Source organism: Sander lucioperca, chromosome 16 (genome assembly GCF_008315115.2).
Source record: "Sander lucioperca isolate FBNREF2018 chromosome 16, SLUC_FBN_1.2, whole genome shotgun sequence".
Classification (NCBI taxonomy): Eukaryota; Metazoa; Chordata; class Actinopteri; order Perciformes; family Percidae; genus Sander; species Sander lucioperca.
The window spans coordinates 3,027,634-3,171,812 of NC_050188.1; the positions used below are offsets into that span (position 1 = coordinate 3,027,634).

At 42.0% G+C, this 144,179-nt stretch overlaps 1 protein-coding gene and 1 long non-coding RNA gene across 4 annotated transcripts; both read right to left on the bottom strand.

Annotated features, from left to right (window-relative positions):
* Positions 1-7,043: 7,043 nt before the first annotated feature.
* LOC116041309 lies at positions 7,044-118,863 on the bottom strand. 2 transcript variants are annotated; one of them, XR_004102906.2, is made up of 5 exons: positions 118,468-118,863; positions 105,345-105,416; positions 82,249-82,373; positions 65,735-65,789; positions 7,044-7,315 (listed from the first exon to the last, which is right to left on the bottom strand). It is a non-coding gene; the product is annotated as an uncharacterized LOC116041309 (long non-coding RNA). The 2 variants fall into 2 exon arrangements; XR_004895426.1 differs by lacking the exon at positions 118,468-118,863 and adding an exon at positions 108,938-109,138.
* A 2,325-nt stretch (positions 118,864-121,188) lies between these two features.
* sox4a (SRY-box transcription factor 4a) lies at positions 121,189-126,469 on the bottom strand. Of its 2 annotated transcripts, none has more exons than XM_035993120.1 (2): positions 126,207-126,469; positions 121,189-124,332 (listed from the first exon to the last, which is right to left on the bottom strand). In XM_035993120.1, the coding sequence occupies exon 2, from the start codon at positions 124,305-124,307 to the stop codon at positions 123,192-123,194; it is 1,116 nt and encodes a 371-aa protein (XP_035849013.1). In that variant the 5' UTR covers positions 124,308-124,332; positions 126,207-126,469; the 3' UTR covers positions 121,189-123,191. The 2 variants fall into 2 exon arrangements, with proteins under 2 accessions (XP_035849013.1, XP_035849012.1); XM_035993119.1 differs by having other exon boundaries at positions 121,189-125,773.
* Positions 126,470-144,179: the final 17,710 nt, after the last annotated feature.

Consider the following 144,179-nt stretch of genomic DNA (forward strand, 5'->3'; position numbering starts at 1 on the left):
AAAAAGTGATAAAAAAGCCATAGTATAGTGTGTCGAAAAAAGTGATGAAAACACCATAGTATAGTATGTTCAAAAAAGTCATAGTATAGTATGTCAAAAAAGTGATAAAAAAGCCACAGTATAGTTTGTCAAATAAGTGATAAAAAAACCATAGTATAGTATGTCGAAAAAAGTGATTAAAAAGCCATAGTATAGTATGTCAAAAAAGCGATAATAAATTCAATGACCTGTTGACTATGTCGAACAAAGTCATATAGCATGTCAATGAAAGTGATAAAAAAGCCATAGTATAGTAAGTCGAAAAAAGTGATAAAAACGCCATTGTATAGTATGTCAAAAATAGTGATAAAAACGCCATAGTATAGTATGTCGAAAAAAGTGATTAAAAACTCTATAGTATAGTATGTCGAAAAAAGCCATAGTATAGTATGTTGAAAAAAGTGATAAAAACGCTGTAGTATAGTAAGTCGAAAAAAGTGATAAAAAAGCCATAGTATAGCATGTCGAAAAAGGTCATAGTATAGTATGTAAAAAAAAGTAATAAAAAAAGCTATACTATGGTAAGTCGAAAAAAGCCATAGTATAGTGTGTCGAAAAAAGTGATAAAAAAAGCCATATTATAGTATGTCGGAAAAAAGTGATAAAAAAGCCATAGAATAGTTTGTCGAAAAAAGTGATGAAAACACCATAGTATAGTATGTTCAAAAAAGTCATAGTATAGTATGTCAAATAAGTGATAAAAACACCATAGTATAGTATGTTGAAAAAAGTGATTAAAAAGCCATAGTATAGTATTTCAAATAAGTGATAAAAATCCTTTCCATAAGGCCCTGAAGCATGCCTCCTCTTCTTCATCTTTTCGCCCCAAGAGGATAGATTTCATCATTCATCTGATTATCATTTGAATACACTATATTACCTATTCAGATGTGAGGCTATCCTGAGAACAAATCCACTTACATAATCCTGCTAAGGACTAAGCTCTGTCTATCTATATGATTCTATATACGGTATTACCCAGCTCATGTCTCATCTCTCACATCTCAGACAGACTGACCCACTTCTCTGCCTTTACCCAGAACAGACTGTGCCTGGAGGGGAGGCTGGCTACGACATAAGGCCGCTGCAGAGCTGACTGGTTCTGGGGTCCATCTCAATGGGCTTCTTTTCCTCCCCATCTTCCCTCAAGTCATTACAGCAGCAGACAGCAGACAGAGGAAATGGATGGGTTTCCTTCCAACGCGGCACTTCCACTTGTCTGATCATTCAAGGTCATATCGAGCAGATCAATACGACTACACTGATGTATGGGCAAGTGGATAACGTGTGTGTGTGTGTGTGTGTGTGTGTGTGTGTGTGTGTGTGTGTGTGTGTGTGTGTTTCAGGAGGGGGTTCACAGACAAACACCTGCACAGGGTCAGACACAGTGTGTTATCTGAGTTCCCAAATCTGACACTAGATGTCAGTGGAATGCAGCAAAGGGTTTTTTGTTCACTTGAGTTTATCAATGTAAGATCCTTTGTTCCTTTAGCTGTCACACAGTACAATAACACCGCACATATTTGAAGCCATACAAAGTGTTTATCTTTTGAAAACCTTACATGCAGCTGCTTCAGTTAGATCTTTAGGACACCAATGAGTTCCATCACGTGATGCCAGTGGGATGTGTTTGCTAGATGAGTCAAATTCTTAAATTCATAAAATAAAAACATACATAAGACTCATGCAATCATTCACATGAAGTCATTTATGTACTGTTCTACGAAGCAATTTCTAAAACGCCAAATGTGTTCAAGCAAGAACAAAATCACATGCTTTTATGCTGTCATGCTAATAAAGATTAAAGTTTAATCGTCATGTTTGCTATTGGAAGCATCTTTGTTTTCCTGCTGCGACGGCACAACTACATACATATTTAAAAGTCATATAATGTCTTTATGCATTAAATACCCTCCATATGGCTTCTTCAAAGATACCTTGAATGCACCAGTGGTTTCCATGAGGATAAATGTGTCATCAATATGAAACTTTCATTTAAGATGGTGTCTGCTGTCACATTGCGAGACATCACAGTCTCACAATATAGATCCATGATTTTCGGTGTAATCCCATTAGGGAATCATTATCATATCAATAACACCATTTATCATTGATATAATTAGATAGCTAACTGTATGTCATTCCAAACTGGCACATATAAATTATATCCTACACCCCCCCCCACCTCGCTCCCCAAGAAGTCATTAATTTATCCTAGTGTAATATTATCACATGGTTACATCCCTCTTCCCTATCTAATCTAATTCATCAGTCTAATAGGTCATAATTAATTGCTCCATTATTAATCGAGTGATGTCATACCTACATGCCTGGGGGTGAAATGAACTGTCTGTCACCAGGAGCGCTGCCTTTTGAGCGTTTGTGGCGGGTGTGTGTGTGCTGGATGTGGCGATCACAGTTTGAGATGTCAAAAGCTTATCAGACTCAACCATCTACAGATCAAATTCATCACTGTTCAGCGTGACCGTGTGATTACTGCTGATTACCTCGGGTCAAAGGGTTCAAACATCATCGAGGAGGATATTACACCGCAGCGGGACATGAATATTTAACTGTCTCATTCTGGTGAAGCTCTCTCTTTGGCTAACTTGATCCAGAGGAGATGATGATTAGCCTCGCAGACAGGGCTAACAACCTAGGATGGATTAGAGTGGATGGCCATTGACTATCCCAATGATATTGAGTCAGATAGATGATCAGATGCAGAAGCGAGAGGAGAGGGCTTCAGCCTGCTAGTTAAACCCTTAAAGTTATAATCCTTAAGATTTTCATGAAATTAAACTATTTTTGATACAATTCATAGTCTGTATTTTTCTTGCAATAATAATATTCAGTTATTACCTTGCTTATACAGTAGTTTTCATTTTGAATGGCGGAGTCCGCCATTCCTGCATTAGATTCCAATTGACTACTCATGCAGAAGAGATTTACAGGAAATGGTGCAGCTTGTAAGTGCAACATTTAAGAATCTCATTGATATTAGCCTGTTTGCTGTGTTTGCTTCTTCCAGAATTCTGGGACCTGTAGTATTAAAATAACCACGTGTGTTGCCAAATCAATTAGGACCTTAATAGGAAGAAATTATATTTCTTCCTATTAAGAAGAGAATCTCACTTTAAGTGTTCATATTTTGCTTTTTGCCTTTATTGTGTTATATCTTTTTCTGCATGTTATAGGTTTACAAAGTGAAACAGCCCAAAGTCCACCCCAAAGGCACTTACCATCTCCAACAGAAAACACTGTTAACTAACTGCTCCAAACAGCTCTATTGTAGTCCAGCCTTTACTTCTGTGAAGAACATGTGTCACTTTGTAACCCACGTTATAATGCTCGCCTAGCTGCTAGCACGGCACTCCCTCATACTCTGCTTCTGACTGGCTAGTAGTCCTTACCTAGCTACTGCGCATGTGCGACTCCCAACAAAGATGGAACAGAAGTGTCTCACTCTGTAGCTAAAACAGAGAGCTCAACACACAGGGTGAAAAGAGGAGCTACAGCAATGTGCAGAAACAAAAATATGGTGTTTTTTGAAAATTAAATCATGTAAACCTATTCTGGTAAAACCTCTAAATACAATTATGAACCTGAAAAGGAGTATAATATGAGCACTTTAATGCGATTATATTTGCCCATAAATGGTTCCCTTCAATCAGTCCTTATTTCCTTTAAATTATGATTCAACACCAGTAGTGGTTGAGTTTATAGCTCATTATAAAATTTCAAAGTATATTACAGCAACTTCTGGCAAAATATTTTGCTTTGCTGTTGGATGGGAGAGATTACACTAACAAGCAAGAACAAATATTCACAGATCTGCATCATAAATACACACTGCTGGGAGAAGTTTAGACTGATGTGAGGCGTGCATTAGCCCTAGCACTACCTCAGAGAGATGTATAGGTACATATAAATGCACACACAAACTGAAATGCATATTTTATCCACCTTGCCAGTGCTGGCACTTTATCATTGTCAACCATCTGCCTCTTTGCTTCAAGCAACATTGTAACCTTTCCCAGCGTGTGTGTGTCAGTGTATTTCTGCGAGTCAATGTGTGTTATCACTGGCGTGCACACATGCTTGCATATCCAGTGTGTGTTCTGGCTGCCAAACGTCCATTTGGTTGCGGAGTATTGCCAAGGTGAGGTGCAGGTCAATTCTACACAGCTGAATCATTGAACAGCCCCGAGCTGAGCTGCTGCCAAGGCTGGCAAAGCAGCACATAACACAATGTCATCATCTGGGTACAAAAAATCTCAGTGAGGACTGTGCATCTAAATGTTAGGGGTGAGTAAAGCTTCAAACCACATGGCGCGTTTAATTTCATTTGACATAAATTCAGCTTATTTACTTTTGCTTTCCGGACAGTTCCGTTCTCAGGCTGAGTGCCATATGTATTAAAAAAAGATATTTCCTTGTCTCTTTTCACACAGAGTTGGCGGTCAAGGCTGTTTATTGTTTGTTTTTTTTCTGTGTGGGGCCAAAGATGCTCAGTCCCCACTGAGCGTTCCTGCTTTCATCCTTGGATCTGATCAATAATGGATGGAACTCCCACAGCTTCGCAGGTAGTGATTGCTTGGAAAAAAACTTGGAAAACCAGCCACAGTTCTGCCAGCCCCGGAGCGTCGCGCCGGAGACAGAGCTGCGCTTGGCCGCCAATTAGCACCAACGCTTTACAGTCGCTTGCTGGGTGTGACTGTTTGGAGGCACACTCAAGGACACACACACACAAACACATGCACACACTGACAGACACCTCTGGAGAGTCGCTGACCTACTCCCCTAACCACTTTATTGATCTGTGGGCCAAAGATGTAAAAGCCTATTGAGGTCATCATTAATGATTCATCATATCCAGAAAATGTCAAATGTGGCTTGGGAGCGTAAACATGAACGCATCAGATGTTATGGACTCATAAACATGTGAGAGCTTTGAAGGAATCCTCCATGCATCTATATGAATCTTACATGTGAGGAGAGAGGATACCGAGAATCGAGATGGCTATCAGATTGCTGTAATGCAACCATTTCATCACAAATTGTTCTGAGGCTGTCACTCACTTTTATCAGGACTCACAAAGAGCCGATGTAATTCTGAATAATCTTCCATTTGGCCCTTTCTCTGTGTTCTGTATTGGCCTCCAGCGATGTGCAGAGGATGGGAATAAATGTGACCAATATAAGAACAGTACAGTACATGCGTGTCTTTGCTTATTTTATGCTTTTAGTTCGTGTAGTTGTCCTTTGATAAATATTCTAGCACAAAGACACACACAGACATGTATATATACAATGCATTAGCTATTCCGCTGAGACCCACACACATGCATGCTATCCCACAGGGACAGATCGAATGTAGCAGCAGTGCACTCCGAGACATGCAGTGGCCGTGGATTTTCAGACCTTTCATACAGCCATTTCTTTACCAAATACACTTAAATACCAAAAAATACTTAGGTGCCTCTCCTCTATGGCCTTGTACTGCGAGGGTTCCCTACCGTTCTTGGAATGATGTGATAAACTTCACAGTTGTTTTCCTACTGGACTGCTTGTGGAGGTTCTGTAATTTGGGGCCCTCCCTCCACTACCTCGCAGACACGGGCTCCCGGGTCCAGCACAGAGGTCCATTCAAAAATTTGAAAGTTAGGATTTATGGGTCGGGCCAAGCACAGGCTGGCCTTGTGTGGGAGCCCCAGACAACATCCGAGCAGGGGACATAAATTTGACTTTATGACGGGAACTCGCTCAGCTCTATAAAAAAAATTTAAGGCAGAGCATGATTATATCCTTCTTATTTTTACTTGCTGTTTTTCTCTCTCTTTCTCTCACTTTTTGTTAAACACTCACCACTCACCATCTCTTTTGAATTCACTGTGAATCAAAATCACAATCACTTAATTTATGACTTATAGCATCCTCGAGACATAGACATAAGACATAAAGTGATACTGCAGTTCTGAGATATTAAGCATTAATTGATACAGGAGCAGACAAATCAGTTACATTAGGGTATGTTTATTTAATAAAAACAAACCTAATAACACCACAAAGTAACAACCAATTACTGTGCATGTCTACACTGTTATCCCAAATTAGTTGACTTCACTAGAAATTTGCGTGGAAACCCGTTGCCTTAAACGGTCTAAGTTTTTACACAAGGTGAAACTTAACAGGTCAAGTTGTATTAACAGAGCGGTGAGTTGATGCAGTAGACAAATCAAGTATAACAATTAGTATCATTAATAAAAATCATTAGTAAACATAAATTTATTTTTCTGGAGTTATTTTGTCTAAAATAAGCATGTTAAGTTAAAGGTGCACTATGAGTTTCTGCATGACGTCACTTCTGATGAAGATGAAACACAAGTATGACTCACAATGAATAGATCCCCCCTTGTTATGCTTACTTACATGATAACTACAGACAACGCAGGCTGTATTCTAAAGCAGTGTAACATCCTCCCATGTTACGCTTACTTACATGATAACTACAGACAACGCAGGCTGTATTCTAAAGCAGTGTAACATCCTCCCATGTTACGCTTACTTACATGATAACTACAGAGAATGCGGGCTGTATTCTAAAGCAGTGTTAGATCCCCCTTGTTACACTTACTTACATAATAACTACAGGATAACTACGAGATAACCACGGGTTAGGCTGGCTGTAATCAAAAGCAATGTTAGTTCCTCCATTTTTTTCTTGTTCTTTTTTTTTTTAAAGATAATTTTTTTGGGCATTTTCAGCCTTTATTTTGATAGGACAGCTGAAGACATGAAAGGGTAGAAAGAGGGGGAATGACATGCAGCAAAGGGCCGCAGGTCGGCGTCGAACCCAGGCCCGCTGCGTTAAGGAGTAAACCTCTACATATGGGTGCCCGCTCTACCATCTGAGCCATCCGGCTGCCCCATTTCTTTCTTCATTTAATTTTAAAATTACATCCCTCTTTCATAAAGAAAACATAAAAATGACAAAACCCTCCTTAAAAGTAAATCACTTTATTTATAATTAGTGAAATGGAAATAAAAAAAAAACTTTTATGTAAACTGTCCACACTATGTCCTCCAGAGTAAAGAGTTTTTGTATAGTGTTGTGTCAAGTTGTGTCAGCTGTTAATGTAGGCTCTCAGGTCAATGGTCATCCTGATGCATCTTCCTGAGGATACTGAGACTTTCCTGATGCCGTTTCTCCTCTGATGGTTTTTAGTACTGTAAGGAGAGTCTGTTAAGTCCAGAACCAGGTCACACAGATGACCTGTAAAACATTGCACATTTAGTGTTAGATTATACTGTCATATCATATCAAGGTGATTACTGATAGGCAAAAGTTATAGGCTAGTTCTACAGTACTACATCATCTTAAATGTGTAGTTATGGCAACAGCTACAAACAATAATGTTGCTAGGTAGCCTACGTGTCCTGCGTCTCTGAGGCATTAAATCCGAAAGGACACAGTAAGCTGACTAGCCATGAGTCCATTATTTAGCTAGAATAAAATAGAATAGAATAGAATAGAATAAATCTTTATTGTCCACCAAGGTGGAAATTTTTCTTTGGCTCACCAGACATACAAGACAGATAAACATACAGACAACATAAAAAAGTATAAAAAAGATGAAAAATATCTGGATAAAAAAGTGGTTAATGCTTAAATACATTAAAATAGCAGCTCAGTTTGGTGTTGTCACTTGGTTTGGTTGAGGATACTGACTGATGCCAGAGGCACTCTGAAGTGCCTCCCAGACTTCAGGAGCTCAAACTGGCTGGAAAGAGGGTGTGTACTATCTGCAGTGATTTTCCTAGCTTTCTTCCTCATTCTGTCAGTGTATATTTGGGTCAGGTGTTTTTGGGGGTTTCCCACTATTTTGCTAGCCATTGACACTATCCTGTTAAGCTTGTGCTTGAGTTTGCAGCTTAAATGGCCAAACTGAGCTAAAAAAAACTACAGTAACGTTAGTGTGCTTTGCTCCTAATCATTGCTCCAGCAAAAAAAAAAAAAGATCACATTGTCTTCTATTATAAGTATGATGCCAAATTGGTTTATAATTGTATTCTGTGTCACATGCTTTCTGTGAAAAGTTACAAAATAAAGTTGTGAGAAGAAAAAAAACATCAGCAGGTCCACTGTGGTCGGGGATGGTCTACCTACAGTAGAAGGTGGGCCAGGCGTCCAGATTTTTGCTCAGTGTTATGGTCATACTATACCTTGTAACAGTAGCCTATGTAAAGTAGTTACATAATAACTACAGTATAATATATCTCTAAATTTCTCCCAAGTGTCCAGGTTATTGCTCAGTGCATGCTCCGTTTTAGTGCCTGTCTCTTTAAGCCCCCCTGCCAAACAAGCCAAGTCTGCTCTCATTGGTCAGCATTTCCGGGTCTACCCATCTGCATCCTCTGCATCTCTGCACTGTCATTGCAGCCAGGGAAGTATAGTATATAGTATAGTTGTGACATCACAGCTGTACGGAAGTCAGGACGGCTTGTTTAGAGCAGTGATTTTCAACCACTGTGCCGCGGCACACTAATGTGCCATGAGAGATCGTCCTGTGTGCGGTGGGAAATTATCAGATTTTACTTAATTGGTCCAACAATTTTTTTTTATTGAGTTTGTTGCGCATCTGTGCCTGCAATGTGATGACTGGCAGAGAAATTAAATACTATTCTGTGTCAGTACGTGGCAGTATAGCGCAATAATGACCTTGTTGATTTAAGACAATAGAATTACTGCTACCTTTCGCGCGTTCGCGGGATGCACGCGAAAGGTAGCAGTGACAGGATGTAAGCAGTAGGGCCGAGATCATCGATGTAAGCCTGCAACAGCGATGGATACATTTTTAAAAAGGAAAAATGCAGATGCTGATCTTATTAGGCTACAATGTGTCATTAACATTTTTGGTTGGTGGTGGCCGCGGGATTTTGTTAATGTAAAAAATGTGCCGTGGCTCAAAAAAGGTTGAAAAACACTGGTTTAGAGGCACCTTTTCTCTGCATTCCTCTGTGGATTAAGCATTTTGATATTTTTACAGTTTTCATATAGCACCTCAACCTGCTCTATTATAAAAAAAGACATGGAAATCTCACTTTTTACAAAATACTTACTCAAAATACTAAAATATTTTTTTAATTTCAAAAGTTTCAAGGTTTTGTTTTATCGAGCATGAGGGCACAGATCAATGCACACATCAACAGTTAGTGGAGGTAATGTGCAAAGAAGCAGCAATGCATCAACAAAGGTGGTGAAGAAGAAGACTGCAAGCTAGCAAACACGCATGTAAACAATGCGTAATCTAGCATATAAGAAACGGCAGAATGGAATGGTAAGAAATCAATTCAAAGTGTTTTTTAGGTCTCAAGGAGGTTGCAGGTTTCCATATCACACTTGTCTACATTGCACACTGGGATGCAATTGGCTTTCAAACTCCTTGGGATGTCACAAGTCCTGCTCGTACATTGATGTGTTAGACTGAGATTAAGGTGAGAAACTTGCCTCCTTCAGTAGTGTCAAACTCTGCACATACATCATTCTGCACAGTGAAGCTCAAACATCCAAGTGAAGTAGCAATAAGCACATTTGGACTGTAAAAATTACCACAGCACACATACTGAGTATATGGACCATAGGATATGACATACAGTGCAAAGAGACAGTGTGAGTCATTCATCAGACATTAGCCGACCCTTCCCTGTAATTTCGCCCCGTTCTCTCCTCGCCACTCCACAGTGTGAACTCTTATTAGAGCGGGCCCATATCTCTAACTGAACAATGACTTCATGTCTCTGCAGTTAATTATCTGTCTGATCCATACCATAGAGAAGAATGAATGAACTCCTGTGTTCCATACATAGGCTGCACTAATGTTCTTTCCATATAGGCAGGCACAGGCAGAGTCACAGGACAGACCTATTAGACCAATGTAATGAGTTTACATATGAGTAATGGCCGCACACTTACTTGCACAGAGAGCTCTCCGCACATTGTTTCTAAATCAGCTCCTCTCCTGATCCGAGTACTGCAAATCTTGCGACTAATTTTGCAGGTTGGGGAATGATTTTCAGCAAACAACTCCTGCATACAGATGGATGTGTTATACCATGTTTGCAGGTATAATCAATGTGCGCTATACAAAAGCAGTCATGTACGCCACTATTGTACGGTATATAAATTCAAAGAGGCTCTCAGTTTCTCTCAGTGAGCCCCTCTGTGTCTGATCTAATACTTGTACACTATATTGCGCTGAAATGCCGTAATGGCCCCATCTGTGATGCAGTGTATGTGCTAGTCCTGCATCAGTGCTTTTAAACACCTCAGCCATCATTCTGCAGCACTGGTGTTTATTTAAATGGATTTGGCCTGCTTAGGCTGTAAAGAGAGAGGGCATAAAACATGGAGGGCTAGTGAATTACCAGCAATAAAGCTGCGAGCCGAGCCTGTTGACGGACCTAAGCCGAGGTGGGCCAAACTAGGCCATGCAGGAATACCAAATCCCCAAGCTTGCCTCTAACAACAGCCTAAATTCTTGCTAATTGTCTCTCCTTGTCATCCCTGTTTACTCAAGCCTCACCACTCTCCCTGTCATAATGGATTCAGGGGCCTGACAAGCCATGTTTGATTGATTTCTCTCCCTGACCACTCAGTGGAAGGACTCCTGGCTGTGTGCCAGCTGTACAGTGGGGTGTCCCTGGTGTATGTGTGTGTGTGTGTGTGTGTGTGTGTGTGTGTGTGTGTGTGTGTGTGTGTGTCTGCATTGATGTGTGTGCACAGATGGAGCCACCATAGCATAACCGCCACACTATAACTCTGCAGTAGGACACTGCGGAATACAGCGTTGTGCCCGGAGGGTGTCATTAACATTTAGAAACAGCCCCAGCATCAGTCACACTGCCTCTGCTTAGGTGTGTTTAACCTTTCTATGTGGAGGGATATAGCAGCCAGAACAGAGGGGATTTAACAAAGAAATAGACCTGCTAGAATGGAGAGAAGTATTAAAATGCAAAGCAAAGTTGAACAGAGGAACTACAAAGGAACAGCATTTTTCCATAATATATATGTTTCGGTGTGTATGATTATGAAAGTCAAAGCAAAGTTGTACAGGTTTGATTGATTGAGAGGGAAAAAGCTGGACTCTAGCACTTATCAAATTTAAACTTCTTCTGTTCTATTGAGTCTGACTCTGTGCTGTTTCAGGTTTTTTGGGCGGCAGGGCTTAAACAGCTTCCATGATGGATGTGCAGGGCTGTCATCACCGGATCGCCTCAGTTAAGATGATAGATTCAAGTTCGCAATGAGGTCAATTAAAGTTCACGGCTCTGGAGATATCGTGCCTGGTGCTTTCCCTCGAGTCAGACATTCTGCTGACGATGACAATGATGGCGATTCTTCTGATGTTTATTTAATTCTAACTGAAGGATGGGCATGAGTCCAGTTGGCACAACGGGCAGAGCTGATGGCTTAAATCAGTGTTTCTGTTGAACTTCTGCACGATATGGCTGTGTGTGAGTTTTTGAGAGAGAGGCAAAGAGAGAGAGATAGCTATTCTCATTATCGCTGAATAACTAAGCATGCCCAGCCTGCCAATTATGGAGTGTGATTGTCAAAAGTTGTTAACATGTCTATGCGCAGATGTTGTGGCAAATCACTTACACTGATATTGAGCATCAATGTAAGTGATACTCAATATTGTATTTAGCTTTCAGGTCCAATCTTTAAAGACTGTATATAATCAGATTCCTCATAGCAAATGTTCATGGATCAGCATGTAATCTTGACATGGTTTATGTCAAATATGCAAAATGTAGAAGGTATGTGTTAATAAATTCCTCAAAATGTCAAAAATGACAGTATTCTGTGGCTTATAGATTAGCATCACAATTAAAGAGCACTACAAACAGCACAACATATGCTGAATATGATCTAAACCCAGTAATCTAATGGTAAATTATGAAGCACAGTTAAATAAAAGGGGAGCATTAGCCATAGCTGTCAGCTTACTCTGATTGATAGACCGCACCGGTCGTGGCAGACAGGGTAAAGTATTGAGTGTGGGAAGCTGTGTGTGTGTGTGTGTGTGTGTGTGTGTGTGATTGCAGATGTGTATTACAACTATTATCAGAGACATAAATCACTTTATGAGGTAAGCTTACATTATGATGAATGTAATGCAGCACATACTGTTCAGTATGTCAAACACAGTGTTATAGAGGAAGGTTTGTATATAAAATTCTAATTAGGGGCTAATCCTTCCATGTGTCTAAACGGATATGTATCAGAGTGCAGTAGAGAGTAATTTCTGTCCTCAGTTATGAATAGATGCTCCAATACTGCACCTAGTTTAAAACAGGCTCACAGTAAAGCCCATTAAAAAAAGACCCATTTTAGCTGTATTTCTTAATTTGGGATGTGTTTTGAGTCAAAGCCACATGTATGCAGGCTAAATTGGAAATACACATTCTGAAATTGGCAGATTTGATAATATGGTATTAATAAGTATTGTGAATATGTATAGTGAAATGTAAATTGGACATCAGTACATTAGATCTAACCTGATGTTACAAAGCTAACTAAAGTATTACTGTCTTCGCACCCATACTGAAAGCCTCACAGCTTTGTCATATTTAGCAATTTAGATTAAACATTATGCTGGGAACCAGACAAATCTGCAAGCTAATGTTTTATTTGGTCTATCAGATATGTGTGGTCAGCCTCCGGTTCAGACAGATTTCCAGCCGGCCGGAACCTAGCCAATCAGAATAATTTATCTCATATGGGGCGGGTTTGATACGATGACTGACTTGCGGAACCTTCGCGTTTTACACAAAATACATGATGATGACATTTTTGGCTCGGGACACTACAGCAAGCATAAACCTCGCTTAGTAAAGAGAATCACTGTTGAGGCATTTTTGAAAACAACCCTGATGGCTGCAGCTGTGTGGAACTTTCTGTTCAAGTACTACTTTCAAATTCTGATGGCAAAAATGGCAACACCCATTCACAGTCAATATAGAATGTGAAGTTGATTTCACGCTGGTACGAGGCTACGGGCACTTGGTCCGGGGGCGCCATCTTATGAAGACGTGTTTAACAGTGCCTGCTGCGGTTTGTTTACCGGCATATTACAGCTATGCCTAGGCTATAGCACCAACTTTACTGTAGCATAGTTTATTCGCATCCATCCAGTTGATGGAAACGCACCTAATTTTAGCAACATTTCAAAAATGTGCTCGATAATTGGTATCATGGTTTCAACCTCCTCATATAACTCTTGGAATGAAAATGCCTAACTGTTCCTTCAAAGTTGAGCTCTGTACTGAGAGCTAATCAGTGTTCTCATAAAAGCAAAGAAGATGCGATTGAAATGATATGAGATGTAATGACCTTATGATGCGAAACCATCCTATTAGCCAGACTGAGAGTAACAGGTCAGGCTGTGGTCCCTAGCAGGGAAACATAATCCCTCTGAGACAGAAAATCCTCAGTATGGAATACAAATATTCCATGATGAGAGTAAATGTATGTCTTCCTTACTTTATAACCTTTGTATACCTTTCATTAAAGATAGATCTTTCCTAAATAATTTTTAGTTTAACAGCTGAATGATGTTCAGCAGTGGCGGTTCTACATTGAATTACACCCAGAGCGAGACCCCCTCCTCCCCCCCAACAACATAAGTGAAAGAGAAAATTATATTTCTCAATTGCACAAATCCTTCATTAGAGCATTTGAAAAACACACTTAAGAGAATCCAGTTATTTAACTATTGCAATTACAACAGGAAACACACTTTTTAAGGTGAACAATCTCCACAATGAACACAATTCTGCACAAAATATGACAGTATAGGTTATCAGAACTTAAAATACACTATATACATAAATGTGCCAACAATATATACAATAATAATTTTTTTTACAAGATTAATAAATTAATAAAACGGTGTACAACAAGCTATATATATATATATATATATATATATATATATATATATATATATATATATATATTTTTTTTTATCATTTCAAGAGGTCCTGTGCTTTAATTTGAAGAGGTCTATCATGAGTTTTTGTCTGCCTAAGCAGATAGAAAAGCTACAATTCTCGTTAAGAAAGTTTGCATGATGTGCAACGTTTATATAGGCTACTAATGCAATCATATTGTAAAGCATGCCTACGTCTTTTATTGCTGTAGTGTTTTGTCCACCACTCAGTTTTTGGCTCAGTTTTATCAAGGGGCAAAGTGTTTTAAGGGGTTGTGCTTACCGCAGGACCCTCACTAACTCATCTCTGTCTCTCTCCTCCTGTCCTCCTCACTCTGCATGCCACTGTCGCCGACACCACCCCCACCACTGTCATCAGCCACGGAAGCTGATGAAGGTCCTGCTACTGCCGACAACATGTCTTTTCGCATTTTTCTTTTATTTGAGCCGCTTGGGTAACTTTTTTTGATTTTCGCGTTTAGACCATTGTAATAAAAGAAAGGTTTAGACTCGTTTTGCTCTGTCTCTGTGTACTTCAGAGTTCTCCTGTTCGCGCCTGGTCCCGCCCCGTTACGGACTAGTCCATTTCATTATGAAAGTAGGAGGTGCAAGCAGGGCGCCTGCAGCTGCAGTGGGCGCCAATCTGCCAATTCTCCACACAGTGAAATGATAGATAATAGAAAACTGCTTCGCGGAGCAGAAGATTTTTTTTTTTTTCAAGTGCTCGTTGCGCCCCCCCATGACTCATGATAAAATGCCGCCCCGGGCGGCTGCCCGGGTCGCCCGTGCCAAAAACCGCCACTGATGTTCAGAACCGACAGACAACCAGCAGGTTTCAAACAATACATTCTCACTCGCAGGATGTCAAAAAGCAACGCTCGGTCAGGTGCCTTTGGTGTTTGTTACTGACTCAAAAAGTCTCCGTTTAGCCCTTTAGGGCGTCACTTTTTGACGCTCTGGGTCAGGACGTACCTTTAACTGACATACGGCACAAGAACGCGACAGTGGGGGTGATTTTCGGTCTTTCAAACTACTTGCTACCATTGCTGCTCTTAATACTAAGTCATCTTACAGCGCCGCGGCCAAGCTGTAAGTTTTTTATATCAGAAATATGGGTTTCTTTCAACCAAATTGCCCAAAAATAACAAGGATGAACATTATATGGATATGTTATCGCAGGTCAAATTAATGATTACTTCCATTAAATTTTGGGTGTTTTAAATGGTTTTAAAACCGTATCCTGACTAAACTTTGAAATTAACTAATCTGTGATTCAGACAACATCCTCTGATCTTAACCATTATTCAAACTAATTCATAATTTAAGCTTTTTTGTAACTCAAAAATTAGGTATAATGTAATATAGTAGGTTTATTGACCAAGAATAAATAAAGCGTTGAAGAAAGTGACAAAACATTTTTAAAAAAAGTGTCAAAAGCATTGAAAAATATGACAAAAAACCTGCAAAAAAAGTTCATTTTCAATTTTGACCCAAAGACAACAAGTGTAAAGTGTTAAAGTGCCCATATTATGAAAAAAACACTTTTTCTGGGATTTGGGGTGTTATGTTGTGTCTCTGGTGCTTCCACACACATACAAACTTTGAAAAAAATCCATCCATGCTGTTCTGAGTGAGATACGGTTTCTGAATGTGTCCTGCCTTCAGTCTCTGGGTGAGCTGGTCAAAATCGGCACGGCTTGTGACGTCACAAGCCGAAACGCGCAGGCTAACCGCAACATTAGCTCGTAGCGTTAGCGTTAGCATGCTAACGCTAATGCTAACACTAGCATGCTACCTCGTTCTCAATAGCAAAGCACTGCTACAACACACACAAGTTCACCATAATCTACTAAAGAACTACTTACATGTGTGCCCTCATTTAGAAGTCTCCCAGCTAATCCTGCCTTGTAACTGACTGAAGTTGTAGAAACAGCCTTTCTTTTACTGTCTATGGAGCTAGCTAGCTGACATGATCTACATCTGAGCTACTGCGCATGTGCAAGTGCAATCAAAGATAGTACAGAAGAAGAAGAAGAAAAGAGTTCTCACTCTGTAGCTAAAACAGAGACCAGCTGAAAAGAGGATCTGCAGCAGTGAGAGAGAGCGGTGCAGTACAACAAAAATATGGTGTTTTTTGAAAATTAAACCATGTAAACCTACTCTGGTACAACCTTAAAATACAATTATGAACCTGAAAATGAGCATAATATGGCTGCTTTAAGGGTGATTGTTGCGTCGGTATCTGACGCTGAGAGCCACTGATCAAGCATCAGTATTTGACAAGTTGGGAATGAGAACAGGTTGTTTTAAACCAGCCTTGACACCTCTTCTCTCTCTGATTGTCTACAAAGCCGGACTCAGTCTGACTGGGTCTGGTGGTCCGGTTCACCCACTGGCTACGCTGGAAATCAAGAAAGGGGGGGAGACCTCCACTCCAAAAACACATTGAAGGAGAACAAGGACACTTGTGCTTGGACGTAAAAGAAAGAGCAAACACCTGCAGCCTGGCCCCGTCCAAATGGAAATGGAGAGGAAACACAGGAACATTTAGGTCTGACAGGAAGAGGAGCACGATGACGAAGAAACAGAGTTGGCAGATTAAGGTACTGGCCTCTGCAATCTGTCACTGTGAATCTAATGGTAGCTTTAGTGCTATTGCCAGCGGTACAAAACATGAATTTTGTTTGATGTGGTTAAGAATAATAGTCCATTTTCTCTGCAGTGTGAGCAATCACCATAAAAGATATTTTCCTTCATAAATGACCCATTTTTTGTATTGATTTTGCCGTGCTGACATTTGAGATGACTGCAACAAAGTTGAAGCTGTACTCAAGGCCACTAGAGGATCACCATTCTACCGCTTTAAATGGATATTTCCCATGTGGATTAGTTGTCTTTTATGACTTAGTTTCAACTGCACAACAACAGCTCTCAGCCTGATCGCAAGTTTTAAAAAGAAGTGCATTTTATCCGCACACACCGAGAGGATACTGAACACAGCAGTAAAAGCCCAGCCAGAGAGTCTTCATGATGTTCACAAAGAGAAGAAGTACAAACACAATGAGATGCACACGGCATCTTGAAGAGCAACACCATGACAGGCGGTCCCAAGGGGGTTGATTACAAATGCTGCAAGCTTTTCGCCATCGCAAACAAACAAGAAGCGGTTCAAAGAGGGAGTCTAATTCAAAGTAAAACAAGACACCAACCTTCATCTTTTGGAGCCTTCATCAGCATCTGATGAGTAAAAGGTAAATGCTTTGGTTCTGAGAGCATTAACGCTACAAAAGTTCTCTGTTCGTAAATCACTTTTTTCGTTGTTGCTTTGAACCATAAGATAAATTGTGCTAATTGAGGATGGTGAAAAACTCTGAATTGAAACTTGCTGTTTGTGTAAGAATACAGACAAATGTAGCAGTTCTGCTTGAAAGATCCAAATGTGTCGTCTCTGAGGCTGCAGTTTATTTCTGTCACAGGAAAAACACGAGACAGGTCGCGTTTAATCCATATGTGCGACTAATGAGTGTCTGTTAGTGTGTAAGAGTGTGTGACTTTAGCACCAAGACAACTCCGATTATTTCTGGATATGGAGTAAATGGGAATCATTTTCTCTTTGATGAGCTTTTTGCTTAAATCTGTCAGACGCCTGCCTTCACGCTTCTGCAAGATAGTACGATGATGACAACATTTTTGGGCAAACACACACACACACACACACACACACACACATGCTAAAGGTAAATGCGTTGAGATTTCTCAGATACACTCCGGTCAAACACTCTTGATATATTCACTGCCTGCCTGAGCCTCACTGTTTTGAATTACCTGTATGGTAATTTCGGAGAAACTATACATTTAAAAGAGCCTATTTCTATGGCTATGAAGAGATACGGGCGGTTTAGGTCAGAATCGCTCGTGCACCCATTTTCTCCATCAAACACCCACCGAGTGAGCCATTCAAATCTATACAGACTCGCCTGCTTCTCTATTAAGTGCTCATTTAGCGATAGAAAGACGGAAGAAGATGATGGGAGAAGCGAGCCGTCGGACCAGCCAAATGGTGTGGGCCGGCAAAATCGCACACACTACTGTATATCCAAAAAGAGGCAGATCATTTGAAAGAATATTACAGCTGCAACTTAAACCTGGAGCCAAGCCAGCAGTGAAAAGACTTGAATTTCACTCTTAATCTCTTACTCGCTCTCTTTCTCCCTCCTACCAACACATTTTTACTTTCCTTTCCAATCTCACTCACTCTCCCACCTCATCATCTAATCCAGCCTGAGGGTAGAGGAGTGTGTGTGTGATAGATGAGCCAGTCTTAGCCCCGCTCTAACCCCTAGCTCCCTACACACACACACACACTCTCTCAAATGTGTACTCTTATAAAAAGTCTGTCAGCATACATGCACATACTGTACACAGGCATCCACCTACACAGAAACTGCTTTTCTGACTCACACATGGACGTATTGATACACACATGGACACACACACACACACACACACAAACACACACAACTGGCATGGCTGGCTAGGTGAGGGCATGCTTTGTCTGTGATTAGAAGGGCAGGGGTTATGATCTAGGTGCCGAGGTGCGATGCTGCATGTATTATACATTGAACAATGAATCTTTGGAGAAAATGGTAATCCAAACATAGATGAAATATTCATGGCGCATGGCTGTGTGGTTCACCTCTTTTTGCTCTTTAACCAGATAAGATCCATGCGGGGTTAAAGCAGAGGTAAATGAGATAGGGAGAGGAGGGGAGAGAGTGCAGAGAGCAGAGGAAAAAGGAGAAGTAATGTAGTGAAGCATGAAATCATGGCTGGCTTGTGTAATTTAGCTCCGGGATGGAGCTCACTGGCTAGAATTTCATTCCCCTTAGGCCTGCTTTTAACACACACTTCCACGCACACACACAAGTGCACAGTACAGCTATACATAAAAAAACTAATATATTGCAAATAATTAATGAGCTGTATTCCAGCTATCTGCACAAGGCCTTTTCAATCTGTTCATCTCTCCTTGGGAAACATTGCTCACACATTTCTTGATGCTTCCGGTTTTTGTCCTTATTCTAAAAAAGATATTCCTATTTAATATTACAATTCCTGTTTACATGGCTAATTGAAATGAATGCATACTCTGATCACATCAAAATATGGAAAAAAAAGTGGAACAACTGAAGCCATTTGTGCCATTTTGCTTCCATACGCATCGTCAACATTGGATTTTTTCAAGGTTTTCCACCGGTGGCGGACTTGTTAGACCATGTGAACACAGTCTCCCTCTTTCATTCTTTCAACCACCTTCTTGAAAAGGTCTGCGTTGATATATCTATGTCTTTCGTAATGTTTAAAAGCAGCTATGTTTGTCCTTCCAACCACAAATGTGGGCTTTTCTTTTGGGCATGCGTCTCTACCCCATCCTTGCAAACTGTTGGCTAGTAGATCTGTGCACAGCGCACCAAGCTTACCAAAAACAGGCAAGAGGCCCAAATTGAGACGAGCATTTCGAATGCACTGTATATATGTCCAGAGAATGCTCCTAAAACCTGAATTATATCGGCATATCCCACGTACTACGAACTTACAGGTTTATACGATCGCTATGACAATTTTTTCAATTCTTTTAACAGCTTTTCTAAATTAACTTTTCTTAATGCACCAACACACCTACAACACATAATTGGCAAAACAGTTCATTTCATTCTCAAAATCACACATTGTAAACTAAACTCCAACACTGATTTTCAAAATACAATAATACACTAACACAATGTACTATGTCTACCAAAACAATGCAATCATGTCTCAAAATCAAATAATTCTTCCAAAACACTAACACATGTTCTCTTCCAACAGGAACATTTAGTCAATCACTGCAAAATGTCATACAAAACACTAACATCACATGGAATTACAGAAACTGCATTAATAGACAATACAGTAATCAGAAAAATGCAATATTCGGAAAAGGGACTAATTCGGAATTTTCCAAACGGAATGTGCTGTTTACATGACCTGTATCGAATTAGGAATATTGTTTCCTCTCCATCCACTGTCCTGGTGAGCAGTGGAAAAAAAGGGATAGTTGTTTAGGGTTTTACAGGACTCGATGGATGTCTAGTAAAAGAAGCACAAGCTGATCAAGCGGAAAGCGCAGCAGGAATTCAGGTTTCAAGGTAGGTGGGTTCCACCAGAGAGAGACGGCTGGTAAACCTTCATATCAGGCAGGGTCAGGAGGTAGGTACGTGTGTGTGTGTGTGTGTGTGTGTGTGTGTGTGTGTTGTATCTCGGTAATATTCAGAAGGAGAGGGTGTAATGCATGAGGTCGGCTCCCATCCATAACATTTAACATTAAAGTGAACTGCAGAGATCTGATATTTTGTTGCCATGCTGATGCGGATAAGCATGACAGCAAAATATTACTACACTGCTGAGGGCACACACACACACACACACACACACACACACACACACACACACAGGGCATAAGAAATATTTATTCACATGTGCTCACAAAACACACACAAAGACCGTTATCACACACAGACACACAATCACACACACACAGCATCTATAAAACACCCTATTAGGCCTCATCCCATCATATCTGAGCCCACCTCATCACTGACCTTACACTATAAAACTTTAACACACCTTGGTGTGTGTGAACACACTCCACAGTGTCATTACAGCAGCTCTAATAGGGTTGTGCGTGTGCGTCGGCTCCTCTGGGTTTATTTGCTCTGTGTTTCCTCTGCAGATGGAGGCTTTACAAGCCTAGAAGCCTGTTATTGGCCTCCTGTCACTGTCCCAGTGAGCTGTGTTAAATCTATAACCAGCTGACAGCTGAACAGATATTAGGGAACTCTCCAGAAACAATGGCGCAGCGAGAGAAACACTGTTGCTACAATATAACTCTGAGAGAAAAAAAAGGCTTTACAAGCTACTCAGCGGACATTGCTGATGATGATTATTATCGCTACTGCTGCACGGACAGATACCAGGTGTGCGTGTATGTATGTGTGTGTGTGTGTGTGTGTGTGTGTGTGTGTGTGTGTGTGTTTCTGTGCAAGTATGCAGCCAAGACTTCTGTTTGTTTGTCAAGAAAGTGACTACAATGGTTAGAATAGTGTGACCTGACTAATAATATCACACATGTACGTACTTTTCCCCCTCCACGTTAGCCTCTGCATCCCAGTTATTGTATGCATGCACAATGTTCCCTGCAACACACAATAAGCACAGATGCATTAGTGGTCGAGGGCCATGCACATTACAGAGGATAATTGCCTATGCATATTTCTTCATGTGCGCTCCCTGACTAGCAGTGGATTGGATTGGTGCGGCAGTTGCAAAACCATTAATAGAAATTAAGTGCCAGCGAGAGCTACTGGAGAGAGACCAGTGGAGCCGGAATGGAGTTTATGTGAAAGATAAATACATTTCTACAGAAGAGTGCCTCCGTTTATTGGTTGGGAAATGCACTGTGATATGATAGAGCGGAAACAAATGAGTATGGAATGGGACGATATGGCTGAGAGAGACGAGAATGTTGTGGAATTAGAGGCCTGACTGGAATAGGAAATGCAGCGAATAGAGTTAGGTTGCAGCTTGAGTTTTACATTTGTGATCAGAATGGTGAGTTGAGAAACCTCCACGATCAAAGTGATACACTTAGATGTGACAGACGCACCTTCAATACTGTAATTCACCAACGAGATACTGTAAAATAAATCAAGCTTCGCTGCCATCCAGTCACTCAGGGTTGCGGTCTCTGTTTTGTGAATGCCGAGTTATTATCCGTCATCCCTCGAGTGTCTCTCCCTCTTGGCTGGCTGGTGTCAGACAGATTACATACTCATCATACACATGCATGCAAGCGCACATGCATGCGCACACATTTACTTGAGCTAATAAAAATTCAACCTCATCCCAGGCTGTCTAATGGGCCTAATAACAGAGAGTCACTGGGGGCCTCGCGCGTGTCAGCCAGATTACAGGACGCACATGGACTAGAAGGACAGGTCCTTGGCAGCGACACACCCACGCTGACACATGCAAACACACACAACTCTCATTCTCCATTCAAGAGGTGCAACCTACTCCCTGACCACTAGGAGGCAAGGGTGAGCTTTGCCAAACTGAAACACAAAGCCACTGAAGCTCTTCATAACAGGCTGAAATGTAGGGTCTTCAATTACACACATGACTTATCCCATTGTCATGTTGTTCTACTGAGCAACAGATCATGTTATGCATACTTACTGTATATTAGCCGTTATTGTCAGCACATTGCTCTAATAAAGTTTCAAAATTAAACTGTTCTGTGGACTGCTAGTTACGCTATTTCCCTAAAAAGCATCGATTGGATTACTGAACAGGCCTACCAAGGGGTCAGGGGGTTATAGTATTTGCCAACCAAACCCAATCCAATATTTATTTTTGTTGATTAGTTCTTTCATGTAACAGCTGCTCAGCATTCTGAGGCTACAGTGACATTTCATTCAAATACACATTGGTTAAGCTATTTAAATCAGTATGACAGCAGAGCGGCTCCGCTTTCTTTGATGGTTTCCATATTAGGTATAGTTTGCCGTAGTATTTAGTAAAATAGCTGTGCAGATGAGTGTCAGAGTGGATCTGTTGTGGTAGAAAGCTTTGAACATGAGTCAGACAGCTTCTCTTCATCTTAAGTGTCAACTACTGAATACTGAAGTTCATCTGCAGCACCTGAGAATTCTGGTTCACCTGCAAAAAGCTGCTAAAAGAGTCACAAAACACAAAAAAGACACAAAACTACTGAAAAAACAACAAAAAAGACACAAAACTACTGAAAAAACAACAACAAAAAAGACACAAAACGACCAAAAAGGCACACAAATGCCTAAAGCAGATGCAAAACGACCACATAGAGACATAAAACAGAAATTGACTAAAAAGCAACATTGAGACTACAAGGAGACACAAAACCACTTAAAAGAGACAGAACGACCACAAAATTACACAAAAACCACTGAAAAGAGACACAGAATAACCACAAAGAGACACACAACCACTAAAAGAGACACAGAATAACCACAAAGAGACACACAACTACTAAAAGAGACACAGAATAACCACAAAGAGACACACAACCACTAAAAGAGACACAGAATAACCACAAAGTGACACAACCACTAAAAAAATGTGTGTGGTTCCTTTGTGGGAGATGGGGGGCCTTTCAAATGTTGCTCAGGGGCCCATTGTTTCATCCGTCCATCCATGCTAAAAGGCAAAAGAAAATACCATTAAACACAAGTGAGCCCAATGTCAAATGCAGACGCAGCAGCTCATTTGATCAAACACAAAGTCCGAGCCACAGGGGACTGAATTACGATTGCCACTCCGGGGGCTTTGAGCTCCGAGGCTGATCCCATGTCAAGAGGAAGCCAGGAGAGACTTTAACGTGTCGGCTTAGACGGGGAGAATAGAGAGAGGCTACCGGGTCTGCGTCTGAACTCTACCTGAACTCCAAATAACTTTCCCTGTAGTCATTTAAAGTCATTGAGGGAGTGAGAAAAGGGAGGAGGGTTTGGGGGGGGTTAGGAAGGGACAGACAACAGAGAGAATAAATGAGGTAAAGCGTGGCAAAGATGTGACAGGGTGAACAAATGTGCATCATTCCAAAAGTAAGGACGATGTACGAAAGAGAGGACGAGTAGAGGACGAGAGAGAGGGGTAGAGACCGAAAGACATACGCCAAGGGAGGAATAGGCACACAAGCCTTCTATGAAATACTCCTCAGGCTCTCTTTCTTGCTGGACTTGACCCTCTATAATTCAAGATTTTGGCATTAAAGTGCAACTCAACACGTCTCTTCTTCTCAAGCTGTATATACTCTACTGATCCGTGGTATCTAACACATATGGAGTTCTAAATGTGCTTATATGATTTCCCACTTGCACTATTATTGTGAATATGTATTGATTTAATCCCACTCAATATGAATAATTGAACCAAACTAAATGACTTCACCTGTGACATTGGGGAAAGGTAAGCAACGCAGAATTGGGGAAGAGAAAATATAGAAAGAGATAAAAGCAGGGTTGGGATTGGAAGGTTGACAGGTCAAACCCCTGGATCAGAAGGGATATTGGTTGTTGTTGAAGTAAATAAGTAATGCTCTCTACTTCTTCAACAACTATCAACACATGTGATAGAAGGAGACACTTTGAAATTAGAGGTAAATAGAAATACAGTTAAATGAAAACTTTGTTTTATTACAACTTGGGTCATATTTTGGTACTTATAGCCATCATTTCTATCGGTTATGGTAATACTGTACTCACCAAAGAGAGATCTGGAAACAGGGGGATATCGCTCAGCCCCAGAGTCCCTGGGAATTATGTTAAACGATTCCGCGCTGCAAGATTTATTCTACCTCCAATGCCAATGTTCAATGTCAATGCAGGAATAGTGTGCACTTTATGTAGCATGATGGTAAGTAAGGGTGTGGAGGGCTGGTGCGTTGAGACCGGAGTGCGCTACCATCACAGACCGGCAACTAAGGCCCTGTTCAGACCTGGCATTACTATGCATCTTGGGTGATCCGATCACAAGTGGACAGCTCTAAGTACAGATGTGAATACACCCAAGATGCATTGAGGATGCATTGAGATGGCCACATTCTTTTAGCAGTTTGTAAGTGAATGTGGACACACATCGAAGGACCGCCTACTCAACTGACTCCCTCTGCATAAGAGTAAGCGTAGTGTTGGCAAATCATGTAAGCTGGCTTTTTCCACAACGTCTGAAAAGCCCATAGAGGTATATTACAAGTGAGTCAAACATCTTGGGCAATTTGCCTGAAACACACCAAGGAATAGACCCAGTCTGTATTGTTTTGATTTCTTCTTCTCCTTTTTTTTTTTTTTTATTTCTGGCCGACTAGGCACAGGAAGTGCAATGCTGCCTCCCACCGGTTAAAAACAACAACAGATTTGGTCTTTGCATTCAGAAATGATGTATGTGTTTATTTGCATATAGAGCGGGGAAGTGAGATCCAATCATAAGTGATCGCTTGTGATCGGATCACCCAAGATACATGTTATGTAATGCCAGGTCTGAACAGGGCCGAACTGTCCCACTTTTATTTACCATAACCACAATCTTTCCCTAACCATAACCAAGTATTATAGTTTCCTAACCCTAACCATACCTTAACTATAGTTCAACTGCCACAACCACAATCTTGCTGACCTTAACCATACAATAGATGCCACGTGCAGGTAGTGTGCAGGAGTTAGCAGAATTGTCCCCTGGCGATAGGGTTGCATTGTTACAGCAAAGTGTAACGTGGCAAGAAACACAAGTGGTCATCTGACTGCTTATGTTTCATGCCCCATTTAACATTGTTTTTTGGCGATGTTGCCACATTACCAGATCTCAGCATTTTGACTCTGTGAGTACAATGGACTGCAAAAAAAGACCCAAGTACAGTATTATCATTGCAAGGTCCTCTTCAGAATTATTTGAAGACCTATAAAAAAAAAAATACTCTGCTTGGAATAATACTGTGTTTGATATGGTGTTTCCACAAAAAATCAATAAACTAGCAAATAATTCTTAAAAGCACACCTACTCAATAATCTAATCAAGAATCTATGAATATGCAAATATATTTAATTTCAAAAGTTTAACTGCTGACGTCTCTTTTTTCAATCAAAAGTCCATTCTCAATGTATGTATGCTGGAGGATTCAAGTTCTCACATCACACTTGTGAGTTGCATATTGGACCACGATTGGCTTCCATTGTTATGTCCCAAAATCATGTTCGTACGTACCATAGACAGTAAATGAAATGGACAATGTGACCCCGTTGATTTCTACGGAGACCAGTGAAAGCTATTAGAAGCACTTTTCCGGTGAGCGCTGAGCGTTACTGAGCAGCCTCCAACTGAGCTTGAAGATGTAGATGTGACGTGAGCCAACCTGTCTGAAAGTTGTAAGTCTTCTGGTAGCTGTGCCATGATAAATCTCAATCTGAATCATTCCAAATCTTGCAGAGACGGAGAGCGTAGGTATATGTAAAGGTGCAGACACACTGACCAGACGGCCGACTCTCAGCAGAAAAGGCAGTTGGACTGATCAGTCTCCCCGAGTTGGTCAAAAAAGTGCCTCGGAACACACCAAAGTGACGAGACGTAATACGTCTCCATAACAGCAGGCGGTGCTAATCTGTATTGTCACCCAAAAATGAAAACCGGCAGCTGATTGGACGAACGCGTCACGTGGGTCTGGTTTCTCCGGAAATTCAAAGACTGTCATGGCAGCTTGTTCAGAATACGATCTCATATTGTACTAAAATAGTTCACCGAAACGAAAGTTTCTGAAAACATTTTAAGCGAGAAATAGGCCATGCAGTTGCTGAATCTGTCTTCATTTCAGATCGACAAAGGTCAGTTTAAAAGATTTTCGTCAGATTTTGAGAGACTCTAGTCACGCTCATTCCGCTCCCCATTTCCGGGTTAGCACTCTACCAATCAGATGGGTCATTTGAGTCTGAATGCCGGCAGTGCCCGCCCCACCGATTATACATGTCAAATTGGCCAAAATGAAGGACGACGGCCCCTCGGATGGACGACGGCATGGAACACACCCAACAGACTCGAGTCACCGACCTCGCCAGACTGTCCAACGGCCGATAGGCTAATTGTTGCTAACTAAAATGCAAGTTAACATCGGTAATTAAACTTAAACAGCTAATGTAATTCGAAACTGCCTGCAAGCTTCTCCTGTACTATACGGTAATTCCTCTACTATGCGACAGTAAGTTGCGTGGTTATGACACAATCGTTAGCCTATTTTTACAAAAACATCTGCTACGGAGCCATAACGTGAGATACAAGGTAATGGAGCCTTTTATACATTGTTGTGTTTCTTTAGAAATGGGGGGGTTACCACCTTTGACTCTTTTCCTGCTTCCAACATTAGCTACAGGATTGCTGGATATACCAAACTAACTTTTCTTTACTTTTCTGGAGCACGAGCGGATAGCTGAAAGGAACATCGCGACTGTTGTGGAATAAGGTTGGCGAAAGGCCCTACGCTTTTCAGTGTCTATTATTTTGAAACTCAATGAAAAGCCATTTGCCAACATTATATAGTATTAAGTTGCTGTGAGCTGTAGCCTACATTAACCACTTCTAAACAGAGGCAGAACATAACGTGATCTCGGATTTTATTCCTTCACAGCGACAGCGCTGTGCAATGCGAGGAAATCTCAGAGCTGAACCAGGCAGACACATCAGTTTTCATCAGACTCACCCTGGGTCGGGTTAATTAAGTAACTTACAACACTACTAACATTACTGTCACCAAAATACCCCCATGAATCAAATCCCCTACTTCATCGTTAACTGTCAAGCCACTACACTTATATGGAAATTAACACCTCTGCTGGTTAATGATCATAGGACACGAGACAACACCGTCTCTCTCTCTCTTTCTCTCTGCGCACACACACACACACACACACACACACACACACACACACACACACACACAAACACACACACACACAAACACACACACACACACACACACACACACACACACACACACACACAAACAGTCCGGTTCTGGTGGTTGATGAACGCAGATATGTGCTGATTAGCTCTCATAACCGGCCGGGTGGGTAGCACACTGCCATGAGTCCATGACGCTAATGTCTGATTACTCCACATTTTCATTGTGATATTTTGTGATTACATTCTGAATCTGCAACGTTCTCTGTCAGGTAAATCATTAAGTCAGTAGTAGGCTATACAGTGGAGTTGCATATTAAGTGGTTTGGGGTACTTCTGTAAGTAATTTTGGGGTACAATTTGGTTTTGAAGAATTCTACAAGCAGCAATACCACAGGCCAAGCAATCGGCACGTTTCAAACAAGCACATTTTCAACGGGCACTGTACTAGTTCCATCGAATCAAGGAGGAAACGGAGGATTAAAAAAACATGACAGACTCTTCAGAAGAGGTAATTATCTCGTAATTCTTATGTCCTCTTTGTCTTCAAAGCTAAATGCTGCTGTTGTCTTTTCTCAGCGGTGACATAAAACGCATCACTCGAGCTTCTGCGCGCCAAAGTCGCCGGACTACACCATTTTGTAAACAAAGCCATATTTAGAAATACAGAGTTGATAGGCTTAATTAGCTTTGTTGCAACTCATTTGGCAATGGCTTGAATGTAACGGACATTCATTAATATAAAATAGTTGCGCACTATATCTTTAAAACTTTAAAAATTAAAGATTTAAAGTGAGCTTTCCCCCTTCAGCAGATGATTGTAAAAACAGCCTTATAGCGTCAATACTGCACATCCATCATTCTGCACAGTGAAGGTCAATCATCCAAGTGACGTAACAATAGGAAAAACACATTTTTAAGTGGAGGGGAACTTTAAGTAGAAGGAAGGTACTTAACCCCAACTTCTGCACTGACTCAAATACTCTGAAAGACAATATGGTACTGAGCCTGGATGCATAAAATCAAAATAAAAAAGACACTGATGAAGGCCAAAATCCTCACATTTTGTCCACATCTCAAAATAAATATTGCAAAAAAAAGCATCCCTGCTGTTGAGTCTGACTCCTCTCTGTCAAGATAGACATTTCATACGAGCCTCCTTCCATCTCCCTTCTCCCTACAACACCCCCCAACCACCCACTCATCCACTCACAGCACCACCCCCACCCACGCCATGCCCCCCCCCATCCTGTTAGTAAGCTTGGACATGCTTCCCAGCCTGCTGCCCACACATTTCTCAGCTCCTCTTCATTTTGGACACTCATACATTTATGGAGTGATTCGGTGCAGTTCTCCCTCCATGGCATCCAGGATTACTGCACATTCTGAACTGTGGCGAACAGAGAGGGTTTGGGGTGTGGAGGGTTTAAGGGAAGAGGGAGGGGTGGTCAGTCGAAAGAGTCGAGGAAAGGGGGATCTTAAAGTGAGAGATAAAAAGACAAATGGAAGGCCAGCAATGGAGTGATTTCCAAAAAAATGAAAGAAAAATGATAAGATAGGATTGAACCAAGATTGTTTTTGGCCAATACAGGAACACTTTATTTGTCCCATAGAGTATATGTGTGTGTGTGTGAGTGTGTGTGAATGTACAGGCATCCCTACAGTATGTGTGTGGTTAGGTGTGTGTGTGTGTGTGCGTGGGTGAGCCTTGTTTGAGATGTCACCAGTAATTTAAGGCCCTCTTTTGGTGCACACCCACTTTTCTCTTGTGATAAAACACTGTCTATATCACCTGAGTCTGTGGTCTTTCCGTGTGTGTACACACGCGTATGTATGTGTGTGTGTGTGTGTGTGTGTGTGTGTGTGTGTGTGTGTGTGTGTGTGTGTGTGTGTGTGTGTGAGCAAGAGAGTGTGTGTGTGTTGTACTCTAATTAGCACCTAAACACACAGGAGAGTGCTGAAGCCAGACAGCTGATAAATCAGACAAGGCTATACGATCGTAACGCACTAACAGAACATATCAGCTGCACTGCAGCTTTAACACACTTGGTAAATTGACAATACAGCGGTATGCTATAAGCAGCTGGCTCCTTTCCCAATTCCAAAGCATTGGATTGTGGGAACAATTTTGTGTTTGCACTGCAGCTTTCTTTGTCCCAACTACAGAGATGCAATAAGTAATGAGACATGCACCAGGAAGGCTTTTTTTTCCACATTCATTTGCTAAAACATGCCCACTGCATTTCTATATGTTTCCCTCCAATTACTAGCATTACTCAAAGTCAGAGCCTCTCCCAGCACATTTTTCATCTTTCACTTTCCTTACTCTCATTCATTAATTTGAATATTCCAACCCCAACCGAGCGGTTCTAGGCAAACACAGCAGTGGCAGCGGAAACGAGCGTGCTCCCTGATGTGTGTTGTTTCCCTCTTTTCTCTCTGTCTTTGTGTGTCTCTTCCCTGCCTCTCTGCTGCTATAAGCACTGCAGGCGTGAAGGAGACAGATCCCAGCAGTACAGTACGGTCTGGCTCTGGTGTGTCCCCGCCCCAGGAGAGTCTGGGAGAATGAGTCCCAGTGGAGGTTTGTTTAAATGCTAGAGGGAGTGTTTGCCCTGGTCTAGCCTCCTCTCGCACTAATGGATATGTCTGTGTTATTGATAGTAGGACTGCAGGAAAAAATGTGTATGAGTCTTTTTATGCATTCATTATACTGTAGCCATATAGGTTGACAATTCATTGCCCTTGTAGGTGAGATCTTTGTTTTGGAGCAAACAGTTGTGGCATAAAAGAGTTGAATTCTGATCTGCATTGATGTTGCTCTAAGTTAGATATTTGTTAAAAAGAAAACCAATAATGTCAGCCTCAAACTGAAAATGGGGTTGCATAAGAGGAGAGTTTCAAATCCTCTTAAAGACTGACCAAATGTAACTGATTAAAACTGTAGTTTCAGTTATGAACACTAACAGGAAATCGTCTATATAAACAGGAAAAGATGAAGAGTTATGTTACAGTATGATCCCAAGTTGTCAGAGTCTCAGTCTCTCTATCACAACAACCCCAGCCACTAAAAAAAAGAACATTAAAGGCTGCTTTTATCAATAAATGTAGGCCACTGTAGCCTGGGAAAACCCTGACAAACGTCTGGCAAATGTGAGATTTACTCTGCAAGTCAGTCTGGCCAAGAGCCCATTCAAGCCCATTTCCAATTTATCCAAATCTAGGCACCAATCACAACCGTCGAGGCGGGCTTTACACGATGACGATAGCGCAGCGACGGCGAGCAGCTTTTTGTTTACATTCAACATGATGGCCACCGAAGCGCAGCAACCCGTTGATGCCACTGTAGCTGCTACGTCACCTGGATCATTGGTCTGATTGGTTGAAGGACTATCCAGAGGCATTTGAGCGGCTTGCCCAGACCAAGAGGGTAAGCCTCTCTCCACAACGCGTACCTCCTATGGCGCCATTTTGATGCTAACAAGCACTCACCCGCCATTAGCATTCCATTGACTGCCATTCATTTTGACGTCACTTTGACAGCGAATAACTTTACATCTGAAGCGTTTAAAGACTTTATTTGTCCATTGTTTATTTCTAAAGAAACACAACAATGTATAAAAGGCTCCATTACCTTGTAGCTCACGTTATAGCTCCGTAGCAGACGTTTTTGTAAAAATAGGCTAACGATTGTGTCATAACCACGCGACTTACTGTCACATAGTAGAGGAATTACCGTACAGTACAGGAGAAGCTCGCAGGCAGTTTCGACTTACATTAGCTGTTTAAGTTTAATTACTTATGTTAACTAGCATTTTAGTTAGCAATAATTAGCCTGTGCCTATGTTATCTTCTTACATATACCTACACTCTCTGTCTCTGCAAGATTGGGAATGATTGAGATTTCTCTTGGCACAGCTACCAGAAGACTTACAACTTTCAGACAGGTTGCTCACGTCACATCTACGTCTTCAAGCTCAGTTGGAGGCTGCGCAGTAACGCTCAGTTACAACTGAGAGTGGGTCTGGTGTCAACCAGGCTGATGCCACTGTGCAGTTACCCTCAGCTCTATTTGGCATCTTATCATCTTTTAACTCATTGTTTAGTTTTTTTTACGCCTCAGAAATTTGCAGTACTGTTTTAGTTCACTCTCACCAGCACTTCCAGCAGAAGCAAAAAAAAAAAAAAAAAAAAACCTCTGATAAACCTACTGTACGCTACCTGTCCAATGCTGAACAACAGACAGACAAAGTTAGCAGCTAGCTGATGAAAATAGTGCAGCAGCAGCTAGCAGCTAAAGAGCCAGACATTTTCCTCAGATTTATGGGCCAAAAACAAACAAAAAAAGGGAATATTAGACTTACATTATCCAAGTGGCCAGAAACACAACTCCAAATCAATGCTAAAGTTACTCTGTGTCTGGAAGATGTTTAAAGCAGCCATATTATGCTCATTTTCAGGTTCATAATTGTATTTTAAGGTTGTACCAGAATAGGTTTACATGGTTTAATTTTCAAAAAACACCATATTTGTGTTGTACTGCAGTGCTCTCTCTCACTGCTGCAGATCCTCTTTTCAGCTGGTCTCTGTTTTAGCTACAGAGTGAGACCTCTTTTCTTCTTCTTCTTCTGTACTATCTTTGATTGCACTGCACATGCCCAGTAGCTCAGATGTAGATCATGTCAGCTAGCTAGCTCCATAGACAGTAAAAGAAAGGCTGTTTCTACAACTTTGGTCAGTTACAAGGCAGGATTAGCTGTGAGACTTCTAAATGAGGGCGCACATGTAAGTAGTTCTTTTGTAGATTATGGTGAACTTGTGTATGTTGTAGCAGTGCTTTGCTATTGAGAACGAGGTAGCATGCTAGCGTTAGCATGCTAGCGTTAGCCATAGCGTTAGCATGCTAACGCTACGAGCTAATGGTTGCGGTTAGCCTGCTCGTTTCGGCTTGTGACGTCACAAGCCGTGCCGATTTTGAACAGCTCACCCAGAGACTGAAGGCAGGACACATTCAGAAACCGTATCTCACTCTAAACAGCATGGGTGGATTTCTTTCAAAGTTTGTATGTGTGTGGAAGCACCAGAGACACAACATAACACCCCAAATCCCAGAAAAAGTGATTTTTTCATAATATGGGCACTTTAAATAAACAACTTAAATAAACTTTATTGGGTCAGTGGTGTGTTCTGGGTCACACTCTCATGGTCATAATCTGGGTCATACACATTTACATGTACAGGTCTTGTGGTGCGAAAACAAGAAAAAGAAAAAAACATGATGTTCTAAAAGTTATGAGATGTGTTATGTTATGTTATATAAAAAAAGATGTGATGTGGAACTGTTTGCCTCACTCTATGTTTTAGAATTAAATATTTTCTGACATGAAAGTACAGATGTTGGAGAATCCAAACAGTGTGTGAATGTACACAGCAATGAAGTGACAACAATGTGTTTACAGTTGAAGTTGAAAGCTGAAGCTGAAAGTGTCCTTTAACAAGTGTTTTAGTGACACATTTTTTCTTGTTATGTTGTCAGACTGTTTTCCCACAAGGCTGCTTCATATGCATGCCTTTCACTGAACAGCCTTTATCTCTCTGTCTGTATATACGTAGTTCAAACTGCTTTCATCTCTCGGGTTTCATAGTGGTAACAGGCAAGATAAAGAAAGCACAACGAGACAGAGACAGAGAGTGAGAAAGAAAGAAAGAAAGAAAGAGAGAACATCCTGTGAGTGAGAGTTTACCCAAGAACAATGCTGTCTGCTTTCAGCTGACGCTGTCTGCAGGAGACATTATGTCATCTGTTACGCCTGCGAAGGCGAGAAACTGTTGTAGTCAATATCTCGCTGCTTGCATCTCGCTCTCCTTTTCTCTCTCTCTCTCTTTCTCTCTCTCTCTCTCTCTCTCCCATTGTGAGCGAAGAACCCGAGGGCTTGTGGATGCAGTTGCAGGCTCTTCTCTGACACAATACATATTCCCACGGACCTCCTCGGCGGCAGCTCCCGCTCGCTGCTGGCAAGGTTAACTCTGTTTATGAAAGCATAAATTACACATATTTAATTTGGTAAGAGAAGAAACGCCGCCACACTGACTGAATCCAGACCGAGTGTCCCCCTGAGCACTGGGATAAATAGAGCAAGGGAAGAGGAGGAGGAGTAGATGGAGAGGGAGAAAGAGTGAGAGAGATAGCGATAGAGTGAGAGAGAGAGAGACAGACTTCATTAATTCTGTCGTCCATCTAATTGGAGCCCTGTTGGACCCCGCAGCTAAAATGAAGTCCGAAACGAGTTCTAATGAGAAAAAGAAGAAAAAAAGACGCGAGGGGAAAAAAGTTATTCAAGCTATTCGTATCTGGAGAACAACCTTGGGCAAAATCAAGACTTCATGTACAATACAGACCCTGGGGATGCCCTCAAGTCCCTCGGTTGGACGCTGATTAAAATTGGACGGTATACATTCTAAATAAAGGGACTAGAGGCCTACCTGGGCTTTTTTAATCTGACAAACTGATGTTGTGAAGCGGAAAGAAACTCGCCATTACGCTGCGATCTGCATTAAAGGTCTACAGGCAGAAAATGATGTGCACTTGAGCACAGGGAATTATGTTCAGCATGTTCTTACATTGTGTTGCAGACACCTTAACCCCGCTGAAGTGACGTTAAGCGGAAAACTTAAGCAACATCTGTACGGTTCTTCAGCTGACAATCTGACCTTCCTGTGGAGGAGAGCAAGAGAAAAGAGCATTCACTGAGTACACCTTCTATGAGAATAAACTAGAGATGCATCCTAAGATAAGTATTTGCAGATCTATTCTACTAAAATTGTTGTTTCATAGGATAAAGATAATCAAAAGAGAGAAAAACATGCATTTGGGGGTAATTACATTCCCCAACATGCGTATCAGAGCCCCACCCCAAAGTCCCAGTCATAACAAATGTGGCATCATTGGCGACTCTGGTTACAATGGCATCAGTGCATTGAGTCTTTGTCTTTCATTATGGCTGTGACCAAACCGAAAGCCAAAAGGCCACAAATTAGAGGAAACTGATCAGAACAAGGAAAACAAGCACATAAGCTGTGTGAATTCAAGTACAATAGAGTAGGGTTGAAGTTTGTGTAGAGCAGTGTAGAATAGAGAAGAGTAGAGTTAGGTAGAGACTAGTAGAGCAAAAGTGAAAATGAGTTAAATAGAATTGAGTAGGGAAGAGTACAGTGGCGTAAAGAGCAGTAATGGAGTAAAGGGAAGAGGAGAGGAACAGAGTTGGGTAAAGATGGGTCGAGCTCAAATAAGAAGAGTGGATTTGAGTACAGAGGGGTAGAGTGGAGTAGAGCAGTGTTTCTCAAATGGGGGTACGTGTACCCCTAGGGGTACTTTGGAGGACTGCAGCATGGATGTATTAAGAGAACATTTGTTTGCAAAATGTTTTTCAGTTACAAGGCTGTAGTTCTTTTTTTTTTCCAAGTTTGTCGCTTATTTCAAAGTTTATGTCGCTGTTTTTTAAGTTTGTCACCGTTTTTGAAGGTTTTGTCGCTTGTTTTGACCTATTCTTGCCTTTCTTCCTTACTTTTTTCTGCTGTCTTTTTTTCTTCAAAGTTTTTGTCTCATTTTTCAAAGTTTTTTTTCAAATTTGAATTTTTTGTCACTTTTGTCGCCCTAGTGTTGCCTTCCTTCATTCTACTGTGTTTTGTTTAAGTTTTTATTAATATTTCCGACCTATTCTTGCCTTACTTCCTTCTTTCTACCGTCTTTTTCCAAGGTTTTGTCGCCTTTTTTCATTAGCATTCAAATGTTTTCCAGGTACAAGGCTGTTGTTCAGTAAATCTATCGCTGACATTGCTGTATTGTTTCTCTTTATATAGACTTTTTTTTTCTACCAAAAATTATTTGCGCTGGTTAGAACCACTGATGTAGAGTATTCTATATTATATAGAGAGTAAAGTTCAGACAAACAAAATATGGTTGAGTAAAGAGGTAAGAGGTGAAGATTACTAGAGTAGAGTAGACAGAAGCAGAGTAAAGTACAGAGGAATAAAGTAAAGTGAGCCACAGTAAAATATGTGAGTACAGCTGAGTACAGCAGAAAGGAGTTAAGTACAGAGAAGTAGAGTAGAGAGTGGAGCACAGTAGAGTAGAGAAGAGAGGAGTAATGAATGGAAAAAGAGTACAGAAGGGCAAAGTATAGGTAGAGTATAGCATAATAGAGTAGATTACAGTAGGGGGAATTAGGGAAAAGTAGAGCAGGGAGGAGTAGAGCAGAGTACAGTTAAATAGAAAAGTCCAAAAAGTAGAACAGAATATAGTGAAGTAGCAATGAGTAAAGCACAGAGCTGATAGCAGACTAGAGTGGAGTAGTAAAGTACAGAGAAATAGAACAGTGTGGAGTAGGAAGGAGTACAGCAGAACATACAGTACTGTAGAAGTGAGGAGTAACGTACAGTACAGGGCTGAGAGTGCAGTAGAGTAGAGTAGAATGGGTAAGTACAGAGGAGTAATATACAGTGTATTAGAGTATTGTAGAGTAAAGGTTGAAGCAGATGGCCGCCAACCAAGAGCCAGGTTCTGAATGAATGAATGCCTTTATTGTCATTGCATTTAAGTATAATGAGATTGTAGAGCCACTCTAGTAAGGTGCATCATTGTAACACATATATATATATATATATATATATATATATATATATATATATATATATATATATATAAAACTCATCTCACAACACATTCAATGCAAACACACACACACACACACACACACACACGTACCGAGTACATCTCACCAATCATTCATAGCAAACCCTCTCTCATTTTTCCTGCAAGCACATCCTAACCATAACATAAAAACATAAAAACACAACTTGCCCACTCTCACACTAAGTGGATAATACATATTCTAATGTGATAAAGTGCTGAGTAACTGTGCAAACTGCATCATTAAAAAGGTTTAGCTTAATTTAGGACTGTTATTGTTTTGGGAAAGAAGCTATTCCAAAACCTACTAATCCTTGTTTTTAGACATCTGTAACATCTCCCTGAGGGCAAGAGTTCAAACAGTGGGTGACCAGGGTGAGAACATTCATGTGCAATTTCGGTGGCTTTTGAGAGCAGTCTTGAGTTGTCTCAAGACTGCTCTCAAAGGTTTCTGCCTGTTAAAATGAAGTTTTTCCTCGCCACTGTCACACCAAATGCTTGCTCTTGGGGGAATTGTTGGGTCTCTGTAAATTATAGAGCGTGGTCTATAGACTGCTCTATCTGAGTGTCCTGAGATAACTTTTGTTATGATTTGACACTAAAAATAAAATTGAGAGGAGCACATTAAAACTGAAGTAAAGAGAGTAGAGTAGAGTACAGAGAAGTAGAATAAAGTACAGTGTTTGAGAGTATGGTAGAGTAAAGAGGAGTGGAGTAAAACTGAAGTGAAGAGAGTACAGTAGAGTATTGTACAGAGGTGTAGAATAAAGAACAGTGTTTTAGAATATGGTAAAGAGTAAAGAGTAGTGGAGTAAAAGTGAAGTAAAGGGGAGTAGAACAGAGTACTGTAAAGTAGAGAGGAGTAAAGCACACATGATCAGATCTCCCAGTACAGAAGACATGCTGTACATCAGATCATATCAGAAGCAGGCTGCACTGTGTAAATGTGCTGCAAGCAGGCCGAGTCATGTACAGGATGTTCAGTTCATTTGTGTGTGTGATGTGACAGCAGGGTGTAGTGAGGTCTGGCTTCTGCTGACTGTCAGCAGCATGTTACCGGCACACTGGGAGCCATCCTCCACAGTAAAACCCCAAATCTGAGCTCTCATAGTGATCACATACTGTAGTTAGTCGAATCAAATTAATCGCTGAGTGTCGCCTCATGTGCATCTACAGGCTAATTCACAGGAAAACACACACATATACACACACACACACACACACACACACACACACACAATGTCCTGTGCTGTACGTGCCCTTCCCAGGAAAAGACACACTGTTCAGTGGCATTCCTACAGCAATCCAATTAGGTGTGATTTCAATTCAATTACTGGACTGTTAGGGGAGTAGAGTGGGCATCCGTTGAATGAACTTTACTTGGGAATTCCATTACTACTGAGAAAGTCATTTAAGTCCATAATCTGGATGGGAATAGGGTAGTAGAAGAGAGAAAGGCTGATATTAACCCTCACTTATTTCCCTCGGAATGAAGTGGAGCAGTAACCGTCTGCAGTCAGCTGTCTGCCGCAGTGGCGCTGCTAGTCAAACAGGGAAATCATTAAGACTCTGGTTCAACAGAAAACTGCAGAGCCTCACACAGGAAGACATCTGCTATATGTGAGACCACAAACAGCAAACTGTCAACAACTATCTATCCCCACAACCTCCCTCACTGCGTGTGTGTGTTTCTGCACGTGTATGTGTGCATCCCTGTGACTGCAAGAACAACAGATAAGCATTAACGCATCTCGGTGGCAGCGTGTGCAACCATAAATTACCACCTCCGGAAGATAAGAAGCCGCTATCACTTCAAGCCCACTGTAAAAAATGTCCACCGCAAAAAGTTGTTTTGTGAATTATATTTAAAACAAATATTTCAAAGAATTTTTGCGATAACATTATTTTAAAAATCAGTAACAATTTATTGTATGGGTCTGTTATTTCCTTATACTTCCAGAGTAAGTTTCTTGGAATCGACTTCATAATTTGGTACCGATTATAGGGGAAACAGAGAGAACGTGTTTTGAGTTTATCAGCAAGTTGTTGATTTCCAGAGGAATTTCCTTCAAAGAACAATACTTCTTAGTAAACCCAAATACATGTTTGTCCATATGCCACTTATTTGTTTAAATGTCCCATTTTGCATGTTGTTTGCACTGACTGAAAGACTTTCTGTGTTACACTAAAAGTATATGGAGTTAATCAATTAGAAATGTACTAATTGGTCACATTTACCTGTAATTAGTGTCAAATGCCTCACACATTTCACTGTGTGACAATCACATGTTCTGTTGTATTATGTCTTTACTGTTGTTAGTGTTTGTCTTGCCTCTCAAACTATGAGGGTGTGGCATGCTTGTTACTGTTTTTATGTTTTTCTTTTTATGTATATGTTTAGGGACAATAGATGAAAATTTGCTATGGTGCTAAATCTAGCATATTTACATTGTGTACTTGTACTGATATCCATTAATATACACTGTCCCTATCTAAATAAACAATTAAGCAATAAATTACATCAAAACTAGGAAATGATTAAGATATTACAAAACCTGTAGAAAAGAGTTACCAAAAATCTCTCCATAAGGGAAAAACAAGCTTCTGATGCTATTTCATCTTGTTAAGAACTTTAAGGAATTTTCACAACAAATGTCAGTCATCATTTATTTGAGCTGAATCAGATAGAAATGTTGACATGCATGATGAAGAAATCTAAGCTAAATATCAAGATAAAAATAAGAAAAAGTATTTTTTTTATTTTTTATTTTTTTTATTTTAGGAAGATACAGATTTAAGAGTCAACCCTCGACTAAATGACTTGTTTCGGTTTGTATTCTTTGCAGTATGCAGTATGGTAATATACCTTGGAGCATAAAGGAAGTTCCCCGACAGGGGAGCAGACAGTTTCTGTCACAGATAAGAGCTGATGTAGATCTGAGACAATGGGTTTTTTATAGCACTGTATCGTTATCCAGAAGAGTAACAATGACTTCACTAACTTTTTAATATCATGCTTTAAAAAAGAGATATTGTTTGTGTGGCAAACTGCAGCTCCAAACCTGTCTTTAATCTCCCTGAATGTGACTCTTTCTTCCTTTTCATCTCATGCACAAACATGGACACACAAACCCCCTATGGAGAGCTCTTATATTTGAGTTTATCCATTATCCGTGTCCATCAGCATCAATCACTTACCCCATAACTGCTCCCCGTCCACAGCCACACACAGGCACAGGTACGCGCACACACCAAGCACCAAAACTCAGATTCACTTCACTGCTGGCGAATAGACTATCAGTGTGGTTTTTACTGGCATGTCTGAGGCGCTGACACCTCTGTGCTTGGTCTATTGATTTTGTTGTCTTATCCTAATGAGCCTTGCGTCATCCATCACTGCTCAGGCAGCCTGGATGGCTGGGAGGACTGAATCAAGGAGGGACAGGGACTATCACCTTGCCACCGGGTATATATCAACAAGAGTTTCCTGAATACCATTTTTAAAAGGCATCAACAGTAATAAAAAAAGAAAGAAAAAAAGAAAACGGGCTGCACATCTGTTTGAGATATGTGATGTGAGGGCTTTGGAATAGGATAAGTGCAGTCTGACATGATTTCAGGCCCCTGAGCTGATGACTTCTGACCCCGCAGACTCTTGCCTTTAACACTTGCTTTCTTGTGTCATGAAAGTGCTTTCAGATCGGGTTTGCGTGCATGTGCAGATATGAGTGTCTATGTTGTGCAATCTCAAGTGCAGGTGTTGACTAAAGTGATGATGGGGATGTTCAAAGGCAGCTAGCACCCATTACCTACTTACACCTTTCAGTAGAGTACAGACTGGAGATGAAACACTTCCACACCCTAGCTCCTCTACTCCATCCATCCGTTCTCAGCCGTTATGGAGGCTGTCCCCCTGCTTTAAGTCATCTCTGTGACTCCAAATGGTGTTTTGATGTTACTTCTCCACCCTGTGTCTGTGCATTCAAAACAAGTCAGCCTCTATCATCATTCAGGGTTTAGTGAAGGAAACTTCCTCTTAGTGTTCCAGAAAAATCAAGACCCCTGAACTGTGTACAAGTAGTTGTATTTCATGATTGGGAGCCCAGATACACACAGAAGCTATCAAATCTTCACTGTATAAGACACAGCTTGAGTCCTTTGTCCTACATCATCTTCCCTGTCCTGCATCTTATGTTCTTTACGTGGCATTACGCGAGTGGCCTATGACACATGAGAAGCAAAAAAAAAATAAATGTCCGACAACGCCACTCGGGATAGGCCCAAGACCTTTAAAAGCACACAGGTTTGTCAAGAGACAGAGACATTAAAGTAATTATAAAAATATACAATTTTATTTAATTAAACATGTTTGAAATAGCAATATCTTTTCTGTTAAAAGGGTAAGTGATGATATTAGAAAAATAATAAACAAAACAATTCAAACCAATAAACCACCATGCATAATGAAAAAGAAAGAAAAACCAAACAAAATGAACCAAAATCACACCATGCAAGAGATACAGTTAATATACAACATTGATCTAAAACAATCCTTTTGTACAGTTATCTGAATTTTCCAACCCTTAGCCTATACTCCAGGAGAGCTACATCCGCTCCAACACCAATCAGTCCAGAACGCTCTGCATCCAGCACTCTCTAGGCTATATCCAGAATATTTTTACCGGAATCCAGAACAGCATCAGCGGGGGAAGAACGCGCCGGGGAGTACTGGCCCTTTAATTAGTTGTGGCACCACGATAGACCCGCAGCAGCATGTATAAGGCTGCAGCCCAGTCCAGCGATTAACAGGACACGCCGCCCTCAGACCCCGGCGGAGGCACCCACTCCGCACACGCACACAGCAGCCCACACGAGACACCCAACGCCAGCAGCCCAGGTATACGTCTACCCACGTGGGGAAATCCACAGCCAAGACAGGGTCGGCTCACACCGCAGTAAACTGACGACCTAGGGCAGCGGCAAAACGTAAAGCCCACCAACCCAGACACGTCTCCACACACCCAGCAGGAGAAGACAAACAGAACGAGTCCACACACAGGCTTAAATAATGCCCCCACCTTTCCCAATCAAAGGGGATGAGCCCCAGGTGTGCTGATGCGCACTCCCGTGCACAGGTAAGAGGGAGGGGAAAACCTCATCCTGTCACATCTACCCCCCGTTTTTTTTGTATCGTCGTCCCAACGATAAAGACAACCTTTTAGGTCACGACCAAGGCCGAAAAAGGACATATTGAAGATTTAACGTTGGGTCTGGAGGTCTCCCAACCAGACCACTAGCCGTACTACTCACAGGCTGAGTAAGCCGATGAACATTCGAATGATGAGGGAGGGGAAAACCTCATCCTGTCACATCTACTTTATAACCTATATTTGATTTACTGCATCCTTCTTTTTGTCCCGCATCATAAAGTACAAACTCCCTGTGGTGTATTCAACATCTGATATGTACAATACACCTACGTTAAACATCCTGTCCTGCATCCTGTATCCTGCATGTTTCCATTGGTCTGAAATGCAAAGCTTAGTTCTGGTTTTTGCATCCTTTGCAAATTAAACTATCCAAAACCCTATATACTATATCCTTCCCTCCTATAAGCTTTTTCCTGTAATACACATCCTACATAATATATTATCGATCGTGTTTTCTACACCGTTCAATATATAGCCTACTGCACGTTCTTCATCCTACATCCCAACACCCTGATCAGACGTTTTTGTTAATCTTACCCGTGAGCCAACCATTTTGCTGTGAAGTTAAATGACGTTGGGCGCTTTTCCTGCTCTAAGTTTTAAACTTGAGGTGCTCAGCAATGCAAAAGCAGTGAGCAAAACGCTTCACTCTCATTGAAAACAATTACAAAAAGCTGCACTACAGTAGGCTACTGAAACGGGCCCCGTCTGATCGGGGCCTAAGTCCTCTACATCTTAAATCTATGCACTTATTGTAATGTACGTTATTGTGTCCAGCACAACACATAGCTTATGTTGTCACATTTAACATCCTGCATCCTACATCTTGTGTTTCAACTTCTTTCCTTTTCTGCTTCATTAACTGTATGTTTTAAAAAGTCCTATCATAAATCTTACATTTTACATCCTATTTCCTTCCCTTGACTTGCATCTTACAATACTATCTCCATCATTACCAACATCTTGCCCTGTTTCCTGCATCCTATGCCCTACATCCTACATAGATCTTGTACGTTATATATTCATTATATTTACTCCACTCTACATCCAATTTCCTCTACTTTAAGTTATATACCCTATGTCCATATCATCAATTCGTCTAATGTCCTTCATTGTACAGTCTACATTCTGCCTAATCTACCTATTACATCCTTTGTTTTACATTACGTGCTAAAAGTAGTCCTACATCTTTTGCCCTATATCCTACCTTTGCTGACTGTAAGTATTTGGGGTTTTTTGGGACCTAGAATTGTATGCAGATGTCTTTGATTGGCTATTCACATCAATACACATTTACCACTCAAGGCTGTAAATGTTCTCCAGAGAAGAGCCAATCCTTGACGAGAAAATAAGTGCATGGGGTGGTAAAGTTGAACCCCACAGAGACCAAAAATACCCTGTCTTCAGGGAGCACTTTGGTGAAAATCACTGGTCTAATCTTATTAAACTGAGTGTTGCCACTATTTACTGGTGTTAAAGAGGATAAGCTACTTATGGAGTGGTGGGGAATGAAGTGAAACTCTGTTGTGAGAGTATCTCTCAATGTCACTCACAACACATAAGCTAACTGTTCATCCACATGCCATGCTATAGCACATCACACACCAACACAAGCCAAATACTATAGTGAGTATAAACAGTGTGTATTAAAAGATTATGCCACAAAAACAGTGTGTGACTTTCCCGTAACATTAGCAGGCACACTAAAGCCAACACACATACCAATGCCAACACACACATTCAAGAAACACGAGCGCATGCACAAACACTTGCACACACACACACACACACACACACACACACAGAACAAGAACCCAGCAGGCTTTGGGAGCCATGCCCTGACCTCTGGTTCCCCGTCAAAGGGGTGCTGTTCACCAGTACACAACAGCACCACTGATCCCCTGTGTTCCTCTTGTAAATTTTGCTCTTTCTCCTCGGGGCTCAGAAGAGTCCTGTGTTGTTTTGTGAAAAGGAGGAGGAGGAGAAAGGGAGGAGTGGAGAAGCAAGAGAACAGAGATATGAAGCCACTGTCTGTGTGTGACCGCTTAATCACCGTGTCTCCATGAAGGCTGGGATTGTGTGTGTGTGTGTGTGTGTGTGTGTGTGTGTGTGTGTGTGTGTGTGCATGTATGCGTGTGTGGTGTGTGACCCTCTACAGTACATGTGCATATAAAAAGAGCAGAGAACAAGGGACCTTTAGTCTGGGATGAAAACATAGACCAATGTTACAGGCCAAATAAGATTAACTGGTCTAATGGACACACTTATTTTCATTATTCTGCATCATTGCTACAGCAGCCTGGAGAGAACAGGCTCGCTACTACTAGCGGCCCTGCGGCCACGATGTCCTGATAGAGGAGTCTTCACTCCATCCACTTCTAATTTCCAAGAATTCATTCATCCTCCCATTTTGCCATATTAAAATGGGTAACGCTTTATTTGAAGGGGTGTGCATAAGACTGACATGACACCGTCATTATTATGACATGACACCTGTCATGAACATGAAGGAGTGATTTTGAGTATTCATAACTGTTGTCATTAAGTGTCATTCGGTAAATTAAAAAGACATTTTAATGTAATAAAGTTTATAGTTTATTAAAGTTTGATAATTGGACCTGTCATGACATATTTGAGACAGGTTATGTTGTCTTGCTTAATGTCAAGTTGTCATAACACAGAGATTGTTGTCTTCGTTAAAGTCAAGTTGTCATGACAAAGACATCTCGGACAATGCTAACTTTGCATTAAAAGTGTCATAATTTACCGAATGACACTTATCACACAGTCATGAACACTCAAAATGACTACTTCATGTTCATGACAGATGTCATGTCATAATAATGACAGTTTCATGTCAGTCTTATGCACACCCCTTCCAATAAAGCGTTACCTTAAAATGTGACCTCAACAGGATTCTCTATCTGTCTTGGTAATGTACTCCTTTAAACTACACACAAAAGCTACTTATATCATTCGTGAAAGTACTGTTTGCTGCGATGTGTCCATGACATTTAATACAATCCTTTCCTTATTACAGATGGGAATGCAGATCTGTGCAATTCAGCGTAATGAGCATAAATAAATCAGTGATATTGAAGGAGGAGCCACTCTTCACTCTTTTTAATCTAGCCCTCCTCATTAACACAGGCGTAAATACAGTATGTAAATGAGATGAGACAGCATGGAAATATACAAGCCTATTACACAATTAACATGACTGCTTGATTAAGTAATATAGAGACTTTATAATATTGCCATGCACGCGTGTATATATCCTCGCACATTAAAACTCATTTATTGTGTGAGTAATTATCTTCACTGCAACCGCATCCACTTCTAGTCACAGCTTTTTTCTATTTTCAGAGATTTTTTTTTGCTTAAATAATCAATGAACTATAGTTTAACCTTGACCCAAACACAAAGCCCCACATCCAGATGTCATATATCCCACAGCCAGATGAGCTGTGTGATGCAAGCTCATTGAGATTAACAACATAACCATATAACATTACATCTAATCCCATTCCCCTCCTGATTACCTAAGAGTCAGATACCATCTAAATCTGCTCAATAATTGCAATGCAGATGATGATCAAGCAAGGTGGAGAGAGAGTGACAGTGAGCAGTATCGGCAGTTTGACATGATTACAGCACCAGCCTCGAGGGACCCGTATCTTGATTTAGATTAAAACGCGCTCGTCAAACAGAGAGCACCCGTCTTTAATAGGGCCGTATATCACCCGTCGTATAAAAATCTGAGGTTCCATCAAGTCCATGAACAGTCCATGGGGGGAGATGGGGGCGGGTTGATTAAATGAAGAAAGACAGTAAGATGAAAAAATCTAAATACAGAGTTGATCAGAGGGAGAACGTGAAATGACACCCAGCAAATATGTTGAAACTGAAAGTAAGTTGATACGACAGCGTGCAACAGAAAAAGAATTGACCTGAAAAACTGCACCTGTAAAACTGGGTAGACATGGCACCTAAAGGGATCCATAGCTGTGTGTGCATCATTTCATAAACATTGTATAATCAGAATGTAAGTTTGTGATTAATATAAACTCAAAACAACTTCCAAAGACTTTTTAAAGGGTCAGTTCCCCCTAAATTACAAAATAACATGTTCTCATTTGCCCCTAGTGGTATTTTGCCAAACAGATCGGGTAGTTTTTTTGGCCAATTGGGCTACTTTTTATTTAATTAGGCTTGGAAAATTTGTTTCAGGCTGCTTGTGATCATTTGGACAACTTTTTGGACCGATGAAAAGTTGTAGATATTGTCCAGTTATTCACTTATCCAAAGGTGGTTGAATTTGTTACGTCTCATTTTTTTGATGATCTGTGCCAACTTCCCAGCTTCAAACATGGTTCGCACATTCCAGAAGCCAAAATGTGGTTTGGTTTTGGTGTTCAGAGCCCACTACTTTACCACCAACAACTTCCCAAGGTATTACATTGGAGGCGGTCATACGAGTTTGGAGCTCATGTGGGCCTTCACATCCAGATGATGAGGTTACTTTTGTTGCAGTTTCTGTAGCATATAGCAGTTTTTAACAGAATGGGGTCACTAGCGACATGACCAACCATTGGCCATTGCTGGCTATTGGAGGTTGTGGCGCACAACCTTCATAAGACTTAAACAAATCTGAAAATCCAACCAATACAGCATCAAAACCAAACTCCGGGTCTACCAACGCTGTGTACTATCAACACTACTCTACGTTGCAGAATGCTGGAAAACAACAGAACCAGACACTCACAAACTATACACCTTCCAAACTTCATGCCTATAAAGCACCTTGCACATATTCTAGCCTATAACCTATAATATATATAGGATAATAACCTCCTCAAAACCATTCAGCAAGATGACATACACTCCATAAACAAGAGATGCAGGTGGACCTGGATTGGCCATGTGCTCAGAATGGGCATCAAAGCAATCCCGAGAGTCGCATTACACTGTACCCCGAAGGCAAAAAGAAGGAAAGGGAGCCCAAAATAACACGGTCCAGGACAATAGAGAAAGAACTCCAACAGCAACAACAGAGCTGGGGGCCATGGAGAAATTGGCCATAGACAGAAGGAAGCGGAAGGACTTTGTTGCTGCCCTATGCACCAGCCAGCCCAATGGGGATGTGTGAGTGTGAGTGAGTAAGTGACTCTCCAGTTATTGACTGAGACTGTTTTGAGCCTGTTGAATTAATCTGCTTGGCTATGTTTTGTTAACTGACTCTTTAATATGGGTTAAAGTTGAACTTGCATGTCAACTAAGCCCACAGCTCGTACACCAGCTCGTACACATCTATCAAACGCTGTGATTTGACATGAAGTGAGAATAACGAGGCAACACTGAAGGAGACAAAACACTGAGGGAGAAAGTTGACAGAAAACACACCAGACTGCCCCATTTTTCCTCAAGGGAAGTCTGCGCAGTTGACGACTTCATGAAAAGAAAGAGATGGATGACGATCACATGAAAATGTCCTTTCACATGCAACACATTAGCAGCGTGTCCACAGAGAAGCAACTGTGGCCTGCATGAGAAATTCTTGCCATCAGTAAACAATGCCACATTTGTTGCCATGTGTTTAACTGCACTGTTTAAATGGAGGAAACTGAACACATACTGTATGTCTCACACAATCATAACTGGCCTGAAGATTGGAATTAGCCTGGGACAGAGTTTATGTGTAAGTACCAGTGTATGTATTGGTGGCATGAGACCTCCTACACTACCCAGCAGTGCTGCAGCAGTATTGAGAGAGAGAGAGAGAGAGAGAGAGAGAGACACACTTTTCTATCTCTCCTTTAACGTCTTCTCTCTTTCCCTCTTTTCTCTCTATCTTGCACTCAGTTGCTCTCACGAGAAAAAAAAAGACGTCAAGCAATCAATATAGTGATGAGGGCTGTTGTTTTGAGGCCTGATATAGTACACGCACACCAACACAAGAGTAATGACTACTATCCACGGGCACTGTAACAGTCATGAATTATACTTTATTGGCTGCACTTCGTCAGATATATGACTCTCCTGCCTCCTCATATGTATTCTGCGGCTGACAAGATTTGATACATGCAGGGCGCACACACACACACACACACACACACACACACAACACACAGGTAAAACACACTGATCACAGAACATTCTATAAACTCCCCAACCATGACCCCAGGCACTCCGCCAGCTCAGAAAGAAAAAAAATACAGATGAAAGTTTTTAGAAATAACAGAACAAGACATTTTCAAATCAATATTTGCCTATTTTTTTTCTCCATCCTGAATAGTGCTTGATAACCCACACCATTAGAGCAGACTGTGAGGCGCGTCGGCGACGCACTCAATACGCTTAGCGGCATGAACAATGCTGGTGCTGATTGTAAGAGCATGTATGCTCCTAGGGGGGGTTAATAAAGGGGATTGTTCTGTGTTGTATTTTCTCTTAACTCATTCATGTTCAGCTAGGTGGAGGTCAGACGTAGTGTCCCTGAAGCCATACAGTAGGGTGTATGTTTTCAGCAAGATGAAACTCGGTGGCCTTGACCAGAGAACATTGTACACTCTCTGCTTCACTGACTAAATCAATCTTTAATACACCATGCTGCTGCCTTCCAGGAAATGCTAAGAAATACACAAATCATGGACCATGCTGCACATACATGAACAGTGTGTGTGTGTGTGTGTGTGTGTGTGTGTGTGTGTGTGTGTGTGTGTGTGTGTGTGTGTGTGTGTGTGTGTGTGTGTGTGTGTGTGTGTGTGTGTGTGCCCACATGGGCGGATGTGTGCTTATGTTCATCATAAAATAGTAACACAGTACCCACATAAAATGTTAAATCATGCTGTTTTATAGCAGATTCAAAAACGTATCCACACCTCTTCTCCACACCAAAGAAAGTTACGGTTACAGCAGCCAGGTCAGCAGCATGAAAAATACACACACTCTCATTGTGATACACTCACACACACAGGAACACCTGGCAGCAGAAGCTGTGGATATTTGACAGGTCTTCCACTCGGGCCACAAAGCTCCTCGATCGCACAAAGCACCTCAACTGCTCGAATATCCGACGGTCCCAAGCAGCCAGTTCATTCATTTTACCTGCTTGGCTGAGAGAGTTGGCTAATGACATGACAGAGGAGCTCCATGCAAATAGCCAACATCTGTCACAGCGCTAGCTCCACTCCATATATTTATTTGCTGATCCTACTTAATATTTCTGCATATTACTGGCTGTTTGTTGGAGGCGGACAGTGATGCATGTTCCTGCATGACGCCGTACAAAAGAAAGCAATCTCCTGCAACCCTAACATCCACTCCTGCTGCTTCTTCTAAATGCATATTTTGTGCTGGCTTTGCAGACCGCTGAAGGTCAGCGGAAAGTAAGGCCTCCTTTATTGTGGAAATAGGAGAAACACATTTGGCGGAGTTAATGTGTGCTGCATTTATCACCGACACAATAAGGAAGGCTAGATAATATATCTCATGCAATGTGGAGGGAATACATTACGATGGAGGTGTTGTGATGGCTGAATCTCGGTGTTATCTGTGGGGGTTATTTAGGTTTATCTTGTATCACGGTGACATTCCGATTGTGAATATCCAAGGTGCCCGCTGACTTAGTTTAAGCTCATTTCACCATGTAAATGCATACATATACTAAAACTTTAATAACTCAGATGCCTCTCTTTTATCTTTCAAACAGGAGCCGGTCAGATATCAAATCCTCCTAAGACAACCTATTTGGCATTTAGCTGTCAGCACCGCATCACACCTACTCCGCTGTCTTCCCCAAATTCTTTTTTTTACCGTATGGGGGTGGGGTCAAACGTCGACATTGCTGTTTTTTTCCCTGTCTCTGATCCAGTGTCAGCCTTCAGAAATGATCCCTCACCGACACGAGACTGTCTCAGGTGCCCCCAGCGCTGACTGGCAGGCCTTGGAAGTGGAGAACTGCTTTAGCCCGACGTTCAGTCAGCCTGCCTTCTCACTGACACATTCAGACAGATACATCACTGAGGGCCAATGACAGCTCGTTATTGCTGGAGATGATAGAAGCTCACCATAGGGATTTGTATCAAAGCAGGAATGTTTGTGTGTGTGTGTGTGTGTGTGTGTGTGTGTGTGTGTGTGTGTGTGTGTGCGTGTGCGTGTGTGTGTGTGTGCGTGCATGCAGAGCAGCATTAAATGAGATGGAAAGACACAAGATATGAGGACTGCCAGCAGTTTTCTATCCTGAATATGGGGAAAAGGGTCCCTACTTTGAGCCAGAAGGGATTCAGAAAGCACAAACATCCAACCGGCTTTTAAAGTCAAAGACATTCCTTTTTCTTCAGTTTGTGACAATCCCAATCTTTTTTTGGATTGGAATCAAGTTTCTATCTCTGTTCATTTGATGTTTGGCTTCAAAAAGTATATGTGCCTAATAGTGGAAACTGAAATCTAATCACTTGTTCCAGGGCACAAGTCCTAACTGTCTGGTCATTTCTGTGAAAATGGGTCCATATCTAATAAAAGACAAATCAAGTTAACAAACAGGAGTGAAAACAGATCCACCCGGGTACAAATAAAAAGATTACATAGGCTACTTATGTTCTGCACACATGTGCAAACTAACAACATATAGCTACTGCTTTTGCATAAGTGAAGTCACTTACACTTATGATTAGACTTGATGAATGCTTAAAGGGGTTATAATCATTATCTTTTTTCATCGGATAAAATGACCCACCCACAGAGAAATACCACCACCTGTAGTTCCAGGCAGCTCTTCAGAGCTTTTTTAGCTAGCTTTTTTGAGCGTCCTTTAGTAACTCCTTGTTTCGGTTTAAGGGCCTGCAGCTTCATTTTGGTTCACTCTCACCATTCTCATTGCATACATTTTACTCTGTTTTTGGTGGGAAAGCACACTTAAAAACCCACTGTACGCTATACAGCACCAAATAGCAGACAGACAGAGTTAGCGACTGGCTGGTGATCATGGTGGCACATTTAGCAGCTAAAGAGCCACATATTTTTCTTAGGAGTTGGTGGAGACCAAAAACAGGTTTGCAATATTTAGCAAAGAATATAACCAAAACTTTTTCCACAGTAAATCAGGGATATCTAAATGTAAATAACTGCCTTTTGGCTGCAGTTAAAATACTAAATATTTCTGTTAATAACCTGATAAAGATAAGTTGGAATCATCATTTAAAAAGGTACAGAGATGATCAGGGGGAAAACTGATTTTCATGTATATTGACCCTTTGCAAACATGTCACACGACCACGTGACGGCTCCATGACGGACGGCGGAAGCACAGGCTAAACAGGACGAGCGGTCATAGTTTCAATCAGTTTGAAATACATAACACTAAATAAACTGTATTTATGGCTTTATATGGCTTCTTCTGTTGAACAACAAGTTGTCGTGCCGTTATCGGTCGAGGTAGGGCATCTGGTAGGTGCTCACAAAGAGCAGTATTTTGAGAAGTTGGAGATAGCAGGATTGGATACCGACCCTTAATTCATTCTCCCTCCGTTTTCACGGACCTCATTAAATCACAGAGTCTGCCTGACTTCAGTCCACACAATCTGTACCACTATGTGGTAAACGGGGTATCCCCATATACTGGTGCTGATCTCAAAGCTTTTAAAAGTCTGTATGCTAACCAGTTCTTTGTAGCTGGTTGGGTTACAGGTACGCGACGCTACGCTAACGGCAGGGGGAGGTACCTCATAATGGCAAAGATAAGACATCAATCCAGGGTTTATTTTGTATTAACATCTATTCTTTACTTAAGTAAAGATTTATATAACACGTAGCCCATGTTTTTAGAGGACATGGTCGGTCGTGGCTACCCACAGACCGTTGTTCACCAGGTGTGCCAATGCAACTTCCTAGATAATGGATGCCTGAACACATCCCAGCTCTGGGAAGTACAGTCATTAATTATCTATCACACGTTAATCCATGCAGTAAATCACGGAGTGTATATGATCAGTAGTAACCACACATAATTGTAACATCTAGCCATCTTCTTATCTGTGATTATATTCGCTGTGTAGCCTATGTTTAGATTTGACCGGTGAATATTACGACGCGATGGGCAGCAGCTAGCGAGCAGTCCAAAGCTAGCTGCAGCAAGCTCGTCAGCTAGCCGGGGTAGGAGCTCCGCAGACCCGCATTTAACTCGTTTTTGAAGCTGGTTTCCATGCCATGTCATCTTTAATTTATTTTTTGTATGTGTGTTAAGTTAAATGATCAAGGGAACGGCTTTCTTTTTTGGATATGTAGCTAGGTCAGTGAATAACCGATGTTAGCTAGTTATGTGGGTCATCATCGGGTTGGACCTGTTAGCAGGACAGCTGGTTAGCACGGCAGCTAGCTGGTTGAGGATAATTTTATTTATCACTCATTTAAAACAGAAAGGCAATACATACACATGCTTGTGTTGGTGAGGATTACTCTGCATGCTTGTGTTGGTGAAGATTACTCTGCAGATTGTGAATGTGAGAACACAAACACGAACGAAAACGTACGAGTTTAGCTTGCCGGTCCATCTACAGCATAGCTCTTCCGCCGTCCGTCATGGCTTTCATAATTCACGCGAGTGGAGCGTGACGTCACGTGCAAAGGGTCAATACTGCTCACAAATTTCCAGAGTTAGGTCTACAGATATTACAGTTATATCTTTAAACCAGTTGCATTCTGTTGTTTATTGTATAGGCTTCATATATTATTTGATGTAAAATTTAAGTCTGACCACTCCTAAACTAATAAATAGTGAAACTGTTTCTTGGCTGGTGCAGTGACTTCTTCCTTAGTGAAGGTTTTACTTTTTATTTGGACAGAGCCAGGCTAGCTGTCTTCTTTATGTCTTTATGCTAAGCTAAGCTAACTGTCTGCAGCTTCATATTCAGTGTACAGAGAGTATGCCTACAGTAAATATGAAGCTACAGCTATTAGCCCGTTAGCTCAGTTTAGCACAGCTGGGGAAACAGCTAGCATGGCCCAGTCTGTGTCATTTTTACTCTATTTTTCGTACACAAGAAACAAACGTGGTATACAGTGTTAATTAAAGACCTTTGGAGATAATGGTCACCTTTAGACAGGCTAGCTGTTTCAAGTGTTTATGCTAACGTGAACGAAAGGTCTCCTGTTAGCTTACCTTAGCAACTTCATATTTATTGCACAGCACAGACATGAGAGTGGTATTGATCTTCTCATCTAACTCTTGGCAAAAAGTCTTAAAAGAGGAACTATTCCTTTAATCACTTTGTATGTTTTGCTTTACAGAAGTTTTATACTTGTGTAAACCTTTTTCATATAAACATGACATATTAGGCCTATATCATAAACCCATGTGTTGAACTATTATCAACAGCCTACTGTTTAAAGTGTCGTGTCCATGTAAATGTATTTTCATGCTTCAGTATGATTGTCTTTATGAGGTATGTCTGTATCCTGTTTAACATTTTTGTTCACATCTTCAGTTATACTTTCCATAATTTGATGATTCTATATGATGCATGCTGCATATTTGGGTCTGTGTGTGGGACACATCATCATCATTATCGTCATGTCATAAACCAGTAAATCCCGGCTACAATCAGCCCTTTTCATGCGAAGGCCAGGGCAAAATGAAGCTTTCATGCTCAGACAGTGAGGGCTATTGATCTCAGCTATGTAATCTGAAATGACTTCTGTGTTATTATTTCTCTTGTACTCTGTGACCTAGATAGAGCGTAAAATTTGTGTGTGTGTGTGTGTGTGTGTGTGTGTGTGTGTGCGTGCGTGTGTCTTAGGGGATAATGTGCCTCTTTTTATATCTGACCTCAGTTATGCAACACAGGTTATTCAACATGTTAGGCCAATGGGAGGGTTACACCCTGGAGTGAGTGTGTGTGTGCGCGTGTGTGTGTGTGTGTGTGTGTGTGTGTGTGTGTGTGTGTGTGTGTGTTGTTGTTGTTGTTGTTGTGATTGCTATTGTGTGTTCAGCAAGTTGTGCTTTTTCCTTTGTCGCTTTTAAAAAAAAAAAAATTTAAGAATCATTTTCGCTTACCAGTTAAGGATCAAAAGTGGTGAACGCAGAGGACAACGGAGGAGTGGTGAGTCATGTTCTATCTGAATCTGTAATACATATATAACCAGTGTGTGTGTGAGAGAGAGAGAGAGAGAGAGAGAGTCAGTCCTGCTGCTAGATTGAGTGAATGATGGTAACCAGATCCTCCATGGATTAGCCTCTTTCTCTCTATAATAAGTTCTGCTGCTCTCCGGGCAGCCAGACCAAAGCTCAGACTCAGTGGGGACTGAAATTGTGTCAGAGACATTGTTCAAGAATGTAATAATTTCATCATATTCAGATTAAATCTTATTTTCATAAATAAATGGCATTCGTCATGTTCAGTGTCCAGTTCCTATTTCATAATAATGATTTCATCTACATCAAGGTCTTCAAAGTGTGTACATTTGCTGTCGTAACACTGTCTGGTAGGTCTTTCCTGGGAAATACAAGCAACCCAAAGAAAGAAGTTTAACAACAGACATCATGGATTGACCGAAAAAAAAGAAAAGAGCAAAACCCTCTGAAATAGGTGGCAAGCATGTATTTTAATTTCCACTTGATTAAGAAGAAAAGTGTTAGTAATTAGGATGCCCTGTAGTTAAGGTACAACTTGAACAAGCCCGCTGATTCCTTCTTTGGAGGTTCACCGCAGGAGGTCTCCTCACTGCCTGTGTATTCTGCACTGTTTCTGAAAAATGAACCGCTGGAGGCTCTTTTGGCTGATTGATCTATGGGCATCAGCCCAGCCGGCCAGGATCAATATGAGTGCTTGGGAATGAGTATGAGATGAATCCAAATGACTAAGCATCGTCTGGCCAAATGCTGTAGCTCTGCACCTGTCTGAGAAGCCTGGTGTGTAACACAGATTGGTGCTTATAAATCACTGTCTGCATACTGCTTCTTTCAATACACTTAGTGATAGACAGGATACTTCAGTTTTGGAAGATTGATCATTTGCCAACAGTCACTTCCACAATTTCTCTCACAATCTCATCACAATACTAGTAGTGTAGCACCAGTGCTTTTGGACATTAAATCAGTCCTTCCAGAAAAATGGGGAGTTTTTTTGAGATTGTTGCGGGCAAAAATCCTTGATTATGCGGCACGTTTTCTTAAAAAAATGCGATGGAATATGCGGGATATTTATGCAATTTTATGCGATGAAAACTTGCAAAAACTAAGGTTTCATCATGGCTTCATCGCGGGGTTTGTAGCTTTTCGATGATGTTCACGTCGCGTAATTACGTCACTTCATAACGTTCCCATGGCAACAGGGGAAAATGGCTGCTCTTGCGTGAAGTAAACGCAACATTTTTCAACTTTCTGCTAAGATATATGTGACTTTTTTGCAACGAAAATGCAGGGATTATGAAATCATGCAAGCCCCGCATATTTTGCGCGGAAATCGGCAATTTATGCGGCGAAAGTGCGGCATATTTGAAAAAAATGCGGCCCCCGCATAAATATGCAGACTTTGGCTGATTATGCATTGAATTATGCGATTGCATAATCGCGTTTTTCTGGAGGGACTGTTAGATGTCTTCATGGGTCCACTCGGTTCTGGGGAACCAGGAACCAGGTCCAAATTATACTTAAGTGGATCCGAACGTTATAATCACCACAGGTGAAACTATGTTTGGTTAGAAAATCTTCTATCTATTGCCCAGTTGGCTACAGTTTTATTCTTGGTGCAGGAGGGGAAAATAGGATTTTCAATTATTTCTATAAATTGATCTTTGAAACACATTAACACATTATTGACTTTTCATTTGTTTTTAGGACATTGTTAGGTCTATTATATTGCTGCTTTTTTCAAACAGTTTGGGATCTAATTAATCCTCAGGTCTATTCGGGGGAATGGCTGACTGTGCTCAAGTTCCTTTGGGATTAGGTGTCTCTTTAAAAAAATTTATTAAAGGGGATATCCACCAATTTGACACACCAAATTGTGTTTACAGGTCTTGGAGAGTACATGTGCATACAGTATGTGAAAAAAAGTAGTATAAAGCCTTTTGCGTCTCCAGAGGGAGCCACACAAAATCTGATAAAATGCCTAAAGTGATGTCACATGGGGCCGAGGACTACAAGTTTGGATATTAAAGATATCTGGAGGGTAGAAAGAAGTGAGTTTACCAGACCTCTGCAGCCTGCTGATGAACTGTCAGGAGGGGAGTTGCATTGTGGGTAATGTAGTCACCAGGTTTTGCTCTGGTTCTGATGCATTCAATAAAGTACTTTTTTAATGAGCCTGACAATGTTATAGGTAGGGATGTCCCAATCAGCTTTTTTGACCCGATCCGAATTGATTTTTTTAATATTCAATATCTGCTGATGCCGAGTCCTGATTCCAATACTTGTATTTGCTCAGACTGTTTACAAAAATAACTAAGTCAACAAAGTAACTCAAATATGTCTTAAGCTTAATACATTTACCTTAGTGCAGCAAGTGAGTCTTTTCTCTCAACACCAAAACAGTACTTTTCAGATCCCACCCTCAACCAAAGAGTTCCCCGCTAGACAACGAAAACTACACTTAGTGACGCCTCTTGCGCTTAATAGTCAATCTTTGATTAAACTAAACATAGTGATAGCTCTTGTGCTTATTAGTCAATCTTTAATTTTCTTATTGTGTTTACCGATGTCGGCTCCAGAGAATAACAGCCTGTAGGCGTGGTTTCCTGGTGGAATCATAGAAGAAGTGTGGAGAATTGGAGTAATGCGCTTCTGCAAAAAACAGGTGACTAAGAAAGACAGACTTTTTTTTACTTGTTGCCAAGGGCTGGCAAGCTACGAGACACTCTCTGAACAGACACTGGTGAGTGGCCGCGTGCCATGGTGGTTTGAAAGTGCCGGCATCCAGGCAGTCTGGCAGTGCGTTTGTGGCGCAGGGTGTGTGTAATTAAAGGCAGCGATCACTACAAGCTGATGTACATGATCGGAGCAAGGTAAACGGGGTGAATGCCGATCCCCGATCAGTTAAACAATGCCAAAATCGACTCAGATCCGATACTGTGATCGGGATCGGGACATCCCTAGTTATAGGGAGTGCAATGCTGAATCAGTGGAGTACACTTGTAAGCACACTGGGTTCCTGTAGGGTTTTGCTTAATATACACTAAAGTACTAATCTAAAGAAAATTGGACTTGCTGCTTGCTTATGTTGATTGGTCAAGGATTTACAGACTGTTGGAGAGTCCTAGGCATTCAAACCTCTGATGGTTATCCACACCTTTATGTCGCGTGAGAGTTTGGCTGAAGTCATATGTGAGTCATTTAGGTCACAGGACAGTCATGAAACTGTGGCCTCATGAAACACTGTGAGGTGTGAATCGTTGTGAAACTGCCTGCCATGTCTGCCTGTGGCTGATAATTTGTGAAACAGCTATGACCTGGATGGCTGAAAATCTTCATGGCCAGACTTCACTGGATGTTCCCATGACCTCTTTAATACAGCAGCGTCCTTATGTAATAAGGCTGCTATCACAACAAGCTATACAGTGGCCTGAATCTATTAAAATATTACATATATACAGATTTCTTCTACGCTGTTCAGACTGTTCGCATGTTGGGATGTGTAAAATTGAAAAAAGTCACTGTTACCCAAGATGCCAATCACCATCTTGATTATAGGGAGCGTGATGATGCCAGCGCTACATACGTAGGCACATCACCATCACACCTGTAATCAGAGTAAAGACAAACCTTGTGGGTGTTGCTGCAATAATGATGCATGACTTCATTTCTGAATTTCATCACTCAAACGGTGTGTGTGACTCCATTTCTCCAAATGCGAGCACGTTTGGCATCCTTTGGGGAATGGGACTGTCAAGCATGCAGAAATCGTGGCTTTAACTATAAATACTGCTGATATCCCACATTTCAGGTGAACAAACAACAGTCAGCTTACATTGCTGGTTTCAGCGCTGTACTTATCAGATTAGTCAAGTTTAAGTCTCTCAGAAGGGAACCATCATGCCTTTCAGGGTTTGTTTTTCTGCACAATTTCAATCGCACAGGGACTAGACCACCATATGTGTATACGTGTCTGTATGTGTGTTCATGTATGTCTGTCTCGCTCATCAGTATTCATCTGCCAGAAATATGCATTTTTAGAATGGGCAGTCGTCTGGCTGTGAAAGTCAGATAACACGAATATTGCACCTTTATGAAAAAGACTGAAAGGGGACAAATCTTTAAGCACTTGACCCTCTGCCCTGCTAAAGAAAATAGCTAAGTATGTAATTTAAAAGTGTGAAACGTGATTGCATGTTTTTTAGCAGTAAAACCACTTGCAAAACCGTTTTGAGATTTTCCCCGTGCCTAGATAAGGAGACGTTGAAGAAGCAATTTCATGTGATGTTAGTCCAAATCCATTTCCCTGAAGCCTTTAAGCTGGGGCTGAAATCTCGCTGGTGTGAGGAGTTTGTGTCTTACTGATCGGCTAAGCCCTGCGCCTCTTTAGCTGCCACTATTCACCGCAGCACTCCCTTATTGGGACACACTTTTAGCCTCACACATGTCAGAAGTCAGGGCGGGAAAATGGCAGAGAGACAGGTTCAGAGTTAATGAGGTTCTGAAAAGCGAGGAAAGGTGTGTGATACGTTCTTATAGACTTTTCAAAGAGGGAAGGTAATACAAAGGCTCAAACCATATTAGCTGCAAACAAATTATGAAGCATAAAAGACGGTTACTGGAAATGAATACAACACCTTTCTCGAGATTTGGCAGCCCTATTTGGCCTATATGGATACCTTGCCAACTCATATAACAGATCTGATCTGATGTTAATAAGGTTACCAGAGTTGATACGCCACTGGTCGTCAGGACAAGCTACATTGCCTCTCTTCTCTTTCTTTCTTCTTTTCTTTTTTCCTTAAATCACCTACTCCTTTTGGGTAGGGTCCTCCTTAGTTTGTAAGTGGGTAGGTCAGGGAAGGGACTTGGAGTTATGTCTTTGTGAGGTAATGTTTGTTTCATTGACCTGAAAATATGAAAATCCGAATATTCTAAAAAAAATGAAGCATAAAATGAGAGAGTGAAAAAAAAAAAAAAAAAAAAAAAACCCAGATGATTGAATAAACATCAGAAGCAGCCGCGAGCGCTAACTGTCCCACACGATGCCATAACATTTGTTGATCCCTCCCTCTGAATTGTGCTCAGATCTGTGCGTATCCCTCGCAGGAGTTTCCCATACTTTTAATTACCAGCTTGTCAGCCAGCAGAAGAACATCACGCCTGTTCAACTTTCTAGAGCAGATTTTGTTGTACGCTCTGTGATTCTCACCCAACTCGCCATCTCTCCTCTCCGTCTTGTTCTTTTAATCTCTACCACTTTCCTCTCGTCTTTCTTCCTGATGACACCAAACAAAAGAGAGAAAAAGAAAATGGAACGTGTGAAGGCAGTCGAAGCGTGCGAAACAGAGCTGCTACACACAAGGATTGCAGGGCAATTGCACGAGCAACAAACACACAACACACAACAAACAACCCACGATGACGGCAACAGAAACAGACGTAGATCATCATCTGCAGCAAGCGGCCCATGAGCTTCCAGATTACATTTACCTCAATTTACACTGTTAAAAGAATAGGAGAAGAGAGGAGGAGGGATTTCAAATGACATTTACATGTTATGTGTTGCTGCCGAGCTGACTTGAGAGAGAGGGAGGTCAGATGGTTAAGTGAGGTTAGAGAGTGTGTGTGTGTGTGAGAGAGAGAGAGTCATCCACAGACACAAATGCCAGCACATCCGCGGAGGAAACATAACGGTAAACCTGATGAACTCATGTTATCTAATCCCTGCTGGAATACTCTCTCTCTCTCTCTCTCTCTCTGTCTCTGTCTCTCTGTCTCTCTCTCTCTGTCTCTCTCTCTCTCTCTCTGTCTCGCTCTGTTTGGCTCTTCCTATACAGAGCCTTGGCATGCTACCTTCAATAAGAACGCTTTTCATCAGTACAACACCACACTGATGAATCTTTTATTTTTATCTGCACCCAATGATTATGACACTCTGGCTGAGGCAAAGACTTGAGTATTAGTGTCAATAATTGATGCTATCCAAAGGAACACTGTCTCCGATAAGGACGTGGTTATGAGAGCTTTTCAAGCGGGTAGAAAGAAATAGCCGGTGTAAAGCAATTAGTCAGCGGTGCATACAGACTTATAGGGTGATGCTTGGTTAAAACAAAATGTAATGAAAAGTTGTAACCCCAGGCTATTTGCCAGCTCCATGCTAGCGTTGGTGCTGTTTGGCCTCATCTTCATCCTTAAAAAAAGTACACAAAACACTGCCCCTGAGCACTTGTGAGTGTGTGTTTTTAGGATCCCTCAGATTTCATGCGCACGCTCAAAACACTGAAGTTCAGTAATTGGATGGGCATATGTACCTTAATCCAGCCAGGTTTACCTCACCACAGTGTGCCCTCAGGCAAGGTTAACAAAATTGTCTACAGAACTCTGTACTCATCTGCAGAACTGAGGCTTTTAATGTGAAATACAATATTTTCAGGGACAACTGATCTCTGACAGCATGTCTGGATGTATTATTCAATGCCAGTGTGGGTTCGGGCAGCAGGAGGATGGACACAGAAGTACAGGCAGGCCAGCCCGTACATACGGAAAAAACAATCCCAGCACACATCCTTCAAAGATGCAAAGAGCTGAAGTACACAGACAAAAACAACAAGTGTTATTTTTTTCTGCAGTGTGGTGACACATTATGCAACAGATTGAAACTTGAAGTCAATCCACATAGCAGAGCCGTAGCGTCAAGTTAAAGCTGCAGTTGAAAAAAATCAATAAATCAAAGAGGGTGTCTGACCCCAGCAGGGTCACACTGAAGTTCTGCTGAACAGATCCTGTTCCAGCTCACGCATAAGGTCTCAACATTTTTATTTTTATTGCTGTCATGTTCAATCAGTTCCCTGGAGAATTGGGTCACCCCCTCCTTCTCCTTCTCCTTCTCCTCCCGTCTCTCCATCTCCATCTCCATCCTTCACTCCAAAGCCTCCATCGCTTTCCTCCCCCGACACAAAGAGGTCCTCCCTGAGACGTAAACCACGCTGTTAATTAAAAGATTCCTCAATGGGCATCTGTGCAGTAATCTGTGTTCACTGCATCCCAGTCGCACATGGATCATTTGACTAACGCACAACTACCCATGCATTAATGAATGTATAATCATCCATATAGAAAACTGCTCTGGTAGGAGAGAGAGATGCAAGAAAAGGGGGGGTAAGAAAAGCTTGATTGTTAATAGTTTTATGACTGATAAACAAAGCAATCGATCAATCTGTGTGTAGCCGGAGAGGCACTTACATGGGTTTGTGGACGGTTGGGAATAATTTGTCAACTCGTGGTGTTAACCCTTCCAAGCGTGGAGGATGTGGATTAATTGTGAGATGGGTGAGAGGGATGGGCAGATTTCTCCACCATGCAGAAATGATTAACGCTGCAGTTAGGCTGTGCCACAAACAACAGCTGCAGTAAACGTCTGAACGGATATGAATGATTTTGTGTGTGTGTGTGTGTGTGTGTGTGTGTGTGTGTGTCTGTGCCCAATTATAAGTGTGTGTCATGAAGATGGTGCAGAAAAGAGGTGATACAGAATGTGTGAATTGCAATTGGACGATTTTTCACGCAGGAAAGTAAGAAAACAACTGATTATCTTACAAAACTTATATTCATATTATCTTTTATCGATTGCAGAGGAAGCTAAAAAACTATACAAAACACACTTTCATGGGAAGTGTAATATTTTTCACGAATGAATATTGCACACTGTTTGGGTAGGACTGAAACTGTCCCAGTAGAGGCCAGATCATGCGACCATCTGCAACATCCCATCTGGGATAGTCTATCATAAATGTTGATTTGGCCAAGAACACACACTCTCTAAACATAGTGCACTTTGCCAAAGAGAACAGTTGCCAAGCCGAGGGAAAACATTCGCACAATTTTCACAGCTAATTGTAAAACATCATCATTAGGAGAGGACCAGGATGCCAAATCAGTCAAATCAGCATCAAACAACAAGCAAATTTTTTGTCAGACGGACTGTGGAGCAGTCTGTGACACTCGGCAGGGGACAGGAGACATTTCTTTTTTAACTTGTGCTCACAGATTAGTCATGAATAAGTGTCAAGTTACTGTAGCAATTGGAGCTGAAGTTACAGGTTGTTGTGGCTCGTCCGGTAAATTAGAAGGCATCCAGGCCTTATAAAAAACAGAGGGTCATATTTACCAAAATAAATGGCGTAGCACAAATGTGTGCTGTGGTTCTCACTGAATTTGTCTGGGACTGCCCTCAGGATGCATTCATCAAGGGAGAGCGCAGTAGTAGTAGTAGTAGTATGTAGTGATCTTTATCTCACAATTTTTCCTTCGACCATGGTTCAGTTTAACTGAGGAAATGCAGCATGCATAAAACAGGCCTTAGTAAAAAGCTTCAACTCAAAAACTCTGTCTTTATACAGATGTTATGCTCCATTGAATTCAGCAATATTGGCCAATACTGCTATCAGTTAGGTGTACAGTATACAGTATATACAGTATGTGTACCCTAATGTAGTGGAAAAAGAACAGAACATAGTCCATGGCCATGGACAATCTAATCTAATGTCCCTTTTCAACCAATAGTTCCAGGAAGTATGAAACTAGGAAATAAACTAGTCCCTTTTGTGCACTGCTGCCCTCATTTCCACTGCATCTCAAGAGCTATAAAGATTAGGTCAATTAGTATGTTAAGTGTTAAAAAACTATTTTCACACACGAGGAAGAATCAACACAGTCCTTGTATTTACTGTTGCACTACTCTGATGTTTCAGTGTATGTAATGAACGGATGCAAATGAGACATGCAGAAGTGGAAAGACACTCTACAATCTTTTTTGTCTTTGTACAATCTCTTTTAATCTTGCTCTTTTTAGACTTGTTAGGAAGTCGAACTGCATTTATCTTTGTTTTCATGTCAATAAGTGGTACAAGAAATGTCAATCCATTGTCCTATGATCAATGCAAGTGGCACACAGTGCTTGCTTAAGTTGTACTGTAGCAGCTTCAACGTTTGTGTTGTGACTCGTGAGCGATGTCCAGCACTACAAACTCCACTCAGATTTTTCCTGGAACTCTTTGGGGGCCAGGAACTAGCCTGCTTGACACCAGACCCTTCTCAGTTGTAACTGAGAGTAGGTCTGGACAAGGTTCATTCACAGCCCATTTCCAAAGGGGCGTCACCAACGGACGCCGCTCAAATGCCTCTGGGCGCAATTGGATAGTCCTTCAACCAATCAGACGACGTAGCAGCGACAGCGGCATCAACGGGTTGCTGCGCTTCGGTAGCCGTCATGTTGAATTTAAACAAAAAGCTGCTCGCCGTCGTTGCGCTATCGTCATCGTGTAAAGCCCGCCTCAACGGTTGTGATTGGTGCCTTGATTTGGAAAAATTGGAAATGGGCTTGAATGGGCTCTTGGTCAGACTGACTTGCAGCGCAAATCCCAAATTTGCCACAAGTTCGTCAGGGTTTTCCCAGGCTAGCCAGGAACTACTGTATGGCAGAGGAATTCAATTTAAACCCTGGTTCTTCTGGTTACAACACAGGTAAGGTTCCGTAGTTTCTAAAGGGGTTCCTGGGTCCCTGGAGAAGTGCCTGTAGTGTGAACTGTAGTGGGTTTAAAGGAAGCGCTAACAATATGTTCTGTTAATTTGTTTCATTATAATTAGAAATTGTTCTTTGTGCACCAACTATTATTATTTTTCCTCCTGATACTTACTTGACTCCATAGTAGTCAGTAATGAAAACAATAAAGTAAATACTCTTTCTATCAAATAATGTCAGACCAACAGTATATTAATCTACATTTTCAAGCCTATGTTAGCCAAACAGCAACTCTCCTGCCATGAGGAAATTAGCATTTAAATTGGACAACATCCTTTTATGTGCACAGGGACGGCTGGGCAGCAGAGAGTAATGCTACTCTGAGAGGAAGAAATGTAATGTGCGTGCAAACCAGGCAAGTAATTCCAACATTTTGGTCATGAATGTAACAGTAGGCGTGGCCAGTGTTGCCAGAAGCCAATAAAGCGAGCTCTGGACAACATGACACCAAACTGTCTGTGCCACTTCTCACCACACTACAGGCCTGATCCCAGCAGCAGGTGAGGCCTCTATCGGGGGTAAACACTGTTGACAGTGAGTCAGAGTAACAGACAGATCACACTTAACATCAGCAGCAATCCCAAACCACAGAGCGCCAGTCCTCTGCTCTAACACCTTGAGTTTCACTCTGGTGTCATCACCCGGCTTTCCCTTCCTCGCCTCACCTAAACTCACCCCTCACCCTCTATCGCTCCGTCTTCTCCCTCCCGACTCAGGCGCGAGGGGCGCTTTCAAGAAGAACAGCAATTTACAACAACGATGTTCAAATGTTCGTTGCATGTTCAAACACTTAGACCCCCCTGGGGCAAAGTTCTATTGATCGCTCACGATCAATGCCTTTTATTTCTTTTGTGTTTAAAAAGCAGTATTAGGTATACGCATTAAGTGGGAGACTAATTTAACGTTTCAACAAAGAGATCTTGGACTAATCACTGGACCGACCACGGCGGCCTCTTGTCATGAATACTTCATTTGAAATTGTTTTGTATTCATAAAATCACCCTAATGACCTCAATTGACTTCACACTGCAGTAATGGGAGCCTCTGGGCATCTGGTTTACTTTCTGCTTCAGCATTTGTGTGTGTGTGTGTGTGTGTGTGTGTGTGTGCGTTTGTTTGCAGCATACTGCATGCTTTTGTATACAAGCGCATTGTAAAAAATATTCATCTTAACGAGGCTTGTCGTAAAATTGTTGTCATTCTTGAAAAAACAAGACTTTTTCGCTTCTACTACAGTGGTGTGCTTTATTTTGCCTTGTTTCATACTAACGTACGGATACTTGGTCAAAAGGAAGTTCCCACTTTATACAATAATATGTTAATATATACGGTACATATGTATGGTGTAGTAATATAAAACACAAAATGGTAAAAGACCTGCATTGATATTGCGCCTTTCTAGCTTACCTGACAATGCACTTTACAATTTGCCTCACATTCACCCATTCACACACACACACATTCATACACCAATGGTGGCGGAATTGCTATGCAAAGCCTGTCTATCGCAAGCAACGTGGGATTCAGTGTCTTGCTCAAGGGCACTTTGGCATGCAGACAGGAGGAGCTGCGAATCAAATGGCCAACCTTGTGATTAAAGGACGACTCACCCGCCCCATGAAAAAAACCAAAACAAAGAGTACAGTATTCGTCACCTGCACCTGTCCTGGTTAATAAATGCCAATGAAATCTGTTCAAAACAGAGTCAGTGCATTGGAGGTGAGGCATTCTACACCATTTCACACAATAAATCAACAGCATAAGCCCGGTAGTATCACACTTTGTCAGACTTCACATCTTTCAAGTTTTGCAACGGTTGATTCAAACAAACAACAGGCTTCCGCACAACCTTCAACAACAAGTCTCTCATCTCATCTGTAGTTCTGACCTAATTTCTCTCTTCAAGCTCAAAAGGCTAAGAAAAATATATTTTTAGAGCTGAATATGATGCTCGAAATAATATTTTTGTTGCAGTGTGCACGGTGTACTTTTGTATGAACAATCTTGTCTCTACTCATTTGCGGCAGTAAACATGTTTTGAGAGAAACATAATATGATTTCTTTTTAAATGTCCTAATTAGAAAATGTTTGCAAAGTCGCAAAATGTTCACTGACAACAAATTTCATGTTTTCCCAACATCAAAGGAAACAATTTATGTTTTTTTACGGTTATATTTAAGCACTCAACACTTGGTTAAAGGGGTTTAATCAATATTTTTACATTAACACTGGATAACGTGAGTGTGTTTAAAGTGAAGGGGTCACTTAACTGTATTCATGAATCCACATAATCATTACCCGAGTTCCCCTCAGCTCTACACAGTGTTTCAGCATCTTTCTGCTAACTGTTTTGGTTTTATAGCCCGCAACCATAAAACTATCACTGCTCTCATGAGCACCATTTCCAAAGAGAGCAGGCAGCTGTTTTAAAAAAAAAATGCTTGAAAAGCCCACTGTACACTACCTGCCCAGCACCAAACAATGGGAAAAGTTAGCAACTAGCCGGTGAAGCATTTAGCTAAAAAGCATATTGTCCTCAGTAGGCCAAAAATAATGTGTGAATATTGGACTTACGTTACTCAGGCGCCAAGAAACACAACTCCAAAGGACAGCCAATGTAGCTCTGTGTCTGAAAAAAAAAGCAAGTAATAAATAAGCAACCATAAACGGTGAGGTGAATATGTCAGGGTTGTGTTCAGGGGCGTAGCACAAAATTCTGGGCCCTGTAGAAAGGCATTTTCTATGGGGCCCTCCCCGCATCCACAGCTATTCATTCTAGCATCTTTTTGGGCCCTCCTCACATGAGGGCCCAGGGTACTCAGTCCCCTTTTTCCCCCCAGTCCGACGCCCCTGGTTGTGTTCACAGCATGTTTCTGCTGCCCCAAAGTCCCATCAGTTAATGTGGGTTTAAGATTAGGAAGAGATGGAGGTATTGTTTAAATATAGAAAAAGTCAACAAGACAGGATGTGTTTAGTTTTCTAATATTTAACAGAAAGTACTTGTCCCCTAACCTTAATAACCTTAATCTAAACACTGTTGTTGCCTAAACCTTACCACAAATGTAATCTCTATTTAAACAGATATCTGCATATGAATGCAATGGAACAAGATTTTGGTATCGGAAGCGTTCTGGTTTCGGTTTGTAGTCTGAGTAGTATTCACCAATCACATTTGAGTGGACTTTGGTTGCATGCAGGTAAATAGTCTGTGCAGAAGAGGCAACACATTGGCCGAAATGCAATCTCGAAATTCATCGGCAATTGTCTAGCGACGATTGAGCTTTTTATTTATTTGCATTCATATGCCATTATCTGTTTATAGAGATTAGTTGATATATTGTCGAGACCTAAAATTCTTTATTTTCTGAGCTCACTAGATAGCGCTCTCTGTTCAAAGAAAAAGGTTAAAGAATGGCAATTCAGTGTGTTTTCAACCCTTTGTTGAAGAGAGAGCCCCATCTAGTGGGCTCAGAAAAAAGAGAAACTGGTTCACGAAGCTTCCTAAACCCTAAACCACCCCCTGCTTTATCACTGATTTTAAAATCAACGAGACCATAATTCAAAAAATGAACATCCATTCTGTATTGCAGAAGACTTAAAACTAGCGATTGAGACCATAAACTCATTATGAAAATGTTTACTGAGGTAATAAATCAAGTGAGAAGTGGATCACTTTCTCATAGACTTCTATAGAAACCGACCTCCTTTTGCAACTGCACGTGTCGCCCCCTGCTGGAATTCAGATAGAATGCAGGTTTAAGGCACTTCCGCATTTGCAGCACTTCGCGGAAACGGATGCTTTGTCCATTAATATTAACAGTCTAAGGTTGTACCCAGAGGCTAAATGATCATCAGGTTGATGGCCGATGGGTTCCAAGATTACAACAGGCGGGACCACGATGCGACCCTCGACCTCCAGTGTGATTTGGGTGTTGTACTAAAACATAGCACTTCCTGGACTGGAACAAAAGTTACTAGTGGCATTAAGCAGGCAGCATTTACGTTAACCTTAAAATGCATTTGGCAAAACAAAGTAGTGGCAAAAACATAAGAGGAGACAGTTCGTATAAGTCATTTTATTGTCTAAAATATGGTGTGAACGCTCATGTGGTGGTTTGCAACCAACTGCTAATCTTACATACTCATATCCTGCAGCCATATGTGGTCAGCTGCAGTGTCCAAACCAGCAGGACAGATCAGTGTGGTTTATTTACACCTGGGATGAAAATGTTTTGAGGGGTTGTCATTTTTAGAGATGCACACACGTAATGACACCGTGAACCTAAGGTGCTGCGTATTTTTCTGCAACCAAGCCACACATTTAGCTTTTGATTAGCGCCGGAGAGTGATAGAAAGATAAATTGTCCCTGGCATATTCCTCCGTAGCCTCCCCACCTACTGTCTTTCCATCCCACCCCTTTCTCCAGCAGCAGTAGGGAAACTGGGGATGTGAACACACACCTCTTTGCCAAGCCTCACAGCTCCCCTGGCACCACGCTGCAACATAACACCTTCCAAGCCCTCCCTCACACTGTTCCCCTTTTCCTCTCTCAGCACGGCAGAACAGCATGTTTGATTTTACAGGAGCTAACTCTGCTAGGGTTTGACCTTTATGGGTTTTCAAGGCCGATACTGATATTTTTGGACGTAAACTGCTGATAGCAAAAACGTAGGCATTTTCAGTGGCTCCTTCATCGTTTTTTCAGAGTGGAAAAACCTGTGAAAGAGCAGCAGACCATGAAGAAAGAAAATGCTCCATTAAAACTAATGAAATCCATGTAGTTGATTGAGCAGGTCCATCATTTCTATTCCAATTTAGCTAATGACAGGATAGGCTAAAACTCGGGGACTTAAACTTTAACCAAATCTGGAGATATAATATAGATGACATCTTTGTTCAACAGGTTAATTGAGATAGGAAGGCCAACAAAAAAATAAAGTCAGGTCCTGGATTAACATAACAATGGAAATAGTCAAGATGAAGACTCAACAAGCTAATGTTAGCAACTTCAGTGCTACATGTGCCTGTGGAAATAGTGGGACCCCCTTGATCCTAAATGACATGGATAAATTACTGTTTGGCAATGAAGCGAGAATCACTTTTATCTGTTATAGCATTGTAATCACCAAAGTAATTGATCTCGAAGAAAAACGACATTGCTTAACAAAATAACGTTTAGCCAGATGATTAAAACCACCCAAAGTGAGCACACACCAAATGTCGCTAGCAAACTCTCATTGTACAAAAGCCACCGGCGCACAGCTAGCTAGCAAATATAGTGGGTCAAAGTTAAACCAGGAAGTCTGTCTATAAGCTGTAAGAGAAAAGTAAAGTTTGGTTTATAATTTTAACATTTGTTCATTTTCTCTTCCAAATAAGTTTGGCTAACCTGGTGCTTTGTTTAAAACCTGGCTGATTGACTGCTTTTGTTTTAGAGATGTTGCCACATTTCCAAATATTGGCAGTTATCTTGGTGAGTAATAATGATAGTCATACTGATGGTTCAAATTAAGAACAGCATGTTCTAATAATATAGTTTCTAGGATAGGATAGTTTCTTTGGCCAATATCTGAAATAGAAATATGTTCTCTAGCTTTGGTCTGGCAGTATCCTCTAATATCAGAACCATGACTGACCAATATCTGACAGGCCAATATCGGCCCAGGATATTGGTCTAAACTCCTACAAGCCAGCAACCCTGACATGATGTGCTCTCACTCATATTTTACTTGTACTCTTTCTCTCTCGCCCTTGCACCTCGCCAGCTGCCTCCAACACGGTAATGACAGTTTTATCAGTTTAACCACGTTTGCCATCTCCAGGACTGGGCTGCTCTCCAGTCCTGTCTGCTGTGTGCTCAGCTCTGCTCAGCTAAAACCAGACACTAACAAGAGCTCCTTGTATATCCATTATGGAGATCTACCATAGCTCCTACCGCTGGCGTCCATGTGCTGCTATACCGTACATGTGTTGAAACCTGTCCAGGTTTAACATATGGAAGTTGCCTGCCAACACCTATTTCACTGACACTTGGTCTCTTCCAAATACAACCTGATTTTGATGTGTTCTGGGCCGTGGTAGCTAGGTAGAGATTTAAATTAAAAAAATCACAATATAAATCATACAAATGAGAAGCACATTTGCCAGCTGTGCCTGATTGATTTCCAAGAAAATTCCATGGAATATAAGAGGTTTGACCGCATTGCGTCATTGTAAGAGAAAATGAACAAACCCACTGTAAACATTTTTCATGAAAGTAGGAGGTTAAATACAAACTATAGTTCAGGTCAATAAAGTCTAAATTCTAATACTGTCTTATTAAGTCTTGAAGTCATCACTAGATCTGAAACAGCATTCACACCGCAACTCTAAATCTAATCTCCCTCCCACTAAAGATAGACTGCAGCTTTTTTTATAGCGGGCTGAGCTGCAGAATTGCATATTCTATTTCAGACGGCCCGGGCTCACATCATTGTTTGTTTTAGCAGGCTAACCTTCCCTGTGTATTTATAGGTGTCGAGGCCAGGAGAATGACCACAGAAGCTCCATAAATAAGCTACCCGGGCCTCCAGTGAGCCTCCCGACCAACAAAAGCCCAGTCATTTCACAGGCCATTACCTGGAGCTGCCTTGCAGGGAGGCTGGCCTCTGAGGCAAGGGAGGGTCGCACGGCTTTGAGGGCCGGTCGACCCAGTGGGAGGAACGGAGATGTTTAGATTAATAATAAATATGGTGATCTATTTTCTGTGACCAGAGCCTATGAAAATGCAATGGGAGTAAATGGAAAATAACCAACTGCGATGCGCCGCATTTTCACCGTCATCCCACGTGTCTTTCATCCCCTTACTTTTGCTTTCATCCACACAAGCTGTCACTCGCTCCTCTCTGTGTCTCTCTCTCTCTCTCTCTCTCTCTCTCTCTCTCTCTGTCTTTCTCTGAACTTTTGGCCCTGGAGGATCTTGTTGGAACCTCACCCAGATGATAGATGATGATAGAAAATAGATGAACCAAAAAACACCACACTCTCGCGCAAACACACAAAATCCACCCATGACGTCATACGTCAACAGTGTGTGTACCATGTGTGTGTCGCTGCTTATCTCTGCCTCCACAGACGCTGTGTAGAAAGCCAGTCAGCAGAGGCCACAGCCAGCGTGCTCCACAGCCCCTCTGGCAGCCAGACCTCGCTGTGCTGAGGAAACTGCACCCTGCAACACAAACAACCCATCAGCCACAGCAGCGCTTTAGTGCCGACTGCTAATCCCGGTACCTCCCTGTAAGGTACAGCACTGCAACACCCACACAGCTTTAGGAAATGGATGTGTGTGTGTGTGTGTGTGTGGTGTGTGGTGTGTGGTGTGTGGTGTGTGGTGTCCCCCCCCCCCCCCGGCTTTAATATTGCTTTTTTTCAGAGTGATGAAATATTCAAAAGCATTGTTTCGTAGGGCCATTCGACAGTGGCATTTGTCCTTAATATCGCTGTGCTCATTTGCTGGGTGGCGACAGTGATGATTCCATAAAACATGTGAATGGAAAGAGTTGTCATGTGGATGTGGCTGAACACTGAAGGCTCATGATCTTAAATCAGAGGGGAGCGGCGCTGACTGGCACAGTGGGGGTTCCAGCGTAGCGACTACAACTGCTAATTTGTCTCAGAATGGCCCTTTACGACTTCAAGGGCACTATAACTGTTAGATGAAGAGATGTTTTATATTTTCCGATTGTATCCTTGCAGCATGCAGTGTGTGTGGTAAGGTAAGATAGCAGTATGAAAGCCATATCTTTTGCCAGTTTTCATAATATCTTCAGGAATACCTGCAATTCCAATATACTAGCTTTCTACGGCTGCACAGTTAATGTCATTGTCAGTGTAATAGAGTCATGTATGGCAAAGAAGACTCGCAGGTGTCCTTGTAAAGGGCCATTCTTCATTAGCCTGTTATGTAATAACCTCAATCTTTGCTGTGCACAGGAATAATGAAGTCTAATTTTCTGTGGACAAAGTTGTAAAATCACTAAATGTATGAATGTAATTAAAAGCAGGGCGAAGAATGACAAAAACAAGATACTAACCCTTAGGCCGGTTACACACTGGCTGTGTGGCGTGAGCGTGGCATTTCTGTTGCGTGTCAGTTGCGTGGCGGCTGCGTGGCGTTTTCTATGTCTTTACACACCAGAAATGTGTCTGACGCAGCACTGCTGCTGCTAGCCTTGTCTGTACACATGTATGTTTTTCCCATTGATAAAATGAAATACCATGTTAAACATAAATATAGACAGCAAAGACAACTTCTGCAGTATTGATGGCAAAATAGGCTACAGAATATTTCGTTCTGTATTGACAGGTGAAATATTAGAAAATCTATTTTTTTTAAAATTACATTTATATCTAAAACCTAGATACTTTCAAACATCAACATGTCATGTATTAACATGTATTAGTGTCAAAACGACATATAAACATCTTTTCCTATTCTATTTTGCCTGGAAACACTTCCAACACGCTTGTGTGTCGTGTGAAAGATAGGCGTCGGGTCCTATTTCTAGCATGCGCGCATGCGTCGCTCCAGTGTGTAACCGGCCTTAGGGCTCCTGCACACTGGCTGCATGGCGTGAGCGTGTCAGCTGCGTGGCGTGTCCGTTTTCATTTCGGCTCCCATGTTAGCAGGTTAGAGCTTGCACACTGCCTACGTGACACGCACGTCTCAGGCGCGGCTCGAGCCACGCCGAAAACGCGTGCATGCTAGAAATAGGACCGACGCCTATTTTTCACACTACACGCAAGCATGTTGGAAGCGTTTCCAGGCTAAATAGAATACGAAAAGATGTTTATATGTCGTTTTGACACAAATACATTTAATAAATGACATTTTGATGTTTGAAAGTCTCTAGGTTTTGACATAAATGCAGATATAAATATCATTTAAAAAAGTAATAAATAATTATCGATTTTCAAATATTGCACCTGTCAATACAGAACGAAATATTCTGTAGCCTATTTTGCAGTCAATACTGCCGACGTTGTCTTTGCTGTTATCAAATCAGTATATATTTATGTTTATGTTTATGGGAAACATACATGTGTACAGACAAGGCTAGCAGCAGCAGCACTGTGTCAGACATGTTTCTGGTGTGCAAAGACATAGAAAACGCCACGCAGCCGCCACGCAACAGAAACGCCACGCTCACGCCACGCAGCCAGTGGGCAGGAGCCCTTACTCTATGTAGAAGCACCACAACGAGAGGGAAACCCTGAATGATTCATGGGGTCCTGAGCCAATGACAGAGCAACTGAATACTGACCACACTGGTAGTAGGAAGCCTATCTAATGAAGGTTTAATGCATTACTAAGTAACTTTTTTACCAATGTTTTACAATTTGAAATTCAACACTTACATTACAGTTACTATCCCAGGTAAACATTTTGAGGCTCAGCTTGTTCGCCATCATACCAGGAGTTAGATTACATCTATTGTGCTTATGTGTGTTCAGTGGACATACTGGTCTGGGACAGTTTGGTGCAGGGGCTGGAGGGGTGGGGAAGTGCTTAGAGCCTCACAGTAATTTCAACTGAATGAATGATATGTAAAGAGTAAGTGATTACATTTTTCAAGCCTGACCTGATACAGTAACCATTCAGCCTACTGTGCCGTGCCATGCTGAAAATAACTGAAAAAGAAACACATTTCTGTCCTAACCCAAAGTCAATATTCTCAGAACATAATAATTGCTTGGCTGAGGACAGACTGGAACAGGCCAGGGAATAAATATCTAATAAATGTGTTTTTGTGAGGGAACTTCTCGCACTGCCCACTGCAAAAGTCACTATCCTATGGTTAGAAATACCAGCTATTGCAGTAGAATGTGATGAAACATCTTTGAATTGGTATTTCAGATTACTTGCTATTATCCATATATTTTCGATTTTGTTTCTTAAGAAAACGTGGAAGAAAATCTGAAGAGGAGAGTAAAATATTTGCTATGACTAACTGCAGTTGCAAAAAAGCTGTAAATAATCAATGTGGGAAGAGATACCACACAGAGAAAATGTTCATTCGTTCAGATAAAAACAAACGAAATGCGAGTGAGTCTTTATTAACACAGTGACCCACAGAGATCAGAAGTATTTTTACATCTGACATCATTTGACTTCTGCCATTGAAAATCTTCTCATGGCTGTAATTTCTCTGTGAACATACAGAAGCTACAGTATATGAGATTAGGCTTCATGGAGGAGATGGTGGAGGTGATAGTTACTAACACATACACACACACATATGGCTTCAGAAAATGCCAATCCGCCCCACACTTTTCTTCATAGAGCGAAACAACAATCATTAGAAGATGTAATGGATTAGCCACGGATAGAGTGAAGGGAGACAGAGAGGAGAGGGAAGAGCGGACAAACCAAGATCGAAATGATGGAGATTGGCAGATGGGTAAAATGGATTGGATAGACCGCTCTACGGATGAGAAGACAGGACGGAGAGCTGATGCCTACCGCCGCGGCGAGAGATAATGGAAACTGATTACAGAAAAAATCAACAAGGTTTCTCTCATTCCAGGAGCACTGCTCGAAAATTGTGGCAGTAATATGATTGGCGAGGTCCCAGATCCTGTTTAAAACTGATTGTCACTGAATTTGGATCCACAGTGTCAACAAGTTCTAAATATAGAAAGAAAAAACACAAGAGCAAGGTGACAGAGGATACATAATGTGAGCCGAAGACCCGACTGAATTGCGGTTGTTTTTTAGGAGTATTTAGTGCTTCCGTGCTTCCGTGCTGCCTTCTTCTCAGTAACTCCTCTTCTGTTTACTCCGTGCCTCCCTGGCTTATGTTCATCTGAGGGAGCAGAGGAGCTGCGGGAGACAAACAGGATGGCTGTGGGAGGACGAATGAGAGGGGGTAAATCTGACGAGGAAGTTTGTGTATGTGCCTGTGTCTCTGTGTGTGTATTAATCCCAGGAAGGACTTCCTCTGAATCTCAGCGGCTTGGGAGTTCTGTGGGAGTTACAGACGTTGACACGGGGAAAAAAGCAGAGGAAGAGAGAAAGAAAAAAAGAAATAGAGCCAGAGAGTGAGAGGGATCAAGGGCAGTAGCACTATTGAATCCCACTTCTGAAAGAACACACACACACACACACACACACACACAGAGGAAAACCACCCACAGAGAGACGTTGCGATAACAGCGGCGGTACTGGCGTCATTTTGAGCTGATGATGATGAATATAGGCCCACCTCAATGACACACAGCCTGAACCCACTCAAACGCTTTGCCTCAATCAAAGCTACTCCAAACCTCTGACTGAACAAACACACCATCTGAGCTGGACTGAACATTTTGTGTAATTAACCCGGACTGTTTGTTTTAATCTTCTGGGTGTGCCAGGTGGGTGGGGGTCCATGATACTACAAGTTAGAAAATTACACTCAGTTTAGATATTAGAAATGTCCCTGTGTTGAGATGACTGAGAACCAAAAGATGTACACCCGGCTGGGGCGCAAAGGTTAGTGCCATTAGGACGCAAACAAATACTGGTAAACAAAACCTTTTACCACACCAGCAGTGTAGCTTTAGGGTTGGCAAGGTCGCAAACATTATTCAAATACCAAAGTTCAACAATTATTGGATGGATTTCTGTGAAATTTGGTTCAGATAGCCATGGTGGCAGATGAATAAATTCGAATGACTTTGAGCCTTGATTCTCTGCCCAAACCCGATTGAGCCCGACCCAACCTGCCGGGTTCGGGCTGGGCTTTAATTTCTCACAATTCCCCCGAGCTTGAATCTGGTAGTGTTCGCGCAAATTTCGACATACAGTAAGTTTTTGGGCTGTGCTGAACATTTGAAAAGGCCCACGTTGGAGATCGACATCAAAGGTTTGGGAGAAAGCTATAACCAGTGATATACATCATGAGTGTCTGTCTTGAAAATGATTTCATACAGATAAAAAGAATGGAGAAGGTGAGTTCATCCTCCACTATATCCTTGAACGTGCACCAAATCTATGAATAATTTACCCAGATGTGTCATGTTGAACATATCACTCCTCCACCAGGAAGTCTTCAGAGGTTACGTAACTGGCAGAACCCACAGCTTGTCCTCTAATTAGAAAGGGGGGGAAAAGTTTGGCCTGTTAAACGCTGCGTAATATATATTCCAAACTCCCTCGTGGATTCCGCCTCTCAATTTCCTTATGGCCATGTGTCAGGCAGAGCTCTGGATACCACACACATACCCACTCCATCATATCTGTGCTTACTCATCATCACACCGCCACATCAGAGAGGACTCATGCACAATACACTTGTCTGCCAGCCAAATGTGGGGAAACCACAGCAAGGAGACCAAAGAGACCAGAGAGGCCGACCTCCCCCTGCAACCCCAAACTGCTCCTCCCCCCCCTTTCCAACTCAACCTCCTGAGTCTTTAACTATCACTGCCTCAGAAGTTCGGGCTCAGAAACTCCTGTAACCCTCTCTCTCATCTCCCACCCTGCTCAAAAGAACAGTGTCTCCACTCTGAATGCATCTGTCACGACAAAGATAATGATAAAGAAAAACACTAATTTAACACTTATCCTTGGCACGCAAGGGTAATAAAAGAGCGACATTCGATGCAGGGAAGTGCTCTGATTGTGAGAGCTGCGTGGTCGTGAGATGTCAAGCACTATGACACTGTTAATCAACGCCGGCTCTTTCAAAACGTTTCAGGGCCTGCTGCATGAACAACATTTTGCAAAAACAATTATCTCTTTTGAATAAAGGGTGTTCGCCTATCAAGAGCGAGCACACTCAAACAGGGTCAAATGCAATTCGCTATCACGCCACTTTCAAACAACATATCCAATTGTTGTCACTTCCATTTATGACAGTAATGTGTACCTAGTAAATTGCACTACTGCCTTTGACTGCTGACAACAGCTAATTGTAAATGTCAGAGTTATTCACGCGTGTCTCACCATGGTGCATGATTAAAAATCACCTATAGTTCTTTTCAAATGTGTGATCGAGACAGAACTGTATATATATATATATATATATATATATATATATATATATATATATATATATATATATATATCTGAGTGGGAGAATGAAAACACATTAATTTGATGCAATGTATAAAAAAGCAGACTGCAGCATGGAGACAAGTGAGACAATTAAGACAAAGTTGCTCTCTTGTGAATTTGAGTGGAACGTGTTAGCTTTGCTCCTGGCAAAAAGACTCAAAGAGAGGAAACACAGAAGGATACAGATTAGTTTTTTTGTATTACCTGTTGTCTCTGGTCACCCAATCTTTTTTGCCCTGACCAGGAGTGTGTGTATGTGTGTGTCTGCCCACATGTGACAATGATTTGTTTTCCCTCATTACCATGATTACAGGTTGTCAGCCATGCTTTTACTAGAGCTGATGGGCAATTTCACTCTTTAACATGGTTTAGAACTGACGGATAGATTGGCACACTAGGGCACACACACACACACACACACACACACACACACACACTGTATGCACAATACCATAAACATGTGCACGCACACTTGAGCACCCAAGGGTACACACGGCACACATACACACTGATAGACAAACCATGTCTATTAGGAGTGGACTAATCAACAAGGCCTACACGTTCTGTCACAACTCACACAAGAATATTATGGATAATTTGTGTCTATAACATTGCATACAATTATTCCTGCATACATTCCTGTGTGCATGGCATTTAATGAGCCAAGCTAATTAAATATGGAAATTAATGAGATACAAAGAAAATAGGGAAAAGCACAGTACTGATGCATTTGAAGGAGTTGCTAAAAGCCTTTTATTACATTAGGGACTGGGAGGGAAAATGTGCCTTCCTCTAAGGAGACAGACTATTAACAAACACAGTGATTAGCCTGAGCCAAAATACCACAACTATCGCATTGTATGTTATTCTTGATACAGTGCATTCCAAAAATAAAATATTAAAAAGTAAACTGCTGTTGTGCTCTTATGTTGCTCATTCACACATTCTTTCATCAGAGATATTTGATAATGAATCTCGTCGTAGCTGGTAAATCCACATGAATTACCAGTTTGTAAAAATGATGTTTCTTGCGAATGCACAACAAAGCCGAGCAAGTATGTTGCGGAGTAGATTCATTGCCAGTTGTGAAGTGAATCAAAAGCTTACGCAGTGTGAATTGCTATTGCTCTTGATCATACGCCATTTCCTTCTGCGAGCGTCGCATGAGATGATGAAGCTCACCCCCCAATCAAAGAGGCCTTTCACTGAGAAGCAAGTCATCACATCATGCTGTAAGCAGTGTGTACCCCACTAAGGGAGCACTTTTGTGTGTGTGTGTGTGTGTGTGTGTGTGTGTGTGTGTGTGTGTGTGTGTGTGTGTGTGTGTGTGTGTGTGTGTGTGTGTGTGAGTTTGGATGGGGAGAGCCCTCAAGACACATGGGGTCAGACACAGTTTACAGACGGGCCGACTCCATCCCAAAAAAACACACGCCATGGGACACAAGCCGGCCCGAGAGTGTTTCAGCTCAGTCAAAGCAAAGAAAAGGGGGGGGTAACGGGAGGGCAGAGGAGGCCAAAGTTAATCTCAAATCGCCTCACCCCTGGGGAAGCACACGAGAGGCTGCCCAGAGGACACCCACGAGCACAGGTCAAAGCAAACAAAGCAGAGCGTCTACATCTCTGAGGTCTTCACCTCCGACAAATTCCAAAGACATCGACTCTTGTCCTTAACTGCAAAAAACAAAGTATCATCTGTTCAACCTCTGACCTCTCTCCCACCTGATGTCACCGTTGATGTCACTCCTTCCCCCTTTATGTTCGCTCCTCTTATTTAATCTCTCTTCTCGTCGTCTCGCCCTGGAAAGAGATGTGATGGAGGAAAGAAGTGAGGAGGAGGAGGAGGTGGTTGGAGGGGTTATAGCAAGTCGACGCAGGCCTCTCCCATAGGGCTTACCTCATCCTTCTTTCCGTTCCCATCCCTCCCACCTCTTTCTCTCTGTCTTTCTTTATTTATACTGCACTTTTTTTCCATCCCTTGCTATTTTTTTCCCCCTTTTCCAGCAGAACTGTGGCTGCACAGCTGATGTGGTGGTACATAAAAGAGCATAATCCCTGACCTCCATAATCAGGGCCATGATCATCTTTAAAGCTATAGTGCGTAGTTTCTGCTGCCCCCATGAGGAATTCTAAGTAATGAAAACAAAACTGCTGGCACGTCCACATGATGCAAGTCTTCAGTGACCGCGCACAGCCCCCACCCCTCCTCCATGCAGTTGCTAGTAGTCAAGGAGGACACAGAGGATTAAAAAAACATGATGGACTCTTTAGAAGAGGTAATTATTTTCACTTGAGTTTCTGCGCGGGAAAGTCACTGGACGACATCATCTTATGAACATAGCCATACTGAGAAATACAAAGAGAGTTGTGTGGAGCTGATAGTCTTAATTAGCTTTGTAGCAACTTATTTGGCAATGGCGTAACGGACGTTCATTAATATCAAAAAGTTACGCACTAAAGCTTTATATGTCCAATAATCTAAAAAGTGAGATTTCCATGTCTTTTTTATTATTATAAAGCTGGTCTAGGTACTATATAAACTGTGAAAGTATCAAAAGGCTCAGCCCACAGAGAAATGCACACAGCCCGTATTCAGAAACGGACACAGTGCCTTTAAACGAGCCGCCAGGACGTCCGTACATCACAACTATACTATGTAAAGGTAGAAAGAGCAATTACAGTGCAGTTACAGTCATTCCCCGGCTGCAATGACGTTGCAGAGACTCTAAAGGTCGTTTCACATTGTACGCGGCATGCGCTGCGCTCGCCGTTAGGTTTTCCTATTCCCAACTATATTTGTTGTGCTTGCCGCCAGGCTCAGCGCAAATTTACGTCATACATGCGCCAATATTTGAATGCACGTCACGTCTGCGTCCAGTGTTTACATCAGACGTGCAGTAGGCTACATGCAACATTGTGTAGGATACACAGTAGTGATTTGGTGGAGATGATGTTTCTGTCTTTGAAACATAGGAAAGCCTTGTTCCGTTTGTGGATCCACGTGTGTTCGGTGTTTACTTTTTTTCTTTTTATTCAGACACATCACAGCGCACCGCGGCCGCTCTTGCGCGTGCCGCGGTCAAAGTTGAACCATGTTGAACTTTGACCGCGGCACGCGCAAGAGCGGCCAGCCGCAAAATGCCGCTTGCGCTGCGCTTTGCTCAGCGCAGCGGCAGACCAGTTATTGCGCGCGCAAGCCATTGACAATAATGGGTTTCATAGTGCAGTGCTGCCGTTTGCACGTACAATGTGAATGGCCCTTGAGAGTGCAGACGTAAAAGAGACCGGCGCTAAAACAAGCATTTCAGACAGAGGGTGAATGCAGGTATATTCAGACAGTATGAGAAAAAGAATGTGTTTTTTGAACAGTAAAGCATCTTAACATGTTCTACTAGAAATCCAAAATACAAGTATCAACCTGAAAACGAGCATTATAAGGGACCTTTAAGCCTTGGTCACACCAGCAATCAGTGGATTTGGTCACAGGCCAAAGTAAGTCTGCACAAAATTTCATGTTGAGTTCCAACCCAGTCTCACAGCAGTTTGTGAAATGGTCACGTTATTTAATCTATTGATTCGTGTACACGGACACGTTAATGTCATTTATTTTGTGGTGGTCAGCACGTATTTAAAACTAATGTATTTCAATAGGAAACATCTTTCGTGATCACAGCACGACTACGATAGCGAGTAGTATGAAATGCCGAAAATCCGCGCAGGGAGGATGGTTGGGGTGGTGGATGGGTCAAACAACACAGGACTTTCACGTCTTCACGTTTTGACGTTAACTTTCCCCGTTGTTCTTTTCCTAGACTCAACCATCCCGTTGTTGTCCCGCATCCCCCAGAGACCGCGGATCATTAGAAAAGCAGTTAGCAAACTTGTTAGCTTCTTAACTGTTTTCTAACTGACAGTTAGAAAGCAGTTAGCAAACTTGTTAAGTGCTGGAAGTGCAGGGAAGCTAATGTAAGTGTAAGACGCTTTGGATAAAAGCGTCAGCTAAATGAAATGAAATCTAATGTAATGTAAGTGACATGCTAGCAATAGCAACCAACTACAGTAGCCCAGAGAGTTTCTAAAAGAGTTTTTGCGAAGCTCGCAGATTAATTTTGTAGTGCCACTTTCTGGTGTGACAGGCCTACAGGCAAAAAAAATGCAAATTAAGAAAAAATCAATAACACACTCAAAAACCACACTCATTATTATTTGCTTTGTCCTTGCTGACTCTGAATTCTTATGTAAATTACAAAACTTCTGCACACTAAGAAGTGGTTCATGTGGGTTTATCCTATACTACATTCCTGGGTGAAACCTAACAGCAGTGATAGTATGTAAGAGAACTGCTTGGATAAGTTTGGCTGCGGTTGCACCTCTCTGTGGAGCTTCATTATCAGTCTTCAAAGAAAATGTCAACTGCAAACAAAAAAAGCATCATTAGTCTCTTTTTCTTTCTGTGGCGAAAAAAAAACAATCATTAGTGTGTTTCTCTATCTCTCTCTTTCACCATGCCTGCAGGACCGATTTTCTTCTCAGCTGTTTACTGTAAAAGGTATGTTGAACATCTCTCTTTTTTTGCTCACAAACACACTCGCTAACTGATTAAAACCATCACAAACTACTCACATTTGCATAGATAGCAAAAACAAGTGATATAAAAGGAAAAGTTATTGCTGCCATAGCTTTTACCCTGACAAAACACAGAACGCTATATATGCTAATTAGCCATTTAATATGAATGTCTAATTAATGGTATGCAAATGAGACACTGCCATCATTGGACCTGTTTGATATGGGGATGGGCGCGGTATTGAAAATCCTTGGGAAAACAGACATCCGATGCTGCCGCTCGACACACGCAGGAAATCAATTTGGTTAATTGTCAAATATGCAAACATGCAAATTGAAGTCATGCATTGCCATGGCCGAGGCACCTTACCATTGTCCCTGGTGCAAGAATCCGAGAACACACACACAGTCACGGGCACAAACACACAAGCACGCACTCCTCTTATCTCATCAGCCCTTTTATGTCGTTGGTATTCAGCGCTCTGTCCTCTGACCCAATGCATGCCACTAATTACCAATTCCCATGATAAGAGTATTGCCCATAGAATACATGATGGAAGATGAAGGGTATTCCTGCTAGGCCACAGCTATTGAACATTCTGACTACACACCACTTTGAAAATTGGCTTTCAATCAACATGGGGAGGACTGTTTAATTCTGCAACCGTTAGGATCCTGTGCTGTCTTCCCACAATGGCCCTCTAAAACAGCTGCCATCCAGCCTCCACAGACAGCTAATGGCAGAGTACAAATACCTGACAGTCTCCCTTATAATGTGTGAGGGCAAAACATGCTCATTCACCCTGCGCAAGGATGTCTGGCTGCGCTCTGAACTCCTCTAAACTCACTTCGCAAAAACCACCATAAAGCATTCATCAACATGCCCAAAACAGAGAAAGCCACCACAACGTTGGTATTCTCCTCCACTCACTGTGACTTAGATGAAGATAAAATGCAGGAAGAGTCGACATCCCACAAAAGATTTGTTTTCTTTCCTTCTTTTTTTTTTTTTTTGCAGTGAAAGTTAATTGAATTTGTATGTTAATGAGAGCTGTGCATAGCTAACGAGCTCAGTGTGCGACCCATTAACACGTTGAATGATTGTTATGCCCGGGGCAAGAATCACCTATAGGAGCTCAAAACACGAAGACAAAGAGCCAATCTGAATACATTATGGATTAATTTGCATGTTCATCTACATTATGTACATGTTACACTGATATTTGTCCCACAGTTCAATCCTCGTGACCTGACTTAAAAGATCTTTGTGGGCTGAAAGGGCATAAGGAAAAGAAAGGAAACAAAATATTCAAGACACAAAGAGGGAAAGTATTGTGAGCAAAGAGGAAAAACGGGCCAGAAAGCAGTGCGGTCATTCAGAAATCACACGGAATAATTTTCTCCTTACTCATTGAGTGTTTTAGCTCAATGATGACAAGTTCTCACCTTGTTAGAGATGAGGATTTGGTGTGATTCAGTCGCCCCTCCATCTCCATGACAATGTGTGAAGCACAGTGAGATCTCTCTGATATCATTACGATGGAAGCAACACTTCTTTAAATAGCTGCTCACTGCAAGTATGAAGAAAAACAAACACATTTATATGTGCAATCACAGCCACTTATTACCACCACTGTCATAATACATAGCAGTAAGTCTATTAGTGGAAGTATTATTTTGTTATCTATCATATCATTACTGCTGAGGGTCAAAAAAACTAGCAGGCCTTACTTCACAGGAGCTGGCAAAAACAGGATTAAATATTGGCATGTTTGACATTTAACAGGATGCATTAGATGAGATATTCAAATCCAGCCATGCAGTCCTTTCACTGAAGTTGTAATACCATGGTACAATCATCATAAAAAAATAAAGACCTCGCTAACTCATGAGGTTCTTTAGCCACACATGACATAAAATAAAATGTAGGACTACTTACCTGAAAAAAAGATTAGCCGGCTCCTTAGAGTTTTAGTACAACCGAACACTGAACAAGACATTTTTAGGCGACCAAAATAATCCAATTAACTTTAATGAAGAAAATGAGGACGTCATTTTTCATCAGCCTTTTACTTGCTTCCACCATCTGCCATTGTGACAAACACAGAATGCTATATGGTGATTCTGTTTCAACTCAAAGAACAAACACCTGCAGTGTAGCTTTTTTGGTTGTAAGTGAATCTGTCTGTATGTGGTGAAGAAATGAAGTTTATTTAAATACAATCAAACATAAATGCTTCTCCTTTGTATATAGAAATTACACTGATATCTGAAAATCAATGTAATCATAAAAGTCATTTTCTTGTGCTTCAAATGAACTTCATAGCAGCGTGCAATGTATTCATACTCACTGTATTCATATTGAAAAGGCAAACCGATAATGTGTAGGCTATATACAGAAACATTATCTCTCACTCTTTATTCACTCTGCCCTCAGTGTGTGATGACTTGATTGGGATTTGACTCCTGCTATTGGACTGTTACGTAAGGCCACTGCAGCCGTTGGATTGCAAAGTGAATATGAGCCTCTTTATAGTTGCTGTACAGTAGATAATAAAGCTTCCTCTCTGAATAAGTCTAGACATATTTGCTCTCCTGGGGTCTTATTCATATTGAGGTGACATAGACAGGCTAATCACCACCGGCTTTCATAATGCACACACTCAAAGCACATCAAAAGGAATGGAGTACATGGAAAGTTCAGATCAACCTGGATGTATGTATCATTCATTCCTCTCTCTCACACTCTCCTCCCTCGCTGCCTCAGCTGTTATATAAATTTACTGTGCATCCACCGGCTCTGCCTACCTCCCTCCCAGCTCTCGCTTTTCCAGCTTAATGGCTGAGTGTGTATGTATTGACACAACTCCTCCAAGCCGCGGCAGTGTGAGGGCAGCGCAGTCCAGCTGGGGGTCAGCTTAATGATAAGGTTAATGAGGGTGGCCGGGACTCAGGCATGCCTCCATGAGCTATTACAAGAAGGACAGAAGAGGGGAGGAAATGAGAGATAAGTAGAGAGCAGGGCAGGACAGGATAGGAGAGGGGAGGGGAGAAAAGAAAAAGGAGAGTGAAGCAGAGGAGAGTTGGAATAGAACGGGGTAAGAAAATGGTGGGAGAGAAGAGGAGAGAATATGAGAGGGGAGGAGAGAAAAATAAAGGAAAGATAAGAAAGGAAGGGGCATGATGTAAATAAGAAAATTGAAGGAGAGTAGGACAAGTAAGGTACAGAATGGAGACAAGACATCAAAAAGAAGAAGGAAAAATAATTAATGGAAAGGAGAGTAGAGAAAAGGAGGATAGAGGAGGGGAGGAGAGGAAAGGAAAAAAGGAAGGAAATATGGGCGAGAGGAGGAGAGGACAGGGAAGGAGCATAAGAGAAACTAAGGAAAGGAAAAGAGAGGGAAGGAGATGAGAGGGAAAGAGAGAAAATGGAAGAGAAGGTAGGGTACAAAGGGAATAAATGGAAAGGAGAGAGGGAAGGAAAGGATGAGAGTAAGTAATTGGACAAGGAAGAACAGGAAAGCAAATGAACAGAAAAGAGAGGACAGCGAAGCAGAGAACAGAAAAAAAGAATGGAAAAAGAAAGAAAGTAAAGGCTTGGGGGGCGATAGGAGACGGGGGGGGAAAAAAAGGAAAGAAAGCAAAGAGGGAAAGGATAGGATGATCAGGCAAGGAAAGTAGTGGACACAAACAGGCTTAATCATTCACTGTCAATAAATACCCCCACTATGCATGCATTCCTGCTCTCTGCTTGTGGCTCATTTTACTGGATGGACAATGGAGGGAAGTTAATGAGCACATGTGTCACTTAATCATCAGCCCAGTTGCTGGTAAAGAAGCGGTCATGGTTCCAGCAAAATGCTGGCAGTCACACCCTCTAGCTGACCGACACACACACACACACACACACACACACACACGCTCGTCTCCTTACAGAGCATATGCCCAGACAGCCCTGTAGGTGTAAATCCTTAGCTGACAGACATATTGTAGGTGTCCGGGCAGAGATTAGCCCATTTCCTTCTTTAGTCTGGAAAAATATCCTGAATCAGCTTTAGAATACTGCTGATGCTCATCTCTAATAGCCTAATCTGCACTAAACTCTCATAGTGTACATGTGTGTGTGTGTGTGTGTGTGTGTGTGTGTGTGTGTGTGTGTGTGTGTGTGTGTGTGTGTGTGTGTGTGTGTGTGTGTGTGTGTGTGTGTGTGTGAGCTTAAACCCCAGGGTGTCAGCGAGGAGTTGTGGATGTGCGCTTCAGCTTTCAGCAAAACATATCTCAAAACAGCTTATGCTACAGACCAGACCAATGAAAAGCATTCAGGGATTTTCTGTTTTTCATTTATTCATTTCTTTTTACATTTAGTTATTTGGCTGATGGTGCACAGCTTTAGAATAAACTCAGATTTCCAAAACAAGTTACAAGCAAGCACAAAGTGCAAAGGGCAAAGTTCAGGACATGTGTGCCCTTGCTATATTCCACAATCGAGAAAAAACAGACTGATAAACAGAAAAAAAAACTACTGTAGAATAAACCAAAAAAGTAAAGATAGAAAGACTTATCTTGGATTTCATTAAAGCAGTGAAAGACAGCTGATGTGAGATTTTGTATAAATTGGGGTAATTTGGGGAATAACCACTGCTATTACTAGAGTACACATTAACAACACATATATACCCAATCACAAACAGGAAAAATTAATTGAGAGTGTCCAATTCATTCTAATAAATGGTTAACAAACTCACTGACTGTGGATTTCCCTGTCTGACAGCCAAAAGGAGTCAGGCTTATCCATGACCCCAAGAAACACAGATACTTCCAAGCAACACTTCCTCTACTTCCTATTACACATGTGTATGCATCAACATGTTTTGCATTAATCCACCGCATATTTGACCATCCTGGACATGGTAAATCAACAACTCAAAAATGGAATACTGAAATATCTTTTACTATCTTTTAAAAGCGTGGTATTGAACTGTCAGCGTACACCACTGTTTGGAAAATAGCCACACTGATAAACAAAACTATGATAGTGTTCCTGACTAATTGAATTATGTGGGGGTAAGACAGTGAATCACTTCTACATTGTTTGTCTTTTCCCTTCATTTGCTTTTTCATCCATCTGTCATATGACAGCTGAAACTTGGACTATGACTCATTTCAGCACGTAACTGACCCTATACAATTACAGGTCAAGTCAAGGTGGCGTAGTGGTTGCCAATTGGCCTAGAGGGGGATTGCATCACATATAGAGGATGACATGTTTACCATTGCCACATTCATGTCTGTGACTCATATATGTCAAGGAATTTGCCGCTTATTTGGGTGTAAAGGCTGAAAGCATGAAATCAATTGGCGTTAGAGGAATTTCCCCAGAGTGTTCATAAGCCTTGAATTCTCACACAAATCTTTAGACAGACCCGTTGAACTGTCCTTGCTTTTGGTACATCATATCAGTGTTGTCATGTAGAGAGCTCCAATTTCTGTTTAGTTTTTTCAAATTAGAATGTAAAATAAATTATTACATGGCCATTATGTGAAAACAATTCATCATCATTCCTAAAAAAAAAAAAAACATTTTGAAGATGTTTCACAACAGAGATAAAAAGAAAAAGAAAAAGAAACTGAAAGTTGAGTTCTCACTTTTTGTGTTAAACAGGAAAGTTAAACAATGACACGTTACCATTTTTGGACATATCTGTAACACTAGAGGTCATCTTGCAGGTGGATCACACATGCCGCAACGCCAATTCGGGCCAGGGGCGTAAAGTGGGGGGGGCCCTTCCTACCCCCTACGTCCGGCCCCCTTGCTCAGACCACACCCATTTTGAACTTGTAAAGTTTCGTGAATATATTTTGCAATGTTGTCGGCTAGGGGCGTAAAGTTCCTGATGTGGTGATGGCAAATGAGTCGACTATCAAAACTCACCGCAGTGCATCGTATGCTAACCCCTGATTTAAATCATGGTACAGACACTGGAAGGAGTGCTTAAATAAGATAGGACTTAGCAAAAGCTAACAACGCCGCCGCCAGCTAAATGCCTCAGTGGCCATAGGAGTTAAAGTGACATAACAAAATATGTTCAGTGTCCGTCAACATCAAATTACAATATTAACATTGTCAGTCAGTACCAAGAATTCATATCTGCTATGAACTCGTAGGGGTGATGTCAGTACTAAAAATAAATACAATTGAAACGTCTTCTTTTTGGTAATTACAATTTTAACAACGACAGTAAAGATATATTGGTTTCTTGGCAAAAAGAATATTTGTAATTTCAGTTTACAGTCACTTTAAAACTGGCATTTTACTTCCCTTCAAGTGGTTTTGACCTTATGATCAGTTGTCGTTTTAAATCCCAGACCAGCTGGGAAAATCTTGTCAGGAAGGGGAAGCTAATATGAAACCCTGCTTCATCCTCTCACCGCACACTTGTGTGTCCTTGAGCAAGGCATATACAGTACCCCCACATTTGGTGTGTGAGCTGCTGCCAGAAAATAAATGCACCAGGAAGCTACCGGGTGTGAATCTGCGGAACATGGCATTGCTTAAAAAAAGAACATGCGTGCTCAAGTAGTCTCTGTTATATAAATTTTCTTGGAAAAAAAACTTTGATCGGACCATTTGCCATGCTACCAAATGTGTGCACAAGCATGACTGACCAGCCTTAATGCCCAGGCGCTCTGGATTACACACACCACTAGTCTGCTGGCTCCACAGCTCGAGTCAGGGCCCATTGAGAGGACATAATTGAGTGTGTACATAGACCTGTATACAGTGACACTTCATATGAGCAAACACAAAGCCTGATCAAACATGTGAACATGGTGATAAAGAATGCTGAATGGCTTTCTATCTGTGATCTTTTGTGTGTGTTAAAGCTCTGTGTACCATGATGCTTTGTGCTTTGTACGTGTTAATGAGACTTGCAGATCAAATATCCTCTGATTGTTGGCAGGGATATGAGGGTGACGTGAAGTCGATTGACCCTCATGCATCACAGTGTACACTGGCATCTACATCTGCAGGGAGGTAATACGTTTAAATTCTTTTTTAATTAGGGTAGATTGCTTCTTCTGACATGTACTATTATGGTTTTTCAAACTAAGGGCTGCCTGCAGGACAACTAAAATCCTCTTCCAGTGTCCATAGCACCATAAAACTGAACTGAATTTGAACTTCTTTCACTTTTTGTGTAGGGACTGTTGTGGATATTTTTCCAAAGAGAATAAAACTGTTTTTTTAAAACAGGGCTGACATTGCTAGGAGACGTGCTGTGAACTTTCAAGGTGCGCTAATGAGTGGTGTACGTCGTAGCCCTGTATAGCGTACAAACATTGATACAAGACATTTGTTCCCCAAGTTATGTCCCGTCGATTTAAGATGTCTTCCCCGTTATAACATTCCAAAGTGGAGAGCGGAAGCTAGCAAACAAAGCTGACTACCTTTCAATCAGAAAGTGGAAGCTAGTTCATTTTTATTTTAGTGCTGTCAAACGATTAAAATATGTAATCGCGATTAATCGCATTAATGTCATAGTTAACTCGCAATTAATCGCACATTTTTATCTATTCTAAATGTCCCTTGATTTCTTTTTGTCCCATTATTTTTTCTCATTTTAATGCTCTTATCAACATGGAAAAGTGGATCGGCTTGCTTTGTGCTTTTGTCGCCTGGCTTTGACGAGGGGGCGGAGAATTCACATCAGCTGTGTGCTTGGCCATCAAGTGGTATTTCAGACTGGACGTGCTGCGATGATAGCTCAGTTCACAACGACAAAACACACAGATCACTTTGGTCTTGTCAATGGAACCATTTGGCAACTTTTTAAAAGTAAACTTTCCATTCAGAATCTTCGGCATCTCGCGCTCGCCATCCACTCAAAACGTAACGTTAGCCTACTACTCTTTGGCCGGCTCGCAAGCCCAAACAAGTGTGTGCGGCGTTCCTGTTGTTTTGTTTCCGGTCTAGCTAGATCCGGTGTGGTGTTGTAGTTTTTCTAACGTTACTAGTTGCTGCAACAGCATGTGAAAAAAACTACAAAGTTTGCTAGGCCAAAAAGAACGTTAATCTCGTGATCAAAAAATTGACGCCATTAAAATGGTTTTGCGTTAACGCCGTTAATAATGCGTTTAACTGACAGCACTAGTTTATTTATGTTCTTTCAACATCGGATGGCTGCTTCAAACTCTGTGTAGAAAAGAATAGAATAGTCTTTATTGTCATTGTACATGTACAGTTAAATTGAATGCAGGTCTTTTAGTGCAAAGTGTTGTGTTTGTCCTGTAGACGGTATGTAAAAATAGGCGACATGTCAAATCCTCAAAAGTGAAGCCAAAACATCTTGATCACCCCCTAGTATCAGCTGCAGTATAGGTCATAAACCCTTCCCTCCTCCATGGGAGCGCATATGATATTGGCCAAACTTATAAAAATCAAAGTACATATCAAATAAAGAGATGGTTCTGTCATTGTAGGTAGTTATTGTGTTCTATATCTTCAAGTGTTTATTTTTCTGATATGTTTGGTTTAATTAGTTATTTGATTCTATAAAAAAAGGGGGTGTGATATGATTGACAGCTGTGATTGACTCACAGTTGAGTTTGGCGGGTGTATGGTGGGAACTTGATACCCCGGCTCCAACCATCCCTACTGCGCAGACTCTGGCTCCAAATGACGTCTCCAGCACAAGATGGTAGCACCCATATTCGGAATGTTTTAGCATTCTCCTTGCAGTTTTTGGTTTGAAAATCAGTGACTTTTTGATTACAAGTCAGCCTTTGTAACCAGTACTATGCCCCCATACAGGTTCATGTGGCACAATATCATGAGAAATAAGGAAATAAGGTCAGGGTTAAATAAAAAATAAAGGAAGAATTCAAACATCCTTCCTGATTTGGAAACTCTGGGAGCAGCAGTGTGTTCACTAGTCAGCGACAGGATATGACAATAGAAACCTGTTGTGTGAAACCGATCCTGCCTCATCACAGTGGTTCTGAGCAGTAAGAGCCAGATGAGTGGATACATATTTATGGCTCCATGAGTGGGCCTATCCTGGGGGGGGGGGGGGTGTAAGTGGGGGAATGTGGATGGAAATGTAAGTAAAAACAATCAGTGTTCCCATTTAAAAAAGAAGACTGTATAAGGGTAAATATGTAGCTAAATGACATCCCTTGGGATTATTTCACTCCAGCCTAGATCTGATAGTCAACTTCAGCTGTTAAAAAGTGGGAGAGGAGGTAATTCAGTTTGACCCAGGCATCCAGAGGACTTGGAGTAGCTTCAAAACCTTCCGAGGGACAAAGACAGAAACATAACAACACAGCATAACAGCCTAAACATAGGGAGAGAGATAGATGAGGAGAGAGAGAAGGAGGTGATGAATGGCGTTGTTTTTGTCTGTAAGGAGGATAACTGTATCCTCCTCTGGGAGCAGCCGAGCCAGAGAGTGTCTGTGAGCACCAGTCATGTGTCTCAGAGACAGCCAATGGAAATATGGGGACTTGGTTCATACGTGAGTTTACTGGGTCAGAGTCAGAGCAGAGGAGGAGGCTACAGCCAATCGGAATGGGTAGCAGCGTCGGGAGGATTAGCCAATGAGGTTGGAGTCTGGTGTCTGGTACCAGTTGATGTCTGACAGTTAGACAGACTGTATCTAATTACCACAGCCGAGGCTCAGCATGGGTCTGTGTGCACGTATGTATGTGTGTGTATGTGTGTGTGTGTATGTGTGGGGGTGTAACTGAGGAGAGAGGGAGTGAAAATTAGAATTAGAAAAGAGGAAGGTGGTTTGGAGGTTTTGGCAAAAGTTGAAAACAAGGCATCAGATCTGGAGAGCTGCCACGTGAAACTGAAATTGTGCCAAAAGACAGAGTGGATATAAATATACAAGCCCTGAATTCAGAATGAACTTATTAAATTAGCCATATTAGGTAGTGATACATCCCATTGCTCTACATGTCTATACTCAAATAAACTCAACTTCTGGTACAGTGTGTGAACAAAGGAAACGTGTAATGGCTGGATGGGGGTGTTAACGTGTGAGGATTTCTGTATATTTCTCCATTTCCTGTATGAATGAATAGGCTCTGAAAAGAGAGTCCCGTTTCCCACAGTGTAATGCTCTATTATTGTCTCTAACACAATGTTCTTCTCACTACAGGCAGCTTCATCCCATTCAGCCTCTCTATTAGTGACTGGATAAGACAGAGACTGCCAGGTGTTAATGGCGCGAACACACACACACACACACACACACACACACACACACACACACACAAAAGACGATGGGAGTCAGATGAAAAGGAAAGGGATGAATGAATTAGCGCAAGACGGAGGTTTGGCCAGGCCGGCGACGCCACGCCCCGGGAACTCTCAACATCCCGTGCGATGACAAGGCAGGCCAGATGATTGCTGTGTCAAGGCAATGCAGACACACACACACACACACACACACACACACACACACACACACACACACAATGTTTCTCAAGTGTAAAACAATGGTGTCCCAATGAGGCTGCCATGGCCTGTTTTTCCCTTCTGCTTATTTGCAAGTTTTGATATGTGGTCCCTGAGCTGCGGAGGGAAATGATGTTGCATCAAGATAAAATAAAATAAATAAATGAATACTAATGTATAAGAATACTTTGGCATTTTGGGGATTATGCCAAATTAGACATCAAGAGTCCAATGACAACATTGATGCCACTCTCATATTTGTTTGTTAAATACAATCAGCAGCTGCTTAGCTTTAGCATAAAGACTGAAAACGGGGAAACTGCTAGCCTGGCACTGTCCAGTTAACACAAATTACAGTAACACACTGTATCTCGCTTGTTTGAACCCTTCAAGAACAGAAGTGTAAAAATGATACCTTGTGGTTTTTCAGGGCGGTTATGTGACAGACATTTTCTTAGCCAACTGAGACAGCCATAGAGGTCCGCTGATTTTTGATAGCCTTGATACAAGCTTTTCTACTTGTAGTGTAAGAGGGTAAATACTGAAGAAAGGCAGAACACAACTGTCCTTGGTGTATTTTCGACTCTTTGCAGCAAAGTAAAAAACACGGTAAAGCTGTTGGTCAACTTTTTTTATTCTTTTACCAAAGTGAGTTGTGAGTTGAACCAGGCAAAATGTGAAAATGTACAAGGATTATGAGAGAAGCAAACTGAGGACCTGTAGCAATCTGACCTCCCTCCAAAATATGTCCGTTATAAATATTAATGCATGCATCCATCACCCCAACCAACCTCCCTATGCAGATTTTCGGGCTTTCATACTACTCACTACGGTTGTTGAGAATCGTGCTGTGATGACGAAAGATGCTTCCCATTGAAGTACATTAGTTTAAAAAAACATGCTGACCATCACGAAAAAAACAAGATAAACGTGTTTGTGTACACGAATCAAATAGATTACATTACATGACCATTTCACGAACTGCCGTGAGACTGGGTTGTATCAGGACCCTTATTTATATTTATTTTTAGGCGGTGACCTCTAGTGGCCGTAGTATTTATGACGGGAGCAAAGGACGAAGCATGTTGACGTAGTATAAAGGGTGACATACAGCAGTCCATGTAGGGAGGAGGTCGGGGGGGATAGATGGGTCAAACAAACACAGGAGACCGCTGTCTGTGTCCTGTGTGAAACCAAAAGTCAGTGGGACTTATTTTAACTTATGTACACAAGTTAACTTACGTAACATACTTAACTTACGTAGGTAACTTAAATTTGCAACAAACATATTTATTTTCACCAAAACGTGATATTTTCCTAAACATAACCAAGTAGTTTTGTTTGAATTCACAACGTTAACCGTGTGTTTAAAACTGGGATTGTTTAAAAACAAACAGCTTTCGTTGGTACTCTCCAACGGCCATATATTGAGAGTCACTGGCAAAGGACCCATTCTATCATTTAGGACGTGTTGACATGAGAACATAGCAGCTCGCACAGCCAAGAGTAGTCAGCCGGCAGTAACATGTTAACAGATTAACTCACAGCAGTCCGTGGAGAGTGTCCCGTTTCCAGTCTTTGTGCTAAGTTTAACTAAGCTAAGCTAACTGGCTGCTGTTGTAGCTTAATATTTAACAGACAGATATCATAGTTCTCTCAGCAAGAAAGCGATTAAGTGTATTCCCCAAAATGTCAAACTATTAAACTTTCATTTGTGAAAAGCTAAACTGATGTCTTCAGGCAAGTCTTGACAAGAACTAGTGTAACTATAGGAGGCACAACTGGGAGGGGTGCATTCAAACGCAAAAAGAAGAAAAGACCATGAGCATGTGTTCATTTGTCTTCCTGTGTGTGTTCTGACTTTGATCACTGAGAATGTACAGAAGTACCTCGCAGTAGCGTGACAACACTTAATTTGTTGTGGTGAAGTGTAATTAAAACAAGCTTGTCTTTTGCACATGCTGGCCAACATTGGCATCAACGCGGTAGGGTTCGAATCCACCTGGCCGAAGACCTTCATTTTAACTCATTTCCCCTCTCTGCCTCTCTCTTCCTCTCTCTAGGTTCTCTCTCTTCCTAAATAGAAAGTTGGACCATTACTCCAAGCAGCAAAAGCCCTGATCGAGGATCAGTATTAGAGAGATGAAATAACAATCTTGTGTTATCCAGTCAGTAGAGAGCATCAGTACTGGTAGTGCTCCAACCCGGCAAGGGCTGTTGTTGTTATTCTTTGATCAGACCAGCAGGAATAACAATCTATAATTCATAACACTCAGTCTAGTCTGGGAACACTAGGCAGTGCACCTTTAATTATTGATCAAACAGAACAGATTTAATATCAATCACTGAAGCATAGGCAGAAGTGAGCAAAGTAGAAGAAATGGAGGAATCTCTGGGGCGCTACCATCTAACCCTCTAATGAAAACAAAAAAGAAATACAGTGCAGTTAATACTGTGGTGGTGTTGGTGTGCAAACGGGAACTCAGGCGTAGCTTGGGACAATGATTCAAAGAGACTACAACTCACAGGATAACACTCTTTGAAGGTTGATACTGATAGTTTGGGATCTGGAGCTGCCAATGCCAAGTACTTTTACAAATCATTCTACATTATTCAATGTTTTCCATGAATTTGATTCCAAGAGAGGTGGAAAAGGCTCAGAGGCTACTATTACCCACTGAAAACAAATGTAATACTACTACTAATACTTTAACTACTACTGGTGCTACTACAGCTGCTACTACCATAACTACTACTACTATTATTACCAGTGGTACAACAACACCTACCACCACCACCACTTACTTTACCATCACTGCTACGTTTGCAGTACTGCTATAGAGTTCAACAGTGTGGTTCTGGAAGAAGAAAATCCCATTTATTGTTTTCCATAAGGATTTTGATCATAAGCCGTAATGTCTAAACCATCCAAGGTAGACTGACCACTGGCTACGAGGTTGCGAAACTAAGAATTATGCTGTTTGTATGAAATCAAATTTGTTTTAAGAAAAATGTGTTTTATTTGCAATCTTATGGGGAAATACTACACTACCCCCAATCCTAAGCATAACAGCAACGTCTCTGATTGGTGGACCACTGACATGTTTACCGCACCCGCAAACCCGTGAACGGCTATCGCGAGCTGCTACCATTAAAGTCTATGATAGTTTATTTTGCACCGAATCAAATGTTTTATGGTCACAATTCATCTCGTAGCTGGTTGGCTTGGTTCCAGGCTTAAAACTCCTTATATAAGCATTTATTGAAACATCAATGCAGATATTAAATGGGGGCGGTCACTGTTGAGCTGTAACAACTACCAGGGGGCGGAGCAAAGTGGTGGCTTCTGGGGCTCCATCCCCAAATGTTTTAGGGTTTCAAAAAAAAAGAACTACTACTGTTCTATGCTACTACAAGTAGTAGTATGCTATTCCCTGAAGAAATCTAATATAATTGAGTAAATGTTCTTTTGGGTATCATTTATTTACAATTAAAAAGGATGTAGGCGCTACAGGATGATTTCTTTTACTTGGAAACTATGTTTTTCCCAAATTATGTACAGATTTTTAGGCATTCTATTATCGCAAATGGCCCTGAACCCTTTACTGATACTACTACCACTGCCTCTCATCATTTATTGAACTTAAAAAGCAGTGAAATAGTTGAACAAATCAACACCTTGAACTGTGAAATTTCCCTACTTTTCCAGTTGAACCTTTTGAATTCCCCTTAAAATATATTCAAATGTTTAAATAGTATTAAATAATAAACACAAAATAAGGTTAAATGCTGCAGTGCACTTTAACCATCTTTTAAAAACAAGTAATACATAAAATGTAAATAAAAGAAAAACAAAATAATCCTTTCTCGACTACATTGTCTTTGTAATTGTTAGGAGCCAAAATCGAAATCTCAATCAAAGTTTGATTAATTGCACAGCCCTACCTACTACTACTAAAATATAACTACTAGTACAGTTACTGCTATTTCTTCTTACTACTGCTACTACTACAACTGCTAGAACTAGTAGAGAATAGTAGTCTTACAGTACTACTATCGCTACAACCCTCCTTGACTCCTACGACTACTATTACAACTACTAATACTACTCCTTCACTGTTACTACTACTACTACCACCACTGTACAACTATTAATCACAACTCCATCATGTACTGTCTGTACTACAGTACAACCTTTATGTGCACCTTTGTAAAATCCCCCAAAAAAGGGTTTTATTGAAAATAGTTTACATTGAGGGCTATCCATAATAATTAATTCCATTAATAATATATGTAATCTGTAATATATGTGTAATAAACATAATGGTAATATATTCCAGTGTGCTTTAACTCTAAATTGAGACATAAGTAAGGAAAGTAGCAAGACAAAATGGCTTTAGTCCACTAAGTGGGAGAACTGTGCAGCTGAAGTGTACTGATTACGCTGGGGCTGTAAGGGGCTTGCAGCTGTAGAAGCAATTGAGCACAACACACACACACACACACACACACACACACACACACACACACACACACACACACACACACACACAGACAATGCAAAACCCCAACATATTTGCAGCTTCCTGCCTTTTACTGTCCATTGTTATATTTAGTGACACAGCTCTCACAGACCACTTTCAACACTCAGGGTGCAATTAGAAAAGAACAGACATTTTCTTACACTCCCACTCCCACTCCCACTCCCACAGTTTGACACACAAACAGCAGAATTCCTGCAGCGTGAAGGGGTCCTTGCCTTCCACTCAGTACAGGAATGCAAAGAGAGAGAGAGAGAGAGAGAGAGAGAGAGAGAGACTGGGACTTTCCCCAGGATGCCAGAAAAAGGAGGGAGAGAGGAAGCAGACAGTGGGAGCGACGGACGACAGGAACAAATACAGGAGGAGGGAAAATGGATGGGTTGTGTATGGGCTCGTTTCTGTTTCCCACAGTGGAAATGACCCAGTTATTACTGCACACTGTGTGAAGGAGACCTTACAGCATGAAACAGAAGAATGAGAAGATAAAAACCATGAGAACTGTATCAGAGACATTGTATGACAACTTTCCCTCCACTGTACTGTTAAATCTGTGGAAGCAGAAATGTGTCTCACTCTCAATCACTCCCGCTGCTGTCTGTCTGTCTGTCTGTCTGTCTGTCTGTCTGTCTGTCTATATGTCTCTTTGTCAAGGTTAACGATGTGTCTCCAGAGCTCACTGCAGTTGCCACCAGTGTTCCCATTGATCCCACACACAGGCCTGAACGCTGCTCCCCATATGGCACCGCTGAGGGTGTGTGCGGCTCTGTGATAGGGATCAGCAGTCTTTATTGTGACTCAGTTTGCGGCATGTGTGTATGAGCGAGTGTGTGTGGTCTTATCGGTGAGCCAGCTGCTGGCATTTAGGGTTGCATATTTGTGTGTGTGTGTGTGTGTGTGTGTGTGTGTGTGTGTGTGTGTGTGTGTGTGTGTGTGTGTGTGTAATAGTAGAAGACAACCTCTCTGACATTAGCAAACTTGCCATGTCATCTCAATCCAGGGAGGCCTCACTGTGATAAAAGAACAAGGAATCCTTTCACTCCAGTGTGTGTGTGTGTGTGTGTGTGTGTGTGTGTGTGTGTGTGTGTGTGTGTGTGTGTGTGTGTCCACATTAGTGCATAGAAATGCAAAGCACATCAGTACATCTATGTGTGCATATTTTTGTGTCTATGCATTTCCATATTTACTGCATGTCCAGGTGCGTGTGTGTGTGTGTGTGTGTGTGTGTGTGCCATCAGTGAGGGTGGTCTCCACCTGTGGATTACACTGTATGGGCCTGTATGCTGTTGCAGAGGAAGGGGGGGGCTTCATTTCTCTCCAGAACACACAGTTCCCCCACTAAATAAAAGTCACACTGTAAGTATGTCCAAGCTTACCTATGGCAGCTAAGATATCAGAGCAGGAAATAGAGAAGGTGAAAAGGACAGGAAAGCCCCTCATTCTGCACATACTAGAATATATATTTTAATCCTGTTTGACAACTTTAACTACTTATAAATCAATTGATTCACACAGGAACCTGTGGGTTAGCTAGTGGTAGCTAGTGGGTTGTGTCTTGGGTGTTCCGCAAGTACACAATATGAGAACTGCATATTGTGTTCCAGGATGGTGTCCATTCATTCCAGTTTATGGTTGATCCCACAGCGTACGCTCCAAAATGCTTTCTGGTTTACTTCCATTGGGCCACTCATGACACCTGCTCATTAGTGTCATCCTAGTGGCCCCACCAACATGTGCCATAGACATTACATTGTGATGTCATAGACATCTATACCAACATCAAGTTTACCAAGTACTAAATATTAGCTTAAAATGCTAATTTCCACAACACAGAGTAATAATCAACCTTGTCTGCCCTTTAAGATGTCCTGTCATAAGACCTTTATGAAGGCTGTCTATGTGGAAAAAGCTTTTGGGGCCAACAGGGATTTCTTTTGGTACAGTACAGTGGTTGGCCACTGAGTACATTATGTCAATGTCCCAACCCCTATTTAGGCTAGCCTCTGTTCCACTATCCTTATAGATAGATATATTTCTTCTTCAAAAAACATTTGCACTCCTTTTTAAATTCTAAATCGTACATTGTTGACATTTATGTTTTTTTAGCTTGCAGCCATCTTCTTGCGTGCGTTTGCTGGTGCATTATGTTTCTACATTCTCACATTGGGCCACCACATCAATTGATCAGCAGAATAGTGTGAAACCGAAGGCAGGAATATGTGTCGCTATGCCAGGTTGGTCTTGTGCAAACCCAGTATGAATAAAATAGGGATTCAAAAGAATTGCTCCATGATGCTACTAGAAGTAAAAAACTCCACAGGGTATCTTTAAGTACAGAAGAACCGTCACAACCTCATTGGAGCTGAAGTTGTTGTTGTTGTCTTTTTCACAAAAGAATCTTAACTTTTATTGGCTTTTACCAGAGTTTTCAAGCTTTTTTAGGTGGACCTAGATCATTTTGTCAAACTACTTTTCCCAAGGTTGTAAATTTCTTTTGCTAAAATTACATGGTTTCCATTTTTACTAGCTGGTACAGATACCAATTTAGCTCTGACAACAAAACCCAAGTATCACATTTCAGCTTTTCAGAAAGAATGATGACAGAAGCCTTCAAAGAGAAATGACATTGGGCAATAAAAGCTAAAGAAACAGAGATGAACTGAGAAGAAGACAAAGTGTAGGCTTCCTATATAGTTTGTCTGCCTAGAATCTGCCAATCACTATCATCATGATGGGATCATTCCTGACTGTGTGTATATTTTGGCATTATTTTATAGTATTTTCATGATGAAACTTGTCAAAACTATGTCAGAAATAAGTTTTAGTGTGGGAGTATTAACCCTGCCTTCAGAGTGGCTAATCCACCTATAAGAACTGCATCAGTAGCGAATCTTTTGACATTGAAACATTGTTACATTAAAGACTGAAAAATATCAGAATTGGCATTCAAAAACGCATATCCGTCTAACCCCAGCTGGCGTGTGAGAGAGAAAAAGATGGAGACTGCAAACCACATCTTAGCCTGCCAAAAATCACATTTCCCCTCGACAGTATAGCTGGTTTACATTAACTCTCACACATGCATGGCGAAGCCCGAGTCCACCCACTTCACATTTCATTACCAAGAAAAGCTCAAACTGTTATACAAGCCTCTCCAATATAGCAGGAATCTCTAATGCGATTCATCAAACCTTAAGATGAAAAAGAACTGTAAAAATTGGTGGGTAAGTGGTGGGGAGAAGGTATAGGAGGGGAGGGAACCACTACAGAATCATCTCATGGGATTAAGAGCTATGGAAACTAGAGAATCTGGGGTCAAACATGGCCTCTACTACCTCTCTCTACTATGTGTGATCTATTGGCCAGAGCAGTACAATACTAATGGCAAGGGAATAGCCACATAACACATGTCTCTACTGCTGTATTACAGCATGTCTTCTGTAGGTTCTCTATCCGTAGTTCTACATTTTAGTGATGTGAATGCTTTAGGAAAGTGCATTATTCCATATTGAAGCAGGTTGAATGGGTCCAACTCAAGCTTTTTGTGGGACCCTTACATATAATGGTTTTGTATTTTTACGTGAAAGAGACCATGCACTTTATATGACCAAAGGTATGTGGCGATCCAAGCATTAAACCCATTGGGGATTGCTGAACGTTTAGTCTGGATGACCTGAAGTTGACCCTCCTCTGCTGTTATCTGTGTGTCAAAATCCTTTCGCTACGGGAAACAGAAAGAACAACCTCTGAGCTAGCAAGCTAACGTTACACGCTGATAATGGCAAGTTTTGACACAATGCAAAATTTGGATTGTGCAACAAGGCAAGCCTGCTTGGTTCTTTTGGGGAATGATTGTAAAGATTTACAAAGAATATGTTTTTCATTTACTCTCTAACTGGGACGTTTTGGGACCGATTGGCGGGGATTGCTATGGACAAAATACACACAGCGATACAATGGTAAGAGTAAATTATGTTTAACCATGTATTCAGCTAGCTCACATTACTGTATTGTGTGAACAGTTAACTCATTTAATATTGTATGTGACATTTTCTTTTGCGGGGTACAAATGTTCCACTGAAACAAGTTGTGTCTGTATCATCTCTCGGTCTGCGTTTCTCCCCGTCCAAACTAAAGCACTTGAATTTCCCCTCTGGGCATCAAGAAAGGTTTATCTTATCGTAAAATGCAACGCAAGTGTCTCAGTGTTAGGGGCTCAGAATCGCCGGATGATGTGGATGCGAGGCTTTAACTTAGCAAAAGGTATGCGTTTTAAAATGAAAAGGGTGGTGGTAGTAGTGTGGATGTAGCCTAAAGGTGTGTTCAGGCCAAATGCGAAGCAAATCTTCAGCAAATTCTGAAAACACCTTCATTAGGCTACAAACCTGGGGCATGGAGTTTGAAAGAAGTGGGCATTTACTAAAGAGAGTAACAAAATACACTATTGAGTTGCATTATGGAAATTGTAGGATATGCTGTTTTGGGAGTTTGACCCATACTATAAACTAAAAGTCTTAATTTGGTTAGTATCTTGGTCTCTGCGGCTTTTAAACCTGCCTCTAATAAGTATCCCTAACTTTAAGCAGCCGGTCACTCAAGGACGTCTTTCGCTTATTGTTACTTCACTTGGATGTTTGATCTTCACTGTGCAGAGTTTGACACTAGATGGCTGTTTTCACATTCATTGTTTTCACTGTGTTGACTGAACTGAACTGAACTGAATGACACAAACACGACACGCAAATGACTGGAAATTACTGCATCGGGTGGCAGTGTGAAAATATTTTTTCGATAATAGCACTTTTTTACTGAACACTGCTAAGAGTCCACCAGTTTTGTGTGGGTTCAAGCTGTTAGATAGACTAGCTGGCTGTGAAGAGTGGGTAGCGTGCTGCTATAGCGATTAACACAGCACTATAGAGATGGAGAGGGGTGATGCGTTTCTGCATTTCTCAATACGGGCTAAATAAGGGCTATGTGCATTTCTCTGTGAATTGAGCATTTTGATACTTTCACAGTATTTATATAGCAACTCGACCTGCTTTATAACAGAATAAAAGACATGGAAATTTCACTTTTTTACAATATGGGACCTTTAAAACATGTCTGGAGGGGATCTTTAATGAAAGTGCAATGCTAAATTGCTGGAGCCCTTTAAGAGTTCCCTTAATTGGCACTAAGGGCCCAAAAACATTACCTTGCACGGCAGTTGGATTATCCATCTTGTCAGGCTTCAAGTAATGTGTTTGTGTCTGAACTACCAGCTCACCGAACCAATTATTGTCTGCTGAGGAGCTACTGGCAGCTACGGGCGTGGTTTAGGTGTGTGTGTATGTGTGTGTGTGTGTGTGTGTGTGTGTGTGTGTGTGTGTGTGTGTGTGTGACAGCATAGATATGTATACGATGTGAAGGCCGCAACTGTTCAAAACGACAATGGTGGAGACAGACAGATGGTCTATCCAATCACCTGCCAGGTATTTTTTTTAAAGTGCTTGCCCTTTCTCAAACAGTTTCCAATGATGGCTTCTCAGATGGCGCTGTGTAACAAACCCTCTGGTTCATCAGGTTACCAAAAACAGACCAGATCAAAGAAGAAAACAATGGGAAAAGAGGCGTCTAAATACTTTTGGCCATATTTTGTGTGTGTGTGTGTGTGTGTGTGTGTGTGTGTGTGTGTGTGTGCGTGTGTGTATATATATATATATATATATTTGGAGCAATATTAGAAAAGCTCTGTCTTGTTCTGTCTTCTGTCTCGCTCTTGTATGGATTTATTCACATACTATATTGGCTAAGTTTTAATCAGAAACAGTACTGCCAAAACAGTGAGCAAAACCTAGTATTTCAAAAACCAACACACACCAGTTACTGTAATACTGTACTGCTATATTTCAAACTGTATTAAAATGATAAAGTCTCTCTCTCTCTCAAACTCCATATGGATCAGTTTAAACACAACCGGGTTTGGCCCACTTTCAGAATGTCACAGGACATTTATCTTTATTCCCTTCTTCCTCTCCCTACCTTATACAGAAATGGCTTTTACAGATGTTCTCTCTGTATACTCTCTTTAAACTCATCTACCTCTTTCTCTCTCTCTCTCCCTTTCCTATGTACACTCTCTCTAAATTCATCTACCTCTTTCTCTCTCTCTCTCTCACTTTACTTACATGGTTTTCTGCCTTGTGCCTCACACTGTGCCTGTGCACACTTATAGAGCTTTCCATCTGGAAAATATATCCTTCCACTTGATGCATAAAAGCATAGGAGGAGAGGACTTTCTTCTTCTCTTTCCTCCTCCTCCTCTCCTTACTCTTAGAGATATATGGGAGGGTTAAGCAACTAAAACCTATTTAACATTTGAATTTAGAAGACAGTAAAGTTATTAGTAGCATGATTGTTTTCACCACGAATAAAAGCAGCGCTGGGCTAACCCACAAATGAGTTCACCAGTAATGTTAACGTTAGCTGTATAGATAGACGACTAATCTAATACTAATTTAGCCAGCTAGCACACCTCGGTCTGTCTGCCTCACTCCCCCGGCGCAAAGAGACTTCATTCAGGATGAGAGCAGCACTGACAACACAGCCGGGACATGTAGCAATAGCCAGTTACCGTTAGTCCATAGCCAGCCAACAGCCAGCCACCATTACAGCAATCCATACAGTACTATAAGTACTATACAGCACTTAACGTCGGTGCCGGGTGATTACGACGCTAACGGCAGTTTAATGAAGCGTCGGGAAACAGACCATATCAGACCCAGACCCAGATCCAAGTCACAACAGTGGTCATCCATGTTAGCTACGTCTCCGTTAGCGCTACCGGTGTTCGTGCCGAAAATGTCCTCCCTGCCGAATTTCTCCCCCCTTCGCGTTTAGCTGTCTTTACAGTTAGCTAAATCCGACAAAAGGTGGGTTAAGCACCAAAACAAATAGTTAAGATTAAAGAAAAGTGAAGGGGGAGATCGTTCCGGGCAGCTTGGAGATGTTCTGCTGCTGCACAACGGCCATCAACCGTCCTCGCCGTCCCGGCCGGAGATTCCCCCGGCAATCCCCACCCACACCCGTCTCTCAGCCTCGTTGAGTAGCTAGCTTGCGTTACAACAAACCACGTCCGCCCGGTGTTGAAACCATCCAAAAGGTGACACTGACATGTGAAATATATTGTGATAGTTACTGTGGTTTTAGCTGCTGGCTAATGTTAGCTTGCTGGCTCACTAACTAACTGGTCAGCTACCAATACAGATCGAATCAAGAAAAACGTAATTATGTTAAAAAAAAAAAAATGCAGCTATTTTATTAGAATGACATGAATAAACGTTACTAAACGTAACGTGAATAAACTTGAATGGGTAAACTCATCCGTGAACAGATGCATTCTAACCAGCGAAGGTGTTTAACAATAAAAACTACAACTCCCATAATTCCACGCAACTTCCCAACATCATCAAAAGTCCGTGTTTACAATCCATTGTTTTGGTTGAGAGACTACTAGCAGCAGAAAGCACGTTTAACAGTGAAAGTTCACAAAGTTGACACACATTTGTATTTACTAGGCATGTGTGTCGCAGATTTTATGTGTGATACTTGATCATTTTCAGACAAGAACACTAGCTCGGCTCAGGCTGCATATTTCTGTCCAAACCCGACCCGAGTCCGAGAGAACCGAGACCGACCCGAACCCGACAGGCATTCTGTTTTTATGTCCGAACCGACCCGAGACCGACGCAGTTCATGTAAGCTGAAGCCCTGAGTTTGTGTTACCCCAACAGGCTATTGTTAGTAGCCCAACACAGACAGTAGGTCCATCATTCTTTCTTTTTATCCACTATATTTTCACTAAAAAGAGTTTTTACGCACTGTCAAGTAGGACGAACCCAACCTGAACATCATTTGTCAATATTTGTCCGAACCCGGCCCAACCCGTCGGGCTCACTTCGGGTATCAGCACTCTAAAGTACACCCCAGTTTTTAGGTTACAATATTGGCACACACTTAGCAAGGCCTATGGTAACACTCTCACATGATTAAACTAGAAATTAATCTTACCCACAAAAATACTTCCACAAGAACTTTGAATTCAAGAGAACTCTGAAGCAGTCCAGAGAACTGAGATATTTTAGGCAGTGCAAAAGAACCTAATAATGACATAAAAGCAGATGGAGATGCTTGTGAGAGGAGGTAAAATTGAATTGTGTTTATTGGCAGTTGCATGCCTCGTGATGATGTACTGTAGGTCACACACTCTGGCCTTTATCTGTATCAGCTACCTACATCCCTGCTCATACCCAGACTGTATGCTCCTGCTTTTCCTAACAAACAACAAAAATAACAAAACACGAAACTCTGAAGAGCCTCTGTGCCAAGTCTCATAAGTATGCCAATGTTCGGCCTTGATCAGCGTCTAGACGAGCCGTGACACACAAACAAAACCCGAGTGCTTCTCCTGAGTGCACTGTATCAGATGTAATGACCCCGCCTGCCTCCAGTCCACTTATATAAGGAAAGATTACACAAGCAAAAAAACACCGCAAGAAGCAGACAAATATAGCTCGGTGAATCTTGGCGTATACTTGATCAAGGGTGTGTGAGATGCAGTGTATGTGAGGAGAGCAGTGTGTTTGAAGGAAAGAAGGATGTGCATGAGTCTATATGTCAGAGAGGGGTGGAGGCACACAGGCAGAGATGGAGGGGAAGGAGGCAGGGGGTTGCACACATAGTCTGTGGTTTGGGAGAAAGAGAGCAATTTATCATCTCAGGGCGGCTCAAACGTATAAACTGTTTGGAAATTTACATTTTATACAACTACTTTGGCAGTATTGTTTCAGATGAAAGTCACAACAGTGTCAAGTTAATGCACTGAATTAGTGTGAGAACAAAAAGGGAGTTGGGAGGAACAGGAGACAGGGAGAAGAAGGGGAGGAGGTGTTAGTTTGACTTAAACAGCAGAAGGACTGCTGGAGCTGCTTCCACACTTCAAGGGCTTTAGTGACAGGGAAGCTGCTCTATTCAGCACCATCAGCAGTTTTGCTTGCGTGCGTGTGTGTGTGTGTGTGTGTGTGTGTGTGTGTGTGTGTGTTACATGTGTGCCTATCCACAGGGAATGAAAACTCCCAGTGTTGTTGTTCCATAAAGCAAGGACACTTCCCCACATAGGCGCAAAGGACAAGTACACATCTACTAATATGGCCACATACTATTCAGTACATTGATATATCGCTGAGTCTTATGTACTGATATAAGCCTTTTATTAAAATTCCGATATCAGCCAGAATTTTATTCACCTTTTAGTGTACATGATAAAACAAAATTCATTTAATATTTGATGAAGAAAGTACTCAAACTGAATTAATTTGCATGTGCCATTTTGATTGGATTCCACACAGTATTGTATGAATATGTATGTATGTACTACTACTCAGTGTCACTTGAAAAATGTCATTGATTTCTCATTACATATTACTCATTGAAAAAGTACCTCCATTACCTTACTAATTTACTAACAAAAACAACAAAGGTTAGGTTAAGTTACTTACATTACACGACTTGCGTTATTCAGCCCAGCTCTGTCACAATTCCGAAGCCTCCACACCAACACGTCACGTCTTCTGTATTTAACATGTGTAGAAATAGAAAACATGACATTGTGGTTAAACAAGCAGCTAGTCTAAGGTATTTACTGACTATCAACAGCTAACGTTAGCTTAGCCGCTTTGACTAACCAAACGCAGCACGCAGGCTAGGCTTATCAGCCAAATGTAGGCAAAGCTACATGGTGGCTTCCACTGAGCTAAGCTAACACGTTCAGCAGCAGTCTGTTCTCTGAGTGCAAATTGATATCAACTCTCCATCAAACTCCTGGTAAGACAGCAAACAAATGGAACCTCAAATATGTCAAAGTTGCTGAGTATTATTGGAACCATATGGAATTATAATGGAACCATTTGGCAACTTTTTAAAAGTAAACTTTCCATTCAGAATCTTCGGCGTCTCGCACTCTCCATCCACTCAAAACGTAACGTTAGCCTACTACTCTTTGGCCGGCTCGCAAGCCCAAACAAGTGTGTGTGCGGCGTGCCTGTTGTTTTGTTTCCGGTCTAGCTAGATCCGGTGTGGTGTTGTAGTGTTTCTAACGTTACTAGTTGTTGCAACAGCATGTGAAAAAAACTACAAAGTTTGCTAGGCCAAAAAAGAATGTTAATCTCACGATAAAAAAATTGACGCCGTTAAAATGGGTTTGCGTTAACGCCGTTAATAACGCGTTTAACTGACAGCACTAGTTTAAAGAAATGCCAATAAACCAGAGCACGTTTTTCACCCACCCCGGAATGCTGTGTGGAGTAGCCAGACCCTCCTAAGCAGCGCTGTGGAGGAAGGTCTGGCAATGCAAGTCTATGGGATTAGTAACTGCAATGTAATTACTGAATAAAAAAAAAAAATCACCGTACTGCTGCCACTATATGTCCTGTGAAACATTTTGGGATATCACCAAACAGAGTGCTGCAGGAATTTAACCCAAAACCTGGGAATTAGTTATGATTTTTGCACTTCCAATTTGCTCATCTCAAAGTCATTGGGGTTTTTGAATGGGTTTTTGGATGTCTGAAATATAACCAAGCTTAAGAGATTTCATCGTTTTGTTCTACGACATAAGTCAGTAAATACCCCGCTCATGAACTTTGAAGCTTTTACGTGTTTTAAAAAAGGCGGTTGCTAACAAGTGGCTAAATAAGACTACAGAGGTTGTCATCACGCCGAACCAGGAAACCCATCTGCTCACTAGTCAGCCTTTACAGCCTTGTTATGTTCACACTGGCACTTGTGCAAACTTTTCTAACTCAAACTTTTCACGCTAAGAGCAAAGGCTTTTGTACAAGAGGTAAACTCACAAAATGAAATTACAAGTTAGAAGCAAATGGTGGTGATGTTGAAGTCATGCGACCGTGGTGTAGTTTGTTATAGCCTACATTAGCTTTTAACTTCTGCCGATTACATTTACGCTTCAAAAATCATAAAAGTGATGTTTATTCATGAAGATTATCTTGCTGAACAAAACATGTAAGTATCATATATGTTTGTGTGCTACAGAGCTTATTTTCTGCAATAATCCAAAAATCCAATGGAAAAACTCCCATTGGCTTTTTTGTCGAGGGAGCCAGGGCGATGCTAACTTCCGGGTTGGCCTACAAAAGTATACGTCATCCCTGCAGCACTCTAACTGCATTAGTCTTTGCATCCATTTGAAATCGTTTTAGTGTGATAATGCTCTAATTAAAATGCAGTAAGAATCTCCATCGGTTTAACTTTACGTCAAACTGTACAAGTCACAAAAAGACAAACTACCAGGAGAAAAGCCCCACTGTGTGACTGTTACTAAACAATAGCAAAGGAACCATAAAGGAACACTTTGTATCATTCAGGAGGCTATGATGAGTGAAAAAAATTAACGTCAAAACACACACACTTGAGTCGGAGCGAGTCTGTAGTATGGTGGCACGGCGGCACCCAGCAGTAAAGTGCAGCCATCCCTGGCTGGCACATAGGACACCCATTCACTCTGTGACAGGGTGTCACACCACATGATTTATGATGGGTAATTATGGTTATGGAGGTGACATCATATCCTACTCACTGGCTCCCGCATGTATCCACGCTGAGCATATGTGTGTCTGTGCATATGTGTGCGTGTGTTCGCGTGTGTGTTCGGGACTAATTAGTTATGCTGTCTGGATCCAGCAGCGACTGTCTTTGTTTTTCTACAGAACGGAAGACAAGGCATGTCACAACAACACATCTCGCACTTCCTCCAGACGTGCAGCAATGCACACGCATTCACATGCACGTTTAAATACACGTGTACATATGGGTCCACTAAAGAGTGCCTCTACCTCGCTTTCTTTCTCAAATTTTAATTCTCTCTTCATTACAAGAACAGATTAGGCTTTTTTCACCTCAGTAAGGGCGAGGACGGGCCAAAAGTAGCGGAGGAAGAGGAATGATCACTCACATTTCTTGACAGAACTAACCATCAGTTTGCTGGTTAGTTCTGAAATTGGCGGCAGTGAGAAGCATACAATTAGAAATGATTAGTCTGCATCTAACTGCTGCTGACAGGCATGGGCACGACAAATGAGAATATGGAAAGATTATAACACAATTTCTCTTTCCTGTATACATCTGCTAATTCACTTGCCAGGTCTAAATAAATGCATTCATTTAAAAATGATTTGACAAACCATGCCTACCTCTTGGATTAGATACATGGAGGCTGCTGGGAAAAAAGGTTATATATATATATATATATATATATATATATATATATATATATTTTTTTTTTTTTTTTTTTGCTTTTTTTTGCTTTGCACAGTTAAATTAAATCCATCATCAAAGGTATTTTTTTTAATCACATATTTTTCATTTTTTTGTCCCCAATCTTGACGGAGCACTTTTATGTTGTTTGAGGTGTTTGGATGCCAACAAACTGCACAGGTCACTGACTGCAGATAACGTGCAAAGGCTGCTGTGGGACACGAGTGTCCTTAATTAGCCAATTTGGATGAAACCCAGTAATGCACAAAAAGGAAAATAGATCAGACCCACTGCCTTCAGTCACCAGAATGAGTAGCTTTACTCTGGGTTTTTTTTGGCTGTCGAGTAGATTCACTCGGAAGCATGGCCATAGCCAAAGAGGGCCTCATTTGGGAATGGGCTCCAAAGTCCATATTTGAACTTTAGACTGCTATTAAGGTAGCAGCAGGAAATCAAACCAATATTTTCCAGTTCAAAGTCACCACACATTAGCATTTAGTTGCCACATAAATAAAAAAAAAATAAAAATACATTCCCTTTGCTCCCTGACCCTGCAGACATTTCAACAAAAGTGACCTTTTGCAGCTTTTCACCCTTGGCTCAGGCACAGATAAAAACTTCAGGAACTATCTGGCCCTCACTATTGTTGTTTTAACAATGCACCCACTGGCCCGCATTCAAATTCACAAGGTCATAAAGAAATAGTATTCATATAGCACTGCTAGGCTGATGTCCAAAATCTTTTTTTTCCTATCCCTGTATAAGCATTGGTAAGTTAAAAAATTATAATTACAACAAAAAGTGAAACAGTCTACTGTACCTGATCTAGTCCGGTCCATCTCTAAGGGGGCAGTATGGTTCCTGATGTAAAGACAGCAGTTTGTACGGTTGACTCTCCTCTCCTGCTGCCTTGCTCTTGCTCTTAAATGCAAATGTTTTGCTCTTTCCCCTTCTCTGCTGCCGGAGCATCAGACTGTACCTCCTGCAATGCTCTGTCAAGCTGCGTAACAATTATTGGTCTGTATAACAACTCACTTGAAGTGGCGCTCTTAAGGCATCACAAGGCATAAGCAGAGTATCATGGAAAGCACACAATATCACACTTTTAAATAGAAATATTTAACTTAATGCTTTTGTATTGTATTGAAAGAGAAACATATATGCCTTTTTCTAGGGCTGTGCTGCATTTGCATCCATTTATAAGAAGGAGGTGGACAGTCTCTCGCCGTGGGGGAAGAATAATTACTTAGAGCTGTACACTGAAACATGCAGGAAACATGGACAACATGACTTGAAAGAAAGTGCCTGCTCATCATCCCTTGCAGATGAACGGCTCAACAGTGAACTCAGCCAAGTCTGTAATGTTTTGATAGTCCCCCCTCATCCCTCAAATAGCATGAGAACATCTCCTAAAGCCCACCAGAGGATTTTCTTCCTGAGGACTCCGCAGGTAGCTCAGAGCTCCACAACCAATTCTTAGGTTTAGTAATCAAAAGCATCTTCACATCCTCCATTCCTGTGTTCCTTTGCTGTAAGCCTCGTTGTATTACTGCTCAGTCGGCAGCCAGCTGAAGGAAAGGACAAGAGAGATTGTCATCGAGACACCTATTGCTGATGCTTCACGGACATCTTTCATCTGAGAGAGACAGCAGTGATCCACTGAGAGCAAAAACAAACCACAACACCTGAACAGTTTGCTCAGGTGTTAGTCTGTCTACCTCCGTCTGGTATCGACAGCCTTCCAACCGACTCAGGCCCCTATGGAGCTGTAATCCTACTACTGGAGCTGTTTAGCATATCCTATTTATTAGCAGTCTGCTTTCACATCTTCCTGCCTTCTGCTTTATTGCTGCTTACATCTGAGCTTATCTCTTTCAGAACTCCTAATAGCCTGCACCAACATGAGTTGACAACAGAATGAATCTCTGCTACGTAAAAGTGGAAATCATTGCGTGTCATTGTCCAGTGAAAGCCATGTATCTCCACATTTGGGTGGTTCTGAATTGAATTCATTTAGAATGTGAAATATATTTTTAAAGGATAGGTCCACATTTTTAAAGTGTCAACAATACTCGTGAATACATGAGAGAATTCCGTATTAATAAGGACTTATAATATATACTAGATACTACTGCATTCAACCCATTCAGCCTCATTTTTCTTATGCTACACAGCTATTTTTTATATATTTGTTTCTGTATTTATTGGTTATTTCTTATTAATGTTCAATACGTTTGTTTGTTTGTTTGTTTTTGTATGCACCAATATGTGCTTTCCGATCGGATAGTACTTGTACTTTTTAGAGGAAAAGTACACTTCTAAGCAGTTCTAAGAACTACTCTCCGCCAAAATCTTTTTTCCCGTTTGCATTCCCACTGGCCAAGTGGCCATAGGGACTGATAGGAGGGGTAAAGGAGTGACGCAAGCACGGCAACGGTCTTTATAGCATCGTCACTAGACCGTAGCGCCACATACAACAACAACAAAGCAGCATGGAGGAGGCCGTACATGGCCAGCAGTGCCTGCACCTCCGCATCAGTCCACTTTTCCGAGTTCTGCATTCCGTCCATTCTCGTAGTAATTCACGTAATGTTTTGCTCAACACAGACGGGGCTTTATTATACTCGGAACAGACCCCGCCTCTGCCTGCTGCGCTGTGGATGTGTGTGTGTGTGTGTGTGTGTGTGTGTGTGTGACGGAGGCAGGACACGCTTGTGGAGTTTAACTCCGAAAAGACAGTTAAGCACAGGTTCCCGTTAATCTTATGATGGACGTGTGTGGTAATATTTAAACAAATGAACCGTCAACGGCGAAATAAAAGCCTCTGATTTACGAGAGCGGTCTGAGAGACCTCCATCTCACAGCGGGGTCTCTGAGCATGAGTGGCTGAGCGACGAGCTAGAGGGCGGGGCAGGCGCCTGCTGGCTGTCGCCTCACTTCATGGAGCTCTTCAACTCCGAAAACTTTGAAGCAAATTGTCAATTCGGCATCAATTTACGCAAGACTGCCTATATTCAAAATCTAAACAGTTAATATCTCGCCTAAAACGTTGTCAAATGGTAAAAAATGTTAAAAATGTCCCATTGTTGGTTGTTGCTCTGTCTGCAAGTTCCGAGTTGGCAGTGGCCGTGACTTATAAGTTCGACCAATCAAGTACACCTAGGAAAAGGGAAAAGACCCTGCTCTGAAGTAGGAGCTAAAAAAGTACGCTACTGCGGCCTTAAAAATCCCCAAATTTTTCCTGTCAGAACACGACGAAAAAAGTGTTCTAGGAACGTTTAGTTCTAAGAACTGCAAAAATCCCTCCGGTCGGAAAGCCCCTAATGACCACGGCAAATTCCACGTAAGTGTTACTCACTGTAGCAATAAATTAGTGTTAATTTTGTCACCTATTTTTAATTTAGTCTTAGTCTTAGTCTTGTGCCAAATGTCCTTGTTAGTTTTAGTCATATTTAGTCATTCACATATCTTTTTTTGTTAGTCAACTTTTAGTCGACTTAAAGTCTCGTCATTTTAGTCTAGTTTTAGTCAAAAGAAAACTCAATATATCTAAAAAAAAAAAAAATTTAAAAAGAGCGCACAAAACGACTGTTGGCGAGATTAAAGAACGGCTTGTTTATTGCTAAGGCCATATGATCAAAACAAAATTATTTATTTATAATGTAATAATAACTTATAACAATAACTTATTTCACCAGTGAATTGCTGAACATCCACTAGATAGGAAATGGGTATTTTACAATAACTTTGAATGCACCACGAGGCTCACCAGTTTCAAGCGAAGTGCGTCTGTGTTGTTTTTCCGACAACTGCTCCGTCCTGCTGTTGGACTCCTACAGTTAAATACAGTCACACTTTACACCGTTTAGCTGTCAGCATTTGTACCCTGTTTAATCCAGCTACCAGCTAACACTAGGCTAACGTAACCTGCTGTCAAGTTTAGTGTTAACTAGCGGCACATGCAGCGATGCTTCGGTTACCCGTAACGTGCCTGAATATTCTATCTCATGATGAAAAAGTAGAGACAATTGTAGACAAAAAATGTAGAGAGATTTTATCTTAGTTTTTATTTTTATGCAAAACATTTTAGTCTCGTCTATTTTCGTCAACAATAATGCATGTTAATTTAGTCTTAGTCAGCGTTTTTGGACATTGGTGCAGTCTCATCATCGTCTCGTCTTAGTCATGGAAAAAAAGGTCGTTGACGAACATATTTAGTCTCGTCTCGTCTGACGAAATTAACACTACAGTAAACCCTTTTATGAATCTGGTTCTGATTCTGATATAACCACATGATTATCTCCAACTGCTGAAGCCTGGTATTAGCGTGTGCATTTTGTCCCTCGTCTCTCACATTGGAATTGCATTGTTTAGGGATGTAGTAATTCTTTAAATATACATATGAACATGTAAGTATGGTAATACTGTAAGATTGAAAAAAATGTTAAAGGGACAGTTTCCCTAAAATCACATATTTTTCCTCTTACCTGTAGCACTAATTATCAATCTGGATTGTTTTGGTGTGAGTTGTTGATGTCTGCCTTCTCTCCAATATAATGGAACTAGATGGCACTTGGCTCGTGGTGCTCAAAGCGCCAAAATAATACATTTGAAAAATTCAACAGCAATGTCTCCTTCCAGAAATCCTGACCCCCTTACTCATGACAATCCACAGACCTGCTTGTGAGCAGTTTCATGTCAGAGCTATTTGCTTTTTACTGAAACTACACCCGCCAACTGTAACAACACGCAGAAGGAAGGGTACTCATGGACCAGAGGCCCGTCCTCCTCGGCTGGGCTGTAACTCTCCTGTGGAATGCTAGAAGTCTGTATGAAATCAACCCTGTTTTAAGAAAAAACACATTTTATTCGCAGTCTTATGGAGAAACACTGCACTACCCACAATCTGAAGTGTAACAGTGACGTCTCTGATTGGTTCAACTTGCTGTTACCATGGAAATGTTTACCGTACCAGCCAATGGCTAGAGCGAGCTTCTACCATTAAAGTCTATGATAGTTTCTGTACACTAGTATTGTACCTTTGCCTTTTTTTTGCGCTGAATCAAATGTTTTATGGTGATGATTCCTCTTGTATAGCTGGTTGGCTTGGTCCAGCCCATAGATTGTATATTAATGGACAGAGCATGTGTGACGTCACCCTTTGGTTTGTGGAGATCTGCTATCCGTCGTCGAGTTTGCCGTTACGGGCGCAGCCATCCTGGTTGCGGATGTGACGATTTTAGACAAGAGGGAGGAGTGAGGGAGTAGCCCTTACACTCTACATTACCTTACACACTTTCACTGGCAATCACATCATAGCCACGCCCTAAAACACCCCCTGCTTTATCGCTGATTTTAAAATCAACGAGACCATAATTAAAAAAATGAACATCATTCTGTGTTGCAGAAGACTTAAAACTAGCGATTGAGACCATAAACTCATTATGAAAATGTTTACTGAGGTAATAAATCAAGTGAGAAGTGGGTCACTTTCTCATAGACTTCTATAGAAACCGACCTCCTTTTGCAACTGCACGTGTCGCCCCCTGCTGGAATTCAGATAGAATGCAGGTTTAAGGCACTTCCGCATTTGCAGCACTTCGCCGAACCGGATGCGTTGTCCATTAAAGCGTAACTCTCGCCAAAATGCAACCTAGGGTCTTTTTGTGAATGTACCCAAGTCAAACTTTCGTTTAAAAGCATATTTAGGACGAATTTTCGGTCAAATGACCTTTTGAATGGGAGTGCTAGGGGCACTTTTATGCTAGCCTCAAAATAGCTATTTTTAAAACAGTAAGAAGGCTCGACACAACATGAAACTTTGCTTGAAGTATCGCCAAGGGCTCTACACCTTAACAAAAGCATTGACAACATTGTTTGTGTACCCAGAGTTTACTAAAAAGAAAGGTTTTGAGCAACTCACGTTAGCAGTTGTTGTTTACGCTATCCGCCATTTTCCCAGTCAAAAATAGGCGATGTCAGAATGCAAATGAACGGACTCCATAGGAGGAAATGTCATTCTTATATGAGGCTCCTTTTTCAACTACAAGGTCAATATTGTTTTTCACTAACGACAAAACAACAAATTATCCGTGCATTTATATGGAACTAAGCTTTTGGAGCTTTCCATCTTTACTCTCCTCCCTCGACTATTTTTGACTGGCTCGATAGACGGCGACCGGAAGAACAACAGCTACAGTGAGTTGCTCAAAACCTTTCTTTTTAGTAAACTCTGTGTACACAAACAATGTTCTCAATGCTTTCGTTAAGGTGTAGAGCCCCTGGTCATACTTGGAGCAAAGTTTCATGTTGTGTCGAGCCTTCTTAGTGTTTTAAAAATAGCTATTTTGAGGCTAGCATAAAAGTGCCCCTAGCACTCCCAAAAAAACGAGAATACGGTAAATCTTAAGTGGCGATTCCGTCCTAAATATGCTTTTAAACGAAAGTTTGACTCGGGTACATTCACAAAAAGACCCTAGGTTGCATTTTGGCGAGAGTTACGCTTTAATATTGACAGTCTATGATCCAGCCTCAAAACTCTTTATATGGGCGCCTGGGTGGCTCACCTGGTGAAGCGCGCGCCCATGTGCAGAGGTTTGCTCCTCGACACAGCGGCCGCGGGTTTCGACTCTGACCTGCAGCCCTTTGCTGCATGTCATTCTCCCTCTCTCTCGCCCCTTTCATGTCTTCAGCTGTCCTACAAATAAAGGCCTAAAATGCCCCCAAAAAAAATCTTTATATAAGCAATTTTGAAACGTCAATGGAACAATTGAATGGGGGGAAAACACTTCAGGAACCAGAGCCATTAAAAAAGTGGGCGGTCACTGTTGAGCTCTATTAATGTTTATATCTCATGCTGTCACTAGCATGAGTCCATTAGTACGCTTCCTTCTGCGCGGTGATTCGATTGAACGTTTCATGTAGAAAAAGTTCCTACATGAAACTGCTCACAACCAGGTCTGTGGATTATCTTAAGTAACCAGGTCATGACTTCTGGAAGTAGACATTGCTGTTGAATTTTTCAAATGTATTTTTTTGCCGTTTTGAGCACCACAAGCCGAGTACCAGAGTACCATCCACTTCCATTATATTGGAGAGAAGGCAGGCATCTCTACGGCCGATATCTCCAACACTGGGCAACTCACACCAAAACATTTACATTGATAAATAGCACTGCAGATAAGAGGTTTTGAATTTGGGGTGAACTGTCCTTTTAACCTATCCTTTAACATAAGTAAACCATTTAAAAACCCCATTGGATTACCTAAAAATATATTGTCCCAAAGCTGTAAAATTGACACGTTGGAGATACGTGGTTTTCACAGGATGGTGAGGCGCACCGCTGGTCTCGGGAAGATTCAGACAGCCACATGCCACCTCAAATACACGAGTCACCTGCTGCTTCTTTTCACCTGCAGGAGAAGCGCTTAAACAGGTCACTCTACCCATATGTGACAAGGACATGATCCCTCACTGGCTTCCCACCCACAAACTGCCTATTACGCTCTATGGGAGGCACAGCCATGCTGGATGTATCACTGTCAGGGAATGAACGCACAAGCCTTTGTGTGTATAAATATATATCATATAAATAAAGTTTTCTCCACCTGTATGTGCATTCGGCTGTATTGTGTGAATGTTTCTGATGCTAAAACGTTTTGGAAATTAAACCCAAATTGAATCAACTAAACAAGTAACACCATTTCATTATTTTTTTTTTTTTCATCATTCCTTTTGCTCTCCTCCACATTGGCACTGGCTCAGACAAGCTGAACGCTGAAATCATGACAAGTGGCCAGGAGATGACGTGATTTAGGTTGTGTCACAGTAACAATGACACATTCCTATTTGAGCATTTAAATGCAAGCTGCATGTAGGTCGCCTGCCTCGGGATGCAGTCTTTTATCTCAGTTCCATATGATCCAGATCACAACTGAAAAAGTACCATGTCTGCGTGATGTCTGAGGAGATAAAAATATACAGGATCCGGCAAATGTCAACTGCAGTGTAAGCGTTACATTATACAACATTGTTTGCGCTGTGTTCAGTTCTGTAAAACCAGACTGCGCACTCTGCCATGTAAGCCTTCAGAAATTATGATCCAAGCCTCAGTGTTCTCAGAACTTGTCTGTATCTTTTCAAGCAGACTACAGTACAACACCTACCACTATGACTCAGAACGTCTCTGTTATGCTAAACTGTTTCTGAACAGTGCTTCACAATGAGCTCTCTATGTGCAGAACACCGTGTGACACGATGTCTGACTGCACACTGAGGCCCAAGCCTGGACGTAGGTGGAGTGATACTGTCTCTTGTTTGTCCTCACAAGCTTGTATTGTGAGGACATACTGCTATTGGCCACTGTCTATACTCACCATTTCTACTCTCGTTATGAGCTTAATGAACTTGCATACAAAGTGATTCAGACCCTGATGCAGTAAGGGAATGTATGAAAACTATCTAGTGGGGAAGATGAGGCGAGAAAAGGTGATTGATTTTGATTTTTTTGTTTGTTGAAGGGAGGGTGGCCTGAATTGTTTATGGAGTGCAGGGAAGGCAATTTTCTTTTGTTTTCCCACCCATGATTGATATTTTATGTCGGCCTTCTCTTGCAAGATATAAAAAAAAAAAAAAAAAGTTGAATACTTAGAGCAGGGGTGTCAAACTTATTTTAGTTCATGGGCCACATCCCCCTAATTTGATCTCAAGTGGGCCAGACCAGTAAACCACTCCAGAAAGATCAGGCACTTTATCTGCCACAGAGTTTCTTATCAGCTTGATGTTACGGCTACGACAGCGTTCTAAGGCCATATTAGGAAAACAAATAATGTTAGGGACCTGGGAGAGAGGGGTAATATTCGGAGAAAAAAAAATCAGAATTTCTAAGATTAAAGTCGTAAATTTACGGAAAAATAACTCAGATATTCTCTGAGATTAAAGTGGTACATTTGGAATTGGAATTAATTACTTCTCTGCAATTTTCACACTTTGCAAAGTCATCCAGTGGGCCTGATCGAATCTGTTGGTGGGTCGGTTCTGGCCCACGGGCCATATGTTTGACAACCCTGACTTAGAGAAACACAGTTTCACACTGGATCTGGGTATAAGTTACAAAAAGGAAAAAAGTGAAATATTTATATAATGTCAGTCCATAATATAATCCAAGATCAGTATGACATGTCAAGCCATTCTCACTCCCAACTCGTCAACATACTGACACTTGGTCAGTGGCCCTCAGCGTCAGAAACCAACACACAAGGCCCCCTTTAGCATCTGTAAGGGACGCACCAGGCAGAGCAGCGGCTCGACCACGCCGCTGTAAGACGACGTAGTATGAAGACCGACAATGGTAAAAAGTAGTATTTGGAGCTCGGTTTGGGTGGCCTAATGGGTAAAACAAAACACAGGACTTTTACCCAGGAGACTAGGGGTTCGTGTCCCATTCGTATCACTTACGTCACTTAGACATACATTTTTTAACCCCACCCACAATCTTTTCTTAAATGTTGCAGTGCTGATGATTTGTCAATTTGTTTCAGTCCACAGTTTATCTACTGCTGGAGGTTTAATGGGGGCAGTGCCCTGTTTATCCAGCCAGCAGCCCCGGGGCAAACATGTCCTATGCCCCCCCCCCACCCCCCTGCACTGTCAGACACCCTGCGTGTCCAGTGGATTGGATTGTGCTGTAATGCACATTGTGCATCTGTCCACTCAAATCCCCACCCATCAGATAGGTTAGGACATTGCTCAATACACACAACTGTTATTACACATACACACACACACACACACACACACAAAAGGCACCTGGACATACAGTAAATATGCGCATGCATAGACACAAAATGATGCACACATACACATAGATTTACTGATGTGGACACACACACACACACACACACACACACAATTCCAGACAGCCGCTGTCCAGCCCTTGCTGTGCTGAAACTGGGCAGTCAGCAGACACTGCAACCAGCATTTTAATCGTCACAATAATGAACTGAACAAAACTTTGCAGTACTATCTGGTATTGTTTGCTGTTGCTGATGCGTGGCTGACCGAAGTTACCTTTAAAGTCCAGATTTAGCATCAGACATCCTCTCTCCTACAAACCACCTTTACAGCACATTTTATACAACAATAAAAGCTCGCAGTGCCTGCTTTGAGAGAAAATGTTTCTTTGCTAACTTCGAAGCCAGAGAAACTCTTATCTTTAAGATGACTTCTTCTCTATAAAAAAAAAAAAAAGAAACTTTGGCGCCACGGAAAATAAACAGCGTTTGGACATATTGCTTCAAAATAAAAGTAGTATAGCACGTTATTAATAGTAGAGAGGTGGTTACAGCCTACCTGTCAAAATCCTGCTTTCTTCCAACTCTTGATTCCACTTTCCCGAATGTGACGCATTTAACATCCCGAGCTGTGTCTCTCCACTCACACCGCTGACACATGACTCGGAATAAAAGTTTTAGTCTCACTCCTCCAACTTGTTATCTCCACACTTCTATCGGGTGAACTATAACTAGCTTTGTATTTTATCCGACCCTCCGCGCTGCAAAGACGGCAGGTCAACTGGCTGAAATCAATGAAACAAAGTTGGGCTGCATGCCATGATGACAGCGGTGTTTGTATATTTCTTTGTCTGTGCATGCCTTATGACTTCATGTCCCGCCTTCAACTTCACCAGCATCGTGCGGAAAGCCACTAGAAAGCTCCTATATTATCCCTGGGGCTGTGAGTGCGCCTGTGATGTTCAAATGAAAGTTTATGTGGGCTAAATGGTATTTGTATCTCATCTACTATCAATATTGCATTCTATATGATTCCCATATGGACTAATAGTGTATCTGCTCAGCAGTGATCTCCTCTCACTGTATGCTATATATGTTTATCACATATTATGTGTTATCACTGTGATGTTTGTGGGAACTTCAATGTGCTTATGTATAACAGTATAAATAGAACATTTCCTCTTTTTCTCACATTGTGGAAATACACTATAACACATAGAACATTATATATATACAGTAATTATACTGTATAAGATGAAAATGTCATGGCAGCTGACAACAGACATATAGTGTAACATCCAGAAGAGGCACAATAGTAATATAATTCAGTTTCATTTCGCACAATACAATCCCTATTGTGGAACACAGTGGTGAAATATTCAGATCTTTAGTATGTAAATCTCAATCTTAAAAATACTCCATAACCATGACAGGTAAAAGTCCTGCATTTAAAAAGCATATCCAAGTAAAAGAACAGCAGTTTTATCATGAAATGTACTTAGTATCACAAGTTCTGCAGAAACAATGCCCCCTGTGACTGATATATTACTATATATGATATTTATTACAGCTGCTCCAGTTACAACTACTTTAGCATATATATATATATATATATATGTGTGTGTGTGTTACTAGGGGCTAGTACCTAGTATCTCATGACCCCCCTAGTAGGAGTCATGAAATATAAAAGTGGGGTTTTCTCTCATTTTTGCTTTTTGTGAAATGTTGGACAATTTGACCTATTTGGGCCTCAAACAGTAATGTAAATGAAATCATCTGAGAAGTTTAGAGGGGAAACATGTCTTTGGTGGAACTGTTAACAACACGTATGGGATCAAAAGCCAAAAAGGTTGGGAATCTCTGGTATAAACTTTAAAAAAAATATGTTGTGTTTTATAAGCTCATCATGTGTTAAATCGTTTTCTGAAAAGTAACTATAGTTGCCATTTGAAGTAAAGGGAGGGGGGGGGTTTAGAGCTGTAAATAGCTCAATTCTGCTACAAAGTAAAAAAAAAAAAAAATTGCAGCACACTGATATAACTGTACTTATATTTTTGCCGTGTATTTTAAGCAGACATGTCGACTTGATCTTGAAACACATACGCAGTTGCGATCAGCCACGAGGGTCAAGTGTACAGTTCCTCTCATGACTGCACCTACACTCATGCACGTGTCTTAATGTGGGTCAGTGTGTGAATGTGCGTGCGTGGAGAGCATCTTTTTATCTCCCAGCATCCACCCGAGACTGGCGGTGATTGGAATTTTTTTTCTTTCTAAAACAGGGACAGCTCAAACGTTATTTGCTGTGTGATGTCGAGCTGATTGCAGACATCTGGGGGCCAGCGTCTCCTCTTTGGGATGGTGTGTGTAATGACCATGCCTTATCTTTCTCATTACCTAGCCCGACATGTCAGAGGAAAGCTGGAGACGACCCTGCTCTCCTGACAGAGGGAGAGAGAGATGGAAATAATTACCAATGTCTCTTGTGGAATAGGGCGCGTAAATTGATACACACTAAATACTGTACCTTAGGGGTCTCTCTCTCTCTCTCTCTCTTTGTCTTTCTTTCTCGTCAGATGCACTAGACAAATGAATGCATCCAGAAGGAATTAATTGGATTTGGGAGCAGTCTCCTGCACGATCCACCAGGACAGACAAACACCCCCCTCTGCACCTTCTCCTCCCTTCCTCCCTCCCTCCCATTGGCACACTCACCCACAGACGGACAGACAAACACACTCCTCCTCCTCCTTTATTCCAGTCATGCCTTGCAGAAATGTCTGACGCCCCCCACCTACCCCCATCCTGATGGATCAGTCTGTGTCCCTTATCTTCCCCCCCCACACACACACACACACAGCGGATTGCAGCCTCTCTCTTGGATACAGTGTTACCATGGCAGCCATGTTTTCTGCACGTGTAGAATCAGAGGGAGTAAGAGAGGGAGAAAGAGGCCCCTCCTATCGATTCACTGACTGGCTATTGATTCACAGGCTGCAGCTGCACTACAGCAAAAACACATATTCACGTGCACGCATGCACAGAGTGTAAACATCCGACACCAGATTGGATCTTCTGAATACAGCGTAGCTGTGGAATGTGATAACGAAGGCTCACCTCTTCGTGAGCATGCTTTCACCTTTGGAGAGGGGCGTCAATATGTGTTACAGCTCAGGTTCTCTTTAGTTATTATTCACAGTGCTAGAAAACTGTGGATGCCTGCTTAGTGTAACTGAAAGGTCCAGATGACAAAAAGGAACACAAATAAATAAACACGTTGTACTTTTCAGTTCCAGCTGATTTTATTTCCTTCTTGGAAGAAAAGAAAAACAAATAAAAAAAAAGAACCAACAATCTGTACAGAGGTCTGAGAGGCAGTGATTGACCCAAACATTGGCTGGTTTTTTGAGCTATAAACATCAAATGATATTGGCATGATTGGACAAAACATGATCATACACAGCATATTGCACAAATGAAAAAAGAAAAAGGACGATAGAAAAGATGTCTCAAAGGTAAAAAAAAAAAAAAAAAGAAACAAAAAAAAGAAACTCCTGGACCACAATCATCTTTTAACATAAGGATGTCCAAAGATGGCTGCCCGAGTGCCTGTCGTTGATCATCATCATACATAAAACACACAATCTTTGCTTATTGTACAGTCAGTTTACATAAATATCTTCATGTTATTATTCTTTTAAAAATCTTAAACACAACAGCTATAGCTACATATACCTGAATCTGAAATACAAATGCTATTTGCCATGCCATAATATAGGAAAACAATTAGCCTGCTATACTTAGCCAACAGGTACAGAAAGGTTAAATACTATTTTTTGATGCAATTTGCGCAAAAACAGATGAAGCACTTCATACATCTCCCTCCCTCCAAAGTCTAGGCAAAGTGGAATGAGTGTGAAATTCCATCCAGTGGTTCAAATAAAACTTATCTTGATAATAAAAAGCACACAGAGGTATTAGCTCTATCCAAACAGTGACTCTCTGGGATCTTTCACTCATATACTTCAGGTCTATGGGTACTGGAAACAGTCACCACTTAGACTGGGAGCCTCAGTGGTGCTTTGTTTACTTGGCTGGTGAAACTGGAGTCACTGTGCCATTAAGAAGCATGTGGGTAAATACTGTAAACACTGTGTGAGGTCAGATTGTGCCAAACAAACTCCCCTCTGCACTGCTAAACACCAATGTAGATCCAAACAACAATGTTGTAGGCTACCCACTCGCTGGAAACCCCCTTTTTCTATAGATTTTGTACAAAAATACAAGTAGAAAATCATGACACACTCAAATCTCCTTAAAAGTGAGAGAAGTCAGACATTTTAAATAAGATACACTTCTAGCCCTTCCACGCTGGATACAGACAGGTGTATGTGCACAAACACAAACGAGACCTGTACGAGAACAATACTTCTATGTATAAAAAAGTTTGGCCGGTATAAATACATCAATATAAAAAAAACGTCATCTGACACAGAGGAACTACAAAGTTGAAGCACTAGGCAGAAAAGGATGCGCATTGGGGAACATTGGTCCTGAATTGTGCACTGAGTGTTTAAAAAGGTTCAGAAAAGGGCTTCTGAAGTTTTGAGTCAGTCTTTGTTGTAAGTCCTGCCGTTGAAAGAGAAGCTGGTGATAGTGAATTGTCCTATGGTCACACAAAATTGCGTAATTACGCAGCAATGAACATTTGTACGCATTTAACAACAACAAAATCCTCCTTATCTCGGAGGGCATGCGTGTTGATATTGAAACTATTTTGAGTTTGGGAGAAAAAAAAAGAAAATACACCTGAATAGCAACTTGATGGTCAATGTGAATTGGCTATATCTTTAACAAAACCCAACATGACGAGCTGTCCAGTAAATGTCCCTTTTCCCGACCCAAAATAACATTAAGATTCAAAGTTCGGTCTCAGTCCTCATCCTCTGCGGATCGGTTTGAACATTTGAGCTGAAGTCCGTGTGTTTCACTGCTCTCTGCTTACATTCACTCCTCCTCTGTGTCCAAATGCAAACTAAGCATTTCCCCCGTCTGCGCGTTCCCGTCAAGCGCACTGAGCGCTGTCCAAGTCTGTGAGCGGCGCGTACCTGGGCTTCAACGCGCACACAGGCCACCTTTTCTTTCCTGTTTTCACTCTCCCTTATTTAGTGAAATAATGGCGGAAATATTCTGGTCTGGAGGCACGCGCCTGTCTGGGGGTGGGGGGGTTAAAGAGTTCAAAACGTGAGGGGGCGTCGCGGCTCCTCTCCACCGTGGTCCTTCTCAGTAGGTGAACACCAGGTTGGAGATGGTGGATTCCAGCCAGTCTCCCGAGATCATCTCGCTGACCTCCGGGGTGCAGTAGTCGGGGAAGTCGAAGTGAGATCCCGCCCCGCACTCCCCGAAGCTCCAGTCCAAGTCCCGGTCCAGCTCCGCGTCGGAAAAGCCCATGCCGCCCAGGGACATGCTCTCAAACCCGGGGCTCGGGTTCAGCTCGAGCCGCTCGTCTTCAAACTCTTCATCTGATGATGAGGATGACACGGAGGAGGAAGAGTGAGAGGCTGAAGGTGTTGGAGAGGAGGCGCGGGCGTACCTGAGGCGCGCGGTGTGCGAGGACTCGCTGGCCGCCGGGCTCTGCTCCTCGTACAGGCTGAGCGGGTCGCTGGACTCCGCCGAGCTGCTCAGGGTGGGACTGGCCGGGACTCCCACGGAGGGAGGCCCGCTCTCCAGGCTGCCTGCCCCGCCGAACATGTGGCCGCGCCTCGCCTCTCCTGTGCGTTTTTCCGGGATCTGTCTTGCCCCAGACACTGACTTGGATTTGAAGAGCGCCTGGTGGTCACCGGGAGAGGCGTAGTCCTGCCCCGGAGCGCTCTTCATGCCCCCCTGTTTGTGCGTCCTGCTCACTCCTTTGGACGCGGGGCTTCTTTTCACACCGACTTTGGCGCTGCGCTCCCCGCTCTTCTCCCCGCGGTCCGCCTGCTTACTCGCTCCGCTTCCCGACTTGGCCTTCTTCCTGGGCCGGTACTTGTAGTCTGGGTAGTCGGCCATGTGTTTAAGTCTGAGCCGCTCCGCCTCGCGGATGAACGGGATCTTGTCTGTGTCTTTCAGCAGCTTCCAGCGCTTCCCCAGCCGCTTAGAGATCTCCGCGTTGTGCATGTCCGGTGACTGCTCCATAATCTTCCTCCTCTCGATCTGTGACCAGACCATGAACGCGTTCATGGGTCTCTTGATGTGCCCCGTTGGAGTTTTGCACCACGCCAAGTCGCTCCGCTCCCCGGAGGAAGGGGACTCGGGGGTCGGAGACACATCCATCTCCAAGTCCATTTCTCCCGTGTCCGTGGAGTCTCCGCCGGGAGAGTGAGCGTGGGCGCTCTCTGTCTGGCTCATGTGCTGCACCATCCTGTCCTCCGAGTGTCTGGAAACACTGTTCAGTGCTTTGACAAAGTTCAAGTGCGCAGAAATGCCTATTCACACAAAAAAATAATTCCTCACTTGCTGCTTATTTCAGGCGCTTAAAAACCAGACCGCTGATAAATACAGGTCTAAAAAGTTCACCCAAGTCTCTTCTTTTCAGTTCAGCCCGTTTTGGAGACGCCTGGTCTCTCAAAAAAGAATAAATCCCGAAACTATTTAACAGCAACTTTCAGCTCCCTGTGCGGCTGAAAACGCGCCCTGCAAGCCTCAAAACGAGCCGCTGTGGGCAACAGTAGTGCAAGTCCCTTATGTGAACCTGGCTGTCTGCAGCGCAGCTTGTCTGTGCGGTTGAGGAACCATGTGGTTGAATGGAGCAGCTGCGCTTTCTCATAGTCTCCCTGTTTCCTGAGCGCTCTGTAATATTACTGTAAACACAACAACGAGAACCTCGCCGCTTTATACCCGCATCGCGAGATATAAAAGCCAATCAGCGTGTGTCTCCATCCTGATTTTGGAGTCAAGCCACTCCCCCTGGCCTCCCATTGGCTGAATAAAAAAACGGGTAATAATAATAATAATGTGCAATGAGGATCGGTGTGTCTGACCTCATTCCTGTTAGACTCCACTGGAGGAAAGACGAACTTGGTGTGTGTGTGTGTGTGTGTGTGTGTGTGTGTGTGTGTGTGTGTGTGTGTGTGTGTGTCAAAGGAACAGTGTCCTTTCCCCCTGGTGCAAGGGGAAGCTTGCAAGGATATACTTAGAACTTCATTACTTTCATGTGGATGAGTATTGACTAAATTTAGATTATGCATAATAGGGGGACAAGGAAATGCTGAGAAAACACAAATGCAGCCACAACATGTTGTGTTAGTCAGCCTGTGGTGTGGTGAGCAGGAATACAGTATGTAACGGACAGTACCCCCCCCCCCCCCCCAAAACAGAGCTTATCCAACCTGTTATTTACTAATTATTACAACACCAGCTCACATCCTTACATCACAGCAGGAAGCATGATGCAAGTGAGGTGATGTTTTTTCTTTACACTCTAGTGCATTACGGTAAACCAGAAACCTGAACACCTAATAATTAGGGAATATTATGAAAGTGTGTGTTATGTTATCAGGGCCACACAGAAATAACAAAGTCACTCCACAGCAGCTTCATGCTCTGCAATGTACAGATTCCTCCTCCTTCACAGCCCCATTATGTTAACATGTCCATGTCATGTAGGATCACATTACAGCCTGTGTCGCTAGATGTCAGGCTAGAGCCAAAGGGAGCTGATGAGGTGTGCATTGTGTATGTGCATGTGTGTTAACACGCGCAGCACATTTATCTCCATCCTGTAATCGGTTGCTTTGAGCTACCATCATTAAATCATGCAGGTGATGTCATCCGCTGGTAGTGAAGGCTCCCCTTGATCCTGCAACTAAAATGAACTGACTGACTGACTAAAGTGTTGTGGGAATTAATAAACAAAGTGGCCTTCAAAAAGAAATTAGACACCAATAGAAGCAAAAATCCCCCCCCCCCAAAAAAAACCAAAACAAAACACATCCTCTAACCTAACATCAGTTATGCGTTTATGATGCCTATTCTTAATTTATGACATGATCTATGTCATGCAGGATAAAAAAAGCCATAAACTCTTTAAAATTTCACAACCCAACCCCTTTACCCCCCTCGGTGCTTACATAAATCAAACACATAAATAATAATGAGCTCCTTCATCAGTCTATATCTTTAGCTGCCCCAATTACAAGTGTACACCTGCCAATGGATTAGTTTGCTATCTCTATCTACGCACACACGTGCACACACACACGCACGCACGCACACGCACACACACACACAGAGATGTTTGAACAGGTGTAGCAGGTATACCTGTATTCTTATCTGATTTGTGAGAAGCAGCTGTCAGGTAGCTTTCCACTCTGTCACCGGCAGATGTAGGACTCTGGCAGCGCCGGGACGCCCATCCCGCTGGCCTATCTCTCTGTCATCTTCAGAGCTGCAGTGTGTTTACCCCAAATACACCGGCGCTTTGTCTCAGCTCTGTTGACGCCTAAAGGGATAGTGTCATTATGAGAGAGTGCTGTGGGAGACTGGGGCTCTTACAGCGACTTCTTCAAAGTGTGTGTGTGTGTGTGTGTGTGTGTGTGTGTGTGTGTTTTTGTGTGTGCACACGGTGCAAGCTGGAGTTAAGACTGGTGTGGGTTTTGTGAGGATGATGTGCTGATGTTGATATTTCTGGGTTGGATTTTGAATATTTTTAGGAATAAAAACAAAACTAAAATACACGGGTTCTCCTTGGTTTTTGCCAGAAATGTATTATCACAGTGGGAAGCCTGTGAAATAGCATGTTGCTAACCTTGGGACATTATTAACATTTTAGAGGCTTTAAAAAAATAACATTCTAACCATTTACTACAGCTGCAGCGAGGTAGCAACCTTTACTATTCCAGATTTGACTGACTCTGGGTTTAATATGCAATTTTTAATAAAACATATACATTAACCCGATGTGTCAGGCTAACCCTCGAGCAAACTGCAGGCTATATGAGCATACAGCATGTGACTGTGTGTGCGTGTGTGTGTGTGTGTGTGTGTGTGTGTGTGTGTGTGTGTGTGCAAGTGGGCCTCCTTGCAGGGAGTTGGGTTTATTATAACCAAGGCTGAAAAAGAAAAGAAAAAAGGGAACACAGTCGTCACAGTGTGTCGTAAAAGCGAGTGATGAAATCAAGAGTCTGATAGCAGACAGCAAAGAGATGAAAATGGAAGACGCAGGCAGCGTGTATTGATGAGAAAGTGTGTGTGTCTGCAGTCAAACAGAGGTACTCATTACCATGTACTTGCCTTTTTCAACCGCCTAGGAATGACGTGCCACTTTGACCTGCTTGCTCGTCATCCGGGGGTCAGACACAATGAGGCCTTTGTGTGTGTGTGTGTGTGTGTGTGTGTGTCCAGCCCTAACTGAATTGGAGCTTTTCCAGGGATTGAAAGTTTGAAAAAGCAGTGGGAAGTCCCCTCCACCCCGCAGTTAAACAGAAAAACTGAAGACTAAGCACTGATTTGCATACACACACTCCCTTCTCTTTCTCTCTGAGTGTGACTCATCTACAGGCAGTTTGTCTTCTCTGTGCTTGTGTGGAAGTGGCAGACAGTGCAGGTGGCCATTTCAACATATCACCCACCTACAGCTGTCAGTCCTTACACAACAACACCAACAAAGTCAATTATGCAGCATACAATACCTCATACTACCTTGTATCCTTCTGTGTTTCTTCCTCAATTTTGACAATCAGGGCTAAAAGCAGATAAACGGAGAGATAAGATAAATGGGCAAGTGGACAAAATAACAGGAACACCTCACAATATAGTGGAATCCAATGTAATACGCCTGAAATTAGAACTGTTGGTTCACCTCTATTGTAGTTTTTGAGGCCTTCATTTGTAGTGTATTGGATTGCATTATATTGTACAGCTGTACCTCCCGAATATGCGCTGTTGCTGACCACAAGTCTTCTTCTTCTACTTCCTTTTTAACGTTTGATAATTGAGCCTATATAAAGACATGCAGAGACAGAAAAGGTTGTCAGGAGAAGCAAGTCTCTAATTTCTCTTTTCGTTTTCCATCATTTCGATCCCAATGTCCTTCCTTCCATCACATTTTAAAATCATGGAGACACACAGAAACAGAGGAAGCGGTACAAAGGAAGAACGAGTGAGCTTCACGTGGATGCAAAGACCAAAAAAAAAAGAGAGAGCGTACTTGACGGTGCAACATGAACAAACCACAGGCGAAATAAAGAGTGACTGCAAACAGGGCAGATAAACGAAACGGCAAATTAAAAAAAATGTGTTACTAAGAAGAGAAAGAGATTTGGGAGTCCTCGCTTGCTCATTCGCTTTCCCCTCCGGTGCTGATGTAATCCAGAGGATTCGGTCAAGGTGGAAAAAGACGATGGGAGTCAGATGAAAAGGAAAGGGATGAATGAATGAGCGAAAGATGGAGGTTTGGCCAGGCCGGCGACGCCACGCCCTGGGAACTCTCAACATCCCGTGCGATGACGAGGCATGCCTGATGATTGCTGTGTCAAGGCAATGCAGACACACACACACACACACACACACACACACACACACACACACACACACACATGCATACACACAAATGCATAAACACACAAACTCCCGCCGAGACAGAGCCAGCTAAGTACCAGTGTACCGCTGCAAGACCCAGACGTGCTGCCGAGTCAAATCGAGAGTGTAGACACACACACTCTCTCTCTCTCTCACACACACACACACACACACACACACACACACACAGACGTACACACACACACACATACACATACACACACACGCCAAACCCACACAGACGTACACACACTTGCTCACACACACTCAGCCACTCTCACAGCTGCACTCTACTACACTCAGACTGACTGATACAACGATCGTGTTTTGGGGGCATTGTCTAAAAGCCAGAGGAGTGAGAAGGAGCAGAGAATGAGAGCAGAGGAGAAGGAGTGGGGAAAGGAAAGGAGAGCAGAATCAGGAGATACAGAAGTCGTCAACAGAGCTTTTCGCTCTTTTGCAAAAGTCGTCTTCCTCGCACTCGTTGGTTTCCATCAAAAGGGCATTCGACGTACGAAGAGTGGAGGACGGACACGTTCGATACTCAGCAGCCCGGGGAGAGGACGTCTCTCAGACCTGGATCCGTTTGCAGCAGCACAGGAATGGATATACTGCAAAAGAAGAAATAAATTACAGTTTATTTATGTCTGTTCTTTTGGAAAGGAAGTCGCCATCAGAGTTTGGAGTTTTCTGGGTCGCTGTGGTCTTTGCAGCAACGTCGATGGCTGCAGCCACGGAAGAATCGGGTCTGGGAAAGAGACAGAAAGCATCATGACGAAGTTAGCTGGAGAGTACAGAAAGAGGCACACAGTGTATGGAGAGCAACGCGAAGGCGACAGTGCATAAAAATGTTCCCCCAAAAAAACCTCTCTGTTGTGCTGCATATCGCCGAGGACAGATAGACGACTGCAATGCCTATTTCCCACTCCATTTCCATTTGTACCTTTCGCTCCGCCTCTCCCTGTCTTCATGTACATCTACTTTTAGACCCACATGCAAACAACATACGCTGACTAAGCTTTTAATGATACACAGACACCTCATATCACCCCACACCCTTTTTTACTCCTTCCCTCTCCTCCCTCCTCCCTCCTCTGTTGCAGGCACATCCTCCTCCAGGCAGGTCAGGTCAGGCGGCTGGCTGTGTCCTTAAGTAGCCCAGGGAGCGGTGTCCTCAGCCTGGGCACGGCGACAGCCGCTGCAGAGGTCGACGTGGACCACGCGTGGAGCTCGGAGGCTCTCTGCAGCTCCAGACAGGCTCCAGACGCACTGACCTACATCAGTCTCAGTCAGACTGGGAGAGAGATGGAGAGAGGGAGGGATGAGGCGGGGTGCAGAGAGGCAGAGAGAGAGAGAGAGAGAGAGAGAGAGAGAGAGAGAGGGAGTGCGGGAGAGGATGGGTGAGAATGATTGTGAGACTGGTAAGCAGGCGAACGGGTGGAGAGGCTCGGCTTGGAAAATATCAAAATTCGTCAAAAAAAAGTCAAGACGGTGGCAGGATGCAAAGGGGCTTGGGGGGGCAGGGGGGTGTAAGAAGAAGAGGGAGAGAATTAAAATAAACTCTCAGCCATCCTTTCACACTAATAACCCTTAAAAATCCCCTTTTTGTCGTCGTCATTTTGCTAATCTGTATCCTTGCCTCACTTTTCCCCTGTTGCCTCTCATCCCTCCCCATGCAGCCTCCCCCTTCCTCTCTCACCCTCTGCCTCTCTTTCTCTGTCTGTTTAGCTTGATTTTCATCATATACAATCCGAAACGTCTCTCACTGTGGGAGGATTAGTCCGTCTCTGGCTGCCTGCTTATCTGTCTGCTCTGGCTTTCGGCTGCAGAGGGAAAGAGGAGGAGGAGAGGAGGTGGTGGAGGAGGAGGTGTGTGTGCGTGGAGGGGAGGGTTTGGCATCTCTTCCTCAGTTGTTGTGGCTATATCGGCTCGACTCAGCTTATTGCAAGGGTGTGTTTTGCTGGAGCGGAGCAGCAGAGGCTCTGCAGTGCGGCAGGAGTAGAAACAGAACATTTTGTACTACTGTGTGTGTGTTCAGGCAGGTGTGGATATGTGTAGCAATTCAGCGTGCATCTCTTTCCACGCTTAGGCTGATTGTGTCTGTTCCTGCAATGCTCCGGCGCTGTGTGTCCGACTGGCTATGTGTGATCATTACTCCCCAGTGTTGGTATTGTCACTAAACACGGATCAATACCAATACTGAGACAGATAGATGAGGCTAACGTTAGCGTGGCTCCCTCGGGACCCCATGTGGCAGTGGCAGTCGGTCTCTAAAGCAACATACCTCAGTCACACTAACAATGTCTTTATCCTGAGGTGAACAGCTAAAGGCCCTAGGGAGCTAGGGAAAAAAAAGGCAAGTACCGGTATATTAGAAGGTGCAGTAAAATCCATCTGGGTCAGTGGATCCTGGTAAGGTCAGTGACTCACAAAGAGATTTGAAAAATTGAAGCTGATCCAGGTTTTTAAAGGGTTAGTTTAGTTTTCTTCTCTAAAGCCTTTGTGATTTATTGGGAGCTGTCAGTCTCCGCAGTTCATCTATGAAGGCCTAACCCCTGTGTTATGGCTGTGGACATATTAGAAGAATTGGCTCGCTAAGACTGAAGAGATCAGAGGCAATCAAACAAAACATTGGTTGAGAAAATCCTCCATCGGAACGCCAACACAGTTTCCTCTAAGGCCGGCTTTACACTGCCTGTGAGCGTGTCCGCTGCGTGGCGTGTCCGTTTTTATTTTGGCTCCCATGTTAGCAGGTTAGAGCTTGCACACTGCCTGCGTGACACGCATGTCTCAGGTGCGGCTCGAGCCGCGCCGAAAACGTGTGCATTCTAGAAATAGGACCGACGGCTACTTTTCACGCGACACGCAAGCGTGTTGGAAGCGTTTCCAGGCAAAATAGAATAGGAAAAGATGTTTATATGACATTTTGACACAAATACATTTAATAAATGACATTTTGATGTTTCAAAGTCTCTAGGTTTTGACATAAATGCAGATATAAATGTCATTTAAAAAAATAATAACTAATTATCGATTTTCAAATATTGCACCTGTCAATACAGAACAAAATATTCTGTAGCCTATTTTGCCATCAATACTGCCGACGTTGTCTTCGCTGTAATCAAATAAGTATATTTATGTTTAACATGGTATTTCATTTTATCAATGGGAAACATACATGTGTACAGACAAGGCTAGCAGCAGCGCCACGTCAGACACGTTTCTGGTGTGTAAAGACATAGAAAACGCCACACAGCCGTCACGCAGCTGACACGCAACAGAAACGCCACGCCCACGCCACGCAGGCAGTGTGCAGCCGGCCTAACAGTCACACAAGAAAGCCTTAAAATAGCATTTGTTCCACAAAAATCACTCATACTGGCCAAATAAAAGGTTGTTTGTTGCTATAATCAGTCCTAAAATCCTATTTTTCTTAGTGAAGAAACTGTACACAAACAGAAATGTAAAAATGACACATTGTGGTTTTACGGGGAAGTGAAAGGTGAGGTTGCCAGGCAATCAGTGAAGATTTAAGGAAGTCACCGCACCAGCAATAAATACATAAAGTCCTCATAAAACCACTACTTGTCATTTTCATATTTCTGTTTGTGTCCGGATTGAACAAAAGAGATAAGTGTTGACAGTAATCTTAAAAGGTGCTGGTAGCCTTATTTCTCAACTTTAGAAGCAGCCAGGATAGCTGTTTCCCCCGATTCCAGTCTTTATGCTAAGCTAAGCTAATCACCTCTTGGCTCAAGTGCGAAACTTTGAGCACAGACATAAGAGATGTATCGATCTTCTCGTCTAACTCTTGGTAAGAAAGAGAATGAGTCCAACAATTCATTTAAAGTTACACTCACATTTTTCTAACCCCATGGTCACAACAGCATTTATAAAAAGTGAAATTTTGGTCTCAAACTGATATATTCCAATGGAATCGCCACAGTTAGTGGATTTGCTCACAGAGGCAAAGTCAATTCTCGCAGGGTGTTCAACTTTGGTAAACTTTGACACAAATTTGCACTCTGATAGCAAAAGCGTTCCTCATAATGCTGACCCTTGAGGGAATGGAGGGAACTGAAGAACACAAAATGGATGTTGGAGACAGCAGCGCACAACAGTTTCAACTGGAGTATCAAGCTTATATTAACAAACTGTCCTATACATACTCTGAATAATAAAGTTTGATTACTATAATTTACCTAACAACTGAGCAAACTCCATCTGTTTATAAAGAGCCCGTCAAAAGCTCTGGCACAAGCAAGTAAGTTGAATGCCAATAGAGCTTTTCCTTTTCTTATCCATTTTGCCATAAACAACACTAACCACAACCAACTGTAGCCACTGCTCAACCTGCAAGAAGTAACTACGTCACCAAGCTCCCAGAACCAGCCATTTTGTGAGAAAGTGCACACACATTTTGCTGTGCCACATTCTGGTGTTACTAAGCCCGTACAGATTCAACACCATTTCAAGAAAATTGAGGGTTTGAAGGGGCTGCTGGCAACTATTTTTTAAGGGGAAAAACTGATTTCAAAAGGGAATGACTTGTTTGAATTACTAAGTGGCAGCATGTAACCTCAATCCACTCAAAACTAAACCATGTAGCAATTTCTTTTGGGATGGATTGAAAGAGCTCTCGGTACATTCCATATGAAATGTAAACCATCCACTTAAATCACAGAAACTAAGAGCAGCTTAAAAAACAGCATCGGTCCATACTGCAGCTGTACTGTATGTATCCAGGATGGTGAGGAGTGTGTTCCTCATTTCTTATGGCACACTCCCTGCCGCCTGATTATGGAGGAAACTCAGGGCTGCTGCAGCCAAGTTTCAAAGTCAGTCCAGATAGAGACAGATAGAGATGTCACTGTGTAGATCTCTTTCACATTACTGCTGGAGAGGGAAGTTATCAGGACCAGATGCAAAGAAAAGTGGGTCACCACACTAAACATGTGCCAGACCCTATACTTCCCCATACAGTATGTACAGGGACCTACTGCTTACACTAGTGTACATATGTACACTTGCCAAGTCAGACAGTTTTCTTCCTCATCTCCCAAAATAGCACAGAGTGGACTCAGTGTGTGTGTGTGTGTGTGTGTGTGTGTGTCTGGTTCCATCTGGCATATATCTTACATCTGCATATGCATCCCTGCCTGTATGCATGGTTCCCCTACAGTAAATCTCACAATTGTATCATGACTACAGGGTGTTTCACATCTTTCAAGTTGTTCTGTTTCCCCACAGTCTTTTGTCTTAATGTCCTTCTCGTATGACATCCAAACTAGTAGCTGCCTTAAACCCCCAGACCTTTTCATGCTGTGTCTCTGCCATCACAAACAGAAATCTGACAGCGGTTGAGGAGTGTGGTTGGGCCCACAGATCTTTTTAATGGGGAGTTTACAGGCGAACAAGCAGTTTTTTTTCACTGAGGGAGTTTAGTGTTTCTGTGCTCTACAGGTCATGAGGAATCTGTTAGGACGGGGCCAAGCTCCATTCCAGGGGGATTCAGCATGCAAAACTCTAGAAAAGTGAACCATAGTATATCATCAGAATGGCTCAAATAGCCTCAGGCAGAGTGCTATTTGTGAACATAGATGTATTTAAGGCCAAGAGTGCTCAGTCAAAGCCCTCGCAGACTTTTCCAAGTATTTCCCAGTGTGACCTTTTCCTCAAAAAAGAAATGCTCAAAATCAATGACACACTTTTGCCTTTCATCCTGCTGCCTTCAGCTTTTTTTTTTCTTTGCTTAACACTTTACAAGTTGTGACAAATCATGTTGCTGAAAGCGCTACGGAACAACAGCAATATCTAGATGAGCCCAGATCATGTAAACACTTGGGCGCAGACAAACTGACACCACTGGGCTGGCTGGGAAGGGTAATATGATTGGACTGGACAGCGAGTGTCAACCCATGGGGCAAATCAGCTGTGTTATGATGCGTAATCGGTCAGCTGTCTGGGGAGGTGTGTGTGTGTGTGTGTGTGTGTTGTAAACAAGCCAACCGTTAAGACAGGATATCTAAACTACTTTATCAGGAGAAAATCTCAAAGTGAGCAATCGATCCAGTTAATATTCTCTCGTCATCCCGCCCTCTTTCTGCTCCATCACACTACGATTGTTCATAGTAGAAGACCGGAAGATGCCGGTGCAGAATTTGTAGTGGAGCGAATCATCTTTGAGCATTTTTTACTTAAAAAAAAAAATAAACATATATAAGGAAATCACTAAGTCATTCAAGAGAAAAATGTTACAAAACATACAACGTTATAATCGCAATAAGTCTCCCCTGTAAAGCACTCAGGGAAAGGTGGACTTTTTGCTCATTAATTTAACCCCTGCGGTGCCGTATGCGAGATGCTGAAAACAAACATGAGCAAAGCAGAGGGGAGCGAGTCTGTTTGTTACACAACACCGAGTCAACGGTGTGGAGCTGTATGTACAGTAATAGCAGACTGCTGGCACAGAACAGGTGGAATAAACGGTTTTCTGATGAATTTAGTAAGTGTGTGTGTGTGTGTGTGTGTGTGTGTGTGTAAAGGAGAAGGACAAGGAAATAAGCAGTTCACATTGGCCCAGACTGACCAGCTAATAATAATAATAATAATAATAATAATAATACCATAATGATGCAGAGGCCTCAAGGGTTTCCACAAATATAAACTTTAAAGAAGGAAGGAGGAGGAGGAGGAGGAGGAAGAGGCAGGGAGAAAAAAGATCAGACGAGAAATTGAAAGAAAATGGGTTGTCTGTGTTCGTCACCCACATATATGTGTGCATTCATCGCTGCAGAACATATTCTGGTTTTTGCCTCCATACTTTACACTTGCTGAATGTTTCTGCGTGTCAGACTCTTCTCCCCAGGCTCTTTGTTGCTTTTAAAGCTCAGGCGGTCTTATCTAACCAGGTCTCCTGAGAAATCCCGAGACAGAGAGAGACAGAGAGAGAGTGAAGCAGAGAGGCTGCAGACTGTAGAGAGCATGCAAGGGAAGTGGAAGAACTGAAAGTCATATCAACATTGCTGCAAAAACATCCATCCTAATGAGTCACGTCGTCTACCCTGAGTCTTAGAAAATGATTTTATTCTTAGAAAAAGCAACAATCTTGACAACCGAGCTTGTGTAGTGCAGAATTTGCTTTAATGACACATTTTCTTTTTTTCTCTCAACATATTGGTGCTTGTTTGTAGAAAATTGCTTTAGGAAGCAAAACCTCTAAGCTTTACAACAAGTGGAAGCAGGTTCATAGGTAAAATGAGCCAAGTTACTCAGAGGGGGAATTCTAGGACGTGGTAAACTTCAGTGCTTTAAAGAGGATATTGTCGTGTTTATGTGGACTTGTTGGACACTGACCAATCAGCTCTAAGCTAACTTTTCCATCTGTGTGGCTGCCAATCACAGCAAAGGCTGCTTATGCAAAATGGTCTGGTCACACACAGGTGAGACTGGAGGCCTGGGGCAGTCCCTGTATTGTGGACTCTGAATTTATTAGAGTTAGTGTATTGGATAACGCTGGTCAGCAATGATCATTAACATACGATAACAGTAGGCCTATTGCACATTAGATAGAGCTGATTGTTAATCTTCTGATCAGGGGTTGCCAACCTTTTTGGTGACCCTGTCAAATGAAGAACACTATGATATATGGGTATGGCCTTATCCAACAAGTTCTCACTCCCAACTCGTCACATATGGAGCCCTTGCTGTCACGCTTTTAAGAAAAATTAGATCTCAAATGACTGAATGATTAACTAATTAACTAAACTGATTATTACTGTTTAGGATGGACATATTTTGGCAGTGTTAAGACCATGTGTGTGTTGTGAGGACAGTGAATGCCCTGCAGAAATAATCAGACAGCTATCACATGCAGACAGCTCTAAATATCTGCATGTTCCTTCCTGCTCGCGCTGAGATGCACATTTATGTTAATGCCACACTACTGTACCACAGTGTTGCCTTAGCATCACATTACTGGAGCGTGATGTTCCCTGCTGCAGGGCCAAACTCTCTGACTCCCTCTGTGTGTGTGTGTGTGTGTGTGTGTGTGTGTGTGTGTCTGTTCTCTAAATCTGTTTGCAAACTGCTGAGTACAAGCCAGGGAGTGGATTCACACTGGATTAGTTCTGAGTTGGCTAAACACCAGATAGCAGAGATAACAGTGTCTATGCGAGTAGGTGTGTGTGTGTGTGTGTGTGTGTGTGTGTGTGTGTGTTGTGGAGGGGGGGCAGCTGACCTCAGCAGGAATAGGGGTAAACACTGATAAGGCTTTTTCAGGATCGGCAGTTCTAATGGTCATGACGGTTAGACACTAACGAACAGGGCTGATGTTTACTGACCTTTACTGTGAAATCTTGTTTACAGAAAGCAAAGAAGGAAGGAAGGAGGGTATAAGGAAGAAAAGAGGAGGCCGGAAAGAAAGATATAACAAAGGTGACAGGAAAACAGCAGAAGAAAACAGAAAAGAAGGATAAATGGATACAAAAGGAAGGAGGAGGAAAGGAGTAGAAGAAGGAAGGGGAGAAAGACACAAAAGAGAGATGGAAAGATAGCAATGGGACAGAGTATATATATATATATATATATATATATATATATCAGTAATACAGATGACTGGCAGGAAAACATTCAGAAGGAAAGTAAATAATCAAGTTAAGGCAGTAGGAAAGGATGGGAAGGAGAAAAGAAGGACAAATGGATGGAAGGAAGGACAGCAAAGGAAGGAAGGAAGGAAAAAAGAAGTCACTCAACAGGAAACAGATTCTCAGTTCCTTCACAGATTTTCACTCTTTTTCTTCCACCCACTAGCTTGCAGCCAAACCCAGAGGGAGGAAGGCGTCATCTCACTTTCCCTCCTTCCTCTCTTTTACCTTCCCACCATCTTTTTCTCCCCAGAATTAAACCCATCAAGATGAGGCTTCATCCCATCTTTTCTTGGGAGGGGAAGGTTGAATCTATAAAGGCTCCGCCTGTTCCCCAGCCGATTGATTGATGTCAAAGTGTTTAACTCACAAAGGGCTGCATAAACGGCTCAGCAGCCCTGCGGTTTATGCAGAACACCAGGCAGATCTTTTACAGGACTCCATTGATGTTGCTTGTTTTACCTGAGAAATAAGACGCTAATCCCCTTGATGTGCACCACACGGAGAGGAGGGGATATCTGTGGGGGCGAGAGGGGCGGACTTCCTGTCTATCACCTCCACATTAGACAAACAAAGCTGTCTCTGCTTCGCCTCACAGGCAAGCTGCACGAACCAGGACGCACAATGCCAATACATCGCCTGTAAAACCTTCAGTATCTCAGAAAGCCAACATATAACAAAACCAACGCAGCTGTTAGACATCCTTATCGACATGAATTATGGCACTACTACTTGAAACAAACAAGAGCATCACTAAGAGGTTTGGCAGCCTCGCTGGCCCTTCACGCTGCAGGTTATGTACACTGTGTTACATGTGTTATCAGGTTTGCTTTATTAGATAATCGGCTGTTTTGCTTTATGGCACAAAAGCAGTTTTAAGGCAGTTATTGCATTAGAAACCGAGCAAACGGTCTTTGAAAGCCTGTTTCCTTTAAAGCAACTTTCCCAAGAACCATTTTAGAAGCTCAGGAAGCTTACCTGCATTTCAAACAGAGGAACCAGGGTCAACATCTTGTTCTTTGGCCATAGTTCCTGGCCCAAAACAAGGTCTTTCTCTGGAGGTAGTACTTTCTGATGGCCCAGGAACTATTTGGGTTTGTAAGCATACCCTGATTAGCCTGGCTCCGGACCTCTGAATCCCAAAATACAATAGAGCAGAGATCTTCAACAGGGGGTCTGGGATCCCTAGGGGGTCCTCAGAGTTGCTGCAGTGGGGCCGCCAAATTATTGTTAAAAAATGTCTGTAACTACACATTCTCATGAACGGGTCCATATGATAACGTACGAAAATGTAAGCGCACCGAAACATATGATATCCTACGAAATTAGGAGACGTGCCGGGTGGTCACATGACGCAGGCTGGCTACGAGCTCCATGACGCCGAGTGGCAGTTGCTAGTTGTTTAAGCCGCTACAGAGCTTCGTGATGCGGGCTACAGACCTCCGTTGTATCAGCGGTAGTTGGTGGTTCAGTTACCCGAAAATAGGTGACTTTGAGCTGGATACAAAGCACCGCAAGCTGCCACTCGTTTCAGCGGACATTACAGTTAAATTTAGTGCACAAAATATGAGCGTTGTGCCACAACGAAAGTTAACATTAGGTACCAAAACGACTAGTTAAGATTAGGAAAAAGATTGTGGTTTGGATTAAAACACTCCTAAGGAACACACATTTCCTGGGTGTAAAGGCCCGGACACACAGAGCTGATAATCGGCGAGGTCAGTGACTCGAGTCTGTTGGGTGTGTTCTGTGCCGTCGTCCGTCCGAGGGGCCGTCGGCCTTCATTTTGGCCAATTTGACATGTATAATCGGCAGGGCGGGCACTGCCGGCATTCAGACTCAAATGACCCATCTGATTGGTAGAGTGCTAACCCAGAAACGAGGAGCGGAATGAGCGTGACTAGAGTCTCTCAAAATCTGACGAAAATCTTTTAAACTGACCTTTGTCGATGTGAAATGAAGACAGATTCAGCAACTGCATGGCCTATTTCTCGCTTAAAATGTTTTCAGAAACACGTTTCGGTGAACTATTTTAGTACAATATGAGATCGTATTCTGAACAAGCTGCCATGACGGTCTGTCTTTGAATTTCTGGAGAAACAAGACCCACGTGACGCGTGTCGTGCCATATTACAACATTAAAACATGACATATACATATATGAATAACACTTATTTTATTGGCTTATTATTGTATGTACCATAAAAAGGTATGTATAAAGGCTTTAGGCCGCCCACACATGGCAGCGAAGAAGAAGACTGCACCCTAGTTAACATGGATGTAAACAATTCAGGATTCAAACTACTTAGGAAGGAAATGCTTTCAACATATTTGTTAGATCCTAAGTATATACATAATGTCTATAACCTTTGGTAAGTGGCACTGAACGTAAACGGTAACGGTTTTGTTGGAGCACAAGTAAAGTGGATTAAAAAAAAGCAACATCCTCTTGGCAACAGGAAGCAAGAGACTGTCCTCACCAGAAAAATTGCATAATTTGTCGTTTGTTTAAACAGCTTAAAATGAGCTGTCTTGACATGACAAAAAGAGAGTAGCGTGATGTTGGTATACCTCTGTGTGAAATGTTCTTCTTTCATTCAATCTTTTGCAAACTTTAAGTAGTTTTAGTTTTACCTCTGTTGTGTTAGAAATGGGGTCGCCACATCAGTAAAAAGATTCAGTGAGTTATTCTGCAATGTTCTGGCAAATTACAAAGGACTTCTTTTGTTATTTAGGTACAACATATAACATTTAAACTATTGCTTCCAAGGGTAGCTGAAATTTTACTTTGTGTCTGTGTCACCTTCAGACACATCCACACATCCACACACACACGCACACACACACACACACACACACACACACACACCCCCGCTCATCTTTATGTGTGAAAATGGCCAAAGAGAAGGCTTGAGTCTCCACCAAATCCCTAAAAGCTGTCATTGACTTCAAACACAGTGGATTCTTCACAGTGGAGTGCCTCTGCTGAGAAACAGAGCGCTCTGTCTTTATTTTTCTATAGGATTCTTTTAATATGGCCTCTGAAGTCCAGACCACGCGCTGTATACGGTAAACCAGGGCTTTACTTTATACTTTATACACAAAAAAATAAGCTGCCTTTATTTTAAAGCAGAGCCAATGCCAGTGCATTTCTATTAACGTCTACTCAGATAGGAACTTTTAAAGAATTCCTTTAAGAAAACATATTAGTGAACGTTGAATATTCATATGGCAGAAAGAAAAACTGTATACAGTACATATCGGTCTACAAAATGATCATTTATCAATTTAAAAGTGCATTAACTTTCATGAAACGTGTAATTTATGAGTGGTGTGGGATTGAGTGTATCTATCAGTGTCAGAGTGACATGTGTGGGGTGATAATCTATTCTGTGACCCAAATTTATGTGTCGAAAGGCTGCAAAACCGCACTCCAGCCCTCCCATCCAATTTCACAGGTCATCACTGTCAGTACGATATACTGCTTGTGTGTGTGTGCGTGTGTGAGGGAGAGAGTATGATAAAAAGGAATGTGTTATCCATCTTATCCAGAGGAGATGTTTAGAAGGAACTTTGTTATTAATAAATGCATGAGAGCCAACAAAAAAAGGAACATTCTGCGGCTTTGCAAAAATGAAAGGAGAAGGAGATAAAAAAATAAAAAGCTCCTTGTTAGCAATCTCTCAGACGCTGCTTGCGCTAGGAGCTACGTCCTCAATGAGAGACATATTATCTCTGGTCAGCTCTAGTCATCTATTATTAACCGAGAAACACTGGTGGCGAGATCAACAGCAGTCACTTACAATATATCCCCGAGCAACGGCATCCTATTCCAAGTGCAAAAGAAAACCTTAATAACCACGGACGGAGATGGTGGAGAGGCTGCAAAGATGGCAAAAGCTTGTAGAAGAACAGGACTTTGATTTTCAGGGCTGGTGTGGATTCATAGAACAAGTATTATTCAAAAGCAGGTAATGTATGGGCATTGTATATTGGAGAAGTTCAATAAAAGGGAATGTTGTTTGTCCTTTGGGGGGGATCTCCTCTTGTTGTGTTATGTCCCGCCTATTTTAATCTACAGCTGGCTTTACAGATAATAAACAACTTCAGCAACTTCTGCAGCTTATTGCTTTATTGAAATCTCCCATCCTGCAGGACACACAGAGGCCTGCGCGACATATGCATACACGTGTGTCCGCAGATTGAGGATTCATGTGTGAAATGTTAATAAATTCAAGGGGAAATTGCTTTGTGTTTATCTGTAATATGACAAAACACCTCAAATTTGATCCCTGGCGCATGTTATAAGCTCAGAAACATGGCATTTCAAATGCTAATTCCCCATTGTGTATGGGCTTATTAGATAATATGTGAATGCAATATGGACCTTTGATGTGGACAATGACATATGTGGCTTGATGCAGACAAACTCATCTTTATATTGAATATTATAAGCAAGTGGCCCTCTTCTAAAGACGCGAATCGCTTTTTGTATAAATAAAGGATGTGCTGTATGTATTCATATCCATGTTTGATATTCAGCAGATAAAAATGTCAATAAAGTTACAGTTTGGAAAGAAAAACAGATGAACTGTTAGTTTGTGTACAGCTCCAACCTTATGTGCTTGTTAATCTGCATTTCTAAATCCGGTTCTATGGAAACACATTTGGCTTTGAGTGCTGTCCTGGCAGGCAGAGAATATTTAACAAGCCAAATAGCCTTGCTTTTTAGGTACTCGGCTGCTGTCTGTTGCTATGCAACCGCATCCTCCAAATTGTCAGATTCAGGGCCCAGTCCCCTCCTTTTCCTCCCCCTTTCCTAAAAAAAAAAACTGCAGAGGGAAAAGGTACTTTGTACATGAAATGAGGCGTGCACGGTGCAGCACCACCCTCAGGATTCCTCATTTAAATAAATCCCAATATTTCAATATTTGAGTTCTCCTTACATATTAAAATGTCCCAGAGCTTGATGCATTTTTACGAGCTCACCTTTGTTCAGCGCACAACAATTCTGCATTCGTTGATTCGAGCCTTGCGATTTCTCCTGTTCTCCCCCTTTTCTGCTATGTTCTTTTCATCAAAAATCACTCTCTCCTTCACTGTGCTCGTCTTTGTTTGTCTCACACACACACACACACACACACCCCTCTCTTTCTCCAGCGTACATACTGTATGTCTGTGAGGCAGACTGTCTCTATAATTGGGTTATTCTTCTCTTCACCGGTCTGATGCACTGAGACACACGTGCACTTGTGTACACGCGAACACACACATACGAAGCGTTGCGCGCGCACACACACACGCGCGAGTTTGATATGTGGAGACGTTTTCGTACAGATTGTTGCTGAGGTAGGAGAAGCGCACCCATGCATGTGTTTTACTTAGGCCTATAAGGGAATGCAGGGCCTGCGTTGCGATTGGATAAACAAGTTGATATCAAAAACGACAACATGGACAGTTGTAAAACTACTCTGATCGATGCATAGCCTGTTCTTCGTGTACAACATCGCCTTTACCAGTTCAGTTCTGATTACCTCTCATGCAGTGTAACTTTGAAACCTCTCCAAACAAATCATCCCACTACGTCTGTCAGCAAATATGTGTTTTCTCCAGAGCCAGGGAACACAAATACATATGGACAGTTGCACATGGGAATACAGTGATGAAAGGGCACATTTTCACAAGGTATAGTGAAGAGGGCACTCACATGCAACCCCTCCCCCCTTCCCCATCTGCGTCTCCCTACTCCTCTTTCTCCCCTCTCCGTGTCGCTCTCCCACAAACCTGCGTCTCAGTGAGCTGACCCTGTTTTAATGTGTGTTGAAAAGGTCGCTCCGGTCCTGTCCACTGATACAGAAAGGCCCTCCCAGGCCTGTGTGCATGGCTGCGCTTCAGTGTAATACCTTCAGACACCAGGGACATTCACTGTTTACACTACTGACACCCCTCACACACACACACACACACACACACACACACACAAATAGAAAACAAACTATACACAAAATCAAAGGCAATAGCACGCCTGAGTGGGTGTCAAACCTAACCGCTCGGGGATTTAAACCTGTTTGAAATCATCCTGACACAGTAAACTGCACTGTGTGACGGACCATCTTTTACACTTGTGTTTTCGATTAATGAGGAAAAAGAGAGAAGGAAATAGGGCAACTGCAACCGAGCCAAAATGTTTACGGGGTGCCAACAAAGTGTGTACATTATGGCGAGAGAAAGAAAAAAAAATCCCAGTAAGTGTTTGATGGATGGCAGCAGACTGTACATGGAGATGGCCAAGTCCAACCCATTAGGTTTGTATGATATTCAAACAACTGAAAACTGTTTTCATATCATATCAGTACAGTACATTGCCATGAACGGGTTCATTTGATATCGAGCGGACACTTAAGCACAACAATTCCTATGATATCTTACGAAATTACTGCGACTGCCGCTGTTACAGTTGAGTTTAGCCAAAAAAAGGGCAACTGTCATGCAGCGATGACAAGGCACCAAAACAACTTTTTTTTTATTTATTTTTTTTTTTTTTTTAAAGGTTGTGGTTTTGGTTAAAACATCGGTTGTCAGGGCGACCTCTAGCTCACCCAGTAGAGCGTGCGCCCCATGTAGGCAGAGTCCTTTGCAGCGGCCCGGGTTCGAGTCCGACCTGCGGCCCTCATCCCCCAGCTCTCTCCCACCTTTCCTGTCCATCCACTATCACTATCTAATAAAGGGAAAAAGCCCCAAAAAAACCCAACAACAACCTTGGGTTGCCTTAAGTAGTACTCCCGGGACACAAACTCTGCTCCCCCCGGCTTGAAAGCCCTATGTTTTGGACCTAATCCATCCACCCTGACCTTCTCCCCATGAGGATTTCCGCAGTCTTATACAGGGGCAGTCAATGTGGGGCTTACAGTAATAAATATGTGGAATATATACAAATTACAGTGCATTACTTTTCATAGCAATGAATGGTTGATGGCAACAGCCTGCAGTGGGGACATTTAGCTCCTGATTAGAGAAAAGAACGCAGGCAGTAGCTATGAACACCAACAGAAACTATCATTTTCACTGG

Bases quoted from the DNA above. Each gene is read 5' to 3' on its own strand.
- sox4a (XM_035993120.1), bottom strand. From the start codon at position 124,307: ATGGTGCAGCACATGAGCCAGACAGAGAGCGCCCACGCTCACTCTCCC.